This window comes from Rhinopithecus roxellana, chromosome 16 (genome assembly GCF_007565055.1).
Source record: "Rhinopithecus roxellana isolate Shanxi Qingling chromosome 16, ASM756505v1, whole genome shotgun sequence".
Classification (NCBI taxonomy): domain Eukaryota; kingdom Metazoa; phylum Chordata; class Mammalia; order Primates; family Cercopithecidae; genus Rhinopithecus; species Rhinopithecus roxellana.
Window position 1 is genome coordinate 23,015,931 of NC_044564.1, and position 111,077 is coordinate 23,127,007.

Here is a 111,077-nt window from a genome sequence, read left to right on the forward strand (position 1 = left end):
CTATCCCAGTATAGAAAAATATTATAAGCTAGTATAACCTTGAAACCAAAACCTGACCAGACCCTATAGAAAAGGAAAATTATGAGACAACAGCCTTTACGCATATATATGAAATCCTGAAAACATATTAACAAATTAAATCCAGGAGTGTATGGAAAACCTTATAAATCATGACAAAGACAGATTTCTTCCGGTAATACAAGGGTGATTTACCATTAGAAAATCAATTAACAGGCCGGGCGCGGTGGCTCAAGCCTGTAATCCCAGCACTTTGGGAGGCCGAGACGGGCGGATCACGAGGTCAGGAGATCGAGACCATCCTGGCTAACACAGTGAAACCCCGTCTCTACTAAAAAATACAAAAAACTAGCCGGGCGAAGTGGCGGGCGCCTGTAGTCCCAGCTACTCTGGAGGCTGAGGCAGGAGAATGGCGTAAACCCGGGAGGCGGAGCTTGCAGTGAGCTGAGATCTGGCCACTGCAATCCAGCCTGGGCGACAGAGCGAGACTCCGTCTCAAAAAAAAAAAAAAGAAAATCAATTAACATAATTCATCATATTAAAAAAAATAAAGAAGAAAGATTACATTACCATCCCAATAGATGTGAAAACTATTGGACAAAATTTAACATTCATTTATGATTTTAAAACTCTTAGAGAAAAAAATAAAATGAAGAACAGTAATATATTATGTCTTCATTTGGGTGAAAAATAAAGGGGGAATGTGTGTGTGTGTGTGTGTGTGTGTGTGTGTGTGCGTTTGTGTGTGATGACTGTTGTTAAAGTGTCCAGAGCGGAGAACTAGGTTATGAGGTGACCTGAGTGGAAGGGAGAGTTTGTCTACATATCCTTTTCTGCCTTTTGAATATTGTGCCGCAAAAATGAACAGGCTATTAAAAATAAATTTTAACTTCACAATTAAATTACATTTGTAAAAAATGCTTAGCAAATTAGGAATTGAAAGAAACTTTCTTAACCTGATAAAGAATATCTAAAATCAAACGTCACTGATATTTGCAGCTGGGCATGCTGGCTCATGCCTGTAATCCCAGAACTTTGGGAGGCTGAGATGGAAGGATCCCTTGAGCCCAGGAGTTCAAAACCAGCCTGAACAACATGATGAGATCCTGTCTCTACCAAAAACATTTTTTTTTTTTAAATTAGCGGGACTTGATAGTGTGTGTCTGTAGTCCCTGCTGCTACTCAGGAAGCTGAGACAGGAGGATCACTTGAGCCCAGGAAATCAAAGCTACAAAGAACCATGATCATGCCACTGCACTCCAGCCTGGGTGACAGAGCAAGGTCCTGTGTCAAATAAATAAATAGACAGATAAATAGATAAATAAAAGATACTTGAAAGCATTAAAGATCAAGAGCAAGACAAAACTGTAATCCCAGCAGTTTGGGAGGCCGAGACAGGCAGATCACCTGAGGTCAAGAGTTTGAGACCACCCTGGACAACATGGCGAAACCCAGCTCTACTAAAAATACAAAAATTAGCCGTGTATGATGGCACATGCCTGTACTCCCAGCTACTCAGGAGGCTGAGGCAGGAGAATTGCTTGAACATGGGAGGCAGAGGTTGCATTGAGCCGAGATCACATCATTGCACTCCAGCCTGGGCGACAGAGACTCTGTCACAAAAAAAAAAAAAAAAAAAAAAAGCAAGACAAAGATGGCTGCTCTCACTACTTCTTTTCAACATCATTCTCAAAGATCTTAGCCAGCACAGAGGCATAATAAAATATGTAGAAAGGAATACGGATTGAAAAAGAAGAAACAAACCTGTCATTATTTGCAGATGATGTTTGTCTACAAGAATATCCAAAATAGATAAATTACCACAATTAATGTGATAGTGGAGCAATAATGCAGGCCTTAAAATCAATAAACAAAAATAACAAAAATTAATTGCATTCCAGTATAACAACAATAAACCCTGAAAATGTTATTTCTAAAATTGATCCTATTTACAAAAACATTAAAATATAAAAAACAGCTGTTCCAAAAATAACAAATGTACAGAACCTTTAATGAGAACTTTTTTAATTTAATGAAATACATTTAAAGAAAATGAAAGTAAATGGAGCAATATATCATGTTTATGGACTGGAAGACTCAATATAAAAAATATATAAGTTATCTCAAAATTACTTTATAGATTCAAAGCAATTCCAATCAAATTTCTGAAAAGTTTTTTTAGAATTTGTCAAGCTAATTTTAAAATTTGTATGCAATCATCAAAGCATTCTTGTAAAGAGAATACCAAAGCAGGGTATTGTTGTTACCAGATAACAACAATTACTGTAAAGCTCTTGTAATCAAGATGGTACAATATTGCTGCGATGATAGACAAATCACCCACTTTAAACAAAGAACTCAAGGACCAGGCCCTATTCTTTCCATTCTATCCACTTGGAATTTCTATTATCTGGATTTGAAATGATGACTATATCTTTCACATTATCTAATATTTCTTTCCAGATATTTGCCTTTTTATATCACATTTGGGAGTATTCGTCAACTTGACCTTCTGGCTTGATAATCTGCTCCTCAAATGAACACATTTGAGGAGTGTATTATCATTAGAGGAACTAATTCACTGAAGGTATTTGTTTGTTTTTACCTTTATTTCAACAATCAACAGAATCTCTAATTGGTTTTTGTTTTCATATGAACTTGTTATTGTTTCATGGATGAAAAATCCTTTCTTGTCCTTCCAATGGTATAAATCATACTTCTTTCAAAGTCTTGTTTACTTTATTCATGGTTTTCTTCAACGTTAGTTTCTCTTTGTTGGATTCGGTTTCTCACTTTTATGATGTTAGTTTTCCTTCGGCGTGTGCTTATTCTTATTGTCAGGTTTATCTTTTTATTTAAGGTTCCATATTGGCCTGTCTGTGGATGTGGGTTTCATTGACTATCTCCAGAAATTATAAATGGGAGGATATTGTTTGTGCCCCTCATTCCTTCAGAGATTTATCTGAGTTTCAAGTTCAAGCATTGGCAATGACTGACTCTGCTTAAGGGCAAATGTCTGTGATGCTCACTGCTTCAACCTGCCCACTTGCTGCAAATTAGAGTCCCTAACCAGCCATCATGATGGTTGCCCCAGGTCCCTCCTTCTTTTCCTTGTAACTGTTGCCTCTGAACTAAGAACACCTCCAGAACCACTCCCCTTATTGCAGTAATCCCTTCCTTACTTCATTTGGCTGTGGTTTCTTCCAACAATTCAATCTCATCTGCTTACCATTTTTCAGGAATTCCTGAACTTTTCTTGTTGGCTGGTAGCACTTTCTCTTGCTTTTCAGCACTGTTAAGAATTTATTTTCTAAAACACCTAGGAATAAATTTAGCCAAGAAGATAAAAGATCTCTGCAAGGAAAACTATTAACCATTGATGAAAGAAATTGAAGAGGACACAGGAAAAATAGAAAAAAAACTCATGTTCATGGATGGAAAGAATTAATATTGCAAAAATGACCATACTACCAAAGCGACCTACATATTAAATACAATCCCTATCAAAATACCAGAGACGCAAGATCTTACTTTCTAGACCAAATTTGGGACATAAGTTTCTGATTTATAAGTTTACTGATATGAAAAGTCATCCAAATTCACAAAAGTGAAACTATATTTGACGGTCTCCCCTCATGAAAATGACATAAAGATAATTATAAAGCTTAGAGAAAGGGACAAGTCAGTGAATGGACTGTTGGATTCTGAGAGAGTAGATTCTTTTAACACAGATGTGGTCTCTTTCCTCAGGGTCTTGTAGCAAACAGAAACTAACAGAACCCACGGAGGCAAAACAGATGGTTACATAACTCGGGCACACAGATTTTATGTCTACCAGATTCCTAGATCTGTGATCCTGCTGCCATAGGGAACTCCCTGGCCTGAGCCCTGGAGCCCAGGATTTCACAGCTATTCCAAACCCCATCCCCAAAGATCACAGAGAAGAGCCTGATGGCCACCAGGGGGAACCCAGAAGCTGAAGCAGATCAGTTCACCTGAAATCAATCCAGCATCCATGCATGACACGAATAAAACATAAGGAAGAAGAAAGGTTTATCCTAGAAATACAAAGATAATTCAACATTAGGGAAAAAAAACACATTAATATAAATCACTTTATTAACATATTGAAAGGAGAGGAGCCATATAGTCAGGACAAACTAAAAGACCTGAATTGATGGAAAGACAAAAAACAATGTTCTTGGATGAGAAAACTTGATTTTGTAGTGATGTCAATTCTGTCCCAAATTAGCCAATAAATTAAAAGCAAAATCCCAGGAGAATTTTTATGAAATGTGACAAGCTGATTGCAAAATTTATCTGAAAAAGAAAACGTGCAAGAACAGCCAAGAAATGATTAAAAAAGGCTGGTAAGAGAGGATTTGGCCTAGCAGATATCAATATAAAGCTATAAATCACTATAAAGCTATAGTAATTAAAACAGTGTGACATGAGGACAGAAAGAGACAATAAAATTTCTTTAGAACATAACACTGGGTCCAGAAAGAGACTAATAAATTTGTAAGAAATTCGTATATGAGAAAGGTGGCATTTTTTAAATCAATGAGAAAAGAATGACCTTCATAATAAATTTTATTGTGGCAAGTAAATAAGCTTACTTATCCTACCTCACTGACTCAATAAGTAAATTCCAGATAAAATAAAAGTTAAATTGAAAAGTAAAACTTTTAAATCATTAGAAGAAAATACGAAAAGGAGAATGTACTTAAAACCTTGGGGATATTACACAAGAGACAAAAACGAAAAAGAAATTTGCTACCCCAAATAATTAAACTTCTATATAACAAAAGTATCATACACAAATAAAAAAGGTAACTGACATAAAATGATTGCCACATATGTAATACACAAAGAAATACTATAGAGAATATATAAAGAACTTCTAGAAATCAATATTTTCAAAATTAGAAAAATGAGCATAAAATATGAAGAGATAATCAACAGAAGAAAAATGTTAATAGCAAAAAATGACAAATAGAATTATTCTTAACATTTTTAGCGATCAGGGAAATGTAAAATAAAACAGCAAGTTATCCTTTTTCACCCATTGTAATACAAAATTTAAAAGACTGAGGCCGGGTAAGGTGGCTCAAACCTGTAATCCCAGCACTTTGGGAGGCTGAGGGGAGGAGAACCACTTGAGACCAGGTGTTCAAGACCAGCCTAGGCAAATAACAAGACTCCATCTCTACAAAAAAATTAAAATAATCATCAGGGTGCACTGGTGTATATATATATATACACAAGACATGGTATATTGTTAAAAGTAAGCCTCATATATTAAAGAAAGACACAGAGGATTTTAAAAGACCCAAATAAAACTTTTAAAAATAAAAAATATGATTTTTGAAATTAAAAAAATCAAATGGATGAATGAACATGATATCCTGGATTGGATTCAGGAACAGAAAAAGGATGTTTGTGGGAAAACTGGGAAAATTTTAATAAAGCTTATAGTTTAATTAATAGTGCCAATTATGTTTAGTTGTGCCACTGCTAATTTCTGAGTTTTGATAAACATTTCATGGCTATATAAGATGTTCTCATTAGGAGAAACTGGTTGAAAGTTATACAGGAAATCTGTATCCTATCTTTAGAACTCTTCTGCCAATCTAAAATTATTTCAAAATTTAAAACAAATTTCAAATGTATTAGATGAAATTAATAGCAGACTAGAACCTGCAGCAGAAAATATTAGTAAACTTGATACCATAGCAATATACATTAACCAAAATAAAATAGAAAAAAATATAAATAAATAAAGTATCAGTGAGCTTTGGGACTTCAAGTAGCCTAATATATGTACAACTAGAATCTCAGGAAAAGAAGCAATGGACAGAAAAAAAAATGGAAAAAAAATGATCAAAATTTTTCCAAACTTAAAAAAAACCTACGAAATCATAGATCCAAGAATCTCAACAAAGCCCAAGCAGAAGAGCATGAAGATAGCTACACCAAGGCAAATTATAATACGATTGCTTTAATCAGTGGTAAAGAGAACATCTTAAAAGCAATCATAGAAAAAGACACGTTATATACAGAAGAACAAACATAAGAATGACAGCAGTCATTGTCAGAAACAATGCAAGCCAGAAAACAGTGGTGCAATATCTTCAAAATGCTAAAAGGAAAATTTAGCTGTCAGAATTCTATACTAAGCAAAATACCTCTCAAAACCGAAGTTAAATAAAAATATTTTCAGATATACAAAATTTGAAAGACTTTGTTACCAACAGACCAGATCTATAAGAATGTTAAAAAGAAGTCCTTCAGGTGGAAGAAAAATGTTATCAGAAGGAAATACCTATCTATACCAGGCAATAAAGAGCTTCAGAAATGGTAAATATGTGAATAAATATAAAATATTTTTACTCTAATTTTTAAACCTTTTAAGACATAGCTTGGATGTGGCCAATAGGAAGCTAATAAATTTTTTAAAGGAAGGAACATATAACATAGTTGACTACTGGAAGCAAAAGTAATAAGGTATTATAGAATTTTAACAGATGTGGAATTACGATATATAACAACAACAGCTCAAAACCCAGAAGACGCAAAGTGAAAGTGCACTGTTGCAACATTTATATACTATAGGTCAGGTGGTATTATATTAATTAAAGGTAGATTAAAAGGGGAACAAATAACAGATGGAGCAATAGAAAACAAACAGCAAGATGAAATATTTAAATACAACTATATCCCTGGTCATTTTTAATATAATTTGTGTAAGCATCTAAATTAAAGGACAGAGATTGTCTGATTAATTTTTTAAAGATCCAGCCAGTCACGGTGGCTCACGCCTGTAATCCCAGCACTTTGGGAAGCCGAGGAGGGCGGATCATGAGGTCAGGAAGTCGAGATCATCCTGGCCAACATGGTGAAACCCCATCTTTACTAAAAATACAATAATTAGCTGGGCATGGTGGTGCGTGCCTGTCATCCCAGCTACTCGGGAGGCTGAGATGGGAGAATTGCTTGAACCCAGGAGGTGGAGGTTGCAGTGAGCTGTGATCACGCCACTGCACTCCAGCCTGGTGACATAGCAAGACTCCATCTCAAAAAAAAAAAAAAAAAAAAAAAAAATTAAAGATCCAACTCTATATTAATAGCAAAGTAGATATTAGAGCAAAAATATTAACAGGGATAAAGAGGGTCAGTTGAAAATGACAAAGATGTCAATTCATCAGAATAACATAACAGTCCTAAAAGCTTATGTATCTAATGACAGAGCCTCAAAATACATAAAGCAAGACCTGACAGAACTGAAAGGAGGAACAGACAAATCTGTAATTGCAGCCAAAGATTTCAACATCCCTGTCTCAGTAGTTGAAAAACAAGTAAACAGAAAATTAGTAAGAATATAGGAGACTTGAACAATACTTTCATCCAACTTAATTGATATTTATAAAACCCTTCACCCAACAACAGCAGAATACCACGGAAAAAGAGAGCTAAGGAGAATTCTCCTGGGGTCAAAACAAAACTCAAAGACTGGCCTCAAAAATACTCCTGCCCAAATGTAATTGGATCAGACTGTGGTGTAATGTATTCCCCAGCACATGATCAAAAACAATAAAGCAATCAGATAACAATTTGTGGAGCCTAACACTGGGTGTGATACCAGCAGAAGTAGATACTTTTACAAATAGATCAGGAAAAGCGGCAGTCAAATGGCTCTGCTAAAACCACTGTTATCCCAGGGTGAATGTGTACATATCCAAGGCTACAGTCTCTGAGGAAAGACAGAGGCTTCATACTGTGGGATAATAGACTAAATTAAATAGTCTAGCCAAGTCAGTAATAAAGAAGTAAAAAATAACAAAAGCAAGCTACAAAGAGGGGTGGAAGATCGGTATCTAGCGTGGCTACCATATATTACCAAAAATATAAAGTTTCAACAAAAAAATTATGAGTCATGCAAAGGAACAAGAAAGTATGCACACATGAAGGGGGAACACAGGCAAGAGAAACTGCCAGCAAAAGGCATCAAGTCATATTTAGCCAATGAAGATTTCAAGCATCCACTATAACTATGTTCAAAGAATTAAAGGAATTCATGCTTAAAGAACTAAAGGATCTACATATTTAGTGCAACCCCTATCAAAATCCCAATGATGTTTTTGCAGAAATAGAAATATCCATCCTAAGATTCATATGGAATCTCAAGGGACCTTGAGTAGTCAAAACAACTTTGAAAAATAACAAAGCTGAAGGACTCACACTTCCTGATTTCAAAACTTACTACAAAGCTACAGTAATCAAAACAGCGTGGTACTGGCATAAAGACAGACACATAGACCAATGGAATAGAATGAAAAGCCCAGAAGTAAACCCTCATATCAAGTGATTTTTGTCAAGAGAAGTTAGACTATTTATTTAGGAAGGGACAGTTTTTTTCAATAAATCATGCTGGGAAAATTAGATATCCACATGCAAAAGAGATTCTTTTGTAGTGCCAAATACAAAAAAAAAAATTTTTAAATGGACCAAAGACCTACCAAAAACTATCAAACTTTTAGAAGAAATCACAGGGCAAAAACCTCATGAAATTGAATTTGGCAGTAATTTATTGGATATGACTCCAAAGGCAGAGGCAAAAAAAGAGAAAACAATCAACAAATTAGACTTCATGAAAATATTAAAATGTTGTGCATCACAAGACTATGTCAACAGAGTAAGAAGGCAACTCACAGAATGGGAGAAAATATTTATAAATTATATATCTGATGAGGGACTCACATCCATAATATAGAGAGAACTCCCAAAACCCAAAATAAACAAACAAACAAAAAAAACCAGTGCTATTAATAAAAGGGCAAATAACTTAAATAGACATTTCTCCAAAAATCTATACAAATGGATAATAGGCACATGAACAAATGTTTATTACTAAATCATTAAGGCAATGCAATCAAAACTACAATGAGATAAGATAGTCCATCTCACCTGTTAGAATGGCTGCTATTTAAAAAAAAAAAAAAAAAAAAAAAAAAAAACACAAAATAACAAGTGTTGGTGAGACTATGGAGAAATTGGAACCCTTGTGCACTGTTGGTGGAAATATAAAATGGAAAACAGTATGGTAGTTTCTCAAAAAAGTTAAAAATAAAATTACTATATGATCCAGCAATTCTACCTCTGGTGAGGGGTGGCAGAGTAAAGGAAGCTATGGTGACAATTTCTCATCAAATAGAGAATAGTAATAAAGAGATAGAAACTATTTTGAATGGAAATTCCAAAATTAAATGTACAATAACCAAAATGAAAAATTCACTTAGAGGTGTTCAACAGGAGATTTGAATTGGCCAAAGAATCATCAAACTTGAAGATAGATTGATAGAGATTATATAATCTGAAGAACAGAAAGAAAAAGGGATAAAGAAAAATGAACATAGCCTTAGGGAAATGTGAAACACCCTTAAGTGTACTAACATATGAGTGAGATAGGATTACCAGGAGAGAAGAGAAAGAAATGAACAGAAAAAGTATTAGAAGATATAATGACTGAAAACTTCCCAAATTTGTTGAAAAATATTACACATTCAAGAAACTCTATAAACTCAAAGGAACCCACCCCAGACATATAATAGTAAAAGTGCTTGAAAGACAAAGAGAAAACATTGACAGCAGTAAGAGACAAATAACTCATCACATACAAGGGAATGATAATAAGATTAGCAGCTGATTTCCTATCAGAAAGAGTGGAAGCCAAAAGACAGCAGGCTGACATATTCAAAGTACTGAAAGAAAAGCCTGCCAACCAAAAATATTAAAAACAGAAAAACTATCTTTCAAAAACCATGGCAAAATAAAGACATACCTACATAAACAAAAACAAAGAGAATTCATCGCTAGCAGACCCACTTCACAAGAAATACTAAAAGAAATCCTCTAGGCTGAAAGCAAGCAAATACAGATGGAAATTCAAATCCATGTGATAGAACAAACAGCACTGATAAAGGTAGTTACATAATTATAAAAGGCAGTTTTAAGTGCATATTTCTTATTTCTTCTCCTATTTTTTAAAGAAATTATATAAAACATTATATATATAATTATATTCTCGGAGAAAATGTATACTCTAAAAATTACAAAATATTGTTGAAAGAAATTAAAGAAGATCCAATTGGCTTGTCGGCATGGTCATGGCAGGTGTGCTGAAGAAGACCACTGACCTTGTGGGATTGGCTGTATGCAAGAGTCCACACAAGACAAGCAACTAAAATCAGTCTGCTAAAATGTAAGAGGCTAAGAATATTGTACACAAAGATCCTTGATGTTCTTAAGCGAACCCCTAAAAAAGCAGCATATAGAAAGTATACAGAACAGATTGCAAATGAGAAGCTGGCTATGGTTAAAGCAGAACCAGCTGTTAAACAATCAGAAGACCAACTTCAAGGTGTTCAAATAAAAGAGGTGATTCTTCAGGCTGAAAATGAACTAAGTCTGGCAAGATAAATGATGCAGTGGAAACCATGGGAGATGTTCGTGGAGGAGCCTCCTGCCAATCAATGAAAATGGCCAATGTAATTAATAAATGGCTGGTGGGTTGATGGGAAACTGAGATAATTAAATATTTTGTTATATTAAGAGCATATCCATATTATTGACATTTTATGATCAAGAAAAGAAATATAGAAAATATTTAAGAGGGCCGGGCGCGGTGGCTCAAGCCTGTAATCCCAGCACTTTGGGAGGCCAAGACGGGCGGATCACGAGGTCAGGAGATCGAAACCATCCTGGCTAACATGGTGAAATCCCGTCTCTACTAAAAAAAATACAAAAAATTAGCCGGGCGAGGTGGCGGGCGCCTGCAGTCCCAGCTACTCAGGAGGCTGAGGCGAGAGAATGGCGTAAACCCGGGAGGCGGAGCTTGCAGTGAGCTGAGATCCGGCCACTGCACTCCAGCCTGGGCGACAGAGCGAGACTCCGTCTCAAAAAAGAAAAAAAGAAAAAAAAAAAAAAGAAAGAAAATATTTAAAAGACTTAAAATTAGTGATTATGGTAATACAGTCTTGTGAATCAATTTTTGATTTGTAAAGTAATCACACAAATTATTACAAAGATGATATTTCTTAGAACAGAGAGGTCATGGAAAGATTTGAAAATTAATTTTTAAAAATCCTACAGATCTTCAATGTAGAGGCCATAATCCAAAAGTAACGTTTCTTTAGTAGTATCTTCAATACATCATAAATTTTTTTATCATCCTGAAGAAGAAAAGGTCCTTAATTATTATTGTCTAAACAAATTTATAGATCACTGTTTAAAGTAAATAGTAAGAGTGAATATTTTCGAATGTGATAAAATAGAACAAGTGGCTGATAAAATTTGAAATTATAGTTAACCTCTTTGACTGTGATCTTACGTTTGTAAAGTAAAATTTAAGTATATAATTAGGCCAGATGCAGTGGCTCACACCAGTAATCCTAGCATTTTGGGAGGCCAAGGCAGTTGGATCATTTGAGATCAGAAGTTCAAGACCAGCCTCACCAACATGGTGAAACCCCATCTCTACCCAAAATACAAAAAAATTACCTGAGTATGATGGTGTGTGCTTGTGATCCCAGCTACTCAGGAGGCTGAGGTGGAAGGATCACTTGAGCCCAAAAGGCAGAGGTTGCAGTGAGCCCAGATCACACTACTGCACCCTACCCTGGGTATCAGAGCAATACCCCATCTCAAAGAAAAAAAATTAAAATTGAAAATTAAAATAAAAATAGGCTAAAGAGCTGACTATACATTGCTCCAAAGAAGATATACAAATAGCCAATGAGCACTTGAAAATATGTTCAACGTCATTAGCCATTAGAGAAATGCAAATCAAAATCACAATTAGATACCACTTCACTCTTACTATGATGGCTATACATATATAAATTTTTATTTTTGAGACAGGGTCTCACTCTGTCACCCAGGCTGGAGTAGGGTGGTATGAACATGGCTCACTGTAGCCCTCAACCTTCTGGACTCAAGCTATTCTTCTGCCTCAGTCTCCCAAGTAGTGGGGACTACAGGCACGTGCCACGCCCGGCTAATTTTTGTATTTTTTGTAGAGACGAGGGTTCACAATGTTGCCCAGGCTGGTCTCGAACTCCTGGTCTCAAGTGATCTGCCCACCTCAGCCTCCCAAAGTGCTGGGATTACAGGTGTGAGCCACCACATCCGGCCAAGATGGCTATAATTGCAAAAGCAGATAATAACAATTGTTGGTGAGGATGTGGAGAAATTGGAACCCTCATGTACTGGGGAAATGTAAAATGGGAAAGTAAAATGATACTTTCCATTTTGGAAAATGACAGTTCCCCAAAAATCTACACATAGAGTTTCTATACGACCCAGAAATTCCACTCCTAAGAAAATATCCAAGAAAAACGAAAATATACATCCACACAAAAACTTGTACACAAATGTTCATAGCAGCACTATTCATAATAGTCAAAAAGCGGAATCAACCCAATGTCTATCAACTGATGAATGGGCAGATAAAATGTGGTATATCCATACAATTAAATATTACTTAGCAATAAAAAGAAATTAAGTCCTGATACATGCTACAATATAGATGAACCTTGAAAACATTAAGCTAAGTAAGAGAAACCAGTCACAAAGGGAAACATATTTTATAATTTCATTTATATAAAATGTCCAGAATAGGCAGCTCAGTAGAGACAAAAAGTAGATTTCCTAAGACTGGTGGAGGTTGAGGGGAAAAGAGGAATGACTGCTAAACAGTATGGGCTTTCTTTTGAAAGCGATAAACATGTTCTAAAATCAACTGTGGTGATACTCAAAACTATTGCATTGTACATTTTAAATTCACCCATGGTACACTTTAAACTCGCCCATTTCAAGTGTACAATGCAACAGTTTTGTATTTGAATTGTACATTTTAAACAGCGGAATTTAAATGAGCGGCTGCATGGTGTTTGAATTATAGCTCAATAAAGATGCTATTTTTAAAAAGAACTAACCATTGATTCGCACAACATGGATGACTCTCAAAATAATCACGCTGAGTGAAAGAAGCCAGATTTTAAAAAGAGTACATTCTGCATAATTCCCTTTATGTAAAATGCTAGAAAAGGAAAGTAATCTGCAGTTACAGAGAGCAAATCAGTGGCTGCCTGGTTGGGGAAGAAAGGAATGGATTACCAAGGAGCATGAGAAAAATTGTAGGTATATTAGATAAGTTCATTATCTTGATTGTGGTCATGGTTTCATGACTGTATACATTAAAACTAATCAAATTATATGATTTAAATGTAGTTATAAATCAATCATCCTTCAATAACCCTGCAACAAAAAAGCATACTAAAAAGTCACAAGATTATTTATATATATAGATATACATATATAATCACAAGACCTATTTCTATGTATAGATATACATATGCAAATGATCAGAAAAGTATCTGGATAGATATACACAAAACTAATAACAATAGTTACTTTTGGAAAAGTAAAAGTGTAAATTTATTTTGTGTAAATAAATAAAATTCTAATAAACTTCCTTTTAATTTTAAAATAGTGAAATAAAACTCTAACAACAATATCTAGTTCCAAAATAAAATGACCCTAATTTTTTTTTTTTTTTTTTTTTTTTTGAGACGGAGTCTCGCTCTGTCACCCAAGCTGGAGTGCACTGGCCAGATCTCAGCTCACTGCAAGCTCCGCCTCCCGGGTTCACGCCATTCTCCTGCCTCAGCCTCCCGAGTAGCTGGGACTACAGGCGCCCGCCACCTCGCCCGGCTAGTTTTTTTGTATTTTTTAGTAGAGACGGGGTTTCACCGTGTTAGCCAGGATGGTCTCGATCTCCTGACCTTGTGATCCGCCCGCCTCGGCCTCCCAAAGTGCTGGGATTACAGGCTTGAGCCACCGCACCCGGCCATGACCCTAATTTTTAAAGAGTCCCTTGGCTGGGCGCAGTGGCTGGCGCCTGTAATCCCAACACTTTGGGAGGCCAAGGCGGGAAGATAAGTTGAGGTCAGGAGTTCGAGACCAGCCTGGCCAACAGATGAAACTCTGTCTCCACTAAAAATACAAAAGTTAGCCAGGTGTGGTGGCACATGCCCGCATGCCTCTGGTCCCAGCTACTTGGGAGGCTGAGGCAGGAGAATCGCTTGAACCTGGGAGGCGGAGGTTGCAGTGTGCTGAGAATGTGCCACTGCACTCCAGCCTGGGCAACAGAGCAAGACTCTGTCTCAAAAATAATAATGATAATAAATATAAATAAATAAGTAAATAAAGAGACCGTTAAGCCTGCAGAGACATGGACTCTGAAAACTGTCGAGAACCTCATGGAGGAACCATCAAGATGGATGCTCTGAGCACAGGGAAGAGGGACCAACTGGAGGAACCCAGTCACTGGCTGCCTGGGCAGACAGGCTTTGCATTGACTGAGGGAGATAGGATTCAAGGGTGGACAAGTCCGTGTCAGAGTTAACCCAGGGCTATGCTCCTGACTCATTAAGTGGCACTGAGCTAGCCCCTTCACCCCTCTAGGGCAGTTCTCCCGCCTGGACAGTGAGCATGGGTTAAGATGGCCTTTAAGCACTTTCCTGCTCTGATAGTCTGTAATTCTGCTGCGCTTCTTCATCCAGTTCAGTTCACTCCCCTATTCATTTTCCTAGATTTTGCACTTTTGTAAGATCCCTGTGAGAGTTGAGCCAAGACCTCTAGCTCCTCACCTGGAAAGCAAGTCTGCCTATCATTTGTTCACTCACTCATTCATTTATTTTTACATGTATTTATTCATTGAAAATTGCTTATGTGTTCATTTAATTGCTCATCATCCATTCACATATTCATTCTGTAAACATTCCTGGGTCAGCACTGGCTGGGGCCTGGCCTAAGAGGATGGTTCCTGTCCCTTAGCCACTTTCTCCAACTTTTCCATACCAATTAAGATTTCTAAATAGATTCTTTGTAATTGGGTCTTTGGGACATTATCCCTGAGGCACCCCAAAGTTTCTAAGCTGGGCACATTTCCTCTCTTCCCTCTAAATTTCCTCAGGGATCGCGCAGTCCCTTGGTGCACAGAGTGCTTTGAAAGGTGCCACCTCCATATGGCCTGCCTGCTCCCCCGGAGGCTGTCGGCTGAGATGGAGCTGGGTGCTACCAGGTCAGGGGGTCCCTGGCTGCCCACAGTAAACTACTGGCCTCTCCGTTTCCTAATTTTACCAAACCTGCACATTGCCAAGAAACCCACTGAATTCTAAGCAGTTTGTGTAATTCTGCCAAATTCCAAAAGTTTCATTTAATTCTATCGAGTTGCAAACCCTTTGCTTAATTCTATGAAAGTTCAGGCATGTTTTCAGAGTTTGGAAAGCTGGGCTGGTGTGAAACTCCATGTCCCGTCCACCTGGATTCTCTATGTTTAGGAGGCTTGGGCTTCCTTCTTTGAACTGTGTCCCCCTGGCTCCAGAGAGAAAAGGTCCCTGGTCTCAAACCCTCTGAAACATCCTCCAGTGAGCCAAGGAAATGGATCCAGAGAGCCTGAAGGTGAGTGAGAAATGGGGATGTGAAGGCAGAGGAGGGAGTCAAGAGCCTGAGAAGAACAGGGGCCTTGGCTTCCCCCTCTGATCGACTGTGCAACACTGGGCAAGCTTCTTCGCCTCACTGGGCCTCAGTTTCCCCATGTATAACAGGGGGGCAGTCCAGCTGATCTGTGAGACCCTTCCCAGCTCTGCCAAGGTGTCACCTAGGCAGGAACCAGCCTGTGTTTGGCATCCAGCGGCTCACTCCCTGTTTGTCTTAGCCACAGAACATCACAGCAAGACAGGAGGAAGTCAGCCATGGCCAGGCTGGCAGTCTCAGCTTGGCCTTCAGAACCTGGGAGAGGAGAGGAAGGGTGACATCCCTGCAGGCTGGCTGGGATAGGAAGCAGATAAGAAGTGAGAGAGAAAGGTGGGCATTATCCAAGAGGTCCAAACACAGGGCCATGGAGTGAAAAGGAGAGAAGGCTCAGCACAGCCTTGGGGAGGATACGGGAAGGCTCCTTGTGGAGGTGCCATTTGAACTGGTTTTTCCGTAGCATTCTGCCAGGAGGGAGGTGGGGGCAGAAAGAACATCATGGGCTCTGCAGACAAAGCTTTCTGGCCCTGCTTTGGGAACCAGAGTCCACAGCATCGGTCACGTTCCTCCTCCTCCCGCAGGCCCCATCCCCCAGCTGAAGGGCAGAAGGAAGAGCGGGGGTCCCAGGTCTTTTGCGGCTTGCCCCTGCTCCTGGGCTGCGGTGTCCTTCTGGGTCATTGTAGGCAGAGTTTGCTCCCTTCCCTCAGAGCTGCTCCTTCCTAGAGATGCCCCTGCTGCCCCTCCTGGCCGTGGTTTCCACACGCCTCCTCCCAGGGTCTAAGGCATCTGCCCAGCCCTCTGAAGCACCCTGGCCCCGGGTTCAAGGGGATGCACTACTGGAGCTGGGCATGTGTGTGCACACATATGTGTAAGAGACAGTGAGCGGTACCTAATGTGTGTATGCTCATGTGAATGACAACACAGGTACACACACGAGCCTATGTGTGGCTTATACTCACAGGCACACATTTGTGCACCTGTATGTCACACAAGTATTTGTGCATTCTCCTGTAGGTGAGTGCACATGTGGTGGCCTGTATGTATATTCCAATAGGTAGCCAAAGCTGCAGATGCTTCCTTGTGACTTTTGGGAATAAACTGTAGTACCTGGAACCACGCAAAGAGGAGGTGGTGCCTGAGCTAGCCACTGGGGGCTCATGATGCCATCTCTGTGTCGCACCCCAGCCCTGGCACAGTGCTTGTTTCTGTTTGTGCCCTGTTAAATGGGGGTCCCTCTCCAGGAATCCAATCTCAGAGTTTCCCTGCTGGGAACTCCAAAGTCTTGAAGGAAACTTGTGGCTCACATGTACCTGGGCCCATGGTGAGTCTGAAGACTTTTTCTCTCAGGCCCTAGGACTGGATCAGAGATCTTGCTGCAAGGCACCCCGGACTCCCTGAGGGAGGGCCTCCGTGTGTGGGGTTAAGCTCTGAACCCTACACTTACACTCTGGGAGAAGAACGAGTAGCCATAGGGGCCACCCACCCGGAAACCTCATGAGTGGCGAAGGCCCAGTGAGACCTAGAGAGACTCCACTTGTGACCCTTCAAGTAGCCCGACAGCAGAAAGAAAGGAAGAAAAATATGTACAGGAGTAATGAGCTTCCTGTCACTAGAGGGAAGCAAACAGAAGCAGGATGAGGCTGGGTATGGAAGAGTTGGGGGAGGGTGAGGCTGTGTATGGGAGGTGGGGGAAGGGTGAGGCTGTGTATGGGAGGTGTGGGGAGGGTGAGACTGGGTATGGAGGGTGGGGAGAGGGGGAGGCTGGGTATGGGAGAGTTGGGGGAGGGGGAGGCTGCGTATGGGAGGTGGGGGGAAGTTGGGGCTGGGTATAGGAGAGTCAGGGAAGGGTGAGGCTGGGTATGGGAGAGTTGGGGGAGGGTGAGGCTGGGTATGGGAGGTGGGGGGAGGTTGGGGCTGGGTATGGGAGAGTGGGGGGAGGGTGAGGCTGGGTATGGGAGTGTAGGGGGAGGGTGAGGCTGGGTATGGGAGTGTAGAGGGAGGGTGAGGCTGGGTATGGGAGAGTCAGGGAAGGGTGAGGCTGGGTATGAGACAGTGGGGAGAGAGTGAGGCTGGGTATGGAAGAGTTGGGGGAGGGAGAAGCTGGGTATGGAAGAGTGGGGGAGGGGGAGGCTGGGTATGGAAGAGTGGGAGAGGGGGAGGCTGGGTATGGGAGAGTTGGGGGTCCTCTCTGCCTAGGAAGGGTTTGCACTCAGCAGCCTGGGAGCATTCCTGTCCTCGGTGGTCCCTCACATCTGGCACCACCTGGCATGTAGTAGGTCCTCAGTCACTTCCGGGTTCTGGGGTGAGTAAGTGAGGGAGGAATAAAAGACAGAAATGGTCTCCTGTAAGGGAGGCACTGAGAGAAACTGTGCTCTGCCCAGGCTTTGGCATCATGTCCCATGGGATTAATGACACCATGCCAGATACCCTGGAACACTAAAGAGAGGTGACTCATGCTCTTTTGCTGGTGAGAGGATTGTGGCAGCACCTGGGGCACAGATACCCATCTAGAACCGTAAAAGAACAAGCATTGTTTGAAACCTAATAGAAGCATACACCCACTCTGAGCATGGTGTATGTTGGGAGGGCTGGATTCTAGCTTCACCTCTCCAGAGACCTGTTGTGTGACCTCAGCATCCCCATCTATACAATGGGAGATCCAACAAGTTGGCCTCTGGGCATGTTCCATGCTAATACCCTAGGAGTTCATGAAGTCAAAGCAACCCTGGCTCTGGCCCACAGAACAGAGGGGTTTGGAGCTGGGCCAAGAGCTCCATCAGATTTTAGCTGGGATACCCACAGGAAGGCAGATTATGAAGGTCCAATCCACACAGGGTAGCTAATGAAACAGGCCCTGGGCGGGGGGCAGGGAAACATGCCCACCAACAGCCTTCAAGGTCAGCAGCCCCTCTGACACACAGCACGGTGTATGCTTTGTTCATGGACACTACAGTAGGCCTGAAGAGACAGGTCAGACCACTGCAGGCCGAGGACATTCCGGACAGTGGGAATAGCAAATACGATGGCTCAGAGGCTTCCTTAAAGCCAGGAGAATCTCCACCTGCTCAGAGACCATCTAGCCCAATAGTTCCTCAAAGTGTGGTACCTGCACCAGCAGCAGAAGCATCACTCAGACCCACCGAGTCAGAAACTGGGTTTGGGGCCCAACAATCTGTTTTAACAAACTTTCCAGGTGATTCTGGTGCATGTTAAAATTTGAGAACTGTTGATCTAGCCCACTGTTTCCCAGCCTATGTTCATAGAACACTTATCTGCAGTAGGTTAATGGGTGTTCTGTAAAAGGGGATCCATGATCAAATAAGTTTGGGGTACACATGTTCTACATTGCTTTGTGGGAGTCATAGATCACATTAGCATATTAAAGACTCTGAGAAGTCCTGCAGTAAAGAGCTTTACTTTTTGTTAATCAAATGTTGTCTCAAATTGGTTTTTCAGATTGCTTACTAATGTTCTGATTAACATTCAGGGAATGCTGATCTAAATCAATCCTCACTTTTCACATGGAGAAACTGAGGCCTAGAGAGGGTAAAGGGATTGCCCGACGTCACAGAGAGCAAGTGTGGTAGTGCTGGAAACGATCCTGACAGTCCATCTCATCCCAGAAGGGGCTCTGTGAGCTTCCCCGCGCCCTGTACCCTCTCTCCTTTCATCCCAACTGTGGATCATCCCTTCAGAACTCTGCAGCATGCAGCCGCTCAATAGAACAGGGGTGTCCGCATTCTTTCTGAAAGGATTTTCTGGCTACCCAGCCCTGGAGCACCTGCTCTTCCCTCTGTGCTCCGCCATGTACCTGGTGACCCTGCTGGGGAACACAGCCATTGTGGCAGTGAGCGTGCTAGATGTCCACCTGCACACGCCCATGTACTTCTTCCTGGGCAACCTATCCACCCTGGACATCTGCTACACGTCCACCTTTGTGCCCCTGATGCTGGTCCACCTCCTGTCATCCCGGAAGACCATCTCCTTTACTGGCTGTGCCATCCAGATGCGTCTGAGCCTGTCCATGGGCTCCACGGAGTGCCTGCTGCTGGCTATCATGGCCTACGACCGCTACCTGGCCATCTGCCAGCCACTCAGATACCGCCTGCTCATGAGCCACCGACTCTGTGTGCTGCTGGCGGGAGCTGCCTGGGTCCTCTGCCTCCTCAAGTCAGTGACTGAGACAGTCATTGCCATGAGGCTGCCCTTCTGTGGCCACCACGTGGTCAGTCACTTCACCTGCGAGATCCTGGCGGTGCTGAAGCTGGCGTGCGGTAACACATTGGTCAGCGAAGTCTTCCTGCTGGCGGGCTCCATCCTGCTGCTGCCTGTGCCCCTGGCATTCATTTGCCTGTCCTACTTGCTTATCCTGGCCACCATCCTGAGGGTGCCCTCAGCTGCCGGGCGCTGCAAAGCCTTCTCCACCTGCTCAGCACACCTGGCTGTGGTACTGCTTTTCTACAGCACCATCATCTTCATGTACATGAAGCCCAAGAGCAAGGAAGCCCACATCTCTGATGAGGTCTTCACAGTCCTCTACGCCATGGTCACACCCATGTTGAACCCCATCATCTACACCCTGAGGAACAAGGAGGTGAAGGAGGCCGCCAGGAAGGCGTGGGGCAGGAGCTGGGCCTCCAAGTGAGGGAGGGTGGGGCTCTGTACAGATGCAGGTTTCAGGTTAGTAGCTGAGGCCATCATATGCCAATGCCAGTGAGGACGTGGCAGGGCTAGGGCTACAGGTCTGGTATCTTCATCCCAGCAAGGCAGCACCAAGTCCCGCTGATCCTGCCACAGAACAGCCCCCAAATCACCCTCTGCTCCTGCCCCTGCCACTGCCATAGGTCAGCTCTCAGCATCACCCTGGCCTTCACACCAGCCTCCTGGCTGGTCCCAAGACTTCAGTCCTGTTCCTCCCTACAATCTCTCCTTCATGGGGCATCTTTTTGAAATGCACATGTAATCGCATCACTCTTCTCACTGAAATCCTTAGGTGGCTCCCCACTGTTCTCAGGACAAAGTGGAAGCTCTTCAGTGGGGCATTTGAGGCCCTCACAAGCTGGTCCTGCCTGACTGACTCCCCAGCCTTCCTCCCCTCCCACCCTATCTCCCTTCTCACAGCCTCACATACCAGCCAGATGTGACCCCCACATGCCCTGCACTGCCCAGCTCTGTACTCTCCTCGGGTCCTCCCCACGAAGCAAGGAGTGTCCAAAAGCAAGGAGTGTCAGATTCTTCCCTCTCCCAGGGCCCAGCCCTGCCCAGCCCTAGACCCTGCACAAGTGTCTTAGAGATATAAACATGTCAGTGTAGGGGTGACAATGGCAGAGCCTGGAGTTCTTCCCAAATCTGAGCAGAGCTGAGACGGAGTCCACAGATGACGGGAATGGCCTAGCCTCCCTGGTAGGTGACAGTAGAGGCAGCGATGAGGCCTGTATTAGTCAGGGTTCTCTTAGAGGGACAAAACTAATAGAAGATATATATATATAAAAAGAGGAGTTTATTAAGTATTAACTTACATGATCACAAGGTTCCACAATAGGCTGTCTGTAAGCTGAGGAGCAAGGAAAGCCAGTCCAAGTCCCCAAACTGAAGAAGTTGGAGTCCAATGTTCAAGGGAAGGAAACATCCAGCACGGGAGAAAGATGTAGACTGGGAGGCTAGGCCTGTCTCTCCTTTTCACGTTTTGCTGCCTGCTTTCTCTTCACTGGAAACTGATTAGATAGTGCCCACCAGATTAGGGTGGATCTGCCTTCCCCAGCCCACTGACTGACATGTGAATCTCTTTTGGCAACACCCACACAGAACACACCCAGGATTCATACTTTTATCCCACAATCCAATCAAATTGACACTATTAACCAAAACAAGGCCCAAAGTCCAAGATTCCCAGAACTGTCAGGCCCTGGGACACCAATCATCCAGCCAGAGCCTGGAGCCTCACCATTCCTCCCACCTCACCTCGCCCAGCAGCAGCAGCAGCAGCAGCTTCCAGTGCCCCCTTTCCTGGGATCCAGGCCTCACCTGACTTGAGGGGGCTTGTTCTACCCATCCTCACCTCATGCCCTGGGACCCTGCCATAGCTGTCCCTGCCTGGTGCTCAGCCTCTTCCAGCTTTCCTTTCTGATGACTCAGTGGACAGGCAGTGGACATTGACCCAGATTCACAGAGTATTTCCATTCCCTGCCCTGCCCTCGCCTGTATGTACCATCTGCACGACGGGAGCAGTGGGGTTGCCCTGTGAGCAGCAGTCCACCTTTCCTGCCCCTGGCTACAGGTAAGCACAGCTCCTGCATGAGGCCTGAATTCCCCTCCCAGGGCTTTCTCCCTGCTTCCTCTGCTGGCCAGAACAGAGGCACAGAGAAGCACAGCTGGAGGAGTGAGCGACACCCAAGCCTGTCTGACCACGCGTGAGAGAAGGTTGTCAGCAGCCATGCCAGTGGCCATGCCATTCTGCTGGGCCTTGGATACATGACAGGAGTTTGGGTTTTATTCTGTGGGCTCTAGGGGTTTACAATCAGATTGATTTTTAGCAAGACCACTAATTAGATACCATTCCCTCTCTTGTTTAACACAATGTCCACTGTTAGGTGCCGTGCAGTGAGGTAGGCAGTATCATACACTGCTGGTGGAAATAGGGATAATTTAATATGAACTTCCTAGAAAGTAAGTTGGAAATATGAATCAAGGGCCCTCAAAACTTCCAGATCCCTTGACCCAACATCTCTACTTCTAGGAATCTAGTCTAAGTAAATAATAAAGGGCACAAAGATTTGGACATAAGGATATTAATAACAGCATTATTTGTAGTAACAAAAAAAAACTGTAATAATCTTAATGTTCCACCATAGAAGAATATTTAAACAAATCCTGGTGGAGTCCAGTGGTAGTATGTGATGCAGCCATCAAGAATTTTTTTTTTTTTTTTTTTTTTCAAGACAGGGTCTCACTTGTTATCCAGGCTGGAATGCAGTGGTACAATCTTGGCTCACTGCAGCCTCAACTACCTGAGCCCAAGCAATTCTCCCTCCTCAGCCATCTGAGGAGCTGGAACTACATGCATGCGCCACCACGCCTAGCTAATTTATTTTTAATAGAGACAAGGTCTCACTATGTTGCCCAGGCTGGTCTTGAACTCCTAGGCTCAACCGATCCTCCCAGTTCAGTCTCCCAAAATGCTTGGATTACAGGCGTGAACCACCATGCCTGGCCAGGAATCTTATTTTTTGAAGGGTATATGATAATGGGCAATGCTCATAATGTAACTAATAGAAAACAAAAAAGAACACATAACACTGTATTTTAGTATGATCTCAATTTTAACTTTTTAAATATTTTTCTTACAGATCTATGAATAAGTGGGTATCTAGGAAATACTGGAAAATGATGACTAAATATTAACTAACAGTTGTTTCCTTTGGGTGACAGGGTTACAGATAAATACTGTTTTTTTAAACTATTATTTGTAATATTGTTCAATATTTCTATGATGACCATGACTTTGAACTTAAAAAATAATGGTATATGGAAGACCACCTTGCCCATAGTACAGGACAGATGAGAAAGGCTTCCTCCTGAGGGCAGGGATGGGAGGACACTGCTGTAGGAAGCTGCTGCAGTCACCCAGGCCCTCAGTGAGGCCTGAGCCAGCTGGGCAGTAAAGGAGAGGGTGGCCCCAAGAAATATTGGGGAGATAGATACAGATGCAAAATAACATTTGGGAGTTAGAGATACAATATTTGGGATTATAGTTAACCCCTGAACAACACGGGAGTGAGGGGAGCCAACTCTCCTTACAGTAAAAAAAATCCATGTATAACTTTTGACTCCCCCAAATCCTAACTACTAATAGCTTACCGTTGACTGGAAGCCTTATCAACAACATAAAAAGTCGATTAACACATAATTTGTATGTTATATGTTTTATATGCTGTATTCTTACAATACAGCTAGAGAAAAGAGAATGTTACTAAGAAAATCATAAGGAAGATAAATAGATTTCCTATCTACTAAATGAAAGTGAATCATCATAAAAGTCTTTATCATTGTCAACATCACGTTGAGTAGGTGGAGGAGGAGGAGGAAGAGGAGGGGCTAGTCTTGCTGTCTCAGGGGTGGCGGTTCATCCGAAAGTTTTTTCAAACTGTAGCAAATCTCAAAAAAAATCCCCAATATATTATTTGAAAAATAGAAGTATAAGTGAGTTCGCGTTGTTCAAATCGATGTTATTCAAGGGTCAACTGTATATATGTGTAAAATAATATTTCGGAGAGATATTTGGGATTATAGAGGTGGAGGAGGAAGAGTGAGGACCGTAGGTTGGTCACAGGTTTCTGATTTATTTGGGGTGGACTGAGACACTGAGTGGGGAGGATGAGCACAGTAGATGGAGGAAGTGGGGAGATGGTGAGTTTGTCTTCGACCTGCTGAGTTCAGGGTATCCATGGGGGCAGCAAGGGGACAATATACTATGAGCAGATAGAAAATAAACAGTAACAACCTTTCCATTTTTTACTTCAACCTATGTTCTTGATAAAAAATCCAGAAGACAAATGATAGCATCATAGGAAACTTTGCAACTTCTGCTGCTTTACTGAAGGATGACTTTTAGTCTCTAAGCTGTGTCAAGTTGTTATTCTTTATTGTGAAAGGACAGGAAGGGGAGGGAAGGGAACAGGAATAAAGAAATCTGTAAAAACTCAGATGCCTGATTAAATCCCTGACCTAACAAAGTCCCTCGCCTGTACTTGGTGTCTCCTACCTTACAAAGCAATTTACTTTAAGCTTTGATGAATCCAGGTCCATACGGCAATCCTGGAAGGAGACACCCCATTCCACAACCCAGACACCCAGGCCTAGTGAAGCCGGGTTCATGGGCCTGGAGCCTATGGCATCCAAGGGGCAGAACTGCAACATGACCCAGTCTTCAGATTCTCTGTTCACTCTCTCTCCTATGCCCACTTCACCTCAGCAGGGCCCTCCTGGGGCAGGCCGAGGAACCTGGAGTCTCTGAAGCCCAGGTCCCACAGCTGCCAAGCCTGCACCTTTGTGTAGTTGCAGAGTTTGAACTTTAAATTGGACAGGGACCGTGAGTTCCCTGAGAGCAGGGAGCAAGCAGATTGTCTACATGGCAGGGGAACATGGGGCAGGTCTTGGGAGGCAGTGGTGGGGCGAGGTGGGGGGAACCTAGTCCATCCCAGCACCGTGCACTTGCTGGTAATGAACTCGGCACTTTCCAAACCTCAGCTCCCCTCACCTGGCTCCAGCTCCCTACAGACATTTAGGCCATGGCCAGTAGGTGTGAGGTAAGGAGAATTCATCTGACCCATTGCTTATTCTCATGAAATCATTTAAAACATTTAAAAGCCAAAATATTTGCTGGGGGACAGGGACAGGATGGTAATAATATCATCTACCGCTCACTGACTATTTAGCAGTGCCAGGCTCTGTTCTAAGAGCTTTGCATGCTTCCTCTCACTGGATCCTTAAAACAAGCCCACAAGGAGATGCTGCCATCTCCATGGTACAGGTAAGGAAGCTGAGGCTGAGAACATTGTTATCAAGTGGAAGAGCTGGGGCTTAGACCCTGGTCCTGTCTGACTCCAGGGCCATCCTCATCTTCTCTGCGACACAGCCAGGAAGCAGTGAAGCAGGAATCCCGGATCCAGGCTCTTCGGGGAAATTGTAACTGAAGCCTTCCTCTTATTATGCCCCTTTTCTTTTAAAATAATTTGTGAAGCCTAAAATAAGTATTAAGTGGTTAAAATTAGATTTACCAGACAATGAGACTGATATGACAGTTAGCTTGCAGAGTAACCCTGGGTCTATCAGACCTTAGGTTGGAAGTTGCTGGAAACATATGAGGAAATGTTTCAGAGATTACAGCGTACCAGAGATCACGTAATTGGCTCCACTTCTCAGAAGGAGAAATCTGACCAAAGTCATACAGCAGAGGAGGAACAAAGTCCCCGATTCAAACCTGGGACCCACCCTCCCAGTCCAGGGCTCATTCTAGGCATCACTCTGCCTCTCAAGAGATGTAAAACTGGGGAGTGAAACCAGGCAGTTATTTTCAGAGACACCCCAGGTCCTATCACTCTGTGACTCTGATCTTCCAGGCCATGACCGAGCATGACACTGCATGACACTGGTAGATGGCCGCTAGAGTAGCTTTCTGAGAGTCGTAAGACGCCGTTGCACCCACACGCAGAGGGGCTGCTCAGCAGTAATTCTGGTTCTCTTCCTTCTGGGCAGGTGGTAGGATGTCACAGGGCCAGTGGGCTGTGGGCAGATATGACAAATGTCTCTTGTGGCTCAGAGCAGTGAACTGGTACGAGAGGCTCCAGTGTGTCCTTCCCCAGCCATAACCACTGGTGACGTCCCACAGGGTGGAGCCTCCATCTGCCAGCGGCTCTGAGAACTCTGAGCCACCTGGAAAGCCACAGTAGACATGTAGCATGAGAAATAAAACTTTGTCATGCTAGCCACTAAAATGACAAGGTTGTACATTACTGTGACATAATTTTGCCCATCCCAACCCACCCACCAAGGGAACCAGCTCCTCTCTGATGTCCCAGCCTGTGCCCATGCTACAGGCAAAGCTGTTGGTAACCTGGTAACATGGCATTTTCTGGACACAGAGTTATTTCCTTAGGGCCATAAGCCAATGGTTTCATGTGCTGGTTCTAGTTTCCATGAATGTGTTACGATCAGACTCTTAAGTTGAGGAAAATCCACCATGTTACTGACGTAGCTATTCAGAAAGAGCAGGTGTTTCTGCAAATAGGAGACTGGCACCCCCCAAAGCCCTTCTCCTAGCAATCACAATAGCTGCATCATTCTGTTGCGGTATATGTTTTGGAGGGGGAAGGGGGAAGGGGGAATGGATTTTGAGGCGAGACCTTGGGTTCAGCATTCTTTGTTTGCGTTTTTAGAGAAAGGGACTCACTCTGTTGCCCAGGCTGGAGAGTAGTGGCATTATCATAGTTCACTGTAACCTCGAATTCCTGCGCTCAAGTGCTCCTCCCACCTCAGCCTTCTGAGTAGCTGGGTGCACAGGTGCAAACCACCATTCCTAGGATCGGGATTTTTGGCAGGACAACACGGGATGTCAATAAACGGTTCAACTCAAATGGCAATCACTGACACCTCCTGGCTGCAGGTCACTGGAGGGTGACAGTGATGAAAGACACAGCCCTTTCACTGCAATAGCTCATAGTCTAGGCAGAGAGAGATATACAAGAAAAAGGAACTATAATGAAGGCAAAATGAATGTAACCTCTGCTAATAGCTATGTGACCATCCTGTTGTCTGGGTGGTCAGTTTGTATGAAGCCATCTGAGAGAAGGCTGCACGAGACAGTGGTGCGTGAACTGAGCCTTGAAGGATGAGTAGAAAAGAAAGGCACTCCAGCCTGAAGAAACTGCCCAAGAAGAGGGACGGGATTGGAGCACGCAGGCTTTGTCCAAAAGACAGGGAGTGGTCTGGTGAGGCTGCAGCAGTTGTGCGTGAGGGATGCGGTGGAGGCAAGGCAGGAGGACGGGCCAGAGCCTACACACAAAAGCCCTCAAATGCCTCCACCATGCCCACTTGGTCTTACTGTTAGAGGTGTAAGTGATGAAGAAAAATGCAGTCAGGTGGTTTCCCACCCTTCACCTGCTTGAAACCCCCACATCTGTGTCCATTGTCAGAATTTGAGATGAACATAGTTCTTTCTGTAACAACACACCCATCAAAAACAAAGATCTTACAGTTCTGCTTTCCAGATTTCAGGCTTTACTTTGTCTTTACATCCCAGACGCAGAGAGAATCTCAGAGATCTAAAGCCCGGAGAGAGGAGGGGAGGTGTTCAAAGTCACCGAGTAAATGAATGACTACAAATTCCATGAGGGCAGGAGCCAGGTCTGCCTTTGCTGTATTCCCAGCACCTGGCCCAGGGCCTAACACATAATAGGTGCTCAATAACTATTTGTTGAATGAGTGAATGAATGAGGCTTCACACTTGGGGAATTCTTTACTTTTTGCCAAGCCTCGCCAAGAAAAACCCTAACTATAGATGTTCACGTGGATCATAGTTAAAGGTCAGTTACTGACCAAGATTACCCAAGTGCCCCTGTATGTTCCTGAAACTGTCCTTTAAGAATCACCCTGATTGGCCGGGCGCAGTGGCTCACGCCTGTAATTCCAGCGCTTTGGGAGGCCAAGGCGGGTGGATCACAAGGTCAGGAGATCTAGGCCATCCTGGCAAACACGGTGAAACCCATTTCTACTAAAAATACAAAAAATTAGCCAGGCGTGGTGGCAGGCGCCTGTAGTCCCAGCTACTCACTCGAGAGGCTGAGGCAGGAGACTGGTGCGAACCCGGGAGGCGGAGCTTGCAGTGAGCTGAGACTGCGCCACTGTACTCTAGCCTGGGTGACAGAGCCAGACTTTGTCTCAAAAAAAAAAAAAAAAAAAAGAATCACCCTGATTCAGGGTAGAGGAAAGAAACCCTGCACAGGCTCTGGAGAAAGCTGGTGTCATGGAGGACACTGGAGCCTTTGTCCAGGAGGTGGCTAGTACAGATGGAGCAGGCACCTGTAGCTGATGATGGATGCCGTCCTCCATCCAGCCTCAGTGACAGGTCATTGCACCCCCCAGGGCAGCACCTTCAGGTGTATGTTTCCTCTGAGCTACACAGCATCCCAGTCTTCAAGGAGGAAGCTGAGTCTCAGAGAGGTCAAGTGTCTTGGTCAGTATCACACAGCTGGTCTGAGCTACAGCCAGGAGGCATAGCTGGGTTTTGGCGTCATGCATTCGCTATCTGCCAGGTGCCTGCAGTTCGCAGCACTTGCTGCGTGAGGTGCTGGTAGAAAGGAGGCAGACTCCTGACTTTAAGGTGTAGTAGGGAAGACAGGTGCACCACACAGCACACAATGACACGGAGGGATGGCGAAGGGCGGTGGGAGCACAAGATGGGAGCAGGTAACAGCAAGGGGAAGGAGAGGGAGGAAAAGAGACGGTGCAGCACTGGGCTCTGGAGAATGGGCGGAACACCCCCACGCTGGGGATGGGAGGAAAGACATGCCTCCATCTAGGACAAAGGTGGGGAGCTGGGAAAAGAGATGGTTTCTTCAGGAAAGGGTGAGCCCTGCAACTCGACAAATGGTGGATAAAACGAAACAGGAGGAATAAGAGAAAAAGGAAATCTGGCCCAGAAGGACAGACAGGGCTCCATCGCTGTCACAAAGCACTGTCCTCACAACCAATCCAGGAGCGAAGGGCGGGAGGGGAGAGGTGGATTATATCTTCTGAGTGATGAAAGTTCACACTCAGCTCCTATTTTTCCTTTAGACCAGGGACCACCTGGCCATAAGACGGTTTTCCAGTCCTAACAAGACTACTGTTCTCTGGGGACACCTGGGCTTCCTCCTATGAATACCTGATGCTGGCCTTTCCTGAGAAGTGAGAGCAGCTCTGCATGGCGATGGAGGTCACCTGGGAGAGACCACAGCCTCGCCCACTGCTCCCTTTGCAAAGTTGGTCACGACTGACCACACCTCCACCAGATTCGTGTCTGGCTTCCCTCCTCGTGTGACATCATCGTATCATTTCTCCTACAAAGCAATATGGAAGCCAGAAAGTAAGTCACCTGGCTTTCATGACCAGAGTTCAATCCTGTGACCAGTAACTCTATCAAGACATGTATGTTCTTATGTGTCCTTTTAAAAAAATTAATGAATGGTCCTTAAGGAGAGATGACCAGAAATCAAGCTTACACATCCTGTGGGGCTGAAATATTTGATCTTCATGGCCCAAAGGAACACTAGGTGAGCATCATCCATTACCCACCTGCCTTCCACAGCTCATCTCACTTGACTCAGGGAGTGGAGCAGCGCCTGTGACAGGTGTGGAATCCTTTTGTCCACTTATTTTCCTTACTGCTATAGCCCCAGCACCTGATACCTAGCATAGAATAGGTACTTAATATTTAGTGGATGGATAAATCTGAAATTCTATGGCCATAATTTGGTCATATGAAGCCGTAATGTAGAAAAGTTGCTCCTGTTAATGGCCAAAAACACTTTGGATTCCAAAGGATCATTTTAAACATGAATCCTTCTCTGTTGTCTCCTCTGACCCCATCCTGGGGAGAGCAGAGAGGAACCTAGGGAACTAGAATGTGCCCCATCCTTCCCTTAGTGATGTCCGCAGAACTGCAGCACTGAGAAGGCCAGCTTGCAGATCTGAAGTCCAACTCCCTCATTATACAGATGGTGAAACTAAATTACAGAGAGGGAGGCTGATCTGCTGCAGCTCAGACATCAGGTCACTGGGCTCCCAGGCCACTTGGAGCTTTTTCCAAAAAGCTGGGTGGTTCAGATGGAAAAGGAGACAGAATGAGATGAAGGAGGCAAACCAGACAGCTGTGACAGAAAACGTCCTGCTGGGGCTACACAAGCACTGTAACCTGGAGGTGCTCCTGTTTATGTTCTGCCTGGGTGTCTACTCCATGAATGTGCTGGGGAATGCCTTCCCCATAGGGCTGAATGTGCAGCACCCTCACCTGCACAACCCCATGTACTTCTTTCTCAGCAACCTCTCCCTCATGGACATCTGCGGCACCTCGTCCTTTGTGCCTCTCATGCTAGTCAACTTCCTGGAAGCCCAGAGGACCATCTCCTTCCCTGGCTGTGCCCTGCAGCTGTACCTTAACCTGGCGCTGGGATCAACGGAGTGCCTGCTGCTAGCTGTGATGGCATACGACCGTTATGTGGCTATCTGCCAGCCGCTTAGGTACCCAGAGCTCATGAGTGGGGAGACCTGCATGCGGATGGCAGTGCTGAGCTGGGGGACAGGCTTTGCCAACTCACTGCTACAGTCCATCCTTGTCTGGCGCCTCCCCTTCTGTGGCCACGTCATCAACCACTTCTTCTGTGAGATCTTGGCAGTGCTAAAACTGGCCTGTGGGGACATCTCCCTCAATGCGCTGGCATTAATGGTGGCCACAGGTGTCCTGACACTGGCCCCCCTCTTGCTCATCTGCCTGTCTTACCTTTTCATCCTGGCCATCATCCTTAGGGTACCCTCTGCCGCAGGCCGGCACAAAGCCTTCTCCACCTGCTCAGCCCACCTCACAATGGTGGTGGTTTTTCATGGGACAATCTCCTTCATGTACTTCAAACCCAAGGCCAAGGACCCCAACATGGATAAGATTGTCGCATTGTTCTATGGGGTTGTGACACCCTCACTGAACCCCATCATCTACAGCCTGAGGAACGCAGAGGTGAAAGCTGCTGTCCTAGCTCTGCTGAGAGGAGGTCTGCTCTCCAGGAAAGCATCCCACTGCTACTGCTGCCCTCTGCCCCTGTCAGCTGGCATAGGCTAGGTTGTGCTGTGGTCATGAACTCAAACCTTCAGAGGCTTAAAGCCATTAAGGTTTGTTTCTTGCTCCCGCTGCAGGTCCACCAGAGGCTGGTGGGGCTTCTGCTCCGCATCATGGTCTTCACCCCTCTGGGACTCAGGATGACAAAGCAGCTACCATTGGCAACACCGCTGGTCACCATGACAAAAGGAAAAGGGAAAGTAACAAAGCCTGCACTGACTCTTAAAGCTTCTATTCAGAAGTGGCTGTGTTGCCTCCACCTACATTTCAGTGGCCAACACAATGGCTACAGGAAGGCACAGGACCACACCTATTGTGAAGGGGGAGAAGCACGCTATCATGTGTCTGGATGGCAAAAGAGAGGGACAGAGAGATTTGTGAATGGCCTAATGACTACCACACCAGCTGACAGTGTCAACCCAAGAGCTATTGGAGGTTTGGTTTTCTTTATCCTGACCATCTGTCCTTCATGGGTTGCTGCCAGGTTAATCGTCCCAAGAAAGCTCTGGTTAGCTCACTTGTGGTAGCTTTATACTGAGTCAACCAAACTAGGTTAGAGGGTCTGGGTTAGTGTTGGCCACAGAGAAGTTTGCATGAGATTTGGAAGGCAAAAGTGGGCCAGGTGTGGTGGCTCATGCCTGTAATCCCAGCACTTTGGGAGACCGAGGTGGGCGGATCACCTGAGGCCAGGAGTTCGAGACCAGCCTGAGCAACATGATGAAACCCTGCCTCGGCCAGGCGCGGTGGCTCAAGCCTGTAATCCCAGCACTTTGAGAGGCCGAGACGGGCGGATCACGAGGTCAGGAGATCGAGACCATCCTGGCTAACACGGTGAAACCCCATCTCTACCAAAAAATACAAAAAACTAGCCGGGCGAGGTGGCGGGCGCCTGTAGTCCCAGCTACTCGGAGGCTGAGGCAGGAGAATGGCATAAACCCGGGAGGCGGAGCTTGCAGTGAGCTGAGAAGCGGCCACTGCACTCCAGCCTGGGCAACAGAGCGAGACTCCGTCTCAAAAAAAAAAAAAAAAAAAAAAAAAGAAACCCTGCCTCTACTAAAAATACAAAAAATTAGCCGGGTGTGGTGGTGCACCTATAGTCCCAGCTACTACGCAGGATTGCCTGAACTTGGGAGGTGGAGGCTGCAGTGAGCTGAGATGCTGCCACTGCACTCCAGCCTGGGTGACAGAGCAAGACTCTGTCTCAAAAAAAAAAAAAAAGAAAGAAAGAAAAGAAAGAAAAGAAAGAAAAGAAAGAAAGAGAGAGAGAGAGAGAGAGAGAAAGAAAGAAAGAAAGAAAGAAAGAAAGAAAGAAAGAAAGAAAGAAAGAAAGAAAGAAAGAAAGAAAGAAAGAAGAAAGAGAAAGAAAAAAGAAAGGAGGGAGGGAGGGAGGGAGGGAGGGAAGGAAGGAAGGAAGGAAGGAAGGAAGGAAGGAAGGAAGGAAGGAAGGAAGGAAGGAAGGAAGCACCAGACACAGTGAGGGCACTCACATGTCGCTAATCTGCTGGCTCCCCGTTAGCACAGCCTGTCCAGTCCCCACCAGGACACTTCCTTCCACTGTGCTGAGTGCTGGACCAAGTGCAAGCTCCATGGCAAAGGTGCCAGCTTCTCCTGCAGGTCACCAGTCACTGAGATTGAAGGCACAAGGGCCAGGCACAGGTTCCAGTTTGTCCTGGATTCTAGTGTGCCCTTATTGCCCCTCACTTCACACTCAACCTTCTTTCCTAACTGCTGGCCCAGCTGAGCTGTAACAGCTTCAAGCCCAACACCAAATGCAGAGGTTAACAGTTTTGCACAGATTTCTCCAACTGCTCCCATGACCGTAAAGTTCTCATGTTTTTATCACTCATAGTGGTTCTATTACTTTGGTCAAACCTGGATTGATTCATCACTTTTCTGATCAAGGACTTTTGACAGCTCCCATTACCATTAAGTCCAAATTCTTCAGTTGAGTCCTCAAGGCCCTCCAGAATCTGCCCCCACCTGCTTCTTCAGCCTGATTTTCCACTACACCCTTCACATGGCTGTCCGCTCGCTACATTATCTGTACTGCCGCACCCCTATGTCTTTGCACCCTTGCACGTATTGTGCTGTTCTCTGATGATACCTGGGACTAGTTTTCAAAGCCAGGTTAGACATCATCTCTTTCATGCATCCTTTCCCATTGCACTTTAAGATCATTCTCTTTACATCCTACAGCACTTTGTCAGATCTTCCACTTCACACTTGTCCCATCTAACTCACATTCATGACACTTCACCACTGTGTGAGCTCATTCAGGGCAGGATTCAGTCGGGTCTGGCTCATCTCTGTAGCTCCCACAGCACATTCCCTGTGGAAGGTTTGCGGCACTGAATTGTCACTCAGAAGCCTTCAGAACATCACCCGTGGGGATTGAGCCCTGTGCTGCTGAACATGCCCCAGGCAGCTGCAGGTGCTCAGAAGTCTCTGTCCAGTCGTATGTACAGATACGTGCAAGGGTGCAGCAATATCTGCCAGCCACAGCCCTGTATTCAAGGCAAGGAAGGGCTGTTTGAATCTTGGGATCTCTCCCACTGAGACAGGTCAGGAGACAACCAAGGATCCCCATTTTGGAAGCCTGGAGACAGGCCTGGTTCGGCGGCTACGTCCAGCACTGTCATATTGCTGGCCCCCTTCCCTCCGGGAATCCCACATGCACCTCAAACTGTCCAAAGTGAAGCTCATCGTCCCCCGACCCAAAGTGGTGTCACCATCTCAGGGAATGGCACCACCACCCCCAAATCAGAATATTACCATCATCCTAGGCTCTCTCATACCTCACCGCCCCACACATCCAGTCACCAAGTCCTAAAGAGTTCCCTCCTTTCCACCGACATTGCGTTAAGAAGGCTTCACCATTTCTCTCTCAAATGTTCCAATAGCTGTGTCACTGTACTTTGTCCCAAGGTCTCCCAAAGTCCATCCTCTGCCCCAGCCATCAAAACCCCAATCTGATCATGTTACTCTCCTGCTTAAATCTTTCCAACGTCTCCTCATTTCCCATAGACTAAAGACCCAACCTCCACTTACCTATCCAACCACATCATTGGCTGCTTACCTCCACCATCCCACTCCACACACAAAAGCATGCGCACATGCACCAGCCCAGGCACAGATTAAATATCAATCTTTCCTGCCTCTGCATTCCCCCTTGCTGTTCCCTCTCCATGTCCAAACACTTGGTGACCTTAAGCTAACATATGTTGGACCACATCACATACCAGACTAGGCACTATACAAGTGTTCTAAGAGCTTTACTGACTGAAGACCACATGGAATGATGAAAATCTCAGGGGAGGGATGCCATATGGACACTGGTGACCACAAAGAACACTCTCCCATTATCTTGGCATCATGGCAACTCAGTTAATCCTAGTTCAAATGTCCCTCTTCCAGGATGCCCTTTATGACCCCTCCTCACTGGGTGGGATGCACCCCAGCTCCATCTCCGAGTTCAGAGCTTTCTGTACTCTGCTGACTCCGTCCAGAATCCCAGCTATTTGGGTTCAAGCATCCCAGTGATGTGGCTCTATACATCTTAATGTGGTATTTCTGATGTAGGAACAGTATTTTCTAAAATAGGAACAGACACATAGCTCATATCCCCCCATTGCTTCTCACTACTCAATTGGCCACACCATTCTCTGCTCAGTACCCCATGGAAGAGATGTGATTGCAGAAAGCAGATAACACAGGCATGTTTTCCTGGCTTTTGGGGTTCAAAAGCCTAGGTCCTGAAGGGAACAGAAAAGGCTTAAGGCATAAATAAAATATTCGGGCTAGGCCGGGTGCGATGGCTCACGACTGTAATCCCGGCACTTTGGGAGGCTGAGGCGGGAGGATCACCTGAGGTCAGGAGTTCGAGAGCAGCCTGACCAACATGGAGAAACCCCATCTCTACTAAAAATACAAAAATTAGCTGAGCGTGGTGGCACATATCTCTAATCCCAGCTACTTGGGAGGCTGAGGCAGGAGAATCGCTTGAACCCGGGAGGCAGAGGTTGCAGTGAGCTGAGATCACACCACTGCACTCCAGCCTGGGCAACAAGAGCAAAAAAGATTCAGGAGAAAACATTAAGTAAGGCTTCCTCACCTCCAATATCAACAAAAAGGGGAAAGAAGAAAGAAGGGGAGAGAATGTAGTGAGAATACTGACACAGAGGGCACCAAAAGGGAGAGTCCCTGAGCCCCACACCCCAGGCCAAGATAGATTTGCAGGTTTTAAAAGATGCAGCAACTCATGCCTTGTCAAAACCCAGAACAGAAATGGCTTCAAGGCGTGTCTGCATAGCCAAGGCCTTAGACAACTTCACAGTTCTCCACATATGGCCCAGAAGTGGCAGAGAGAACCTTAGGACTGAGAGGGTTGTTCAAATGGGAACAAGAAATCTCTCTGCATCCCAGATGAACTGTCTGGACCTCTGACTGGGGACCAGATGGAACGATGGAAATCTCGGGGATGGATGAAGTATGGACACTGGTGATCAGTAAGAACGCTCTCCCAACTTCTTGGCATTATGTAAGACCCTCTGAACTCAGCTATGACCCTCATGGGAAGGGAAGGAATCCCGAATAGACAAAAGATCTTTTCTGGCACTCAGGAAAAACGGGGGCTCAAAACAGAAGCTACATTCTTGTGATACTTCTTGCACACCTGAGATGTGTACCTGCTATTCCAATTTCCTGGGATCTCGGCTTCCTTTTGTGTTGGGTGTGGGCATCATAAGGAAAGTCTGTCTCCCTGATTTAAACCATCTCAGCATACACATACACACACACACACACACACACACACCCTCAGCTACTGCAAACTGGGCTCAATATGAATTGGGGAATGGACATTAGAAGGTGTTTAGAAATGAATGCAAGGCCCAGATGAGCGGGATCAGACTGTGTACACGGCATGACAAAAGCCTCCAGCAGTAGCTCCCATCAGCCCTGCTGACTCCCTGAGGGGCCCTCTTTCCCCCAATCCCCACACCCCTGAACCCAGGGGTAAAAAAGGCAGCACAGAACCATTCTGAACCAATCATTCATTGGAGACACACAGACTCCACCTGTATCAAACGAGGATACCAGCCACCCAGACAGCCCCAGTCCCAGCTTCATCCATCCTGCAATCCCTCCTCTGCAGCACAGCACAGCCCAGACGCTGCCTCTGGAAAGGAAGCCTGAGGCCAGAGTTGCTGAGCCTCTGGGAAAATCTGGAAATTTGGTTTCCCCAAGATAGACACCACCTCCTCTGGAATGATCCGTGTTCCTGACAGGGGTTTGTCTCCCTGGGAAGGAATCCATGTCTTGGGAAGGCTCCGTATCCTGGGAAAGGCTGCACACCTGCAGGAGGGACTCCTTGGTCCTGAGGGGCTCTGTGCCTGCATAGGCTCCAGTCCTTAAGAAGGACTCCATGATGCAAGGGGACTCCAGGCCCTCAGGAAGTTCTCCATGTCCTGGAAAGGGCTCCAGGTCCCTGGAAGAGTTCTGTGTCCTCGAGAAAGACTCCATGTCCTCAAGAAATACAGCCTGTCTCCTTGTAAGAGGGCTCCACGCCCCCAGAAAGAACTCTAGGAAGCGTTCATATCCCCCCAGGGCCAGGCCCAAAGCCCCTCTCAGCTGGCACAGATACTGCTGACAGTGGCCCCTCCTGGGCCCACGAGGCCCAGCTCCTCCTGCTCGTTGATGCATAGCTGGTAACCACAGCCCCGGGCCCGGGCTCCAGACGGGACCCGGTGGTCAGTCTTGGCACGAGGGGGCAGCAGGAAGCCCACACTGCCCGCAATGAGCATATGCCAAATGCTGTGAATGTAGAAGTAGTTGTCCCGGGTCTCCACAAAAGCATAAAGCAGGACAGCGCTGCCTGCAATAAGGCTGCCCGGGCACAAGTAGAAAAGCCAGCGGCGCCACGTGGGTGGGTAGCAGTGCCGGCGGCGGACGCTGCGTACTGTCTGGGGGAGACAGAGAAGTGGGGCTCAGGAATGTCAAGCCCTGGAACCCAAGCCACAGTTGGTCACTCTCAGGTTTCCTCTTTAGGTTGTGACCTAAAGACATCTTCTAAGACTGGAGCAGACACTGCCAGCAGCAGGTGATGATGACAGAGCTAAGCCCACCTTAAACTGGGGACCAGATACCTGGGGCCCCACACCCAAGTCCTGCTGGGACCCTAACCCAACATCCCTCCCCACCCTTACCCAGGCTGTGGCCAAGATCCCCAGGGCGAAGAGACTGGGTCCAAGCAGGTTCCAGAGTCCATGTCGGTCAAGCTGCAGAGCCATGGACAGCAGCATAGCTCCCAGCAAATACAGCACCTAGAGAAAGAGACTCCAGGGCTGGGCTTGGGCCAGGTGACAGACAGCACTCCAGGGGCTGGGTCAGAATCATGAGACGCACTTGGAAATGCTCCCAGGGAGAGGTCAGGAGTGGATTTCAAGGAGACTTGGCCATGGCTGTTCCCCAGGGCCCACTCTGGACTTACCTGCTTGACCACGGGCTGTAAACGAGCCATGGCAATGACAGTGACCCACACGGACATTAAGGAGCCCAGGAAATCACAGAACTGCAGCACATCGTAGTCCATGATACAGAAAACCACGATGCCTGGCTGGTCACAGGCATGATAGAACTGAAGGAAGAAATGACAGGCATTGAGAGAACGTGAGGCAGAGGTCCAGGTCTACAAAACTGGAGGGGGTGGGCCCAGGGGTGGTGTGCTGCTGTCAGAGCAGCAGAGGTGAGAGGTCACAGATGAGAAGTTCTAGGAAATGCCTGACTCCCCAAATCCTGAGAAGAATGTGGTAAGGAGGTCCAGTCTGCTGCATAGCTAGTATGTATCTGGCAGCCCTGACCCTGGTCCTGACCTTCCTAATCTTCCTGCTTCTGGAAGGTGCTATGGAGAGTGCCCTGCCAGGGGGTTCTGATATCCTCAAATTGAAGCCAATCCTGTGCCCATCTCCTCATGCTCACCATGGATCCCACCTATAATCCCCATCCCTGGCCCAAGCTCTGGGCTACCCAGAATCCAAATCTCCCCGCTATGTCTCAGTTTCCCCTGATAGCTCAGACTCTGAACTGGGCTTCACTCTCAGGCCTTCCACCAACTGACCCTCTTCATCCCCTACCAACAAATGCGGGGAGTGTGTGGCAGGTAAGAAAAAAGGCAGTCCCTAAGGCCATGGAGAGAGGCATGGCACTTCACACCATGGGGAAGAACATGGAGAGGGGACAGTGTCCACCCATCCTACACTCTGGAGAACATAGTGAAGAGTGGACTATTGAGGAGGTTCAAAGGGGATGCAGGGAACAGAAGTGGAATTGGATCAAACTCGACTGGACATCCTAATTAAGGAACCAAGCAAAGTCTGCCACTGCTCCCTTGTCTGTAGTCCTGACCCATGTCCAGATTGTCTCTCTGGACAATGCCATGGCTTCCAGCATCCTGTGTTCCCTTATTTGTGAAAAAAGTTTTCTAGGGATAACTCTTTAGTGGCAGAGATGCCACCAAAAGAACTGGAAAACATACTCCAAAATCAGTCTCTAGAGACAAAAGATGAAAAAGAAATCGCTGTTTCCTTTGACCCTACTGAAGATGTCATCCAGTCATTCAAATTGCAAAAATTACAACTCCAACAGACAAATACGGAAAGGAAGAAGCTAGGATCTAAGAAAAAGAAAACAAAATGAAGAAGAAAACCTGGGATATGAATTGGCATTGGGAAACTGTGGGTTTGATTCCTTTAAATTTTAAGCTGCAAGACTCAAGCTTGTATATCTATCTTCTTTCTTTTCCTTCACTTTGGAGGTAAATAATTTTGTTTCTGCAAGAAGAGACTGCCTTAGGATGAACATGTTTTAAGTGAGTGTTCCAGGCTTTCAAAAGGGCTTGTTATTTTGGGGACATGGTTCCCTTTTAAATTGAAAAAGTGAGTTCTTACTGGGAAATTTTCAGAGACTTTTCATGTAGGTCCATATCAACATTAGAATTATTTTTTTTAGGTTGGGTGCAGTGGCTCACGCCTATTAATCCCAGCATTTTGGGAGGATGAGGTGGGTGGATCACTTGAGCCCAGGAGCTCAAACCAGCCTGGGCAACATGGTGAAACCCTCATCTCTACAAAACATACAAAAATTAGCTGGGCATGGTGGCGTGTGCCTATAGTCCCAGCTACTTGGTGGAGAACAGGGAATTGGGGGTGGGGGCAGAAGGGGCTGAGGTGAGAGGATTGCTTGAGCCTAGAAGGTGAAGACCGCACTAAGCTATGATCATGCCACTGCACTTCACCCTGGGTGACAGAATGAGACCCTGTCTCAAAAATAAATAAATAAATAAAAATGGTTAAGTAATTAATGTTTGAATATGTCTAAGAGACTGGTTTATTTTTCAACTATTTATATGTGCTGATTCATTGGGAGTTGATTTAGTTCCTAAACAAATCAATATTTTGGCCTTTTTCTATTTTAGTTATAGGACATTGATTATTCTCTGCCTCCAAGACCAGACATAAGTACTACAGGCCACTAAATTACCCCAATACTGTTTTATGACTTGGATTTTATTTTAAAGCACTAATTTTACATCCAGGCTTAACCAAACACTGGCTCCATATGCTTCACTTTCAAGTATATAGAAAGAAATGCCCAGAAGTTTCTGGAAGAGGGATTTGTACTATATTTCAGATAAAGGAAGACATATATCAGCAGAAAAAAGGCAAAGCTAAATCACTAAACGCTGAAGACACATCTAGGGGAATAATTAAGGGCTGACTTCCTCCTAGGACTTTGCACTAAAAGAAGAATAAAGAAAAATGGAGATATTATCTCCAGAGTGGAGAGGATTTGAAGAAATCATCTCACTAATATATTACAACTGATTATCTTCCAAGTATACTAAAAGGTCAAAGAGATTGTTTAAGGTTGTGAAAAATCCACAGGGGTAGAGTTAAATTAAAATTGTAGCATGAGGGAATTAGTCCACTAAAAATTGTGGACTAATTTTTAGATTGGCATTCGTTTTGTCAACAGCAATAAAAAGGTAGAAGTGACACAGAAAAATCAGGGAATTTAAGAAAAAAAATTAGACTACAAACTGGCTTCTATTGATATAATTCTAATCTAAGTTGATAACTTTCTCAGCTTTGGACATTATTTATGAAGCAATGTAGGGAAATTATCCTAAAATTTTTTTCTGTGGAATTTTACATTTTTATAACAGTACATCTAATGCTCCAAAATGGGCTATCCAGGTACTGCAGAATGTGGACTATAAATGAAAACATAGTTAATCCATACCAAGATTGGGATATAACGGAACTCGCTGTTACTCCCTTATTTCCTGTTTTCTGCTTTCATTTTCTCTTGCAAAGAGTTACGGGATTCTGCCAAGGGACACTGAGAATGACCTGGGATGGTCTGAGGGATGTCAGGGGTAATGAGAAGGTAGGCTTGTAGCCAGGATGTCGGCAATCAGCAAGGACACCTGCACAGCCCCAGAATGCCAGCTCTGTCTGGGTCTTCTGAGATCTAATTATAAGGATTCAAGGAACACTGTGACGGATACACAGTTTGAACAGTATGGGTTCAAGTTGCACAATTAAAATTTTTGATATCTTTGCCCTGATGGTTTCTTATATTTGTCTTAGTTGTATTTTCAGCTCTCTTGACTGGCTCTTATCTTTTAAGAATTTGGTGAGAACTACTAAACTGCAGCCATGCCTTTTTCTACATACTCCAGGCCTTAGGAGAAACTGAAGTCAGGTTAAAAGCATATCAATGCATGCTCACTGCCCTAGTGCAAAGGGAGCAACACAGCTCATCTGTTACTTGTTAGGGATCTGGAGTCAGGCTTACCCAGATTCTAAGGTAGATACTCACTTTCTACCTCAGGCAAAATATTTAACTTTCCCTTATCTACAAAAAAAATGATAACAAGAATAAAAGCATGTATCAACTATTACAGTACTATTGTGAGGATTAAATTAGCAGTGTCTGAAACACAGCACATATTCAGTAAATGTCATTTTGTTGTAAACATTATCTGAATTGTTTGCCTATATACAAAAATCAAATGCTAAGTTTGTGGCCTGTTTTTGTTTTTTCAAAACATATTTTACATCTGTAAACTCCTGAATCCCTACTGTCTGCTCCTATGTCCCAGATAAGAATGAATTACTACTCCCAAGTGTAGACTGTCCTGGATTATTTGAAGACAAGGAAGATAACTGTCATCTGTCCTAGTACTGACAACTGCAATTTGACCAATGGGCCCTTAAATGGACACTGCTGCAGAATGAAATAAGTCTAAGAATGGCAAGGAGGAACCACAGAGAACCTGCAGGGAAAAGAGAAAACATAGCTTTATGTTCTGGCCCATGTGGAAAAGAACAGGAGTTAGAGCAGGGCTTTAGGCAACATCTCAAAACCAGCAGCTTTTCCTTATTGCCTTATTTAAGACAATGGGAGCTTTTGGCCTGGCGCAGTGGCTCACGCCTGTAATCCCAGCACTTTGGGAGGCCAAGACAGGTGGTTCATGAGGTCAGGAGATTGAGACCAACTTGGCCAACATGGTGAAATCCTGTCTCTACCAAAAATACAAAAATTAGCTAGGTGTGGTGGCATGCACCTGTAGTCCCAGCTACTCAGGAGGCTGAGTCAGGAGAATCACTTGAACCTGGGAGGCAGAAGTTGCAGTGAGCTAAGATCGCGCCACTGCAATCCAGCCCGGGCGACAGAGCAAGACTCTGTCTCAAAAAAAAAAAAAAAAAAAAAAAAAGAAAGAAAGAAAGTGGGAGCTTTTTATGTGACTTGAGGCTCTCCCAGTGCTCCTGCTACAGGGAAGGTCTTTTCAGGTTGACAGACACTGTATCCAGATAAGGAAGAATCATCTAGCACCGAACACTCTGGAGCCAATCAGGATGCTTGTGTCAAGTCCAGAGAGTGAATATGCTCTCCCTACATGCTGCAGGCTCCTGACACACTTACGTAGGCTTACTAATTATGAATCACATTCGATCTGCATGTAGCCGAGAGTGGGCTGGTGGAACAGCTGTTGCTGGAGGATTTGGTGAGCCACAGTAGAAAGGGCATCTGGCAATACGAAAGAGAAACAGTGTCTAATATAAAAATAGAATGAGGCACTGTGGGAGCAGGCCTAAAAAGGGGCCAATCAAGCAAAACTGGGGTATGTGCTTCTTACCCAGCTTAAAGAGCCAAGATCTCTCTCTGTAGCATGGCTGCAGCCTCTTCTTCCTCACTCTGGATGAATCTCCAGGAGGACCCAGGCCCCTCAGTTTCAGCACATTTGCCCCTGCTTTCTCCCAGATGAGAGGTATGATTTTTCTAATTTAGACATATGTCTGACCTAGTAATGCTGGACACCAGGAAGGCCCGTTTTGGTTTCTGTGATATCCTTGCTGCCAAGGCCTGAGAGTCTGAAACCATCTAAGAGTTTTTGCAGTGCTCACATGCATGTCGCATGGTGTCAAGAGCCTAGAGATGAGTTGAAAAGATTCCCAGATGTGACACTTCAGGGGTAAAAAGTCTACTTGGGGTTAAGTCACATCAGCAGGCTCATTTCTCTACCTTTCCTTATAGTTTCTGGACACTTGCTTATAATGAACTTTTCTGATTACGGAGTGGGGAAAACACAGGAAAGAGATTGTGGCGATTCTGCAATGGGAATGGAGGGGTTTTAAACTATATTAATGTTCATCAAAATGCACTCCTTTGAGCTGGGATGTGATATGATACTGCCACTTCTGACAATACCTCAGGACATAGTTGAGTCTGTAAAGCTTCTCAGGACTCTGAAAGTCAGACTGTCCTATAATCCCCCAATACAGAGGTCCCCTCTATCTTTCCAAAGTTCCCATGAGAAATCAAGGTGGCACGGCGACTGAATGGGGACACCATTTCAGACCACAGGAATGAACGTGCTAACGATGTAGAAGTCCCCAGTGTGATGGAGAAGGGGGGCTCAGAGTAGCTAGCTCTCATATCATGGAAGAATGTGGTAAAGATGCAGACACTCCATGCAGAGGTGTGGGGGAAAGCACAGATTTCCTGCCCCCATACACAGAACACGGTGACTGTGTAGACACAAATCCATACTGTAGGCCAGTTTCTTGGCCCATGTGTTGAGTAAAGGTCCCCTCAGCCCTCAGGGTGGACAGAGTGTGGAACAGCTGGAGGCCCAAACTTACTTTATTAAGTTGCAAACAGTTTTGCTCATTTACTCCAATGTGCCTTACAAAAATGACCCTTTTCTATGCATGATAGGTTGGGAAGCACTGCTGTCTCTGTCTGTAAAAGACACAGTGAAGGCACGTACATTCCCAAACCCTCGGAGAACGTGGTGGAAATACAGACTGTGACCCACCACCACGCACAAGCACCCACTGATAAGATGCAGACACCGCCGCATACCGTGGAGAAGAACATGGTGAAGGTGTAGACAGCAGCTTCCAGCACATATCGACTCCGAATGGCCAGGACCACAGGTGGCAGAAACATGAGGTTGCTCAGGCAGAGCAGGAGTGTGGACAGCAGCTGGAATCCATAGGTGAGAGCATCTGCACTGTCGGTGCAGCCCCAGCCTCTCCACCCTGCGGGTGGGGAGGAAACAGGATGAAAGGACAGACGGCAGCGATGGGCCTATGCCACTGCCCGTGGAGGGTGGTCTCACCCCGGCTCTGCCAAAGCCGTCCCCAATTCAGGCTGCGCACTCCCCTACTCCCGCCGCCTGCCCACAGGTCCACCTCCAGTCCACCGCAGCCCGCTCACCGGCCTTGCACTCGCAGGCTGCGTACAGATAGTTGTGTGTGCGCAGCAGCTTGCACTGGCCATAGGGCCCGCAGTCGTCCACGCATGGGGACAGGAAGGTGCGCATCCGCACCTCGGCCGTCGCGTTGCGGCACCGCACGAACCTGCACACACACTCGCAGTCACCTGGGGCCCCGGGCCACCCCCGCCGAGTCCTGGTCCCAGCCCTGGCCCCGCCCCGCCCCGCTCACCGAGGCCCCACCCCGCACAGGGAGCGGAGGGCCAGGAACCAGGTCCCCGTCTGCGGAAACGGGATTCGCAGCCTGGCAACCCTGGTAGTGGCACTGACGGAGAGGAGGAAGCCGGCCAGGGACTCTGAAGGGAGAAGGAAGGGGTCAGTGAGAGGAAGGAGGGGTCAGGACCCAAGAACCCTCACCCACCTTCCCGGAACCCTAGCCTATCATTCCTCCATTCCATCCCTCCCCACCTTCACCTCTGCCCGCCACCACCACCACCCCCCCACCACACTGCAGCTTCTTCTCCTCCTCCATTCCTAACCCCACCTTTGGAACAGGTCACTGCTGCATCCCCCAGGCTCAAGGGCACCTCGTGAGTCAAGCATCCAAACACCGTCACGTTTTCCTGGCGCACGGAGCTCTGGGGAGGGTAGGTATGGAGGTGAGGCCGCCACATTCTCCAGCTCCACCCACAGCCACCCTCAGACTCCCACCCCTGTTAACCCACACCTTCCAAGGACAGCCCATTCCTCCCGGCGCTCTGCACGCCAAAGCTGCCCTCTCACCTCCATTCACAGAACAGAAAAACTGATAAACAACAGATCCTCCACAGCAGAAATCTTTCAAGGACTGATGAGACGGCAAGGCCCAATTCTGAATCTGTTCTTTGGGCAGAAGTGTTTCAATTCTGTCCGAGCAAGAGAGAACACCCTCTTTTTCAGTCCTATCTAGCTCATTGAGGGGAAAGAGGGCTGTTGCCAGTTATAGAAACTAATTGTGGACAAAGGCAATTGTAAGGTTTTCCATCATCTTCACCTGGACCCCAAGACAGGTGGAGCATGAAGACACTCCAATTCAGGTTAAATGATCCTAGGTACTGAACGGTGGTAACAGAATGCCCAAGAGATTAAATGTAGCAACATGGCTGGGATTAAAAGAAACCAGATAATCTGCAAGAGTAAATGTAAAGGGTTGTCTACAAGAATAAAGGTAATAGGATGCCATAAGCTCACCTCATTCAAGAAGGATTTGAGGCAGCTTACATAAAATAGAATACAATAAATGCCTGAGGGAAACTTAAAAATCAGGATAGGAAAATAAAGTCTGTCCCTAATGTAGGCCATATATTTGATACTGACTTCCAAGCAACCAAAGCAAAGGAAGTATAATGAGTTACCAGATATGCAACTACATAATAGAAAAGCTAATCAGAGTCTCGGGAGAATCACAGCATCCAAAGGGGAAGTTCTGAGATAAATTCTCATCAAAGCAGCACTGTGTGTTGTCATGCATCCTGTCCTCAGCCACAAGAGTGAGTTTCATACAACTTGCTTATATAACTTCCTTCAATGCAAGCCCGGGGCAATATGCCAAAGTATTACTCAGTGAAAGTCTTTCTAGGAGGGAGCCAAAGAAAAAAGTATATACAGTTCTCTGATCCACATGTCCAGTTCTTGATCCAAGGGGAGAAAAAAAAATCAAAATATTTGGAGGAAATACCTTTCAGAATAAACAGAACAGGCTGAGGTGGGTAGCACATGTCATAGAATGCAGATGATGGAATGTAAACAGATGTTCATTAAAGTGAATGGATGGAAATGCAGAGAGGGAAAGGGTGAGGGGCTGCAGGAGGGCTAGGCTTCTATTCTCAGGGTACTGAGGAAAAAACAACAAGTATGGGCAAGGCTGCCCTCTAATTCAGGGTCTACAGTTTCAAGGTCGAATCAAGATCTCACTGTCATTGCCCAGAGGCATGGCAATAAGCAAACACAAAATACATACAGTCTTAGCGAGAACAAAGAGAGAATTTGATTATGTAAATAAGAAATATATTCAGGGTGAATAAATGACTCTAACAGGACCACTAGAAAGTTCTAAACCATGTCCCATAAAAGGTCACATGAAGCCACAGACCAGGCCTCAGGTTGGCTGATGGGAAAGTGGTCCCTGCCCTCAGAGCTGGAGGATAGTAGAGTTAAAAGGATCCCTGGCTGGGGGAACAGTATGTAAGTTATTGGATCAAAGCTAAGTTGAAGATATTCTCTAATGGGCCAGCATAGGGCTCCGCCCTCATCTCAGTCTTAATGTTGACAGTAATGACTAAGAAGTACAAAAAGTTGGCTTTGCAAGTGTGTGAATTACACAAAGTGGAGAAGGCCCGAGTCCCAAACCAGTATTAGGCAATGCCTCAAGGAGGGACATAAATTCTTCCATTCAGGTTCAAAAATTCACTGCAAAAATACAATATGCGAATTGGCACCAAAAATGTGTATGCTCCTTGATTACAACTAGAGAAACAAAGCAATTAATGGGGAAAAGAAATGGGGAGTCATAAACCAAAAACAGCTGTGGCACAGTTGCTCACACTTGTAATCCCAACATGTTGGGAGGCCAAGGCAGGCAGATCAGCTGAGTCCAGGAGTTTGAGACCAGCCTGGGCAACATGGTGAAACCCAGTATCTACTAAAAATACAAAAAATTAGCTGGGTGTGGTGGTGCACTCCTGTAATCCCAGCTCCTCTGGAGGCTGAGGCACAAGAATCGCTTGAACCCAGGAAGCGGAGGTTGCAGTGAGCCAAGATCACACCCCTATACTCCAACCTGGGCAACAAAGCAAGACTCTGTCTCAAAAAAAAAGGTTAAACAGTTGCATTAGGGAGATATTTTCCCCTATTTTCCAAAGTTTTTATGTGATCCTATTACTCTTATAATTAAAAAAAAAAAAAAATGTGTACAACTGGTTTGAAGAAAATACAAAGGAAGGAAAAAGACCCAGGGATCTCAATTCACCACAAGCCCTAGGTGATCCCACAGTGTAATGCAGCTGCTGAAAAAAGTAACTCAATCCCAGGCAGCACAAATGCAAGTCTTGTTACCTGCCACCTCGATCAGACCACCTCAGATCACTTATTTCAGAGACACAGTGACCACTAGAAGTATGACCAGGTGAGACAGTGAAGGAAGGGGAGAGATCCAAATACTAAGACCCCAAAGACACTGAGGTTCTTCAGCTTTTGGGAGGTTGGAGGTAACATCCGAAGGGCTGTAAAAATAGGACTGGGACGCAATAAATGTATCATACTAATGTAAGATATTAATACTAGGGAAAACGTGAGAGAGTGGGTATATGAGAACTTTGTGCTTTCTGCTCAACCTAAAACTGCTCTAAAAAAAATTAAGTCTATTGCTTTAAAAAAGAACAAGACAGAGATAGATTTACCGGAAATGGCTTCTGGATATGGCTTTTACCCACTGAATCAAAGATGAGTGGGTAAAAATTCATGGAGACAGATTTTGATGGGATGTCAGGAATGTCTTTGGCAATCAGTGCTATCCAAACATGAACTGCGTGGCCTCAAGAGGTGGTAAACTCCCCATTAAAGGAGATTTGCAAGAAAAGGTTAACAACTGCCATAGTGAAAGGCCAGTAATGAGCAGGAGGTGAGCCTACAAAACTGGGAAACCCCAGACACTGAGTCGACCTGGTTGACCTGCCCATCTGTAGCAGAGTCAATACTCCGAACATGTTTATTGACCAGAACTGGGCTGAGTCATGGTCTCTAACTGTCAGGATGGGTGGGAGCAACCTGGACAGGCTTTTACCTCCTGGAGGAGGTAAAGACCCCAACACCCCTGACACCTTTCCCTGCAAGCTCCCCGGGAGAGCAACCTCCCCACTCTCCATAAAGAGTACCGCATTGAGCTGGAGCTCCAGGCTGAGGACGCCTCCACTGTCCAGCACTGGCAACAGCCTCATGGCGAACACGGCTGGGCGCTCAGGGGGAAGGGCCACACTGGGGCCAAAGAAGATGTAGAAGTGGACAGAGAAGGTGTCCAGCTCGTTGCGCAGAGTCGGGCGCACTGGCCAGCAGTGCTCAGGTGGGGATGTAGTCCCAGGCCCCTCCACAGGGGTTCCAAGGGATGGTGGCTCTGGGGGCAGTGGCTGGTTGCCCAGTGACTGGGGCATGTTCATGGCAGCTCCAGGGACCAGGGCTCGAAGCAGGCCGGGCTGTGGGCACTCTGTGGGGCAGAGGAAACCAGAGCTTGGGCCTGCAGCCTTTACAGTCCTGAACTTACTCATAAACAGATCTGAGCTAGAGAGGATTTCGCAAAGAGTGGGGAAGGATGAGAACTAGAATGCAATGTCCCTTGGGAGTGTGGGGCATCCAGGGTCATAGGGGTTTCCTAATGGTGACAGCTAACGCAATACCACACTGGAGGGAACCGAGGTCATCTATCCCTCCCTAAAGGCAGTGAAGACGCTATTGAAACAGATATTAAGTATGACAGACTGTCTCACTGACTTGCAAGGGCTTTGGCAAGGACAGTGTCCCAGAGGTCCTGGATGTCCCTGCCTACCCCAGGAAACTGAGAGATTAAATCAAAGAAAGTAATGAGGTCCTTTAGTTGTCTCAAGTCAGATGCAAAAAAAAAAAGTTATCTAAAGGCCTTCCAATAACTTGGAGCTCCAAGCGGGATGGCTTCAGGGAGCGTGAAGGAGCCTGGGTGGGGAAGGGGAGGTTGTAGGGATGTGGCAGAGGGCCACTGAACAGAGCCACCCCAAGTCACTTCCCAGCCACGGATATCTGCACAGACTAGGGCAAATGCAGGGGTTCTGACCTTGCAACCGCACACACAGCTGGAAGCGGATGGTCCTACCAGGGCCCCGGGATGATGTTTCCACACGCACGTAGACCCAGTGCCCCCAGGGGGGCAGTGCCAGCTCCAGCTGGCATCCCGAGGCACCTCCACAGGCCACAGAGCTTGAGTTGTGCAGGGGTGGGGCTTTGGGACGCAGACGCAGTGACAGGGGGCAGGCAGATACCCCGCGGCCCCCCACACACGCCAGCTGTGCTGAAACCCTGTAAGTGAAGCTGGGCACAAAGACCCTGGGCAGAGGAGAGGTTGGGGGTAAGAAGGCAAAAACAGAGACGAGAGGAACACAGGGCAAGAGAAGCACTAGCAAGGAAGGGGCATGGGGTGGGAAGGAGGCCTGTTCAGGTCTCCCGCTCTGTTCTGGGAGGGAGGGAGGCAGGGATCCCACCCAGGGACCAGGCAGGTAGGCGGAGAAGCCAAGAGAGAACTCTGCAGCCTATTTGAGGCCAGAGAAGTGGGAAAGGACCAGGTGTGGGGAGTCTTTGACTTACTTGTAGAGCACTGAGCGATTGTGTGGGGAGAGGGTTTGCTCTGAGGGCCGGCCAGGAACCAGTACAGCAACGTCCAGCAAACGCCGGACAATCAGCTGCGGCTGAAGGAGGTACTGACACTCATCCTGGAGACCCTGGGACAAAAGCAGGGGTGGCAGGAGAGGGAGAGACAGCAGGGGCGTGACTAAACCAAGGCAAATAGAACCTGCTGGGTGGGCCAGGGAGAAACCCCCACCCTGGCCACCACTCCCAGGCCTCTAACCCAGGTCTCTCTAAACTCTAGGTCCTTCTTGCCTGAGCAGTCATTTCTGGTCATCTCTGTCCCACCTCAGTCTGCAAGGTCTGCTGGGATCCTCAGCACTGGCTGAGGTTTTGGGATTCAAACCCAGGGCCTCCTGACAATCAGGCCTGGCTTGCCCCTTCTCCCAAGCTAACCTCTCCCCCTGAGCATTCTGGGCCAGCCCAGCAGCACTGTGATCTCCAACCAGCCCATTCCCGACCAAGCTCAGGAACTTAGAACACTAGCTCTTTTAAGCAAAGTGGGGTGGGGTGGAAAGCTCCTTCAAGGCCTCCAATCCAACCCCCTCACTCTCCCCGCCACCAATCTCAACCTTTAATTTCCTTTAGTCCCCACCCTGCCCCACTCCCATGTGCTTGTCCAGCCTCTGCTTTCACACTCATTACACCCAGGTAATGAGCAGCCCTACACAGGTAATGAGTGCAGGCCACTCATTACCTTCCAGGCAATCTCCAGACTATAAGCAGCTTGAGAACAGGAACTCTGTCCTATTTGATTTTTGTTCCTCTAGACACAGGGCCTCACATAGAGTGCATACCTCACAGATGAATGTTTGCTGAATTAATGAATCAGTAAATGGATCACAACATCTGGGGGAAGTGCTGACCTTGCTAAAGCCAAATCCTGTTATCTTTGATGCCCCTGCCCCAACTCTGCCTTCAGGAGACCCACTGATCCGTCTGGTCCCTCAGCCTCAGACTGTGTTTCTTCTGCTGCTAAAGGATATCAACCATGTCTCCCCCAGCTTCTCTTCTGGAGAAAATCCCCAGCTCCTTCTCTGTTGACACCCCCTGGCCCGCACAGCCTCACCACTCTCCAGTGAGCACAGTCCCGTTTGTCGCAGTTCCTCTTCTGCAGCACGTGCAGCTATATGAGCCCTACAGACCTCACAGTTAAGGGGAAGTGGGGGCTCCTAATTAGGTCATACCTTCAAACTCTGTTCTGGGACAAAAGTTCCAGGCCCTGACATCCCACTGAGTTCCATGGCTCAGAACAAGCCAGTCAAGGCACTGACTTCCAGCAAAACTCAACAAGGCTAGAAGGTCTGTGCCTTTTGCATCCCCAGTGTCTAGCACACCATCTGGCACATACTAGGTGCTAAAATAGCTATTAAAGAATGGGTGTCAAAAAGGGGGTCCCTTCAGAGAGCTCCTGAACCAACCTAGATGCTCAGGTTTGGTGTCAAACCCTAAGAACCAAAAGACTCTCACAAGTCACTGCATTGACCCCACCTCCTAAGGCAAGAATTACCACCATAATAATCTTGTAGTGAATGAGTCCCAAGGGTGGGGGCTCATGCTCCAGTGGTGGCCCATTTCCTTGCTAGACAGTCCAGGAAAGAAACGCTTTGCTCCACGTTTTGGAGTTTTGCTTGTGTTTGATTCAATGAAAGATCAGTGGACATGACCTGTTTGGTTAAGATGTGCTCCTTCCTTCAACTGTGTAACGTGCCAGTCCCCCCTCTTCATGCGGAGGGAGTGTTTAGTCAGTGGAGACCAGGGGAGATGCAGGGAACCATCACCCCCTGATGGGGCCAGAGAAAGAGCACCAGAAGTCAGGTCCTCAAGAGCTGCCAGGGCAGATGCCAAGTGAGAGTGTCCCAACTGAGCCAAGAGGCCAGAAGAACATCAGCAGTCGGGGAGGCCCAGGGCCCAGGCAAGGCAGCTCGAGAAACTAGGAGAGGCAAAAGTGAGACATGGATGGGCTACAGGCTGAAAGATCCTGGAGTGGAAGGCATGGTAGGTAGATTCCTAGAATGTCCTCATACGTATAGGCTGAGTTTCTCCAGAAAGACCTGAGCGGGGTGGCCAGAGCCAGACTCTGGGTGGGGCTTGCAGACTGAAGATGCCCAAAGACACTTAGCCTTCTCTGCGGGAATAGTGACTGCACAGCTGAGCCCATGCCCACAGTCAGAAAGCACCCAATCAGTGCAGAAGCAAACGAGTGTTTGACAGACTTCAGGGGGCAAGGGTGAAAGCAGGAAGACCACTTATGAGGCTACTGTGGTAGCCCTGCAGAAAGCAGAGAAACTGTGCTGGAAATGGAAATGAAGAGCTGTACATGCATTCAGGGCATGCCTCAGAAATAGTGTCAACAAGACTTTTTCTTTACAGATTGGTTGTGAGGAATAAGAAGAAAAGAAAAATCAAGGATTTGGGGCACTTAATTTGGGGCTTGAGCAATGGGTGGATGACGGTGCAATTTCCTGAGGAAGATCACAATAACTACAGAAAGAAGAAGCATGGACTGGGAGCAGTGAAATCGAAATTAAAGAGTTTTATACTTTTAGCTTCACTTTGATTTGGTTTTACTAAATACTCTTTGAGACATTTCTTAGACATCCAATTGGAGATGTCAAGTAAGCAGTGGGATATAAAGTCTGAGATTCAAAGAAATTAGAACTGGCTGAATACTCTTGGAAGCATTAACATACAGATGGTATTTTAAACTATTGTGCTGGAACACCACACAAGAGAATAGAAAAGTAAAAAAGGAGCTGTTCCAGGACCAAGCACTGGGCCACTACAACATGGAGATCAAGCAGAGGAGAGGCCAGGAAAGGAGACAGAGGAGTGGGCAGTGGGAAAACCAGGACAGTTCTGTAAAGTCACAGAGGCCAAGAAGGGAAGGTGTTTCAAAAAGGAAAGAGTAATATAGGGAACTAGTTAACAGCTAGTTACTAGTTAACTCTGGGGAGGGGAATTAGAGACTGAAATAAGGGAAGAGGAAAACTTACTTTCCACTGTATGTCTTTTGTACCTTTTGAATGTTGTACCAGGTGCACAGATTGCCTATTCAAAATATAAATAAAATAATTTAGGAGGAAGAGGAAAAGCAGCTGCACTATTAGCAGATTCTAACCACCTCTGCTGAGATATTGAGTCACGTGTGGTCCTAGTTGGTGGATTCAACAGAATCCTTTCTCCTGTACAATTGACTTCTTCACTTTCCTTGTAGTTGCTTTCATTATTTTACCTACTTTTTCAAATCTTAGACACAGGAAGAGGAAGGATAAGAAGAGAACCCGTGCTCTAAAAGACATTTAGGAGTACTTTCCCCTTATGAGCCATTTGGGTGCCAAATGGTATCCACAACCCAAAGGCCAGCCCCTCAGAGCAGACTGGCAACTGGGCACCTTAGAATGAACACAGGATCCAAAACAGGAAAGGCAAGGAGATGGAGGCCAGGGACAGGACAGAAGTGGCTGGTAGGAAGAAGGTGACAGGGAAAGGAGGTAAAACAGCATCATGTGCCAGACTCTGCACTGAAGGCTAGGAATACATAGTAAATAACACAGACACAGGGTCTGGCAGAAGTGTGGGACTAGAGCTCATGAGGGTGGCCCAGACCAGGTAGGTCACTTCTTTTTCACAACCTTTCAGGGCTCCCTATTACGCTCAGGATACAGTTCAAATGTCAAGGCCCTTCATGATCTGGCCTCTGCTCATCCCTCTACCTTCCTCACCACCCCAAAACCAGCCCACACTGAACCACTTCAGTTCCTTCTAAACTTTGGGCCATGCTACTCCCACTACCTGGAATGCCCTTCCCTACCTTCTCAACCTCAGGCCTCGCCACTTAACAGTTTCCAATACCACCTCCACCACACTGAGTTAGCCATCTCCCCTTTATCCTCCTAAAACATCTCCTGTATCTAACATGCATCTTATTTATTTCTATGTCCCCAGCACACAACCCAAGGCCTGGCACAAAGCAGGTACTAAAGGACTGAGGCTAAAGGGAGATCTGAGTTCATCCCCAAAGCTGAGAAGGGCCCTAGAAAGAGCACTGCCTTCTTATCGCTGGGACTCTTCAGTTCCCACCAAAGGATATCCCTAAACCCACATAAATGCCTGTGTTCGCCAAGCCTCACAGGAAGCACACCATAGTAGCAGGAGGAAACAAGTTGAGAAGATGGAGGAATGCTCTAGACAAGGAACCCACAAGCTGGAATCCTGGAAATTAACCAGGATCTGGAGAGCTGAAGAACCCTTTGAGGACCATGTAAGATTACAGAAGTTAATCTAATTCTTAGAAGGACCGACATAAGATCCTTGCCCCATCAACCTCTCAAACAGGCCTAGCGGAAGCAATACATCTCTCATGGCATCCAGACCCACTGCTGCTGGCGGGCAGAGTGGGATGGTCCTCTTCTGTCTAGCCTCACCACATACCTGGGGGACCTCTGACCAGGATTCCAGTTCAGTACCAAGTTCCCCAGGCCCCACTTCCCATGTCTAGATGCAAATGTACATGTCAGGCCTAGTTCTTTTCTCACTGCCCAGCTCCCCCTTGGTCTGGGTACTTGAATCACCCTTTAGGGTCTGATCAGCTTTTCTCTGCACTACTATCTCCATTCCCCATTGTCCCAATCTGATAGCCATAAGCAATCCTGACCACTTCTAACTGGGCCTCAGCTCCCACAATCCCAGCCCAGGCCTAGGCCCTAGGTTCCTGCTCACCTAGAAAGGTTTTTGGATAACTATAGACAGGCTTCAGGAGGATTTTCCCTGTCAGTTCTCACAAAGTGGGTCAAGGATCAGAGTTAGGATAAGGAACATCCCTGTTGGGATTTTGCCAAAGACCTATGAAGACGTTCCTTCTAACAGAAGAACCCTCAGTTCTGATGAGAGTCAAGGCCTACCTAGAACCTAGGTCCCTTTCCACGCTAGCTCCCAACATGCTGTCCTTCAGCAGGCTCGCAGGCCTTGATGAGGAGTTCTTTTGCACATCCACATCACTCTCAGGAAAAATGGCCGTCACTGAGGCCTAGAGACACTACCTCAGCCCTACTTCCCATCTCTGACAATAGCAGTGCCAGCACCCTTGTCCTTATGTGAGTCTCAGCTCATTCAAAGGCACTATTCACCACATTTCTGAGTGCTAGAGTCCTGTTCTTTAAATTCTCGCTCTGTTCTTGCTCGTTTATTCACCCTCACCACAGGCCCCATGCACATGGCCATCCCACGCTGACAACAGCCAGCTCAGTACACCCCCTGCTCCTCCTCCAGTGAACAGGAGTAGGAGACCTGTCTGGCCTAATCCATGAGAGTGGTAGGAAAACACTGTGGCATTTCCTTCCACTCCAAACCAGAGAGGCATCTGACCTTTGAACCTGCCCTTCAGTCTTTAACAACCTCTGTGAAATAAGTGCTTGGGGTGGCTGATATTTGGAGAAAAGTGAGGCAAAGGCCAGGATGGACACCAGCTGCCCAAAGCCTCCTTTTAGCAGGAAAGAGCTCCTCTTGTGGTCTTCTGAAGGGTGTAGGAAGCTGTCTGAAATTATGATGCAAGAGGAATGCATTCTCCCAGATGGATTAAAGGCTGGGCCGTGGGCTAAGAGAGTCTTCAGGGCTATTGTCAATCAAGATGTAGAATAAAACCAGTCCTGGGTGTGTGCAGCAGATTGGACCAGCCCATAGTTGGCTTCTGTTCACCTTGATTAACACTTGTGCCTTCCACTAGGAAGCGGCACTACTCCCCCATGCCAGAGCCTCCGACTCCAGATTCTCAACTTTCCCTTCAGCTTACCTGGACCCAGCATGTCCTCCTCGGTCTCCCAAGTTGCCTCCTCCAGATCATGGCCTCTGACCCACTAGGTGACCTGCTGGCCTTTAGCCATGCCCCACCCCAGCCACCCTTGTGCTGCTGCCCACCCTGACACAAGGCTGGCGTGCCAGGGAGCCTGTGGGGGGAATTCAGCAGAGATGGAAGGGCAGTTCTAGACCCCCGAGCCTGGGCAACATCAACCCACCTTGACAGAGATGTGGCCATGGGCCTGGGGAAGGTGGGCAGCCAAGAACCAGTCCCCAGGTAAGGGGCTGCTGACGTTAAAGATGCCTGAGGTGCGGTTGGGCAGTGTCCAGCTGAGGGTCAGTGAGAAAACCCCAGGCACAGCTGTGTCCCCTGGGAAGTGTGTATGCAGGGGATTGATGACAGGGGGTGCCCCGGACCGGAAATACCTGGGGGACCAGAATTAGGAGAGGAGAAAAGCAGGCAATGGGGTGGGAGGCAGGAAGTGGAAGAAAGAAAGAAGAACTGTCACTCATTACCGGTAAAACAAATAGATTCCCTATACTGACACATTCAACAAAGTGGTTCCAGGTCAGGGGCCATGGGTGAGAGATCAGCTCAAGCACTCGCACAGTCATACAGTAGTCCAGAAGTGGTCATGCGACAGAGGTCATGGCCCTCACTCAGTCACACTTCAATCTGGACGTGGGTTGGCGTCAGGGTCAGTTAAAGTCACATTTTAGTCTGGAAAGTGGTCAGGGGTTGGAAGTGGGGTTGGGAAATTAACTCAGACACTCACACAGTCACACTTTGGTCTGGGCAGTGGTCCCCAAAGGTTCCCCCTTGCTCCTTGAAGATGATGAGGTTCCAAACAGCCAGGAATGTGTCCTCGGGAACATGGAAGTGGAAGAGCTCGGTGCTGGCAAAGGAGCGGAAAGGACTCAGCTTGCGGGGTGAGCAGGTGGAGTAATCAGTCAGGAAAAGGCCTCCTGGGAAGCAGGAGAGAGAGAAAGGAGCAGGGCAGGACAGAGGGCATTTCCATTAAGCAACAGGCATGCCAGTCTTCCTCATCGATAGCATCAACTCCACAAATGCTCTCCTCTGAGCCAGGAACTAGGTTTCAGGCTGCAGATCTGAAACCTAGCCACCATCTGGTTTAATCCTTACGTTAATCTTATTTAAAAAAAAAACAAAAAAAAACCCTCCTTTTACAGATAAGGAAACTGAGGCTCAGACCTAGATCAAACTGAGGATGCAAATCTAGCTCTCTCTAAATCCAAAACTAAGACCCCTTCTTTGACTTCACAGCTGCCCCTCACTTAGGAGCCATTTTCTCCACTTACCAAACTTAAAAAAAAACAGATGTGGGGAAGGTGTGTGTGTGTGTGTGTGTGTGTGTGTGTGTGTGTGTGTGTGTGTGTGTGTGTGTGTGTGTGTATCTTGGCATGGGCTCTTAAGCCACTAAGCAGGCTGGAACTCCACCTGTGGGGCTTGGGAGTCAGCATGGAACTGTGTAACTTCCTTGTTGATTTTCTTCCCTTCTCTGTTCCCCTGTGGTTAGAAGCAGTAAAAACCCTCAGCAGCCTCACAAGCGCTGCCTGTATACTGGCTCAGGGCAGGAGAGGGGAGGGGAAAGTGTGGTACAGCTGCCAGGGGCCTGCTTGGGTGGCAGAAGGACAGGAGCTGGCAGGCCACCATGAGAGTCCCCAGGAAAGGAGACTCATCAGGCCTCCCGGGTCAGAATGTACAGCTAGTAGGTGGGGGCCGGGGGAATGTTCTTCCAAAGGGAGGCCCAATGAGGCAGTAAGCTGGTGACCCAGTGGATTTCAAGCCCCTTGGGAATCTTCAGAGCAGGCCGAGTTGGGAGGTGGGGAGGAAGTGGTCATCTCTCATTAAAATGCCAAGATACCTGATCATGATTGTCAGGAGCAGAGCCAAGGTGAGCAGAAGTCGTGTCAGCAGCTAGCCAGGCAAGGGACTAGAATAGCTGTCACAGTGGAGGCAACCCAGTAGCAGACAGGGGAAGAGGGTCCCAAATGGCAGGCAAAGTCTCTCAAAGTAAACCTTTGGGGAATCTGACTGCTCTGGAGACTTTGGACCAGCCTGAAAAGAAGCCCAAGATGACACCTCTAGGACAAGTGAGAAGGTGGGGAACTCAGCAGCTTCAGGACAGACCTGGGGCTGGGGTATGGATTATACTGGAGGGGCATTTTCAGCCAAGCAGGAAATACCCTCAGGGCTAACCTAATTCAATCATCTCCCTCTCTGGAGATGGGAGAGATTAACTCCAAAAATGAGCTGTTTTTGAAATAAAGAAAGGGAAAGGGAGGCTGCTGAAGGAGGAACACTGAACCAGAGCAACCCCAGGAGTCACTCCAGAGAGCTGCCCTACATAGGTGGGGGCCACTGGAGGTCATGGTTATACTCAAGGACTAGTCTGTCCAGTTCAGACCACATGATCAGTTTTAACTGTCAAGAAGGAAAGCCTGCCACCTTGCAAGCTGAGCACTGCCCAGGAACCCAGAAAGGCTACCAGTGCAGCATTCAGAGAGTGACAGAGATGCATTCGAGAGGGATAAAGGGAAACGGAACCCACTGATGGGGGAGACAGGTTTCCTAGGAACCCTAGCTGTGCTAAGTAAGAGGCAGAAGGCTAAGAGGTGAACAGCCTGGATACTATTGTTAGAAGAAATCAGAACTCTAGCATGCCTTCTGCTGGGGTTAGGGAGGGGCTGTTCCTCCTCAAAGCTGGTACCAGGGATGGGTCATCTGATGAACCATTGCTACTGTTAGGAGAAATGTTGGTCAGTCTCTCAGCGCAGACCCTCAGAGGGCTAGTGGTGAAAAGTTTAATGACCTCTGGGAAACATGGACAGACAAGCACAAAGATGCTTGTAATTCAAAAGACCGCGGTATGGCCTGGAGAACTGGGGAACTAGCTAAGCCATCCCCACGTGGCCAGCGGCTACAGAGGTCACAGAATAGGCCTGTGAGATAAAGGAGTGAGCAGCAGCTGGGAATGCTAGGAGGAACTTGGAAGAAGTTCTGAGGGCAGATGCTTGAAAAGGGTCCACAGCCCCATTCACCCCAAACTTTGGTTTGTGGTTTGAACAGGGCCTTTCAGAGCTGTGTCCAGAGGAAGCATGAGTAAGGCCCTTACCGAGTTCAGATGAACTTATTCCGGGTTCCCCAATATTTCTATGATGAAGCTAGGGTGATTCTGACCATCACCCACACCACACACGCACACCCCACACAACACATAGGCTGAGGCCAGCCCTGCTAGTAACAGCACTATGTAGAATAAAAGCCCATTTTTTTGACTAGCAAGGCATGTGTGGGTCCTCAACTAAGCCCAAGGAAAAGATCCAAGGATCAGGAATGGGACCACTAGACCCAAGAGATAACTTCCATTCCTGAAATGAAACCAAAGCAACCGATAAGCACTATGCAGTCCTGTGCCATGATGGTCCTATGACCCTGCCAGCCTCTTCTCAGACAAAACCCATCGCCACCATTAGGTCACAGAGCACCCTGCACTTAGGTCCAAAATTGCCAAGGCATTCACTATTAACAGCACTAAAGGCAACCCTGCCTCCATTTGGGTGGACTGGTACTCCTTTCCAACTTCATTACAATTCTCCCCAAAGCACCTGAACCCGCTTCTGGGCAACAGTATTTTTATCCACAACTTTCAGCTGTATATGCTCTGTGGCCATCAGTCACCCAGCTCTCCTCACCAGCCCAATGCTTGCTCAATGGCGCATGAAGCAGCCATGATGGCAGGGGATAGAAGCTAGGAACTTGGCTCAACAGCATAAACTCCCCCTCACCAAAACTGAAAACCTGACTGGCTACTGCCTCTGCCCAGTGCCCAACTTGACAGCAGCAGTAATCAACACTGAGTGCCTCCACGGCTCCTTCCTTCAAGGGGACTGGCTGGGGGTGGATGGATAACTTATATTCGTTCCGGGAGGCACCCAACACTGCCCTCACCCTTGGAACTGCTGAGAAAGGGTCTCCAGCCCCATTCACAGCTTCAGTGATCTGCTCATATGATGAGCAGGCAGAGCTGAAGAGGAATGTACATGGGCCACAACATGTCCCCTCCCCTTCATACCGTAACACAGGCGCTCAGAAGATACACTGGCTCACATGCACCCCACACACATGCATGTGTCTACACTCACCAACACACAAGCATGTACACACACTGCCAGCCTTCCCACAATCCCTCAGTTACACACACAGACACATAAGTGGCCAGACATCTCTGCAGGGGCTATGACCTTTCATGTGCATTCATCTCCTTAAGTTTGTACACTGAACCAGGCCCCCAGAGCTCACTCATACCCACTCTCCACCCCCAGCTGCTCTGTTGGCTGTTATTTCCTAAGACTCCATCAGGCACATCTCCATCCTAGAGTGACACACACCAGAGGTGACTACGGACTTGGGCCATGAAGACCAGAGTCATTTCATGATGTAGCCATCTTCATGGCACATCCCCTAGACCAGGACACCCCCTCCTCCTCCCACATTCCACCCATTAAAATATTGGACCTCTCTCCTGTCCAAGTCATTTCTCCACTGGAGGGTGGCCCTTGACTGATGCCCAGCAAATAAGGAACAGTTTGTGGATAAAGCCCCCTTGTGGGCAGACTGGGGAGAAGGGAGGTTATGCTTTGAGCCTTTCCCCACTTGGGTCTGTTTTTCTATTAAGTATACATTGCAGTGGAGGGGAAAAAAAAAAACCCACTAGTATGAGATAGGAATTAGGAAACCTTTTTTCTAGCCCCAGCACGCAGCCTATCACAAGCTATCTGAACTTGGACAAATTGCTCCCTCCCTGAGCCTCAGTTTCCCCATCTGTAAAATGGCCTCCGAGTTTCAGCCCTGCTCTAAAAGTATCAGGAATTATTCCTAGGCAAATCAATCTTCTTTGGAACAAGAATCATTACAAGAAGAAAACTCATTATAATGGCAATTAATCCATATTCATCTGTTTGCTACATATTATCTTTAAAACTCTTCTTCATGCTGTTTGAATGCATGCCCAATATCTCAAAGGTTTAGGCTACATATTCCCACACTGCACTAGGGGCTTCTGGTGTGGGACTGTCTCTCCCCCATCAAACTTTGTGAGCAGGAACAAAGCCCACAAGATTTCCCTGGAAAAGCAAGAGTCAAAGTGGGGTCAGGACAGACACCAGAAAAAATCTTGGAGTCTCTGTCCTAGAAACTGTAAGCCACCTGCTGAGCCTCAAACCCAATTAATTACCACTCTTTTGACTCTGCCAATCCCTCTGTTCTGTACGACCTCACTCCTCTCTATTTCTCCCACTTGTTCCCTAATGATCTAGTTCCCCAGGTCCCACCCCTCCCTGCCGGAACCCCATTCCTGCCTCAATCTTCCCTGCTTCTGCACTCACCAGCCCCCGGGCCAAGGACAGAGAACAGCAACAGCAGCAATAGGGCTGGCGGCAGCTGAAACCCAGACTTGAGTCTAGGCTGGGAGAGGGGCAGAGTATGAGAGATGGGGGGGACTAGCGGGAGAGACTTGGGTAAACACAGAGATGAGGGCAAAGGCTGAGATAATGAGTTGGGCTGGGCTGGACACTGGGGCTTGAACAAGGACAGGGAGTGGGATGGAAGGAGGGGCTGTGATGGGGACTGCAGGAAGGGACGGGGTTGAGCCAGGGCCTTAAGCAAACACTGGGAATGGGGTTGGGACAGGGCCTGGGCTGAGATTTGTGACAGGGGGTAGAACGAGGGCCGAGGCCGGGATGGGGGCCAGGCCAGGGGCAGGGACTGGAAGGGGGTCCTGGATGGGGACCTAGGCAGGGGTTGGGGCCGATTTGGGAAGCGGGGCGAGGGCGGGACTGGGGGCCAAGGCGGGGATCGGGATAGGACGAGGGGCCGGGACAAGGGCTGGGCCATGGCCCGGGGCGGGGGCGGGGCCGGACAGGCCAGCGCGGGGCGCTCGCAGAGCTGACCCGCGGCTCCGCTCCCCACCCCCAGGGGGTGACCTCCGGTGTCCTCACGGGCCCGGAGTGGGGGCCGGGGACCTGGGTGGGAGTTCAGGCCTGGGCGACTCCGGGCTGCGCTGAACCGGCGATAACCAGGCCCCGCGGCGGCGGCCTCGGCTTGACGTCGGCATGACGCCCCGCCCCCCGGCCGGCTCAATTGGTCCCTGTCAGTAAAGCCCGCCCCCACCCTACTCTATTGGTCTCCAACTTAGTCCTGCCGGGCTTCGAGGACACACAGACTCCGCCCCCGCCCCGCTACCCGAGACCCTGCTTTTCTTACCCAAGCACAGAGCCCGAGATCCCCTCAGATCCTCACAGCCCCCAACGACCGGCCCACAGATGTCTCAAAGGAACCCTATCCTCACAATCCCAGACTCCCCAGGATGTACGCACAGATCTCCGCAGACCCTACCCAGCCACTCGCTCACAGAGATCCCGCAACACACACCCCACTTTTCAGAAGTAAACCCTCTGGGCTCGCCCCCTCGAGGCCCAATGCAAGCTCCTCAGGAGACCGCACCCACCGGGGAGGTGAATAGACCGCCGTTGCCACGGAGACTACTAGGCGTTCCAGTTGCCCTGGTGACCTGTGCCTTCTCTCCCGGCCCGGGTTCCAGAAGCTTCAGTCAAGCCCCTCCCTCATCGGCCCTGGACCCCTTGTCCCTACCCAATTCCCCAGGTCATGCCAGATCTCCTTTGCGAAGTTCTGCAGATATCCAAGTCCCCTCCCCAGAGAGCAGACTTTCAGGCAAGGCATTTCAACACTCAGCTCCTGCAGCTGGGGCACGTCCACAACCAAGAGCTTTCCCTCTCTGAGGATCAACACCTCCCCCTGTCATCCTAAGGCAAGGTCTTGACCTAAGGACTTGTAACAACCAAGCCAAAACCCAGAGGTAGGTAGTTTCTCCAACGGCCCTCCCCCTCATCCCCCTAAGACCTCTGTCTCTCTCCCACCCCTCAGTCCCTTCACATTCTGTACTTCTTGTTGTCGTTTGTTGTTGTTGTTGCTGTTGTTGTTTGAGACAAAGTCTCGCTCTGTCCCCCAGGCTGGAGTGCCGTGGTGCAATCTGGGCTCACTGCAACCTCCACCTCCCAGGTTCAAGTGATTTGCTTGCTTCAGCCTCCCCAGTAGCTGGGACTACAGGCACGGGCCACCATGCCTGGCTAATTTTTGTATTTCTCGTGGAGACGGGGTTTCACTATGTTGGCCAGGCTGGTCTCGAACTCCTGACCTCAAGTGATCCACCCGCCTTGGCCTCCCAAAGTTCTGGGATTACTGGCATGAGCCACCATGCCTGGCCCACATTCTGTACTTTTCATCCTTACTCTCCTCCTCCACCCAATTTCCTCCTCCCCTTCTCTTTCCCCTTCCTCACCTTCTATCCTCTGGTTCTCCACCCATAGGCCCCTTTTCTCTCTAGCTGACTCTGGTCATCTTCCTCCCCATAATCCTACTTCTGCCCCTAATTCCCTTCCCAAACGTCCACTTCAAAAAGGCTCTGATTAGTTTAAGGAGTGATATATCTAGTGTCTCTGGAACATGGGGGGAAAGTAGGGAGCATGGAAATTTAAGGCAGGAATCCTCAGGCTGTATTGAAAATGATGACAGGCCTTGAATGCCAGGGCCAAGACATTTGGACTTAATCCTTTAGACTGAGTCATGGAATGTTTTTAAGCCCCAAAGTGCCAGTGTTGGGTTTGCACTTTAGAAAGATCCTGATTGGGTCAGGAAGGAGGACTACATCCTTACAGGATAAATTAGGTATATCCCCCTCCCCACAGTATCCTAGGCTCACCCTAGCACAACATCAATTTATTTGTATTGCCATTGTTGGTTAATCAGTCTTTCTCCCAGACTCAGCTCAATCTAGAGCTTAGCACCGTGGCTCAGTAAAAGCATCAGATTAGTCTCTTTGTAAAAGTATAAGTTACATAAATCCATGAAAGAATGGGTGAATGGATTAAAATGCTGTAGATGGAAGTAGAGGGGCAAAGTTATCACACAAAGGCTGAAGATGATGAAACTTGAATAAAATTGGAAGGGAGAGGAGAGAATGCATTTGGGGAATATTTAGAAGATAGGAAATACAGTTATTGGTGCCATTTGAAGATGAAGTCTAAGGGAAAAGGAGAAGACTAGGATAATTCCCAAAGTTCAGTTTTGATGCCTGCGGAAACACTCAGTTAGAAATGGCCAGCAGGGGCCAAGCATGGTGGCTCACTCCTGTAATCTCAGCAGTTTGGGAGGCCAAGTGGGGCAGATCACCTGAGGTCAGGAGTTCAAGACCAGCCTGACCAACATGGTGAAACCCCGTCTCTACTAAAAATACAAACTTTAGCCAGGCATGGTGGCACATGCTTGTAATTCCAGTTGCTCGTGAGGCTGAGGCAGGAGAATCACTTGAACCCGGGAGACGGAGGTTGCAGTGAACTGAGATTGCGCCACTGCACTCCAGTCTGGGCAACAGAGCGAGACTCCATCACAAAAGAAAAGAGAAGGGAAGGGAAGGGGGAGGAGAGAGGGGGAGGGCAGGGGACAGGATGGGAGGGAAGGGAAGGGAAGGGAAGGGAAGGGAAGGGAAGGGAAGGCCAGCAGGCAGGTGGATATGAGTGTGAAGTACAGAGGTTAAAAAAGGTCTGAGTTAGAAATTTGAATTTAGGAGTCATTGATACACAACTGGAAGTAGTTGAAGCTTTGAACAGGAATGACATCATTAAGGGAGGAAGATGTGTGTGGTGCTTAGACAAAACCAGGCTGAGTGCAGAGTCTTGCCTTATGCGACATAGCATTCCCCTGCACTCTTAGGAGCCAACCCCAACTTTGGCTTGGTATTGCCAGTCTCTAAAACTCCATGGTCTGACCTCCAGGGTTTTATGAAATGCCAAGGACCCTGCTCTTGGACTGGCCAAGTGGCGGTGTTCAGACTCCCTCCTGGGACATGGTTCTCTGCTACCATCTACTGATGAGATTCTAACTACTTCAGTCTTTCAATCTTTAAGTTCCACCTCCCTAACAAGCCACAGCAGCATGCCATATGAGGTCTGGACACATGGGTGAACCTCCTGGCATCACACTCTAAGACCCAGAGTTCATGTTGTTTCCCTCTTATATCTCAGGTGCACTGAGAATCTTATCCAAATTCCATAATGCACTGCGAACCCTGGGCTGTGCCCTGACTTGCAGGCCCTCTATTTCCAAACTAATGAAGCCTGTACCCTGTTCTACCACTAGATGGAAGCAGATGAGATCACAGAAGAGCCTCATACCACCATGGATGCAGAGGAGCACCCCCTTTCAAAGGACCCCTCTGCTGAGGACTTACAGGAGAACCGTATCTCTGAAAGCTTCTTGGAGCCATCTACCTCTGAGACCCCCTTAGAACCCCATACCTCTGAATCCCCTTTGGTGCCATCCCCTTCCCAGATCCCCTTACAGGCCTATTCCCCTGAAACCCATCAGGAGCCTTCCATCTCTGAGACTCCTTCAGGGACCCCTACCTATGAGGCTTCATTGGATAGTCCCATCTCAGTGGTGCCAGAGAAACACCTTACTCTTCCTCCCCAATCACGAAACTATGTCTCTCTGTCTTCCTCTGATACTTTGAAGGAAAATCTCTCCTCTGAGTTTTCTTCCAATGAGGTCCCATGGACAAGGAGGTCTACCCATCTCTCTGAATCTGAGAGCCTTCCAGAACACTCTCCTTCAGGCCCTTCAGCCCAGGTCCAAATGGACGCATCTGAAAAGCAGGAGGAAGAAGCAGGAGAGGTTGGAAAGGGAGTAGATGCCAGTGACAGCACTGATCACACAGCCCAACTTGGACACCAACTAGGCAAGAAGAAGAAGAAGAAAGGAGTTAGCTGTAATTGGACCTGTCCTCTCCCCTGTCCTGTTCTCACTACTGTTCACTGTTCTTGACTTGCCCCAGGAGGAGGAGACTGGGTTACTCTTGGACATGGCCCCTTCTCTTAGTTTTAGGGCCTTCTCACTTCCCCCTGGTTACTCATCCCCTCCCATCCTAGGTTACACAGCCTGCCCAGTGGTCCCTGCTAAGCAGACAGAGCTGGTGGAAGTGGCTAAGGCAATGCATAGAGAGGAGTTTGGTGCTCAGGTGAACAATCTTTTCCAGTGGGAAAAGGATGCAGCCCTGAATGCCATCCAGACAGGTGAGCCCATGTGGCCTTACAGAGGCCTGTGACAGGCCCATGGGCATCCTCTAATCCAAAAGATCTGGGAACCTGAACATTCAGCAGATAGCTGCCCCTTTTGGAAATGGCAATACCACCTGTGTGGAAAAGGAGCAGGCAAGTGGGCCAAGGAATACAAGGGTGGATGCAGACAAAAGGTGGGGAGATTCATATAAAGCCCAGGTAGAAACAGGTAACTGAACTAAAATTATTAAAAACAGAAGGGTCATGGGCCCACCCCAGATATAGGGCCTAGAGAGCCTATAGACCCTAAAGCAGAGATGGCCCAGGACCCTGGACAGTCCCCAGGAAACTTGCTGTTCTGATATGACAAAGACCTCAGTCCCTTTGGTGGAACTCCATTAAAAGGCTGACACCCCTGCATGCCAGGCCCATGCTGGGTGCCCAAAAACTTTGAGTTCTGTTACCAAAGGGGAGAGCTGTGTCCTCTGGCCCTGCTGATTCCAAGCCTCAGCCTATGATTAGTCCTCCTGACAGTCCTGTTAGTGGCATGCTGCGTCCAGATGAACTTGTAAAAACATGCCATCCTGTGCATGAGCATGTCTACCTGTGTTATGGAAATTCATATCTGTAGGGATTACCTTAAGCAAGAGGGCCACCCTGACCTGCTATAAGGATTCAGGTCCTTCTAGACTGAATTCAATAGTTATGACATTTATTTCGGTCCTTCATACTTCCTTTCCCTTTATGATGGGAACAGAGCTATGATGACAGGCCTAAAATATAAAGACAACCAGGTAATTCTAAATGCTTATCCCTCCTCCATGAAATTTACTTTCCCCTTTCCCATGCAGGGACCCTCCACCTCCCCGTCCTTGCCCCCTACCCCACCCCGCCCTGCCACCAAGCCAAGAAAGTCATAGTGATCTCATTTGTTTCCCAGTCTCAATTCAGGCATTGAAATGGCTCTGTTTGCTATATTAACATATTCGATTACTCTTATTTTCTTGCAAATTCTGGCTGGCAAGGTGGCTCACATCTGTAATCCCAAAACTTTGGGAGGCTGAGCCAGGAGGATCACTTAATTGCCCAGGAGTTAGAGACCAGCCAAGATAAGATAGTGAGACCCCCATCTCTATAAAAATAAAATAAAACAATCCAGGGATAGTGGTGCACACCTGTAGCCCCAGCTACTTAGTAGGCTGAGGTGGGCAGATTACTTGAGCCCAGGAGGTCAAGGCTGCAGTGAGCCGTGATTGTGCCAGTATATTCCAGCCTGGGTGACAGAATGTCTCAAAAAAAAAAAAAAAATGCAGGATGTGTTCAGTTCTCTTATTCCCCTTCTTAGAACCTCCTGTCTACTCCCCACTCCTCAAGGTCACTGTATTTCTTTTTCTTCTTCAAATTGAACTTCTTCATCTTCTTGTTAAACAGGAAGTTTTATAAAGAAATTCGTGTCATTCAACCCTGAACAATTATATTTGAGGTCCCCTCCTAATAGTGGAGATGTTGAGTCCTGGGTAGTCCATAACAGTATATGTGATGTGTACAGAAATATCAAGTGTAACCTTTGTTTTTATTCATTCAACAAACATTTATTGAGCACCAACTATGTGCCAGGCATTGAGCTAGCTATGGAAGTGGTAATGCTGGTGGGGGTTCAAAGACAAAATACTTGGTACTCTAATGAGAGATACCAATAAGTACAAGGACAATTATAATTCACTCTAATAATTCCTATAATCAAGGTTATCCTAGACTGCTGCATGAGCAGGAAAAAAGGGGCATCTTATCTGGAGTGCTTGAGGAACAATAAGCCTTGGAAGGAATGACTTCTCAGCTGATATCTGTAAGATGAGTAAGAAGAGGTGGCCAAGTAAAGAGTGCTGTAAGATGAGACATGATAGGGTAAGGCACAGCAGGAATCTACAGCAATGCACTATGCCTGATGCATAGAGTGGTGGGGAGAAGAGCCAGCTCTGTTCTAGAAGGGCAGAATTCTGTAGGCATTTCTGTGCCAAGCTAAAAGCTAGAATTATATCCTAAGGGCAACTGAGAGTCACTAGAAGGTTTAAAGTAGGACAATAACATGAGTGAATTTCTGTTTCTGAAAGATCACTCTGGCAATAGGATAGACCGGAGAAAGACAAGACTGGAGTTGTGAGGCTAAGAGAGGAGGTATGGAAAGGCAAGTGAATACATTGTGAGGCACTGGTCATAACCAGGTAAGAAGTAGATGGGCTTAGGTGGAGAGAAGTGGACAGGTTCAAGAAATGCTAACAGGCCGAGCATGGTGGCTCACACCTGTAATCCCAGCACTTTGGGAAGCCAAGGTGGGTGGATCATCTGAGGCCAGGAGTTTGAGACCAGCCTGGACAACATGGTGAAACCCTGTCTCTACTAAAAATACAAAAAATTGGCCAGGCACGGTGGCTCAAGCCCAGCACTTTGGGAGGCCGAGACGGGCGGATCATGAGGTCAGGAGATCGAGACCATCCTGGCGAACACGGTGAAACCCCATCTCTACTAAAAAAATACAAAAAAACTAGCCGGGCGAGGTGGCGGGCGCCTGTAATCCCAGCTACTCGGGAGGCTGAGGCAGGAGAATGGCGTAAACCCGGGAGGCAGAGCTGGCAGTGAGCTGAGATCGGCCACTGCACTCCAGCCTGGGCGGCAGAGCGAGACTCCGTCTCAAAAAAAAAAAAAAAAAAAAAAAAAATACAAAAAATTAGCCAGGCGTGGTGGTGGGCACCTGTAATGCCAGCTACTTGGGAGGCTGAGGCAGGAGAATTGCTTGAACCCAGGAGGCGGAGGTTGCAGTGAGCCGAGGTTGCACCACTGCACTCCAGCCTGGGCAACAGAGCAAGACTCTGTCAAAAAAAAAAAAAAGAAAAGAAAAGAGAAAAGAAAAGAAAAGCTAACAAAGTGAAACTGACCATTGGAACACTGGATGTATAGGATAAGAGAGAGGGAAATGCCTGGAATGCCACCTAAGTTTTTGGCATAAGTGGTAGGATGATGGTGCCATTAACTGAATGCCTGGAAAAGGGTAGATGCTTGGTAGGCATGTGTTGGATTAACAGAGGACAAAGGATGAGAGCCAGGTTTGGAGGGAATAATTGGGCGTAAGACATTTGAAGTGCTTATGAAACATGCTGGCCCAAGAATCTAGTAGACAGCTGGCCATATGGGTCTGAAGGCTGGAGACATTGTTCCTGTAAAGACAGCTGTGTGTTTTATGGAGCCATACTATGCATAAAGAGATGTCATCATGCAAATGTGATTATGTGATTGTGGAACTGGACTGTATTAGACGAATCAAAACGGCATCCCAAACAATGTCTCCTCCCCTGCCAGGCCTTGTCCACCCACAACAGGAAGGGAGTTTGGAATCAAGACAGAGAGTAGAGGGTCCCACTGGAATCCACAGCCACCTTCCAATTGTCCCACTTTAAGAGCACTAACACTTGTAACAGAATCTGAAGTATAGTCGCCAGTCTCCCTGTTCAAACTCCAGTCCTCTTCATCTGAATGCTGGGCACTGATTCCTACACTAGTGCTTGGACTTGACTCCCCCTCCCCGGGCCCTCCGAGCAGGCCTTGATCTATGGGCCTCGCCTCCTGTTTTTTTAATGTATCCTGCTACTCCAGACAGAATTCAGAACTCCTCTAGTGGAATCCTGGCTCCCGCCCACCCGCATTGTGACTGCCTATACCCTGCTCTCTCAACAAAGCCTCCCTGGTGTAAGGGGGCAGTGGCACTATAGGCAATCAGCATCAAGACAGAAGCAGCAAAGCCAAAAGGCACATCTAGACAGGCTTTAGATCCTGACAGACTATGGGTAAGACAAGAAAACTTAATCTGCGGCACAAAATTGTGAATTGTGGCCCTGACCAGAGTCAAAGACCAGATGATGCCACTCTCCTCATTCATGTTACGGAGCCTCCGGGTTATGCCTGAATACTGGCTCTCTCTTCCTCTTGAAGGAATGAGCTCATTTGTTTAATCAGGCAATCTACATTCTCTCAGCAACCATTTTGTGCCAGGCCCTGTACTAGGATTAGAGATATGGGTGAAAAGACAGCTCCCTTGAAGAACTCATGGATTAATAGGAATACAAGGGAATGGCCTATTATATTGCACTGTACTGCGACGGGAGGAGCACAAAGGAGCTCCGGATGGCAAGAGGAGGAGCCCAGACAGACAGGGGAAGTCAGGGACACCTTTTTGGTGGAGGTGACATTTCAGTTGAGCCTTTAATTGGGACTAAGAATCCTACACCTGGAGGTCCACTCCATGGGGCCTCATACAGGATTCTTGGCTAGAAGTTGGGGTACTCTCGGCTCTCATGGAGAATGAGAAAATCTGAATGGTGAGGAGTACCACCCTCACCTCAAGACTGGTCACAAAGTCAGGGATTCAGACCTCACTGCTGAATACCAGCTCTCAAGGGTTGTGACCTCTTACTGGTGCCTACTCTCAGGGACACTTCTTAGCCTCACTTTCCTTTCCATGCCTCCTTGCTTAGCCTCACAATGTATAATTTTTGGTCTTCACCGCTCATGACTGCTACCTACCCCTTTCTCCTAACCCTTGAAGAACCTTTGGCAGCCCTTCTTAGGTACAAAGAGGGCACTGGGACAATAGCACCAGGAACACAGAGGGAGGTATTAAGGTACCAACCTGGAGACTTGAGAGGAAACCCTCCACCTACCTTCCACACCAGGGCTATCCAACCTCCTCCTCCTCTTCAGGACCTTCAATAACCATGCTCCTTAGGAGCCAGTCCCATTGTCCGTACACCTGGCCAATCATCTTCCCTTTCCCTCACCTCAGACACTTCAAGAAAACAAAGCAAAGTTCAATCCCATTGTCTGTACACTTGGCCAATCATCTTCCCTTTCCTTCACCTTAGACACTTCAAGAAAACAAAGCAAAGTTGGGCTTTAGTGGGATCAGGAGAGGAGATGAGAATCCCTGTGGTCACAGAGAACTCAGTGAGATTCATGTTCATCCTCAAACAAAATTTCATCTATAATCTTCCTGCTCAGAAACCGAAGACTCTCTTGAGTCATCTCTGGCAGGCTGACAGAGATGGAGTGGATCCTGGGTAGAAAGAGAACTGAAGACACTTGTGGGTAATGAGAAAATCCCAAGGAAAAAGAAAATCTAAGGGGTAGAGGTGAGGACTTTCAGGTGGAGATAAAGATACCTGGGGGTGGGGAGAGGTAAGTTCCCCCCACCCACTCACCCCCATCAAGGGATAGGTAAGAACATCTTGGGGGAGCTTAGAATTTTTTTACTTCTCACTTTTCCTTATTAATCCTGCACACCTAGGTCTCTACATTGGCTGGCGCTGCCCCCATTACCTATGGGACTGTTTCCGGATTGGGGATGAGTCCAGATGCTTTTGTGGACACTTGTTGAGAGAGCACCGGATCATCTCAGGTAGGGGAGAACTGACCAGCCCCTCTTGAGTGTGGAGGAATAACTGTACTCTGTCATGTCTTGGGAAGTATGAGAGAGAGCATGTGGCTGGGCGCAGTGGCTCACCCCTGTAATCCCAGCACTTTGGGAGGCAGAGGCGGGCAGATCATAAGGTCAGGAGATCAAGACCATCCTGGCTAACATGATGAAACCCCGTCTCTACTAAAAATAATAATAATAATACAAAAAATTGGCGGGGCGTGGTGGCACGCACCTGTAGTCCCAGCTACTCAGGAGGCTGAGGCAGGAGAGTCACTTGAAGCCAGGAGGTGGAAGTTGCAGTGAACTGAGATCATGCCACTGCACTCCAGCCTGGGTGACAGAGCAAAACTCCGTCTCAAAAAAAAAAAAAAAAAGCATGTTTGAGTGCGTAGGGGGTGGTGGGGATGGAGGATGGGGTTGGCACAAGAAGGCAAAGTCCTTTCAGATACTGGTCTAACCCTACCATCCATCCCCAATCCCACAGACGTATCGGTGCCCTGCAAGGTGAGCCAGTGCCGCTGCCTCATGTTCTGCTTTATCCCATCACGCCCAGAGGAGGTGGGTGAGTTCTGGCTCAAGAGACGGGCCACCTTTGACCCCAAGGCCTGGAGGGCCCAATGTTGCTGCAAACACAGCCACGAAGAACATGCAGCCACTGGGCCCCATCCCTGCAGGCATCATGGTAACTTCCAGGGCAAGAGGTGTATTGGGAACAGGGTAGGTGGGGATAGGATGCAGTCTGGGGATAATGACGGGAGCGAGTATGAGAGCCTTGCACATGCGGTCACTGAGGAAGAGATGAGAATGTGATCAGCTCCTGGGGATACCACCATTTCCTAAACGCTTCTTGGTTGCAATTTTGCCCCAGGCTGTTGCTGCGGCTGTTTCGAGTCTAATTTCCTCTGTGCGGCCTGTGACCGGCGCTGGGAGGAACATGAGACTTTCTTTGAGACCCAGAGGACCCGGCGACGAGGGGGGAGACCTCACGGTGAGGCAGAAACCTGGGACAGGGGGCCATTCCAGGGTCTATAGTCAGAAGGCCAGGCAGGAAGGCACTCCCATCCTCAATCATCCCCTCCAGGACTAGCGTGCTTCCTCAGCCCACCTCCCCACCACCCACCTACCTGCATCCCATATCTGCACTGGTTTTCACCCCCAGGAGCAGACTATGTACCTTTTGCAGAGATGTCTGTGCTCCGAGAAGCCATCCTCAGCAACTCTGACTTCGAGGCCCTGCAGATACAGGGGCCCTCTGGCCTTCCCAGCTCCCACCCTAGTCCCCCGGGACTCCCTGCCTCACACAACCTCCAGCCTGGCCTCCCTTCTGACCCCCACACCTGACCCTTTCACCTCTGCTCTTCCCTCCTCCAGGGACAGACACTGTCAGCAACTGGCACAGACCTTTGTGAGTCTGGCCCAGATCAGCAATAAAAGAGGAGTCACTGGAACCTGACTTGGCTCCATATGGGGCAGGTAGATCCCAGCCCAGGGAGAGACTGCCTAGTAACTTAGAGTTGACAACTATTAGGCACAGGAGAAAGCCTGGATCTGGCCATCTGCCTCCATCATACCCACATTCAAGCTGCCTGCTTGAAGGAAAGTGGCTTCGAGGAAACCAAAAGGGAGGAAGTTTCAAGAAGGATAGAGTGGGAAGTGATGTTAGATGCAGTTGGGGCACCAATTAAGACAAAGACGGAAAAGTATCCATTGGGTTTTACAGTTAGAAGATCTCTGGAAGCTTCAGAGAGTGCAGTTTCACACTGGTGCAGTGGAGGCAGGAGTCAAATAGCAGTGAGTTTCAAGGAGTCTCGTAAAGAAGCTTAAGTCAGTGGCCGGGCGCGGTGGCTCAAGCCTGTAATCCCAGCACTTTGGGAGGCCGAGACGGGCGGATCACGAGGTCAGGAGATCGAGACCATCCTGGCTAACACGGTGAAACCCCGTCTCTACTAAAAACTACAAAAAACTAGCCGGGCGACGTGGCGGCGCCTGTAGTCCCAGCTACTCGGGAGGCTGAGACAGGAGAATGGCGTGAACCCGGGAGGCGGAGCTTGCAGTGAGCTGAGATCAGGCCACTGCACTCCAGCCTGGGTGACAGAGCGAGACTCCGTCTCAAAAAAAAAAAAAAAAAAAAAAAAAAAGAAGCTTAAGTCAGACAATATCCAGAGGGAGTTGTGGGGTCAAGGAAGCACTTTTATAGAAAGGAAAAGGAAAAGAGGCCAGTAGACTAAAGGACCTTGAAGGGCCCAGAAGAGAGAGAAGAGATACCTGGTGAGACAAGATCCCAGAGACGGAGGAAAGGGATGAGGTCAAAGTGGAGGTAAAGGGATTTGCTCTGGACAGGAGAAACACCACTTCCTATGACCAAGACGAAGGAAGAAGATGGAGCCTTCCCAGAGTTTCAGGGAACAAGAATCTGTGGAAGTTCCCCTCTGATGGCTTCTATATGCCCTGTGAAGTAGGAGATAAGGCCAATGGCTGGGGGTCCAGGGGGAGAGGGATAAGAGTAGGGAGTAGGAGACAAGAGAAGAAAAGGGAAGGTTTGGGAAGGCTAATGTAGGAAACTGGAGAAAAACCTGATCAGTGGGTAGTTTAGGATTTGGGCATGGTTGGAAGTGAGAACCTAGTTAGAGGAGCAGAGAAGCCAAATAGTTAATGGGTTGATGATGTGAGGGTATCAGGGAGGATGATCAGGAAAACTAAGCAAAAGAAGGCGTGAGGATGTGAAGGGAGCATACGGTACCAAAAGGGAAAGAAAGTGATGCCAGGAGGCAAATGTCAGATTGAAAACGGGAGCAGTCAAAGGAAGAGAAGTCTCTAATGAGGTACAGTAGCAGACATAGGGGCAGGGGTTGAAGTACAGGAGACAGTGTTCAGAGGCTGCAGAGCATAACACCTTTCAGATGAGGGCAACTGTAGGTGATAAGTGCTTGGAGTAGAGAAGACTGTGGGGCAGGGATCAAAATCAGTGAATGTGGGAAGTGACTAGGAAGTCCATAGGTTCTTATGGGAGTAGGAGATTCTAACACTAATAGGCTCTGTGACCCCACGCAAGTGACTGTCCCTCTTTAGGCTGAGTTTCTGAACCTGTAAAATAGGAATAACCTCTGTGTTGCCTGCTTTCTATGAGAACCAAAGAAATAACTAATTTCAAAGTGCTTTGTATCCACCTATCCTCCAGACTGGCTTCCTTCCTCTTCCTAGATCCCAGATCCACTAATCTCTTGCCCTTCTCCAGGACAATTCTAGGGTCTCCCAGTGTCCCCGAGGCACCACAGAGAACTGCAACCTCTGGGGCCCAGAGAAGAGGCCATTCTACATTTCCTCACAATTAGGGGGCCATCTGTTCCTCCAAAGGAAGGAATGTAATCTGGACTGCTAGGATCCCTGGGAAAAATCACAGAATCAAATGTCTGCCCTTTGGAGGAGAAAGGACTTTCTCACAATAATATAGCTATACAAAAGAGATTGTACTATCTCTAGAAGAGAGTTTGCCGACAGTAGTTATATGCACCATAACCATTCACCTGAAACTAATTCAACTAATAGTCAACAATAGAGTTAGGATTACTCTATTAATACTCTATGATAAACTCATTGAAGGAAATAACAAGCAGCTAATACAGACTATATTTACATAGACTGTACAAATATGAAAAATTGATTACACATGGGTTAGTATCATATGCAATACATAGTATTACATATCGTGAAAAAATGACAGGAAACACCAGATGTTATTCATTCAACAACTACTGAGCACCTATATGTATCAGGCCATGTGTTAAAAAAAAAAAAAAAAGAAAAAAAGAAAAACCAAAGAAACACAGTGGTAACTTGTTCTATGTGATGTCAGACTAAAACTTACTTAGTGTCTGAGAACATTAGTATTTTGTGACCCCACGTTTCTTATGTCAAAAATATATATTCCAGCAGCGCAAACCTGACTCATTGAAAACGCCAGGCACCGGCCGGGCGCGGTGGCTCACACCTGTTATCCCAGCACTTTGCGAGACCGAGGCGGGAGGATCACGAGGTCAGGAGATGGAGACCATCCTGGCTAACATGGTGAAACCTCGTCTCTACTAAAAATACAAAAAATTAGCCGGGCGTGTTGGCGGGCTCCAGTAGTCCCAGCTACTGGGGAGGCTGAGGCAGGAGAATGGCGTGAACCCGGAAAGCGGAGCTTGCAGTGGGCCGAGATCGCGCCACTGCACTCCAGCCTGGGCGACAGAGCAAGACTCCGTCTCAAAAAAAAAAAAAAAGAAAAGAAAAAGAAAAAAAAAAAGAAAACGCCAGGCACCGAGCTAACTGTATCACACACCTTTTCTGATTAGAAAAGAACAATGAATACATACTCCTTTGCTTATTATAATAGTTGTGCGGCAAGATAGGACACTATCTCCGCCTGCTCAAAAAAAAAAATGCAAAAACCACAGAATTTTTAACCTATGGAGTCAATGCGTTAACAAGAACATAGAATTAAGGAAGAATTTCCCTTAGATAAGTACATTAAAATCTCCAAAGTGCTCAAGGGACTGAAACTGCCCTTGTGGAGAAAATGCTGCGCATCAAGCCCCGCCAGTTAAAACAAACAAGCAAAAACAAAAAAACACACCTCATCCCCGTTCACCTTTAGCCTCATCGGGTGGTTCTTGGAGCCAATAAGCGCCGGATGCCCCCAGAGCCCCGCCCTCCTCCTGGCCAAAGCAGCGAGAGGGTCTAAAATAGCCCTTTCTGCTACAGGTGACGGAGCCACGCCCCCTTCCTCCCCGCGCACCAATAGGAACCAGACCTGAAGAGGACGAACCAAGAACGAAAAGCCCCACCCACTCGGGAGCCGCAACCTAGAAGCCAGGGTTGTGTATCAAATCCAACTAGGAGAAAATCCCACCTCCAGTCTCCTTAATCCTTCCAATGGAGTGGAAGTTTCTCTCACAGCGAAACTAGTTAGGGGATCCAATGGGAAAAGAACGTTCACACGGGCTAGAAGACGAAGCCAATGGAATGGAAAATTGTCCTCGCGTTGGTAGAAGCAGCCAATGAGATGAAAAGAGCCCGCCTCCAAAGTGGCTGCAGAGCCAATGGGGCTAATCGTGCCCAGGGGCGCGCTCCAATGGGGTAGCAGGGCTCGCCCGGCCGTCGCTACCCCGCTTCCCCGCTCCCGGACTCCCCACCCCCGGCCGGCCGCGGAGCCGAGTGCTGACCCGGGGGAGAGGTTCCCGCGGCTCCGGGAAGATGGCGGCAGTCGTGGTGCTGGCCGCCGGGTTGCGCGCGGCGCGCAGAGCCGTGGCGGCCACGGGGGCGCGCGGGGGGCAGGTGAGAAGTGGCGCGGGAGCGAGTAGGGGGTCCTGCGGGCCCCGAAGCCATCCGGGGCCAGGGCCACCGAAGGCGCGCAGAGCCGCGCAGAGGTCCTGTCTGTGGCCTCTGCCCCTCCGAGGCACAAGCTTCGGGGCTGTGCCGTGAGGTCGGACTGGTAGCTGCAGAGAACGAGCTAGTGATGATCCCCGCCCTGCGCAGGCCCGGTCGCCGAGGTCGGGACAGGGTCACTACAGCTGCTGCCGCCTCTTTCCACTGCCTGCGGCCCGGCTGGCCCGGTGCCCCCTGCAGGAAATGAGCCTTCTCTTCTTGGAGCCAGTGCTCTGCCCTCGTCAGGCCTCAGGCCTCCTAATGAGCACTAGTTTTAACCTCTCTTCTGCACTTGCCAGAAGCGGCTTGGAGGTCAGAGAATTCATTCCGTCCCATTCTCCCCCAGCGTGATGCACTGACGTCAGCCTTCTCTGAATCCCCTGGAAACTGGGACTGCCTTACCCGCAGTCCCCTGGGGCTAGGGAAGCAGAGGTCACTTAGCTGAACTCTTACCTCCACTCATTCAAGGGACAAGAGTTAAAATGCAGAGTCACATGTGACACCCAGATGAGGGGTCAACTAGTGTCAAACAGGGTGATTGTATTAAAACCTAAATAAAACAGGCGACAAGGCTTAAAGATCAGAAAAGAAGTAACGGAAATAAGTGGAAATGTACTAACAAGGTGAGAGTGGAGATTCAAGCCATCGTAAGAGATTATGGAAACCACCCTTTATTTTAGAAGCTGAGAGAAGGAATTTATCTGAGGTAATTCAGTGGTGTGGTAAGATAGGAACTGAGACCAAAATCCCCAGTATCTCATTCTAGATCCTTTCCCTAAACAGTGCTATATTTCATAGACATGTGAGCAGGAATCAACTGCACTGCTGAATCCTGGATAATAATACTGCCTGTTATCTAACCAGGTCCAGCACCATCTGGCCCTACCCTTTGCTGCTGGTGCTCTGAAATTCAGGGATTTTCCTCCTGGGTGGGAACCACGAATAGGTTTTTAGAAGGACGAAGTTAACAACTACCAGAGCACAGCTTCTGCCAGCTCCCTCCATTGAATATGGTCGATCCACCTTCAGGTCCGAGGAGCTGCAGGTGTGACTGATGGGAATGAAGTGGCCAAGGCCCAACAGGCAACTCCTGGGGGAGCAGCCCCAACCATCTTCTCCCGTATCCTGGACAGGAGCCTCCCAGCTGACATTCTTTATGAGGACCAGCAGGTGGGGTGCCCTTAGGACCCATCCCCTTAGGAATGTTGTAGATACCATCCACCCTGTTGAAGTAATGTGGCCTCTGGCCTATCACTGCCCCCAGTGTCTTGTGTTCCGTGATGTGGCCCCTCAGGCTCCTGTGCACTTCCTGGTCATTCCTAAGAAGCCCATTCCTCGGATTAGCCAGGCTGAAGAAGAAGACCAGCAGGTGGGAAGAACAGGGCCAGGGTTTGGCTGGGAAGAGCCCTGGACCCAGCTAGAGGTCTTGCTCCCTGTAAATGAAACCACCTATGTCCCTCTGCTCTCCCTATAGCTTCTAGGACACCTACTCCTTGTGGCCAAGAAGATAGCAAAGGCCGAGGGCCTGGGAGATGGATACCGACTTGGTGAGTGACTTTTGGCCCTCACCTATGAATTCTCATTCCTACTTCTCAATATGATCTTCATTCTTTGACCTCTGCCATGATCCTGACTCCCTAACCCCAAGCTCAATTTCAGTGATCAACGATGGGAAGCTGGGTGCACAATCTGTGTATCATCTGCACATTCATGTACTTGGGGGCCGGCAGCTCCAGTGGCCTCCAGGTTGAACCTGCCAACTGACCAAAGGACACCAGACTCTGGATGCTTGGATGGAAAGGGAAAAATTGACCCTGTGATGCTAATAAAACTGTTATCCCTTAATTATGCTCTCCTGTCTTTAATATAAAATTTTATACCACAAAGGGGAAAGAAAACTGATTCAGGGCTATGATGCCCCTTGACTGGTCTGAGTGAAAGACACTGAGGAGGGTCCAACCTGTGGTTAAAGGTTGCCTGCAGATATGTAAGTCTTCTTGACAAGTGGTCCACCCTAGGTCAAGCTTCTAGAAAAGTTAACAGTAGGAATGAGCCTAAATGAGTAGGAAGAAACTGAAAGCCAGAAAAACTGAAAGCCCATCCTGGCCCTTCGTCAGAGGTCAAACCAGGTTCTAAGGGGCTTAGGAGGAGGGTTGTCAATATGAGGATCTTTTATTAGAGGAGGAGTAATCACCCAAACAAAAGCGGCTGCCTTTTCACTATTCCATGTCTCACCATTTTGCTCAAGCTAGTTTGTTTATTTTCAACCTTAACATTTGTTAAAGACCCTACTCACTTTTGAGAATGAACTAAGCAAACTAAAGGGAAGCTACTGTTGCCTCTCTGCAAACACCAAGTAGGCTGTTACCTAATGCCACAGGCCTGTGCCTGTTTACAACATATCCCCATAAAGCATCACCTTAGAAAACCGCAAAGACTGTTCGGGCGTGGAGGGCGAGGTCTTTTTTTTTTTTTTTTTTTGAGGCGGAGTCTCGCTCTGTCGCCCGGACTGGAGTGCAGTGGCCAGATCTCAGCTCACTGCAAGCTCCGCCTCCCGGGTTCACGCCATTCTCCTGCCTCAGCCTCCCGAGTAGCTGGGACTACAGGCGCCCGCCACCGAGGGCGAGGTCTTAAGCCAGCGGAACCCTAAAACCCAGTCTGAGGCGGATTGCCGCCGGGACCGGAAAGCGGTCCTCCCTGACAGCACTAGGCTAAAGACTTCCGCCCCGCAGAGGACTTGCCTCCACCCCCACCTGCAAGTCCGCCTAGCTCTACTTCTGCGCAGGCTCCAGGAGTTGTTTGCTGTCTCTATGGCAACCCGGTAGCGCGAGTCTGAAGATGGAGACCAACGAGTCTACGGAGGGATCGCGGTCGCGGTGAGAGCCGCAGCTCTGGCTGCAGGCAGAAGGGGATGAGGAAGGTCAGCGGACTTCCTCTGCTGCGCTTTTGACAGCCTTGTGTTTGCTTTCTTTCAGATCTTTAGACATACAGCCCAGCTCCGAAGGACTGGAGCCCACTTCGGAACCGTTTCCTTCTTCAGATGACGGTCCTAGGTCGGCCCTGGCAGCTGCAACCGCAGCAGCTGCAGCGGCTGCATCAGCTGCTGCAGCTACTGCAGCCTTCACCACCACCAAAGCAGCTGCATTATCTACAAAGACTCCAGCTCCCTGCTCTGAGTTCATGGAGCCATCCTCTGACCCCAGCCTTCTTGGGGAGCCCTGTGCGGGACCCAGCTTTACCCACAATAGAGCCCATGGGAGTCTTGGCTTTGAGCCCGTCTATGTTTCCTGTATTGCTCAGGACCCTTGCAGTACAACCGACCATAGTTCTAACTCTGGCGTTGTTCCAGGCTCTAGCTCTGGGCCTGTTCTTGGCTCCAGCTCAGGTGCTGGCCATGGCTCTGGCTCTGGCTCTGGTCCTGGTCATGGCTCTGTCCCTGGCTCTGGCTCTGGTCCGGGCTGTGGCTCTGTCCCTGTCTCTGGCTCTGGTCCTGGTCCTGGCTCTGGTCCTGGTCATGGCTCTGGCTCTCATCCTGGTCCTGCCTCTGGGCCTGGTCCAGGCACTGGCCCTGACTCTGAGCTTAGCCCCTATATTCCTCCAGGGTTCAGAAACCTGGGGGCAGATCGGGTCCCTAACTATACCTCCTGGAGTCAGCACTGCCCGTGGGAGCCCCAGAAACAACCACCTTGGGAATTTTTGCAAGTCTTAGAACCGGGTGCTCGAGGACTATGGAAACCCCCAGACATTAAAGGGAAGCCTACAATTCACTATGAAACATTGCCACGGGGCCAGTGCCTCCTCTACAACTGGGAGGAAGAGGTATTAAAGTTTTGGCCTGCTCCCTTTTCTTGAAGGCTGCCCTCAGTTTCTTAGGGGAGGCAGTAGTTTATGTAAGGGTGGGTACCAGAAGGGATATTATAGTCATTCAACTTGGGATCCACAGAGAGCCACCAACCACCTGGATCAAGTCCCAAGCGTGCAGGATGGCTCTGAGAGTTTTTTCTTCCGACACGGACACCGGGGACTGCTGACTATGCAACTAAAGTCACCCATGCCCCGCAGCACCACCCAGAAAGACTCCTACCAGCCACCAGGAAATGTCTATTGGCCACTTCGAGGTGTGAAATGTGAGAAAGTATAGGCCAGAACGAGTCCAATAGTCAGAGGGAAAAAGAGGAAGGAATTGCTGGTGGGGCTGTGGATTGTCCAATGGATATAAGGGCAGAACCCCAAGGTCTTTCTTCCTTTTCTCAAGTTAGTTTCTTCTGGGCCTCCTTCTTAACCAGGCCCACCCTGCCCACCCTCCGCCCTCTCACAGGGAAGCGTGAAGCCATGCTGGAGATGCTTCTGCAGCATCAGATCTGGTAAGGGATTGGGTAAAAGGGAAGAGGGAGGGGGAGGAGAAAAACTGGGTGAGAATGACCTTGACACCTCTTGGGCTACATAGTAAAGAGGTACAGGCAGAACAGGAACCCACAAGGAAGCTCTTTGAGGTCGAGTCTGTGACACACCATGACTACCGAATGGAGCTGGTGCAATCAGGGACTCCTGCCCCAACAAAGGTGAGAACCCATTCCCCACCCCCTGCCACTTGCACAGCTGGGCTCTGACCGGCTGTGGTCAAGTACCTGGCCCAGAGGTTGAGAGAGAGGGCTGAAGGCCAGGAGTTACTCAGTACCCTCCCTCACAGCCTCACGACTACCGCCAGGAGCAGCCTGAGACCTTCTGGATACAGAGGGCACCACAGCTACCGGTGTGTGAGGGTGACTAGGTGTTGGGGGCAGAGTGGGGCAGGAAAGGTAGGGCAGAGTTGTTTTGTTCTGGCTTGGGGAAAGCGAGATCCATCCTCATCCTGGCACTCCTCCAGGGTGTCAGTAACATCAGGACATTGGATACACCTTTCCGGAAGAACTGCAGCTTCTCAACACCAGTACCCCTGTCTCTGGGGCAACTTTTGCCCTATGAACCTGAGAATTACCCCCACCAATTGGGAGAAATCTCTTCCCTTTCCTGTCAGGGAGGAAGGCTGGGTGGTGGAGGGGGTGAATGACTCCTGTCAGGGGTGAGGAGGGAAGTGGGATATGGAATATGGAATCTATTTCTGTCTGCACTAGAGAGGTCAGGAGAAAGTTAATTCTTGCTGTACTTGAAGAGGCTTTACATAAAGGGTTCTCTCTCATCCCGAGACTGTTAATTTAGTGATTCTGTGAGTCACTGCGTGCATACCCCACAACCTTTCCTTGGGATTGCCCCATCCCACACTGTGACATCAGAACTTTTTTTATTATTGTTTTATATTTGACCAAAATATTCTGGTTTAGATACAGATATTTACAGAAAGTAGGGAGGAAGGGGACCAAGCCAGAGTGGGACAGGTATATGTACAGGGTTGAGCTGCAGAGGGCTACAACTTCCATATAAGGTAGGTTTTTTGTGGCTGTTTTCCATTACATATGAGAATGTCCATTTCTGGTGTGTGCAGACATGGTGGCCACTGCCCACCCAGGTACCAGCAGCAGGAGACTGTCTGACTTGGGAAGAATGGGGGTTTACAGGAGTCCAGGAGGTCCTTTCCGCTCTCCTAAGAGCCAGTATGTTCGCATCTTTCCTTTTCCCTGGAAGTGGGAGAGTGGACATGATTCAGATGCTTCAGCGTTAGTCCCTTTGTCTCCCTCTCTTTCCCATGATTCCCATAATCACTTTCACCCCCCTTTCCCATGCCTCCCTCCCCATGGCCTGCCATCACCTTCATTTCCACATCTCCCCGTAGCTCTAGCTGGAAGCATCCTAGCTCATCTAGGGCATCCTTGGTGGTAGAGGAGACATGGATCTTCAGCGCTGGGGTGGGTGGGATAGGGAGGATGGTGGAAAGAGGAATAAAAGAAAAGGCAAAGAATCGGTGATACTGTATAGCACCGTGCCCGACCAACCATTCCAGGGAAGCTCCCAGACCTCCCAATGCATATCTATTAGAACCAAAATATGCCCAAGGATGCAACACTAAGGAACTATGGTCTCTCAGATTAAGAGATTGGTGGAACTATGAAAAGAAGAAAATGGCAAGATAAATTGAGGCCAACAGTGGGGTTGAGGGCTAGTGTCTTACCTTGACCGTTAGACTCCATTCGAGAAGCAGTGTTCACTGTGTCTCCAAAAAGACAATAACGGGGCATCTTCAGGCCAACAACCCCAGCACAGACTGGCCCTATGAGAAGAAACAGGTTGGGAGAGTCTGGGAAAGGTGGAGACTAGGGCTGAAGTGAGAGTCAGCCTTACCAGTATGGACCCCTATGCGTAGCCTCAGCTGGTCATGGGGTCGGTGGCGGATGCGAAAGGAAGAAACTGCATCTAGTAATGCTAGGGCCATACGAGCAATTTCTGGTGCATGCCGTTGACCATTTCGGCCTGGGAGGCCAGATACCACCATGTAAGCATCCCCAATCGTCTCCACCTGATTGAGAGGGGGATTAAAAGGTCACCTCTATTTGTATCCATGGGAATGGGAAAGAGTAGAGGGAGACAAGCTGGACACCATGATTAATCATCCTGACATCCTGGAGGCCAGAATATTGACTAGAAAATAAGTGCCGTGGTCCTAAGAGTCTAGGGGAGACGAGATGTCAAGGGAATCTTTAAGTCCTCTTTCTCCACCCAGCACCTGGTGAATACTCAGTAAACATTTGCTGAATGAATGAACACCCTGTCTGCAGCAGGACATGGACAAATAGGCTCTGCCATCAGGAAATGGGAAGCAAGAAAACAGGCTAAACTCAAGAGGACAGAGGCTGGCGAGGAGGTAAAGCAGGCCCAATGAAATGACCAGACAGCCCAAACTGTCAGAGAGGAGGAAAGCAGGCATTTGATGTTGGTAATTGTACCAAAGGTATATAAGAGAATGAATGTCATTGTTCTGCCACATGCCAAACAATGTTAGGCACTTTCCATACAACAAATCTATTATTCCCATCTTACAGATAAAACAACTGAGGCTCAGGGAGATTCTGTTACTTACCTATAAGGCCACACAGTTAGTAACAAGCCAATATTCAAATTCAGATGATTTTTACTTCCAAGGACAATAAATCCAACTCAATGACTTCAACAAAAAGTTTTGCTTTTTAAAATATATTTTCCCTCACCCCACTAAATCAGTCTCGACCCACATCCTATATGATTCTTCCATGTCTGGAGAAGACTGGAGAGAAATGTTGGATAGGCTGTATTTATACTCCAGGGAGATAGGAGCTAAATCTCATGATGGTTCTGATTAGGGAAGCCAAAGGATTCACAAGAAATTTGACTGGAGTGTACAATGACAGTGCTAGAGCTACATCTGTTTACAAAGTACACTCCAGCACCAGGATGCTGGGGCCCCTGGAGGGAAAGCTGATCATGAGGTGGGTAAGGTGTGTGGGGTTCAGGGAGACTGGCTTTCAAAGGGGGTCTCTATTAAAGAGTCTTCTATTGAAGAGCCACCCCAGCTCTCACCTTGTAGACATCAAAGTTGTCAATTATGGCATCAAAGCAGGTATACAGGTCATTAAGAAGTGTCACTACCTAAAAGGGATAGAAAAGCAGAGGCCCTGAAACTGGTACCCAACTTTCTAAGAATTCTTAACCCACGAGCCATCACAAGATGTGGGAACTCTAGAACAAACTCATCTTCCCTGTTATCAATGAGGCTTCCCCAGGTCCCTACCCACCCGACCCCACCCGCCACCTCTCACCCATGGTTCTCACCTGCATGGGGGTGCTCTCTGCTGACAATGCTGTGAAGCCAACAATGTCACTGAAGTAGATGGTAACACTGTCAAAGGCCTCAGCCTGTACAGTCTCTCCCCGTTTTAACTGCTCTGCCACTGAACTAGGAAGCAAGGGTGCTGTGTGAGCCAAACTCCAAGAGAGTAGGAGCAGAAGAGAGAGGGAAGGTGCATGTGGCTGCAGCAGATATGAGCTGAAACAAGAAAGCTGGGCTTTGCAAGTGGGAGGGAGGAAAGTGGCTGGGAAGACATTACAGTCTAATGCAAGGTAAGGCCCATAAGTGGCGGGGGCTTTTGAGGGGATCCCTGTGCATGGGAGCTGTCTCAAGTTGGGACTGTTTTACATACACTTGCTGAAGCAAGGGCATGGTAGAGCAGTGTTGTAAGAAGGGATGGGAAGCCAGTAAGAAGGCAGCACAGCTGATGCAAAGACAGAATGACAGCAAAAAATCTACAGCCAGGGGGACTCCCTGTGGCCAGCAGCATTCTGAGGGTTGGGAGGTGAGTTCTCAGGTGCCTGATGAGGCAGAGCCCAACAGAGCAGAATCCCAAAGGAAAATTCAGGAAGGGGGACAAAGTCTCACTGGGGTAGAATTTGGTAGAGCAGAGCCTCAGCCTTGCGTTTTTCCTCCAGATAGGCCTGTGTGCGTTCCTCCACCAACTTCTCCAGGTTATTGGCATACTGTTCCATGCGCAGCAGGAGATTGTCCAGTATGCTGGTGCCACCCTCCCTGTGGGGAGGCCAGATTATGGCACTTGCTCTAAGATTCTGAAGACTCCTAGGACTTCCTATCCAACCCACCCTCAGGGTCCCACCTGCCCCACTTCATGCACTAGGACTAATGAGGCTTCTATCCCTGGGAAGCCCCTGCCCCATAATGCCCTCTCACTTGTTAAAGCGTCGAATGAAGCCCTTAATCTGTCCAAAGTCTGGCCGCTCAGCTGGGTCCTGAGCCCAACATCGTTCCATCAGCAAAACTAGCTCTTCATTCAGTTGGGTCCGGTCAATGCTTGGTCGGAAATATGGCCGCTGACCATTTCGTACCTTCTGGACGATCTCTGAGGGTGATCAAAGGTTTGGATGAGGAACTGAGTTCCCCCAGGAAGAAGAGGCTGTGGGTAGTGGATTGACTCTTACCTTTGGGGCTGAGGTCCAGGCCCTCCAAGTAGAAAGGACCACTGCGAAGTGCTATCTCCTGCAGGATGATCCCAAAGCTATAGACATCAGCCTTCTGCATGCCTGTGGTTGGCAAGGGGTTCCCACTGAGCAGTTCTGGGGCAGTCCACAGCTTCTCTGAAAAGAGGAAACAGGCTGGCCAGGTCCCCCAAAATGGGGTACCCCCAAGCCCACCTGGGCTCATCCCTATATTACTGTCACTCCACCTCCCTCTCCCACCATCTCTAGGTGGAAAGAGCAGCAATATATAAAGTGGGTTGTGGGGGTGGGCCTCACTGGCATAGAGGGCATGGCTGTCATCAGGTTCAGCAGTTGATCGGAAGCTGGCCAGGCCATAGTCTGTGATTTTGAGCACAAAACGACTATCCACCACACAGTTGGAGGACTTGAGACTCCCATGCGATGAAATAATGCTGTTGTGGAGAAAGGCCATGCCCTGCAGGATACAGATCAAGTCATGGGACTGGATCATATCTGGCTTAGAATACCCTCTTTCCATGAGATGGGCGCTGGCTAGCTGTCTACAGATCTTAGGTCCACAAAAATAATAAGCTGATTTTGGAAGGCATCCTTTGCAGCTTCCACTCAAGGAAGCAGGAAGAACAGAAGAGTCGTTTCTTCCTGGTATCATAAGCAGGACACAGGCACCCAGCCACCAGGGACAGGGAAAATGCTTAAAAAGATGGATAAGTGGAGCTACCAACGACTACCCTGGAAAGGGCAGTCAATCTTCCGATTAGTGAAGAAAACAGAACTTGGGTAAAGACCAAAATGATATGACAACCCTGGTGGCCTCAGATACCTGGCTACTAATTAGAAAGACATGACTTGAGACCCAGGTATCAAGAGTACCTGGATACACCAAGGAAGACCACTTGTAAACTTTAATGCATAACTATGTGTAGGTGGGCAAGTCCGGGTAGAGGAGGAATAAGATCTACTAGAGGGAATGCTGGATCAGAGAGAAAGTGCAGAACATCATAAAACAGAAAAACCCGGAAAATGGACAAAATCTGCTAAGCCAGTGCAGAAGCCTAAAACTGCTGGCTCTGTGGGTCTAAAGAGGGAAGAACATTTGCCTCTGAAGAGCTGAAAGATGGCCTTAAAGGCCGGGCTCAGTGGCTCATGCCTATAATCCCAGCACTTTGGGAGGCCAAGGCTGGCAGATTACTTGAGCCCAGCAGTTCAAGATGAGCCTGGGCAACATGGCGAAACCCCATCTCTACCAAAAATACAAAACTGAGCTGGGCACAGCAGCACACGCTGTGGTTCCAGCTACTCAGGAGGCTAAGGTGGGAGAATCACTTGAGCCCAGGAGGTCGAGGCTGCAGTGAGCAGTGATCTAGCCACTACACTCTAGCCTGGGCGACAGAGTAAGACCCAGTCTCAGAAAAAAAGAAAAAGAAAAAAAAGTCTTAATGATGCTCCCCAAAAATGAAACCCTAGGAGCCACCCAAGTCAGTTCAGGTGAGACAGAAAGAGGATACAAGGTTCAATATGCTAATGAAAAACATTTCTGTCTAAATGTTTAGCTCTGGACTTAATTCATAACTCTAATGTCTAATCTCTAATCTCTATGAACTCTTCCTTTTTATTTCTTTTGGTATCAACAAAACTTTTGGGAATCTCTGAAGTTGTGAATTTACTTGTGTGGAAACTGTGCAAAGGATGCCTTCAAAAATCACAGGATTAGGCTTCTGGCTTTGTTGTAAATCACTTTTCCACCAAATCACTATTCTCTCAAGAGTCATGTTTTTCTTATATTTATCATCACACCTCTAGTTGAGCATGACATTGGCTTTACTAATATTTTATCTCTCACTTGATAGCAAATTTTCACCCACAAAAAAATACTTTTTAAATAATTTCATAAGAATTTAGCAGAAAACCAAAGCTAGCTTCAGATACAGCATGGGGTGATCCACTGGGATGCTCACTGGCTATGAGACTTATTTCAGAAAACCTGTCCAACTCCTGCAAGATTCTGTTTTATGTTCCACAAATCCATGAGCCTCTGAGTCATTTGAACATAGCTGAAACCTAGTATAACAGAAGAGTACCAAAGGTTTTTAGTACAATCTTCCTTGGTTTCTCTTAGTTCTACTAGTAAAAGTTCCTTTTTTAAATTTCAGTTTTCTGAACAAAAGGGCAGACATGCCAAACATTGGTCAGAGAGTAAAATAATGAGAGGAAATATAGGAGATAAATATGTTCAGAGACCCTACTCATTTTATGAGCTTTTGGAAGTAAAAGAGATGATGGAAAGAGACCTGAGATATTTAAGACAGAAAGACAGAAACTCTCTACAGGCACAGGACTCCTTGTGGCAGGTAAAACTCACTCTCCCAGTTATGAGTCCCAGACTTCTTGTTTACCCATTATTACGCCCCCATGGGAATAAGGGGAGATGAGAGAACAGGACTTTCAGAGGACTAGAAGGAGAAAAACCACAATCAAAGAACAGTGGAAGTGATTTAAAGTGGATGAACTTTTAAGGAGTGGGGAAGACTCACCTTAACAAGGTCATTAATGAGTGAATAACGAAACATCCAGTCCAAGTTGATGCTGTCATTTTCTAGAATATCCTGGTAAGTGACATGGAATAGATTGTCTGTCCTGGTCCCACTAGTTGTCACCTGACATAGAGTCAGTATAACTTTGGGTCTACCCTCCCCACCCCTGCCATAATCTCCTACACCTATCTCTCACCTGTAAACTCCCACGAGGACAATATTCAGTGACAATGCAAATGTTGGGAGGGTCTATGCAGGCGCCAATGAAGCGAGTGAGGTGGTTGAACTGAACATCTCTCATCTGGCAGAGAAAAAACAATGGGAAGGATAAGAAAATTGGAAGAGTTAAAAATTAGATACAGAAACTTACCACTACATACGAGGACCTTTCTCTTAGTTGTATCTACAATTTTAAAATCATTTATAAATCAACCCCTTGCCCGTCTAGCCAACTTTACTATTTTGTAGTTTTCCCCACTCCTCTTCCCCATCCCTGTTTACCCCTCACCCTCAACCCATCCTCCGTTACATACATGTTTGAGTTCGAACAGAACCTGCCGGGTCAGCTCAATGCGCTTCTTATTCACGTGTTTGATGGCGACAACATTTCCCTGATGGTGGGAGTGAAAGGGGAAAGGAAAATGAATATCAGAAGTTCTGGGTGCAAGGAAATGCTAGAGAGCAGTGGAAGCATCCAGGAGCTCAGCTGGGCACAGAGAGGGGGGTATGAGCGGCAGAGGTGCAGGGGCAGAGGTGGCAGATGGGGATGAGACAAGATGAAATGGTGAGGACCAGAACAAGCAGATGACTGTTCACCTTGAAGTGACCGGTGTTGGCAAAGATCTGGTATTTCCCATGGGCTGTCATGAGCGAGCCGTAACTGGATCCCCGCTGGGGCCAAGGGCAACATGGAGGCGGAAGGATGAAAGGAACATTAGATGATGGTGGTAGTGCAGGGGCTATCATTACAAGCCAATGTGCTGGGAGAGATCCAGGGTGAGAAGGGACAGGAACTCAGAGGGAGGCAGAGGGACAGCTGAGACAAGGGCTCACCAGCGACAATGTGAGGCGACTGCCTGCACCTTTGTGATAACGCTCTGAGTTGCCAAACTGCAGTTCTTCCCAGCGAATGCGCCACAACATGCTCGCCAGCTCCTTCTCCAGCATCAGCTTTCTGTAAGGACTGCACACCTCAGTTGACTGGCAAGCCAAATCCTGCCACCCTCAAGCCAACAGCAGGGTTGCAAGGGCTTCCCTGCAGCTCCTGAAGCTGCAACTGTTACACTTAAGAGACAGGGCTGGAAGATAAGGCTGCATTCTCGGCATATCTGGCACATGCTCTGTGCTCACTAACAAACACAGAGATTGGGGGTGAAAGTTCTTTCCTAAAAGGAGACCAATGGAAAATTCACCTTTGATCTGAACCCCACTGAAAAACACTAGTTAGTATATCCAGTCTAGAACCAAAAGTGGAACACCTAGGCTAAAAGACAACTAAAGAGAAAGGCTAGCGAGGAAGACACTGTTGGATCTAAGAAACAACCAGCAAATTAAGAAACCTGCTACCCTATCCCACATTATAGGGACCACCTGGCTTCAGCCAGAGGCTGTGTGGCAGTGGGGGTAGGGAGTAGGTCAGCGGGAAACACAGAACTCACCGGAAAATTAGGAAGCTGGAAACACCAAACATGATGAAGGTGATTCCTGTGCCCAGAGCCACAATTGCCAGAGTTGAAAGTGGAGCTGAAGGGGAGATAGAGACCCTGAGGAAGACTGTGTGTGGACTTGGCAGAATGGAGAATGGGGTGCATAGGTACATAGACAGATTCCTTGGGAGTAGGAAGAAATGAGGGAGGGATGCAGACGTAAAGGCAGAAGCACAGTTAAGAGTGGAGGGTCAGTAAGGGTGGAGACCACGAATGGAAAGCAAAGGGAGGAAGGCTGCTCCCTGTCCCTGCACACACCCACTTTTATCACAGGATGGGTCGTCCAAGTCAAAGGCACAGGGGGGATTGTCCGAGGGAGGAGCCCCCTTCACCCAGGGAATAGGCCGTCCCGTCCACCAAATCTGCTTCTCAGCTCCCGAGTAGTGGGCTGCAGGCTGTAAGGAAGCAAAAAGCTGGGCCCACAGGCCTACTCCCACCAGCCTCCTCCCCAGACCCCAGCTGTTTTGCTGCTTTTCTCCCCAGCCTACCACCCAGCCAGGATGCAGCACCAGCAGATAAAACAAGTCCCTCCTCTAGTACTTTTGGTTCTGCCCCCACTGAACCCTTGAAAGCTGGATTTTGCAAGGCCACACTCTCTTCCCTGCCTCCTCCCCCATCACCTGAAAGTCCCCAGAATCCAGGTCTCCCATGGCCCACAGGACAAAGTCAGTCTCCCGGTCATTGTTCTTGTCCATGACAACCAGTCCAGTTACACCTAAGATAGAAAAGAGTGTCCTTACTGTGAGTTCTACACTGGGCTCCTCTCCCACTCACCCACGCCTACGGCTCCCTCAGAGTCTGCCCCTCCCTGATCTTGAGGTGTGGGCACCTCTGCCACATTCACTAACCCCCACTAAGGCTGTGGTGACCCTGACATCTGTTTCTTCTTCAGCCCACTCTATTCCTGACATCAGCCCTCAGACCCCCATCGACCCCTCTTCATTACCATGGTATCTTCGTCCCTGCATCTTCTCCACAATTCGAAGTCCATCCTCCCGGGTGCCTCCTTCCTGTATTGTCTCATTCAGGACTTCAGCATATAGCAGGATCCCATCATAGAAGCAGCCAGCGATGAGGTTCATCTGGGGGTGGCAACTTCAGCAGTACTCTCCAAATGTCCTGCAAGGCCCCTTCCCCACTCTCTGGGGTCTCCCTTCTACCTAGTCTCTCTACTGGTTTGCTTTCTTCCCTCCTCTCATTCCTAAAGTGCCATCCCTTCCTAACTACTCCCTAGAGCAGAAGGGAAAATCCTGGATGGAAGTGGATACCCCCCAAAGTTGGGCTTGCTTCACAGCCAAGACTTGATGCTGAGTTTGGGAGAGAAGCCCTTCCCCAAAGCCTGGCCTGACTCTCAGGAAGGGAGAGATCTACTTACCAGGGAAGGGCCCAGCTCCACACCAAAGTCTTCCCGGGCTCTTATCAGCAGACGATTCTGGAATTCCTGATACTCAGGATTTGGGGGTTCTCGGTATGTGATCACCAACACAGTCTGTACCAGCAGCATATGGGGAAGAGTGAACAGGATTCAAGATAGGCATTAGGGGAAGAGAAGATGCAGGACAGGGAAACTTGGTAAAATATACACAATATAAAATATACACGGCTGTGTTTGAAGGCTTTGAAAGGGTTACTAACCTCTGTGTTTGTGTGTGTGTGTGTGTGTGTGTGTGTGTGCTGTGTGTGTGTGTGTGTTGTATTTCATACATCTGGGAAGAGGGAGTGGCACTCCTCCTGAAAGGTAGATAGGACTGGTTCTGGGAAGGTGGAAACTGGAAAATAATAGTCAACCCCATCCCCAAAGCCCAGCCCAACATCTTCCAGAGCTCCCTTCCAGCATCCAGGTTCCCGCCAGGCCACCACAGCTCACATTGCTCCTCTGTCCCATGCTTTCTGGGTATCTGCTCATGACCAAGGACAACACCCACCAACAGCTCCTCTCTGAGGTGTTAATCACTGTTAATGTCATCAGTAAAATACTGACATTGTCATTTGGGCCACTTGAACACAGTGTCTCTGCCCAGTGAATTAAGAGGGAAATCCTTTGAGACAATTATTCCACCTGTGAAAAGCTGTGTGCTCATCCATTTAACGTGTGGACCACCTACCACAAACAGCACTGTCCTGCTCACTGAGTAACAGATGTGTCACAGTCACATGCCCACACACATTTCACAGGTAAGCAAATGACACGTGTGATCTCAGCCATGCACACATCTCACTATTGCATGAGTCAGCATCTCTGTCTCTCACCGAAGTGCCTGCTTGGCTCCCATTAGTCTCACACGTTTCTCCTGCCTGAGCTGCTGGACCTCCCAGCCTCAGGCCCTGCCTCAGGCCACATAGTCACTGAGACCAATCTCTGCTCCAACAGGAAACTGGCATCACAACTTCAAGGAAAGACTTCAGTTCAATATATTTTGTGAAACGTGACTTTGTGAAATGATAATTTAAAATCTGGTCATTTCTCCCAGGTTTGTTTATTCTTGTCGTAGAAAGTACACGTGGACCATAGAGATACGCTGCACTAGACACATCACATATGGCCTATTATGTATCAATTCATTTCAGATAGGAAATAATAAAGTCGATTTCTAATATGCATTCATTACATTAGACTGCAGCTTGCCTCAAGATATCATTATTCTTACTAGAGCATTTGGCTGCCTGATTACACACTTCTAATATTCTCCCAGTCTCAGGTAAAATTTTTTTTTTTTTTTTGAGACGGAGTCTCGCTCTGTCGCCCGGGCTGGAGTGCAGTGGCCGGATCTCAGCTCACTGCAAGCTCCGCCTCCCGGGTTTATGCCATTCTCCTGCCTCAGCCTCCCGAGTAGCTGGGACTACAGGTGCCCGCTACCTCGCCCGGCTAGTTTTTTGTATTTTTTAGTAGAGACGGGGTTTCACCGTGTTAGCCAGGATGGTCTCGATCTCCTGACCTCGTGATCCGCCCGTCTCAGCCTCCCAAAGTGCTGGGATTACAGGCTTGAGCCACCGCGCCCGGCCAGGTAAAATTTTTTTAAAAAGACAAGGGAGGCCGGGCGCAGTGGCTCATGCCTGAAATCCCAGCACTTTAGGAGGCTGAGGCGGGCGGATCACCTCAGGTCGGGAGTTCGAGACCAGCCTGACCAACATGGAGAAACTCCGTCTCTACTAAAAATACAAAAATTAGCCAGGCGTGGTGGCACATGCCTGTAATCCCAGTTACTCGGGAGGTTGAGGCAGGAGAATCACTTGAACCTGAGGGGCGGAGGTTGTGGTGAGCCGAGATCATGCCATTACACTCCAGCCTAGGCAACAAGAGCGAAACTCCGTCTCAAAAAAAAAAAAAAGACAAGGGAACTGAGGAAAGGGTTGAAACAGTTCATTCAGTAGCACCTGTTCCAAGAATTAAAGAAAGAAGTAGAATATTTTTGACAAGCAATATAAAATGTCAGGAAAAGGCAGGGTGTGGTGGCTCACACCTGTAATCCCAGCACTTTGGGAGGCCGAGGTGGGCAGATCACGAGGTCAGGAGATCGAGATCATCCTGGCTAACATGGTGAAACCTCGTCTCTACTAAAAATACAAAAAATTAGCTGGGCATGGTGGCAGGCGCCTGTAGTTCCAGCTACTCGGGAGACTGAGGCAGGAGAATGGTGTAAACCCAGGAGGCAGAGCTTGTAGTGAGCCAAGATCGCGCCACTGCACTCCAGCCGGGGCGACAGCGAGAGTCCATATCAAAAAAAAAAAAAAAAAAAAAGTCAGGAAAAGAGCGAGAAAAGATCAGGTTCAACACAATTTATATTTCAATAAAGGCCGATGAAAAGTTTTTAACATATTTTTAACACAATTCTCTAGGTTGGCTGGTTTGCTAGGCTAGCAGTTATCAAACTTTTTGGTCTCATAATCACTTTGCACTCTTAAAAATTATTAAGGACCCCCAAATAAAGTTTATTTATGTGGACTATATCTATCAATATTGACCACCATCTTAGAAATTAAAACTGATAAATTTTGAAAATGCAAGAACACACAAGTACACCTTCTACAGCTGTCCAAGTGATGACATCATCATGCCATGTAACTTCTGGAAAACTTCACTACACAATCACAAAAGAACAAGCATGACAGGCAGATAAGATCTTAGTATTATTTTTAAATAGTTTTGACCCCATGGTCCCCCTAAACTGCTATGCTAGAACTGTTTTTGCTGTGGTTACTAGTTATAGTTGTAGTACCAAAAGACAAAAATGAAAAAACAAACCAAAAAAACCCAACCTCAAACAGTTTCTGGGTTTGCTCAGGTGCTTGAGATTGTTTAGATTGTTTAGGATAATTGTGTCCCATTTCACAGTGGACCCCAGGTGGAAAAAACAAGCAAAGGCCACCACAAACGGGTGCAGTGGTGGGTGGGTGCCAGCAACACATCTAGGAAATGTGCACCATCAGGAGGCACATTTCCTCTACCTGCGGACTCGCCCACTGAGACCTGCCCTGGCCACAGCAGGAGGGTGGTCAACAGTGGCCTGACAAGACGAGTGATCTCCAAGCCCTTGGTTTAGTGCTTTCTTCCATTCTTGCCACTGGTGCTCCCTGCATGTAACCCAATCTCATGCTGGTCATGTAGGTTGTGACCCATGCCTGGGTTTCTAACCCTGCAGTCCTCCATTGACCAGCCTGGGCCTCTGGATCCTCAGAGCCTGGTCATTGCTTATTTAGTTCCACTCAATCTTTTCTTCCCTATCCTGGTTGATCACCTAGTTTACATTATCTACTCCTGTCTAGATGAATCCCTATGCCCCTCTCCCCAACACACACCTAATTCAATTCAGCAAATATGTGTTAAACATCTACTACATACTACACATATGGAATATGAAGATAAACATGATCCCTGCCCTGGAGCAGCTAGATCTAAATGGGACAGAAAAATCATATCAACATACTTGATTTCAGAGCTCTCTCCCCAGTAGCCAGTATCAATACAGCATGAGCTAGGGCCTTTCCTTGAGCATGATACCCTCCTGGAAAAGCTGTGGGCATCCGTGTCAAGGCCTCCTTTCCTCTATTGCCACCTTTTCCAGGCTGGCCTGGTCTGGGACCTCAGAGGGCCAGTGTCTCTGGGAGAAGGGCTCTGTGCTCTTTCATCCTTGCTTGGCTGGAGCTAACTGCCCGACTTCCCTCAGCCCCTCCCCTGCTTCCACACTGGAAGGTGGGGGGGAGAGGCAGGGCACCTCATCACCCCTCAGCCCCACCTACCCAAAGCCTTGACCTTCCCGTCAACATATTCCTGGCTGCCTAGTTCCCTTCGTTTGTGTTGCAGCAAAGGCTCCCTCTTTATTTCTGTCTGAATAATGCCCACAGTGAGGGGGAGAACTGAGAGTTAATTGATATAACTGATTATTGGATGACTAGATCCCTCCTCTCCCTACCCTTAATGCTGGGGACCCTTGGCTGGCCAATAATTCTCACAGAAGAAAGCGAAGCTTTTCTTCCACAAATAGAATACAGCCAGCAAGGCACAGTGGCTCATGCCTGTAATCCCAGCACTTTGAGAGGCCAAGGCAAGAAGATCATTTGAGCCCAGGAATTTGAGACCAGCCTGGGCAATATGACAAGACCCCATCTCCACAAAAAATAAAAAATTAGATGGGTGTGGTGGCATATGCCTGTAGTCCCAGCAACTCAGGAGGCTGATGTGGGAGGATTGCTTCAGGCTGGAAGGTCAAGACTGCAGTGAGCAGCTGTGATCATACCACTGTACTCCAACCTGGGCAACGGTGTTGACTCAAAAAGGGGCCGGGCGCGGTGGCTCAAGCCTGTAATCCCAGCACTTTGGGAGGCCGAGACGGGCGGATCACGAGGTCAGGAGATCGAGACCATCCTGGCTAACACGGTGAAACCCCGTCTCTACTAAAAAATACAAAAAACTAGCCGGGCGAGGTGGTGGGCGCCTGTAGTCCCAACTACTCGGAGGCTGAGGCAAGAGAATGGCGTAAACCCGGGAGGCGGAGCTTGCAGTGAGCTGAGAACTGGCCACTGCACTCTAGCCCGGGTGACAGAGCGAGACTCCGTCTCAAAAAAAAAAAAAAAAAAAGATATCACCAGGAGGGTTATGGAGAGCTCCCATCTGAGAGGGCCACAGATCTTCTGAAGTCCACACCAGCTGAGGTATAATCCCTTCGTTCTTCTCTTCATAGCACTCTATTCCTTTCCTCTTTATGTTTTAGTAACACATCACAATATGTTTCTACATTTGTATTTATTTGCTTACTTGTTTACTGCCTGCCCATCCTACCGAATGTAAACTCCAAAAAGGCAGGAACTAAGTCTGTTATGCTCTCCCTTGATATCAGTACCTAGCACAGTGACTGGACATGATAGGTGCTCAGTCAATACTAATGAAATGAGTCAGCCTTCAAATAAATCAAACACTGACTGAATAATATGGGTAGTTCTATCATAGATGGAGTTAAGCAAAAGAGTAGGAAATTCAGTCCCACTTAGGGATTCTGGGATCATTTCCTAGAAGGGAAAATAACTGGTATGAGTCTTAAAGAATATGGAAGCATTACCCAGACAAATGTGAGAAGATTGTTTTAGGAAAACATTATAGCATAAACAAAACCTGTCCTGCCACTGCCCATATTCAAGTGTGACAGTCACAGACTCATTCTCAGGCATGTAAACAGCTATGTCATTCACAGTCAGACACACACTCGTCAGTCGCAACCAAATATATAATCACAGCCACATAAAACCTTACTCACTGGAGAAGAATGGCCACCCAGGTCCAGCCCTTATACACAGCTACTTAGAACCAAATAATCCCAGAGTTTAAAGGACCTTAAGGTTATCCCATAAGCCACCTCCAATCCTTCTTGGTAAAAAGGAGGGATATGGATAAATACATGGGAAACACTTATATGAGGGAAGGAAGAGCATTCCAGACAAAAGGAAAAAGAACATAAAGGCATAGGGGCAGGAAGGCTCTGGGGTAGGGGGAACTCAGAGAGGCCTGGTGGGCTGCAGTTCTCAGCATGAGGGTACCAGGAGGTAAAACTGAAAAAGTGGTTTGAGAACAGACTGCAGAAGGTCTTAAATGTCACAATAAGGAGTCAGGATTTTATTCTCTAAAACGCAAGTCACTGAAAGTTTTGAGCAGGAGTGAAATGAACAGAGTCATGCCAACATTCCCCACAAATTTTCTGAAATCTGAAATGTGTTTCTTTCCATTCCTGCTATCATCACACTAGTTCAAGCATATCACCTCACCCCCTTCTAACCTGTTACAGTTGGTCTCACTGCCCCAGGTCTCCCTCTCTTCTAATCCTGAATTCTGTCACGACTGTATATTTATCTCCACACACACACACACACACAAAAAAGTCAAGGACCCCAAATTCAAGTCCTAGTGCATTAAGACTTAGAGCTCTCCTTAATCTGATTATAGCTTTTCAACTTTATTTCCTGTATCTCCTTTAAGTGAACCCCTCATTCTTGTCAGGTCAGTATCTTCTTGGTCTCTCAAACACGCCCATTCCTATCTTTTTCTCTTTGCTCAGGATGCCTGGATCTCCTCTCCCACTCTAACTATGAATATGACATCTATCATTAAAGTCACAATAGGGTCTCACTTCCTGTATAAAAGCCTTCCCTAAACACAGCCCACATTGACTCTTCCTCCTCTGAGCCACTAAAGTTCTTAGTGTCTGTTCCAGGACACATAATCATATCCTTTCTCAAACTTTGTCTAATTGTACCAGAACGATGCCTCGCCTCTCCATAAAGAGTGGAAGCCCACCCAAGGGTTAGGATCAAATCTTTTCCTGAACTTTTCTCCCCCACAATATAGCCTACTACTGGCACTTAGGAGAAAGTCAGTGTTTTAGGATTTTAGAGGCAGCCAAAGTCAGTCTTGGCAGCAAGCACACTAAAAGTCACAAAAGTAGAGAAGTAAGAAAGGATGACACTAGACTCAGAACGCTTCTGTTCATTTTACTCCTGTGGCTCACAATTCCTCCCTGGTTCGTAGGGTTTCTGCGGGGTCTTGTGAGAGATAGGGAATTTCCAACGAAGCACCTCTTCCCCCTCCTCCTTCAGATTTGGCTCAAATGATACCTGAAAGGCCTCTCTGAGGGCCTGGGCCTGTTCCCGGGTGCGATTGTCCTGCCAGGGCCGGCCTGTAGCACGTGTGGGGCCTGCACGGAGACTCTCCCCAAAGACATCCAGGTAAAAGAAGACATAATCCCCATTGGTCAGATTCTCCCTCTGGGCCTGAAGCAGGATCTCATGCAGCATCTCCAGAGGGCCGCAGATATACACAACTGGGAGCAGGTACATGACAGAGGAGCACCCTGAGAAGGTATCCAGGTCCCCCACACAGCCCCCTCTCTGAATCACTAGGATGTCCCTCTTCAGCAAGAAAGAGAGTGCCCTAACCTATCAACCCCAAAGCAGATGTTCCACAGCCCGCACCCCTTGGAGTCCACCATAAGTACCCTGGGACCATATGGACCATCTGGCAGAAGTCAGAGCCTGTCCAGACCCCAGAGGAGCTGTCACTCTCAAGCCCCTCCCTTTCCCAGAGCTTCCCTTGCTGCTCCCCATCCAACCTGCCTCACTCCCTGACTCTTCCCTGCCCTTCTCTGGGCTCAAAGGCACTGACAGCACAGATTTCTCAGTATGAGCTTTACCTGTCTTTCCCAAATCTGCTGAGCCTTGAGCCCGTTCATGGAGCCCTCACTATTTTTACACCACCAAGGGGTCTTGGCACCCAGTCTGGGTGGTAGCTCTGATCACAGACAGGGCACATTTCAGAGTGGCCATCAATCACATTCACTACTCTAGGGTGCATACATTGCTCCTGAAACTAAATATCCCCTCATTTTCACATTCCACCTTGATACAAGCAACACCCCTCATGCTCTCTTTTGCCTTGTTTGCATCTGCCTAGGGTGTCCACAAGCTCCCATCATGAAGCCTTGGCCCTCTCACAGGTGCTCTGTCCACGTGTGCTTCTTGATCCCAACCACCACATACAGCTGCTCAATGCCTGTCTCCATCTACAGTTCCCCAGTGCTGAGCTTTAGGGACACAGCAACCCTCCTCCCCTGACCCTAAAATAGCCCGGGCCACACTCACTGCGCCCGTTGGCCCGGATGAAGTGGGTGGCCTGCTCAGGACCCCCTGGCTCTCGGGCATACACCTGGTGCTGCACACTGAGGTTGCTGCCCTGCAGGGCCTCAAAGACGCCCTCGATGGTGAAGTAGTGAGGCCGGTCATCTGTGCGAGCATCCAGGTACAGCAAGGCAGCACGGGCAGTCCAATTGAAGTGCCCGTGTAGTGTCACCACAAACTCACCCAGCTTGGGAGCAGAGGGGCCAGTGCGAACCAGGGTACGATAATGGTCATTCTTAGCAGAAAAACCAGAGGCCACAGCACCCGCAGTCAGCAGGGGAAGGCGCCAATGGGAGGCAAAGCGGGCCACAGAGGCAGCAGGGTACACGCAACCGGGGCCTAACAGCAGGTCGGGGTCATGGTACAGCTTGAGGTCCACAGCGCTCAGTGGTGCCAGGTACTCAGAGCAGGCGCCTTCCAGTTCGGAGCTGACAAACCGCAGGTCCACGGGCAGTGCCCGGCCCAGCGCCTCCACAGCTAGTGCCACAGCGGGTCCCACCCGTGGCCAGGCCCAGGCATAGCTCAGGTTGTGTTCTGGCAGCACCACCGCCAGCGTCAGGTTCCGCGCCCCGGGAGGACGCACCCCACCTGCCAGGGCTGCCACCAACAGCAGGAGTGATGGCAGCGCCATGGGGATAAAGCAGCAGCCCCACCGCCCCCAGAACTTGGGGCTGCTCTGGCCTACAGGGGAGACACGAACACCCCCCAGCCTGGAGCCTGGGGAAGAAGGCCAGGAAGAGAAGGAGGAGTAGGCTAGGTAGGCTGGGATGCAGAAGGTGCTGGGGGCCAGGGAGAGGACAGGGAAATGAGAGGAAGGCGGGGGACGGGCAAGGAGTGGGCTACCAGCCTAAGGCAAGGACTGAGGACTGAGAGCGGGGTGGCAGGGGGAGGGAGGCACCGAGGAGTCCTGCGGCCGGGATGGGGACAGTGAGAGGTGAAGTAGCCTGATGAATCCAAAGCTGAGAAGGAAAAGGGGATCTGGGACTGGGATGGGGTGGGGGTGGGGGGCGGGTGGTACAAAGAAACGGCCTGGGGGAACCTCACAGCTGAAAGGGCCGGGAGGGCAGGAGGGCGCTGCGACACATAGGACCAAGGGGGTAAGGTGGGAGGGTGCCCGCGCCGCGGAAGGACGGACTGGGATCATGGGCAGGCGGGGAGCGAAGCGAGGCCTGGGCCGGAGGGCAGGGGAAGGCAGGGGTAAATCTCCCTGTGAAGGCTTCTTCCGAAGCTCCTGCTTGGACTAACGGGCCCGGGCGCTGGTCCCATCCGGAGCTACGGCGGCCCCGCCCGTGTCCCCGCTCCTCTCTGCTCCGCTTCTCCTGGGCCCCGGCGGCCGGCGCTGCCCGGCGCTTCCTCCCGCCCCCCGCCTGGGCCCCGCGCGCGCCGCTCGTCCGGGTCAGGTCGCCTCGGCCCGGCCCGTCTCCGCTCGCTGCGCCGGCGGCCGAGTGCGACTCCCCCGGGCAGGCCGCCCGCCCCCGCCCCTCCTCGGCTGCCCCTCCTCCTCCCTCCCGGCCCCACCCTCCGGCGCCGGCTGCCTTCCCCCACCCCCCACCCGGGCGCCCGGGACCGCCAGGTCCCAAACCCACCCCAGTGAGCACTTGGGGGCTCCGCACCAAGGCCTCGCCGACCAGCAGGATTCCCGGGCGCTCCCTCACTCTCAGGGCCTACCCCGGTCTCCCCCACGCCCCTGGTCCCCCCGCCACCTCTCCTTCCATTTCACACACGCCGGCGACCCCAGGGTTTGTCCTCTCCCCCTCGCTTAGCCAGCTCTTCTTGGGTCTCCCCTGTGAACTCCCTGAGTCCCTCAGTGGCTCCAGTCTCCAGGAAGCTGTCGAGGATCCCCAGACGTGTGGTGTCCTCACCAGCCCCCCCACCTAGCAAACCATAGCGCCCTCCCGACGGCAGTGCAGCTTACTCCACCGGGGACCAGGCCCGCTCCCTGGACGGGCCCCTCCAGCAGCCAGGGGCCCCTGCGCTACACTTCCCACCAGTCCTTAGAAAGTCCACGAGGCTCCTTCTTGCTTGGGACTGAACCCTAGGCCCCCCGCTGTCTCCATGCCCCCACCCCCCCCCCCCGCCCTCCCCGTGTCCTCAGAGGCCCACCGCAGCCCGCCCGGCTTCCTCCACACCATCTGCTCAGTCAGGGCCTCAATTTTCTTTTGTCTCCTGCACAGTGCAGGCTGGCGCCTGGGGAAAGCCTGTAACGGACGGGCGGGACACCTCCCGCAGTGGAAGCCCATCCACCCTCTCCTGGGGTTCCACCTTGCTCCCAGGCTTCCAGCCTTAGGAAGCTCTCCCCGGGGCCCCCATATCTGGAGTGCCAATCTGACCCCAAGAACAGCTTGTGAGGGATGATCTCATGTTGGCTGAGAGGGACTGCTATGGGACCTTGGGGATTTTTCTCCAACTGTCATAAAGGACATGCACCTAAGCCCATTCTCTGCCCGCGCTGAGAGCCACGGTTTCTCTTCCCCTTCAAGTGATTTCTCCAGAAATCACCAAGAGCGCTCCTGGAGCCTTGGAGTGGGGTGGGAGTGTATAGGGCGAGGACGGGCATAGTTTCCCTGAGATGAAGGCGACACCTAGTGGTTTGGGGGGGAAATTAAGAACAATGCTACTTTATCCTTAGGCACGGTATTTATTGAACACGGGCTGCCTAGCACAAGCTGTAGCTGTGAATACAGAGAAAGACAAATGATACAGCCCTTACCTTTGAGGAACATACATTTGCAATCCCTGGGGCACAGAGGCCAAGAGCAGGCCGCCCCTGACAATGTTCTTGCCTCAAGCCCAGTAGAGATGGAAGCCTCGGGACAGCTCCTTCTCTAACGCAGAGGGGTGGTAACTCTAGTTCCAGGCTCCCAATACTGTAGTGAAAAGGAATTTGTCCTATCTGGCCAAGGCAAAAAAAAGGAACAGTCAAAAGAATGACGAGACAACATGAGAAATAGTTTAGACCAAGTCAACCAAATAGAATAATTGATTTTTAAGCAACTACTCACTGTTTTATGAGACAAGCAAATCCAAAATGACAAAATTCCTGAAAGAATTACAGAATGGCAGGGCTAGGAGGAATCATATAAATATATTGTTTAGCCCTCTCATTTAAAGATAATTGAAAACCAAATCCCAGAGAGGAAAGTCGCAGTGTCCTTACTTGCTCCTCTCCCCCAATCCCACATGGCTTTTTAGTTGCAAAAAAGAGACTAAAATGCAGGTTTCATGGTCTCCAAGGAGAGGCTCTTTACAGATATTTTGCTGACTCATGGAACTTACCGCAGAAAGCTGTGCTTACAGTATAATAGCTACCAAATACCCAGGTGAGTCTCTCTGGAACACCTGCAGCCCTCAGTGAGGATCAGCCACCACTACCACTGTCACCCAGACTCCTAAGCAAGTACAAGTGCATGATATGTCATTTTTCTGAACATTAAGGACAATTCATTATGTTAGGGATTAAACATTCAAGCATCTTGCCTTTCCCTCTTCCTTCCAATTGGCCACTTAACTAGAAAGCAGGAAGGGGCCAGGCGCAGTGGCTCTTGCCTGTAATGCCTATAATCTCTATTAAAAGCCAAACAAATCAATCGGATATGGTGGCACGAATCTGTGGTCCCAGCTACTTGGGAGGCTGAGGTGGGGTGATCGCTTGAGCCCAGAGGATAAAGGCAGCCTGGGTGACAGCAAGATCCTGTCTCAAAAAAAAAAAAGGAAGTGGAAGGAGCCTGGTGCAGTGGCTCACACCTATAATCCCAGCATTTTGGGAGGCCAGGGTGGGAGGATCGTTTGAGGTCAGGAGTTCGAGACTAGCCTGGCCAATAAGGTGAAACCTCATCTCTACTAAAAATAGAAAAATTAGCTGGGCACGGTGGTGGGCACCTGTAATCCCAGCTACTTGGGAGGCTGGGGCAGGAGAATTGCTTGAATCCAGGAGGCAGAGGTTGCAGTGAGCAGAGATCACACCACTGTGCAACGGAGCAAGACTCCATCTCAAAAAAGAAAGAAAAAAAGAAAAAGAAAACACAAGTAAAAACTAAAAAATCAATTTTAAAAGACAAAAGGGAAGTGGGAAGGAGTGGGGAGATAAAAGATAAATCACCTAATGAAGTTTTTTATTAACATACAGTGAAAGGCTTTTGGTATTTATTTTTTCATGTTTGAGGGGAAGCTGAAAATATTAGAAAAATGAGAACTTCGGTTATGTATATATCCCACTATCCAAGCTATCACTGCTCTCATTGATATGGACAATAATATTTTGGCTGTATTTGGTGACCCTGCTGCAATACATAGAAAACCTGGGAAATCTAGATTCTACTGGCCTAGGCAGCAACCAGCTAGGGTCCAACTTTCTCTTTGTAGCACTGTCATGGCCTTCTTCTACTTCACAGACAGATACCAGCTATAATTTCTTCTGGATAGGGTCAGTCAACACCTTATCTCTTTTTTTCTTTTTCTTTTTTTCTTTTTTTTGAGATGGAGTCTCACTCTGTTACCCAGGCTGGAATGCAGTGGCACAATCTTGGCTCACTGCAACCTCCACCTCCCAGGTTCAAGTGATTCTCCCGCCTCAGTCTCCCAAGTAGCTGGAATTACAGGCACCCGCCACCACGCCTGGCTAATTTTTGTTTTTATTAGAGACAGTGTTTCACCATGTTGGCCAGCTGGTCTCGAACTCCTGACCTCAAGTGATCCACTCGCCTCAGATTCCCAAAGTGCTGGCATTACAGGCGTAAGCCACTATGCCCAGCCCCAAACACCTTATTTCTGATGCAGAACTAAACTGCAGAGCATCAAATTGGCCAGCTGCTAGAATCTCCTATGGTTTCCAAGCTGCCCTGTTCCTTCTTCAAAAGAAATCCTAATCCTGGTTTCACTCAGGCCAAAGGTGCCTTAAGACCCCAGCTGAGCTCTGCAACCACCATGGGATTCAGGCTCATGCTAATCTTCATGACAGGCTCTGATGCCCCAAACTGACAGCATTAAACGTTTTATAACTGACCTATTTGTGCAGCTGAATCTGGATCCTCAGGTTTATTCTACACCAGATCATGCCTCCTAGGCCTACAGAAATCCAGAAAACAAAATATCTTCCAGGCTTCTCTCTGCTGACCTGACTAGCAGAAATGGGCTTTGACTCCATGCAGTTGTCCCCTGCACACAGACAGACAGGTCCAAGAGAACCTGCCAACAGAGGGCAGAGAACAGCCATGGAAAGGTAGATCAAATAAGGCAGGAAAGATACACTTCACAACACATCTCAATAGGAAAAGGAGAAAGTAATGTAGAAAAAGAAATATACTAAAGTATATAGAAAGCAAATACAGACTTTATTCAAATTCTGCATTCTTTACTTTAGCCCTATAAGGGAGAGACAGAATCCTGAAATCAGGTCAAACCTCTAGTTCCCCTCCAACTCCTACTTCCCTCACAGCCACGCAGCAGTGCACAGTATGGTTGGAGATCTAAGATCCAGTTCATCTTCTCACAGATATTCAGCAGCCTCAAAGGGCTGCTATGGGCCACGTGTGGTGGTTCATACCTGTAATCCCAGCACTTTGAGAGGCCAAGGCAGGCAGATCACCTGAGGTCAGGAGTTTAAGATCAGCCTGGCCAACATGGCAAAACCCCATCTCTACTAAAAGTACAAAATCCAGGCGTGGTGGCATGCACCTGTAATCCCAGCTACTCAGGAGGCTGAGGCAGGAGAATCGCTTGAACCCGGGAGGTGGAGGTTGCAGTGAGCTGAGATCGCACCTCTGCACTCCAGCCTGGGGGACAGAGCAAGTCTCTGTCTCAAAAAAAAAAAAAAAAAAAAAAAAAAGCAGGGGGATGGCACTGCTGTGATTGTTTAAAGGGTCAAGGGTTTTTACTTTGAATTCATACACATCTTTGTAAGTTCAAAATGTTTTCAAATCAGATCCCAGCTTCCAACTTACCTGAATAGATATATGTTTTAAAAGACAAACAGGTATCATATTCTAAGGGCCAGAAATATCAGCTTTGTGAAAATACAGTCCAAACAAGTCATTTTCCCATGGAAATTGTTTCATAGACAGCCAATGATTCCTTAGAGAGGAATTTAAGAATTGTCAGGAGAAGCAACCACATACATTTATTTTCTTGATGATTCAAGCTCCAGGTGAACCATATTTCACCTGTCTGCTCCATCTGGGCCTGGACCGGCACCTCTGTGAGTCTCCAGGAAGGCCCTGGTGGTCTTCTCTGCCGTCTCACACTTGGCCCATCTTCCTAGGTATATAGATTGTTTCCCTATTTTCCTATTCCACCCTTTGACATTATTACCAACCCCAGTAGTTATTTACCACCCCTTGGGAGCGTCCGTAGCATGAAGTCTCAAATATAATATTCCCTGAAATAATCTCCTCCCCACTCAATTTGAAATTCCACTTCTTCGCCGGGCGTGGTGGCTCAAGCCTGTAATCCCAGCACTTTGGGAGGCCGAGACGGGCGGATCATGAGGTCAGGAGATTGAGAGTATCCTGGCTAACACGGTGAAACCCCATCTCTACTAAAAAATACAAAAAACTAGCCGGGCGAGGTGGCCGGCGCCTGTAGTCCCAGCTACTGGGGAGGCTGAGGCAGGAGAATGGCGTAAATCCGGGAGGCGGAGCTTGCAGTGAGCTGAAATCTTGCCACTGCACTACAGCCTGGGCGACAGAGCGAGACTCCGTCTAAAAAAAAAAAAAAAAAAGAAAGAAATTCCACTTCTTCACAAAATCTTTCACTGAGGAAAAAGTGGTAAGAGGCAAGTGGCAAGAGGGAAAGGTATCCCCTTGCCTTTTAAGTCCTGCTAACTCTACAAATATCTGGCATAAAAAGAGGCAAAGGAAACATGGTTGTCACTGCTTCTAGAGACTGGAAATGCACTAGTCACTATTTTAATCTGCTCTGCTTAGAATTTTCTATGGAAGCCAAAGACTGGGAAGAAGAGGAGAAATCTGAAGCAAAAATGAACAAAACTGTACTGCAATATGTCATGAAGAACAAAGAGAAGCTAAGCAGTGGTGATGTAAGATTGGTGGGCAGACAGACTGAAAGCAAGAACCGTGAAGAGGTTCCTGGAGAAACCCAAGCCTGAAATGCTAAGTGCCTAATCTAGGATGATGCGATAGTAATGGAGAGAGGAACAAATCTAAGGTAATTTGAGGAAAGAAACAACAGGATTAGGTGGCCAACTGGATATCCAAGACGAAAAACAGTCAAAGGCAGGAGTCGCAAAGGCAAAGGTGGTCATAGGCCAGGCAGGAAATGCAAATGGGAGAAGGAGCTGAGTGGAGACTGGCAAGCCATGAACCCTGGCTCCATCTAAAGTGGATGCTGGCCCTGGGATGGAGCCCATAGTGGCCAGTTCTTACTCTGTGTTCTCTCTGGGTCTCTCCAGTCTCACTTCCCTCCAGTCCAGCCTCCACGATATGTTCAGGTGCCAAAGCGACCTTTTGAAACAAAAACCTAATTATGTCATGTCACTGCTTAAAATCTTTAAATGGTCCCCCTTGGAGGCTATGTTTTTCACACTGTTATTTTTAGCAGCAAAACCATTCCTTCAGATGAAAACGTACACGTAAAACAGAAAAAAAAAAAAAAAAAAAAAAAAAAAGCCCAGCTGCTCCAGATGAAACAGTGGAGGTGGGCCCAGAAACCCTTCGCCTTCACCTCATTCTCAAACAGAACCCCTGAGGCACCTTCAGGGAACCTCTGGGCAGCAGCCTTCAAACAGTGGTAGCACAAAAAGGCTTTCCAGGGACTATGTTTGTGCAGATGGCTTTAAGGGAATCCATCTCCAGACCCTGAACTTCCTTATGTACTCAGTCCCAAAACTGATCTGCCTGAGAATGACCTGTGCTCACAACAGTTGTGCTGACAACCACCCTTCCAGTTTACAACAGAAAGGCATGTCCCTCCCCCAAGCCAAATTTTATTATGATGAATTATTCTAGGGTGTAAAAACTTTTGGAGCACCAAGAAAAAGGATATATATATCAAGTATTGGTCTAGGGAAATTTGTGAAGATGAATCAAAGTGCCTTCAATGAATGGGGCTTCCTGTCTTTCCCCCCCATATCCATGTTCTGTGAAGAGTAAAGCTTGGCATTAAAATGGCGTGTTTTCAACTGAGCGGGGTGGTGTGTGCCTATAGTTTCAGCTACTCAGGAGGCTAAGGCAGGAGGATCTCATGAGACTAGGAGTTCAAGTTTAGCCTGGGCAACATAGTGAGACCCTGTCTTCTGTTTTAAAAATATAGAGAGACAGGGCAGGGCACGTGGCTCACACCTGTAATCCCAGCACTTTGGGAGGCCAAGGTGGATAGATCACAAGATCAGGAGTTCAAGACCAGCCTGGCCAAGAGAAAGAGACCAGCCTGGCCAATATGGTGAAACCCCGTCTCTACTAAAAATACAAAAATTACCCAGGTGTGGTGACAGGCACCTATAATCCCAGCTACTTGGGAGGCTGAGGGAGGAGGAGAATCACTTGAACCCAAGAGGCGGAGGTTGCAGTGAGCCGAAATAGTGCCATTACACTCCAGCCTGGGTGACAAGAGCAAAACTCTGTCTCTAAATAAATAAATATATAAACATCCCTATCTCTCACCATTTACAAAAGTCAACTCAAAATGGATTAAAGACTTAAATATAAGGACTGAAAACCATGAAAGCACTAGAAAAAATTTCAGGAAAAACCCTTCATGACATTGGACTGGGCAAGGATTTTTTGGATAAGATTTCAAAGGCACAGGCAACCAAAGCAAAAATGACAAACGAGATTGGATTGCATCATATTAAAAAGCTTCTTCACAGCAAAGGAAACGGTCAACAAAATGAAGAGGCAAGCTACAGAATGGAAGACAATGTTTGCAAATTATACATCTAAACGGTTAATACCTAGACTATATAAGGAACTCAACAACTCAATAGCCAAAAAAAAAAAATCCCAAATAATATGATTTTTAAAATGGGCAAAATAGACATTTCTCAAAAGAACACATACAAATGGCCAACAGGTATATGAAAAAACGCTCAATATCACTAATCATCAGGGAAATGCAAATCAAAACCTCAATTAGATATCATCTCATCCCAGTTGGAATGGCTCTTATCAAAAAGACAAAAAGTAACAAATGCTCATGAGGATGTGGAGAAAGGAGAACCTTTATACTAGTGGGAACATAAATTAGTATAGTCATAATGAAAAACAGTATAGAGGTTTCTCAAAAAATTCAAAACAGAACTACCATATTATCCAGTAATCCCACTAGTAGGTATTTATGCAAAGGAAATAGTATGCTGAAGAAATGTCTGCACTCCCATGTTAATTGCAGCTCTATTCACAGTAGCCAAGATATGGTATCAACCCAAGTGTCCATCAACAGATGAATGGATAAAGATAATGTGGTATATTTACACAATGGAATACTATTCAGGCACAAAAAAGAATGAATTCCTGTCATTTGCAGCAGTAGAGATGAACCTGGAGGACATTAAGTAAAATAAGCCAGAAAGACAAATACCACAGGATCTCACTCATATGTGGAATCAAAAAAACAAAAAAACAAAAAACCTGATCTCTTAGAAGTAAAGAGTAGAGGCCGGGCGCGGTGGCTCAAGCCTGTAATCCCAGCACTTTGGGAGGCCGAGACGGGCGGATCACGAGGTCAGGAGATCGAGACCATCCTGGCTAACATGGTGAAACCCTGTCTCTACTAAAAATACAAAAAACTAGCCGGGCGACGTGGCGGGCGCCTGTAGTCCCAGCTACTCGGGAGGCTGAGGCAGGAGAATGGCGTGAACTCGGGAGGCGGAGCTTGCAGTGAGCTGAGATCCGGCCACTGCACTCCAGCCTGGGTGGCAGAGCGAAACTCCGTCTCAAAAAAAAAAAAGAAGTAAAGAGTAGAATAATTGTTACCAGAGGTTGGGAAGCATAGGTAGGAGGGGTAGATGGGGTGAGGTGGGCCAACTAGTACAAAGTTACAGATAGACAGGGGGAGTAAGTTCCAGTGTTCCATTGCACAGTAGGGTGACTTTGGTTAACAATATTATTGTATTTTTCAAAATAGCTACAAGAGAGGATTTTGAATGTTCCTACCACAAAGAAATGATAAATTTTTGAGATACTAATTGCCTTAATTTGATAATTACACACTATACATGTATCAAAACATCACATTGTATTTCATAAGTATGTATATTGTCAATTAAAAATAAAATAAAAAGAGAAAATTAAACTTAAAAGTTTTACAAGCCACAAAAATACTTCAGCTACGTTGAATAAAATCCGTGAATAAAAAAATTAAGGGCTGGGCACAGTGGCTCACACCTGTAATCCCAGCACTTTGGGAGGCTGAGGCCGGTGGATCATGAGGTCAGGAGATCGAGACCATCCTGGCTAACATGGTGAAACCCCGTCTCTACTAAAAATACAGAAAATTAGCCGAGCATGGTGGCGGGCACCTGTAGTCCCAGCTACTCGTGAGGCTGAGGCAGGAGAATGGTGTGAATCCGGAAGGCGGAGCTTGCAGTGAGCCAAGATTGCACCACTGTACTCCAGCCTGGGGGACAGAGTGAGACTCTGTCTCAAAACAAAATTAAGTAACTAGCCAGGCGTGGTGGCTCACGCCTGTAATTCCAGCATTTTGGGAGGCTGAGGTGGGTGGATTACCTGAGGTCAGGAGTTCGAAACCAGCCTGACCAACATGGAGAAACCCCGTCTCTACTAATACTACAAAAATTAGCCAGGCGTGGTGGCACATGCCTGTAATCACAGCTACTCGGGAGGTGAGACACAAGAATCGCTTGAACCTGGGAGGGGGAGGTTGCATTGAGCCAAGATCCACCATTGCACTCTAGCCTGGGCAACAAGAGAAAAACTCCATCTCAAAAAAAAAAAAAAAAAATTAACTTATTTCATAGTTGGTGTACTTCATTCAATAACATAGTTAAAAGTCTACTTTATCTGGCCTGGCACTGTGGCTCGCACCTGTAATTCCAGCACTTTGGGAAGCTGAGGAGGGTGGATCACCTGAGGTCAGGAGTTTGAGACCAGCCTGACCAACATGGAGAAACCCCATCTCTACTAAAAATACAAAAAGTAGCCAGGCGTGGTGGTGCATACCTGTGATCCCAGCTACTTGGGAGGCTGAAGCAGGAGAATCACTTGATTCCAGGAGGCGGAGATTGCAGTGAGCCGAGGTCGCGCCACTGCACTCCAGCCTGGGCAACAAAGAGAGACTCCGTCTCGAAAAACAAAAACAAAAACAAAAAATCTTGTAATAATAAAGTTAGATTTCAATTTAAAATTGTGTGAGTGGGTTATTATTTTAAGGAGCTCATGAACAAAAATGTATGAGCTCTGCAGCTCAAAATAACACTTTGAAAATCAGTGATTAAACAATGACTCTTGATGCTACCAAACCTAAACCTTCCTTCTAATAATTATTTTCTAACGGCACCTTTACTAACTTAAAATAAAATGCGTAGATAATACAACCTATCTCTACACATAATTTCAAAACCTCAATAAAATGTCCTAACTGTAATATAGAAGAGAAATAATAGCCAGGCATGGTGGCAGACGCCTGTAATCTCAGCTACTCGGGAGGCTGAGGCACAAGAATCCCTTGAACCTGGGAGGTGGAGGTTGCAGTGAGCCGAGATCACGCCACTCTACTCCAGCCTGGGCAACAGAGTGAGACTCTATTACAAAAAAAAATAAAACTTGAGAAATAAAAGACAATAACTTATTTTTTAAAATACGTATTTCAATATGTAAATGGTTGCATATAACTGTGATAGAACACCAAAGGAGGCACTCAACTAATTGTAATTAGATGCTTCCATCATCTAATTACAAGGAATGAATAAATTTTGATTTAAGATATCAGAAGCCACTCCATAAAGAAAGATACAGCCTTAAACACCAGTGTTAGGATAAGCAATAACAGACCAGATGTATTTATATATAACACCCTACACAACTGTTTGGTGCAATATTTGAAGACTGTGCAGAACTCAGGATATCTAAATCATGCCGAATGCAGGACATTTATTTGACACCTAAAAGGTATTGCCAGTGTCAAGGTACAAGGATTAACAACCAAAACAAGGTAAAATTCCTTCTCTCATGGAATACATTCTTAATTATGTGGAACTGTCCTCACATTGCAGAGTCTAACATTTATGGCCTCCAACTACTACAATGCCAGTAGCACCCACTCTCATCACTATAGCAACCAAGAAAATGCCCCCTTCCTCCCCACCCCCTCCCACCTGCCCTCCTCCCTCCTCCCCCCTGCCCCCACTACCTCCTGCACACCCACCACCTGCCAAAGTGCCCCTCCAGGAAAAGTACTACTGCTGTTCAGAGCCACTAGCCTGCAGGGTGGAGAATAAGAATCTCAGCCCACCAGGTGGTCCTGGCTCCATCTTCCTCTCCAGCCTCCTCTGCAGCCACATATGCCTTCTAAACATATAGAGCTATCTATAATCCTCTAAGTGGGCCATGTTATTCCATGCCCATGGGTTTTCTGTCAGCCTGAAATGTTTTCTCTTCCCTTGCATTCTAATTACTCTTCTTTGAGGCTTAGTCAGGCCACTTTTCAATTTAATTTAATACATTGGTTTTAAAGTAAGTACTTTCTACCCCATTAGATTGTGCATTCCATGAGAAGGAATTTTATTGTCCTTAATCTTTGTACCTCACATTGGCAACACATTTTAGAATTCAAATAAATGTTTTCTTAATGGATATATGAG

General features: G+C 47.6%; 7 protein-coding genes and 1 pseudogene across 12 annotated transcripts; 6 read left to right on the forward strand and 2 right to left on the reverse strand.

Annotated features, from left to right (window-relative positions):
- Positions 1-10,184: 10,184 nt before the first annotated feature.
- LOC104672338 lies at positions 10,185-10,569 on the forward strand (annotated as a pseudogene).
- Positions 10,570-19,264: 8,695 nt separating this feature from the next.
- Positions 19,265-20,339, forward strand: LOC104672344 (olfactory receptor 13J1). Its single transcript, XM_010376127.1, has one exon. The coding sequence runs from the start codon at positions 19,322-19,324 to the stop codon at positions 20,258-20,260; it is 939 nt and encodes a 312-aa protein (XP_010374429.1). The 5' UTR covers positions 19,265-19,321; the 3' UTR covers positions 20,261-20,339.
- Positions 20,340-29,998: 9,659 nt separating this feature from the next.
- Positions 29,999-31,614, forward strand: LOC104672634 (olfactory receptor 13C7-like). Its single transcript, XM_010376467.2, has one exon. The coding sequence runs from the start codon at positions 29,999-30,001 to the stop codon at positions 30,980-30,982; it is 984 nt and encodes a 327-aa protein (XP_010374769.1). The 3' UTR covers positions 30,983-31,614.
- A 3,991-nt stretch (positions 31,615-35,605) lies between these two features.
- TMEM8B (transmembrane protein 8B) lies at positions 35,606-61,102 on the reverse strand. Of its 6 annotated transcripts, XM_010376159.2 has the most exons (14): positions 60,936-61,102; positions 60,372-60,450; positions 55,739-55,928; positions 55,181-55,388; positions 49,128-49,261; positions 48,601-48,869; positions 47,675-48,000; positions 44,308-44,401; positions 43,996-44,119; positions 43,766-43,908; positions 43,409-43,587; positions 37,467-37,613; positions 37,183-37,299; positions 36,016-36,935 (listed from the first exon to the last, which is right to left on the reverse strand). In XM_010376159.2, exons 7-14 carry the CDS (start codon positions 47,951-47,953, stop codon positions 36,570-36,572), a joined length of 1,449 nt encoding a protein of 482 aa, XP_010374461.2. In that variant the 5' UTR covers positions 47,954-48,000; positions 48,601-48,869; positions 49,128-49,261; positions 55,181-55,388; positions 55,739-55,928; positions 60,372-60,450; positions 60,936-61,102; the 3' UTR covers positions 36,016-36,569. The 6 variants fall into 6 exon arrangements, with proteins under 6 accessions (XP_010374475.2, XP_010374461.2, XP_030775974.1 ...); XM_010376173.2 differs by having other exon boundaries at positions 35,606-36,939; positions 60,372-61,088; XM_030920114.1 differs by having other exon boundaries at positions 60,372-61,088.
- A 3,098-nt stretch (positions 61,103-64,200) lies between these two features.
- Positions 64,201-71,993, forward strand: FAM221B (family with sequence similarity 221 member B). Its single transcript, XM_010376146.1, has 6 exons — positions 64,201-64,798; positions 64,989-65,132; positions 70,453-70,563; positions 71,069-71,266; positions 71,453-71,572; positions 71,956-71,993. The coding sequence occupies exons 1-6, from the start codon at positions 64,201-64,203 to the stop codon at positions 71,991-71,993; spliced, it is 1,209 nt and encodes a 402-aa protein (XP_010374448.1).
- Positions 71,994-75,320: 3,327 nt separating this feature from the next.
- On the forward strand, positions 75,321-77,835 carry HINT2 (histidine triad nucleotide binding protein 2). Its single transcript, XM_010376134.2, has 5 exons — positions 75,321-75,900; positions 77,020-77,160; positions 77,255-77,359; positions 77,465-77,537; positions 77,650-77,835. The coding sequence occupies exons 1-5, from the start codon at positions 75,820-75,822 to the stop codon at positions 77,739-77,741; spliced, it is 492 nt and encodes a 163-aa protein (XP_010374436.2). The 5' UTR covers positions 75,321-75,819; the 3' UTR covers positions 77,742-77,835.
- A 714-nt stretch (positions 77,836-78,549) lies between these two features.
- On the forward strand, positions 78,550-81,177 carry SPAG8 (sperm associated antigen 8). Its single transcript, XM_030919225.1, has 7 exons — positions 78,550-78,866; positions 78,966-79,809; positions 79,934-80,108; positions 80,309-80,354; positions 80,438-80,552; positions 80,681-80,743; positions 80,858-81,177. Exons 1-7 carry the CDS (start codon positions 78,829-78,831, stop codon positions 81,038-81,040), a joined length of 1,464 nt encoding a protein of 487 aa, XP_030775085.1. The 5' UTR covers positions 78,550-78,828; the 3' UTR covers positions 81,041-81,177.
- A 77-nt stretch (positions 81,178-81,254) lies between these two features.
- Positions 81,255-99,805, reverse strand: NPR2 (natriuretic peptide receptor 2). The gene is made up of 22 exons (XM_010376182.2): positions 98,270-99,805; positions 97,247-97,452; positions 90,522-90,635; positions 90,093-90,228; positions 89,767-89,861; positions 89,409-89,541; positions 89,099-89,183; positions 88,494-88,614; positions 88,257-88,331; positions 87,974-88,051; positions 87,637-87,741; positions 87,441-87,512; positions 85,204-85,363; positions 84,889-85,044; positions 84,641-84,809; positions 84,335-84,481; positions 83,731-83,854; positions 83,479-83,547; positions 82,267-82,441; positions 82,097-82,195; positions 81,737-81,828; positions 81,255-81,605 (listed from the first exon to the last, which is right to left on the reverse strand). The coding sequence occupies exons 1-22, from the start codon at positions 98,934-98,936 to the stop codon at positions 81,540-81,542; spliced, it is 3,144 nt and encodes a 1,047-aa protein (XP_010374484.1). The 5' UTR covers positions 98,937-99,805; the 3' UTR covers positions 81,255-81,539.
- Positions 99,806-111,077: the final 11,272 nt, after the last annotated feature.

Coding starts and splice junctions, on each gene's coding strand:
- SPAG8 (XM_030919225.1), top strand. CDS start 78,829: ATGGAGACCAACGAGTCTACGGAGGGATCGCGGTCGCG. Junction 78,867..78,965: donor ACGGAGGGATCGCGGTCGCG/GTGAGAGCCGCA, acceptor GCTTTCTTTCAG/ATCTTTAGACATACAGCCCA. Junction 80,109..80,308: donor TGTCTATTGGCCACTTCGAG/GTGTGAAATGTG, acceptor GCCCTCTCACAG/GGAAGCGTGAAGCCATGCTG.
- LOC104672634 (XM_010376467.2), top strand. CDS start 29,999: ATGAAGGAGGCAAACCAGACAGCTGTGACAGAAAACGTCCTGCTGGGG.
- TMEM8B (XM_030920114.1), bottom strand. CDS start 60,879: ATGGCCCAGCCCTTGTCCCGGCCCCTCGTCCTATCCCGATCCCCGCCT. Junction 55,389..55,738: donor CCAGACCAAAGTGTGACTGT/GTGAGTGTCTGA, acceptor CTGGTCCCCCAG/GTATTTCCGGTCCGGGGCAC. Junction 49,262..55,180: donor ATGGCCACATCTCTGTCAAG/GTGGGTTGATGT, acceptor CTTTTGTCCCAG/GGTCTCCAGGATGAGTGTCA.
- FAM221B (XM_010376146.1), top strand. CDS start 64,201: ATGGAAGCAGATGAGATCACAGAAGAGCCTCATACCACCATGGATGCA. Junction 64,799..64,988: donor CCAACTTGGACACCAACTAG/GCAAGAAGAAGA, acceptor CTCCCATCCTAG/GTTACACAGCCTGCCCAGTG. Junction 71,573..71,955: donor ACGAGGGGGGAGACCTCACG/GTGAGGCAGAAA, acceptor TCCCTCCTCCAG/GGACAGACACTGTCAGCAAC.
- HINT2 (XM_010376134.2), top strand. CDS start 75,820: ATGGCGGCAGTCGTGGTGCTGGCCGCCGGGTTGCGCGCGGCGCGCAGA. Junction 75,901..77,019: donor CGGGGGCGCGCGGGGGGCAG/GTGAGAAGTGGC, acceptor ATCCACCTTCAG/GTCCGAGGAGCTGCAGGTGT. Junction 77,360..77,464: donor CTGAAGAAGAAGACCAGCAG/GTGGGAAGAACA, acceptor CTCTCCCTATAG/CTTCTAGGACACCTACTCCT.
- NPR2 (XM_010376182.2), bottom strand. CDS start 98,936: ATGGCGCTGCCATCACTCCTGCTGTTGGTGGCAGCCCTGGCAGGTGGG. Junction 84,482..84,640: donor TTCATTCGACGCTTTAACAA/GTGAGAGGGCAT, acceptor GCCTCCCCACAG/GGAGGGTGGCACCAGCATAC. Junction 82,196..82,266: donor ACGCATAGGGGTCCATACTG/GTAAGGCTGACT, acceptor TTCTTCTCATAG/GGCCAGTCTGTGCTGGGGTT.
- LOC104672344 (XM_010376127.1), top strand. CDS start 19,322: ATGCAGCCGCTCAATAGAACAGGGGTGTCCGCATTCTTTCTGAAAGGA.